Source organism: Felis catus, chromosome E3 (genome assembly GCF_018350175.1).
Source record: "Felis catus isolate Fca126 chromosome E3, F.catus_Fca126_mat1.0, whole genome shotgun sequence".
Taxonomy (NCBI): domain Eukaryota; kingdom Metazoa; phylum Chordata; class Mammalia; order Carnivora; family Felidae; genus Felis; species Felis catus.
This window is the reverse complement of record NC_058383.1, coordinates 11753161-11887267: the sequence shown is the minus strand read 5'-3', so window position 1 is coordinate 11887267 and position 134107 is coordinate 11753161. Positions and strand designations below refer to the sequence as shown.

At 46.4% G+C, this 134107-nt stretch overlaps 1 long non-coding RNA gene across 1 annotated transcript; it reads right to left on the bottom strand.

Annotated features, from left to right (window-relative positions):
- Positions 1-23868: 23868 nt before the first annotated feature.
- LOC111558234 lies at positions 23869-73215 on the bottom strand. The gene is made up of 7 exons (XR_002738859.2): positions 72203-73215; positions 55986-56135; positions 41612-45606; positions 41158-41269; positions 40249-40380; positions 33310-33481; positions 23869-24840 (listed from the first exon to the last, which is right to left on the bottom strand). It is a non-coding gene; the product is annotated as an uncharacterized LOC111558234 (long non-coding RNA).
- Between the last annotated feature and the right edge of the window lie 60892 nt (positions 73216-134107).

The window sequence follows — 134107 nt, the reverse complement described above, 5'->3', positions numbered from 1 at the left end:
TTAACCTTACTTTACGGATGAGAAAGTGAGGCCTGGAGAAGATCGGTAACCTGGCCGGGATTCGGCTGCCGGGAAGCGGAAGGGCCGATTTTCAGCCCCAGGTATTCCGAAGCCAGCACCGCTGTACTCTATTCTCCCGCTCGGGGACGCAGCCGGCTGGTGTGTATTTCCTTCTTCTGCAGCTGCCTGTGTGAAGGACGAAGGATGTGCGCCCAGGGAGCTCGAATGAGGAAAAGCCCCTGAGGGGGGCAGAACGAGTAAACCAAAGACCCTCTAGCAGTGGGTGAGCAGCCAGCCCTTCTCGGAGAGAAAGGCGGTCCAAGCTCAAATCCCCGCTCCTGCTATGGCCTTGCTCTGCACCTGCTGCAGGGCCCGCGCGTCCCCCTGGCTGAGGAACAGAAAAAGCTTAGCCTGAGTTCAGTGCTCTGGGAGGGTCACGGCTCAGGCGCGGGCAGGGCTCGGAGCGAATGTGACTCCAGGCGTCTGATGCACTTGCCAGGCCAAGCTTCACGAAGTCAAGAGCCCAGGAGCGGGCACCAGAATCCCTGCGTTTCTGTGCCCTGCTCGGCAGCGTGCGCACGAACAAGTCCATTGCTTTCTCTGAGCCACGTTTTCCTGTCCCTGAAACCGTGACGTGGGGGCCGCTTCATCTCTGAAGTCTCTCCTCGGTCAGGCTCTGTGGGCATCAGCGGAAAGGGGGAGGGTCAATGGCGCTGAGACCGAGATCAATCTCCCACTCACTCATCCAGCAAAACGCCTCGAATGCGCATCACGTACCAGGCGTGGAATTCAACAACACGCGAGATGGACCGCCTTCTTTGTCCTCGTGAAGCTTCAGACCTGGTGATTTGTGAGAGGCCAGAGTCATCCATTCACTTGCCCAGTCGTTCGTTCAGTCATTCATTCCTTCCGACAAGGACCTACCGTGGTTCACGTGCCAAGGCGGGTACCGGGGTTTCAAGGATGAGACGGCGCCCTGGAGGCACCGAAGCGTCGACAGGAAAGTAAGCCATTGTCAACAGACGCGCCTCCATTTTGAGGTTGGAACCAAGGCCATGCTGACTCTGAATCTATCCCCTGGCTGTGCCTGAAAACCAAATGCGGGGCGTCTGTGTGGCTCAGTTAAGCATCTGGCTGTTGATTTCAGCTCAGCTTACGACCTCATGGTTTGTGAGTTCGAGCCCCGCGTCAGATTCCGTGGTGACAGTGTGGAGCCTGCTTGGGATTCTCTGTCTCCCTCTCTCTCTGCCCCTCTCTGCTCATGGTCTCCCTCTCTCTCTCTCTCTCTCAAAAATAAAAATTAAAAAAAGGAAGAAAATCAAACGTGTTATTTCACTTAACCTTATACTCTCTAGGCCCAACCACGTTGTAGCAAATGGCAGGATCTCATCCTTTTTATGAGTGAGTAATATTCCATTCCACATCTCCTTTATCCATTCATCCATTGGTGGACACTTGGGTTGCTTCCACAATCTTGGCTGCTATAAATAATGCTGCAGTAAACATAGGGGATGCATGTATCTTTTCAAATTAGGGTTTTCATTTCCTTTGGGTAAATACCCACTAGTGGCATTATCGGATCGTCTGGTAATTCTATTTTTAATTTTTTTGAGGAACCTCCGCACTGGTTTGCACCGTGGCTGCACCAGTTTGCATTTCTACCGGCAGTGGAATTTAAGAAATAAAACAGATGAACAAACAAGGGGAAAAAAAGAGACAAAGAAAAAAACTCTTAAATACAGAGAACGAGTGGGGGTGGGGTGGGGAGGGACGGGTGAAACAGATAAAGGGGTTGAAGAACGCACTTACCGCGATGAGCACCGAGTGACGTCTAGAATCGTTGAATCTTTATATTGTACACCTGAAACTAATATAACACTCCAAAAATTACACCTACACTTAAAAACTCAAATGCAGGGCGCCTGCGTGGCTCAGTTGGTGAAGAGTCCGACTTTGGCTCAGCTCACGATCTCACGGTCTGTGAGTTCGAGCCCCACATTGGGTGTTGCTGTCAGCGGGGAGCCCGCTTCAGATCCTCTGTCTCCCTCTCTCTCTCTGTCTCCCTCTCTCTCTGCCCCTCCCCTGCTCTCTCTCAAATATCAACAACGTTAAAAATTAAAAAAAAAAAAATCAAACGCAGTAAGTAAAAACTAATAAACGGTTAAGCATCATGGGCGGAGAGGTAGGAATAGTAATGAGACTATTTACACCAGAGCTATGCGAGAGAGAGATTTAGAACCATCATGTCATTTCTTTCCATTTGTAAATGAGGGGATACAGGCTCTGAGAAGCGATATATTCTGCTCAAGGACGCAGCTTACGTGGAGGTCCTGGGTCTCACGGAGAAGTCGGCTGGCTCTTTAAGCCATGGTTCCACGGAGCGCTAAAATCTCATCCATACGGTTGCTGGAAAAATACAAAGCGTGCTGTGCTCCTACCTTTAAATACAAGCCCACTGCTTTCAGACCCAATTAGGAGCAGGTAATTACCTGTGGGAAGTGGGGAGTTGGGCGGTCTGCCGGATCGACCGGAGAGTACGTGAGCTAGTCTTTTCTAGTTACCAATAAAATGCTACAACAAAATCGTTATTTGGCAACGTGTTTATTTAATATTTCATCCCACAGGCCCGGGATGGAAGATAACCATGGTCACCCCTTTACGACAGCATTTTGGATGGGCGTCTCTGGCTTTGCTGTCTGTGTTCGGCAGACATACGCCCTGCCGGAGGATGACCTAATTTTTCCAGAATTCCATAAATAGGATGGTGTAATCTCGTAGTCCTCAACCTCTCCCCACCTTCGCCCGCAGAGCCTCTGGGCCCTCCCCCTCGAGTCTCAGCCTTGATGGGCCCCCGAGAGGATCCTGAGCGAGGTAGGCAGAATATCCACTGCCTGAGCCCTGCGGCTGGAGGAGGGGGTCCGCCGAGGCCGGGTGCCTGGGGCCCTACGGGAAGTGCCTGGTATGTCGTTCTCGCTGGATCTCACCAGACCAGGCAGGCACCTTAGCTTCTGGCTCAACTTCCCCGCCCGGCCCTACAGGTGCCTGCCAGGAAACGCATGCTCAGCCTGCATGAGGTTGGCTCTGCGAGGGTCATTATACACCGTCCGTCCTCTTCCCCCGGGGGCTGGATCCTGCTCCCAGCCCACCGGTGACAATCATGATCCTGCCACCTTCTGATTCTGAGTATCGTCTGTCTCCTGGTCACGGCCGCTTCCCTCCACTGCACCTGCTGACCACGCGAGGGCCAAGCAATAAAGGGTTCACTCAGTCCTGCCTTCCTTCGGCTACACCAACCTGAGTCCCCAGGGCCCCACCAACGTTCCTGTAGGAGCCAGCGGGTCCCCGACGCCTCCCTACCGTGGCTTGGCCCGAATAGTGTGGCTGCCTGCTTAAAGGACATTTGAAAGTCACTGAGTAAGCAAAAAAAAAAAAAAAAAAATGCTGCATGGTCCTTTCTTCCCGGGAGGGGGAGGTCCTTCAACCTTGGCGACTTCCCCCCACTTGACTCGTTCCTTGAAACAGACACATAATTGCAGCATCCAGGAGACATCGACAGTGGTAACTGGCTCCACGATACCCCCTAATTACCGTCCTTTGCCCTGCCCCCTTTTTGTTCCTCAGCCCCCTGTGGTGTTTCCCACCCTATTCTGCACTCAAATACTTGTCTGCGTGTCTACTTTTGGGGGAACCCGGCAGAAGACGCTGGAGCGAGGAGACTCTGATTGCTCAGACCCCCGCGGGGTAAATGGAGATGCCTCGAGTGGTGGCTGCTTTTAGGTGTCAGCTTGACTGGATCACAGGGTAGCAAGACATTTGGCCAAACATCGTTTTTGGGGGTGTCTCTGAGCGTTTCTAGATGAAATTAGCCCTCCAGTCGGTAGACTCGGAGAAGCCGTTGGCCGTCCCCGGGGTCGATGGGCATCATCCTGTCCTTTGGGAGCCTGGATACGATGAAGAGGTGGAGAAGGGAGGCATTTGGCCCTTCCTGCCTGGCTGTTGAGCTGGGCATCGAATTCTCCGCCTTTAGCTTTCCTTGATCCTAGATGTGCTGACCCAGACCGGAATCTTCATGATCTGCGTCCTCGGTTCTCGGACCTTTCGACTCGGACCGAACCACACCACTGGCTGTCCTTGGGTATCACCCTGTGGATGGCAGATCTTGGGATGTCTCAGTTTCCATAATTGCGTGAGCCAATTCGTTTTTGTTTTTTTTTTAAGTTTTTTTTGTTTTTTTTGTTTTTTTTTTTTTTTTTTTAGAGATACAGATAGAGCGTGAGCGGGGAAGGAGCAGAGATAAAAGGAGAGAGAGAATCCTAAGGAGGCTCGGCACGGTCTGGTGCGGGGCCTGACGCGGGGTTCGAACTCACAAACCGCGAGATCGTGACCTGAGCTGAAACCAAGAGGCGGACGCTTAACCACCTGAGCCACCCAGGCGCCCCTGAGCCACTTCTTACAATAATTCTCTTTAAAATTGTTTTAATGTTTTCTTATTTTATTTTTGAGAGACAGAGAGAGAGAGAGATTGAGAGCACGAGCTGGGGAGAGGCAGAGAGAGAGAGAGAGGGAGACCCAGAATCCGAAGCAGGCTCCAGGCTCCGAGCTGTCGGCACAGAGCCCGACGCGGGGCTCGAGCCCACGAACCGTGAGATCACGACCTGAGCCGAAGTCGGACGCTCCACTGACGGAGCCACCCAGGCGGCCCAATAATTCTCTTTACTTAGATGGATGATACAGATACAGATACAGACGTGGATCCTGTTGGTTCTGTCTCTCTAGAGAACCCTGACGAATACGCCTTACGTGCTTGGGGCCTTCAAGTGCCATGTGGCCATCCTGTCATCCAAGCATCCGAGACCATCCTCAGGGACTATAAGACAGGAATTCTCCCCGTGGTGGTAGATAAAGCAGTAGGAAAATGGTGGGCCTTGTCGCCTGGCTCCGTGCTCACATCACGCTGGGCCCGCGGGAATTCTCAAGCCAAGAATGTTTGCAAAGCTGCTTGTGTTCAGCCCTGAACGTCGCTACAGAGGCGGGGAGGAGAAAATGGGGAAACATAAAGTTCTGCACAACAGGAAATCACGTTAGAAAGCTGTGAAAATCATGTATCCTTTTGAGGCGTAATGGTTTTAATTTTCTCGGGCTCTGATCTCCCTGGCAACAATTTAGAAGTGCATAAGCAATTCATGAATCAAAGTTGGGCACGTCTGCATGTTTAATTATGTGTCATCAGATGGAAACCTTCCTTTTGATCTTAGCATTTAAAGGGATTTACGCTTTAACAATTACATTTTTTTTTCCTCCTCCCGAAGTCAATGTGGGTTATTGAATAGTATCAGCGTGGTTGGGGGGTGGGGGGGGGGAGGATGCTGAGAAAGTCGAGGGAGATCTCTGTTCTGTCTGGGATGGGGAGCCGTGCTGCCCCCATGCTCCTGATCTTGAGAAAGAAGTGAGTGGGGCGGGGGGAGGGAGGACGCCCCACTCTACTGCAAGGGTACCAATCAACGTCACTCATTCCAGAAGAGGCTGGGCCAGTAAAGACCAGAGCTTGGGTCTAAGACAGATTGGGGGTCTCCTTGCCCCATTTGAAAATGATCCCTGGTCAGCCTCCCGATCTCGCCAGTAACAGATTGATTCTAGACTGATTCTGCCTTAGTAGATTTCAGTGGTTGCCTTATTCGTGGTTGCCTTCTGGATATCCAAAATCAACAACAGAGATCAGAAACATAACGGAAGACTATCCTTGGAGCGCCTGGGTGGCTCAGTCGGTTGAGCATCCACCTTCGGCTCAGGTCATGATCTCACGGTTCGTGGGTTCGAGCCCCGCCTCGGGCTCTGTGCTGATAGTGCAGAGTCTCCTTGGGATTCTGTCTTCCTCTCTCTCTGTCCCTCCCCACTTGCCCTCTCCGTCTCTCAAAATAAACAAACTTTTAAGAAAAGAGGAAGAAGAAGAAGACTATCCTCAATAGAGTTTGGATGGCTTTCCTTTCTTTTTCTAAACCTTCCCTTCCTTCACCTTCACCCCTGCCTTCCCCCCACTACCCCTGGAATATATTTCCGTGATTCTTCTGAGATGTCCATTGGGGCACAGGTGCAAGACTTTTCAGGAACCCTTAAGGTCTAGAGGTGGACATTCCTAACCCTTTCAGTTTGGCTCACAAGTAGCACACCACTGACACCAAGGTCATTATCCTCTCCGTCCCCTCCTCGGAGGAAGTTATCTGGACTCCTTATTCAGCTATATATTCCCTCAGACAGTCATCCGTACATATAACACTACTTACTAAGTCAGTCTGCCAGCGCCACACATCTGTGAGGCCAGACTGTTTCTTCTGGACTCCGCCATGTGCAAATCACTCTCCCTTCCTGTGCCTCAGTTTCCTCATCTGTAACATGGGAGTGATACGCCTTTGCTGGGTTGAAATGAAAACGTGTGATAATTTAAAATGTTTGGCTGAGTTCCTGGAGCTAATAAACCGCCCCCAAACTTAGTGACTTTGAAACAGTGTTCGCTAACGTTTTCCGTAAAGGGGCAGGCGGTAAATATTTCAAGCGCTATCGTACCGACCTAGGTCTGCTGCCACCATGTGAAAATAGCTATGGACGATACATAGGCACCTGCGGGAGGGGTGTTCCAGTACAACTGTATTTGCAAAAACAGGAGGCAGGCCACGTTTGGCTGGTGGGCCACAGTTGGCCCACCCCCCGGCTTAAAACAACCACCAGTGATCTGCTTCACGGTTCTGTGGGTTGACAACTTGAATGAGGAGCTGTTGAGTCGTTGCCCTGGCCTTGGCTAGGCTTCCTCGTGTATCCGCAGACGGCTGCCATGGCCGGCTGGGGCTGGCCGGTCCAGAACGGCCTCAGCTGTGTTATGTGGTCTCTCGCCCTCCAGCAGGCTGGCCAGCGGAGACTCGGCCGAGCTCCAAGGGACTCAGCAGATCCGTGCAAGGCCTCTTGAGGCCCACCGTTTTTGCAAACAACCTCTACAATGAGCCCATCGTACGTGCCCCATCAGTGTTCCCTATTAGCATGGGCTTCTTCTGTATCGTGTTCAGGGGCAGAAATGGGAGAGACTATAAAGCTGTGAATGTCCAGCTTTGAGACGCTCCCGGTCCAAAATGTGAAATGACGTTTGTTCGCAAATAGCCGTAACAACGCATACAAATAAGAAAACACTCTCCAGCCTGGGTTTCAGAGCTCAAAAGACAGAAACAACGAAGATGCAGGGGATAAAAAAGTTCTGGCAAGTTTACGTGCCCCTTAGGGACCGTATCTCAGAGCTCTTTGTGACAAAACAGTCTTATGGAGTATTCTAGGCCCTAGACACCTGAATTGAGAGTAATCTAGCCTTCTACCTCATGATGGAAGGTTTCCCATCAGGTGGCCTTTCCCGGTCACCCTCCTGATCTCCAGCAGGGGGAGAGAGCCCCAGCATTACTTAACCCATTGAGTGCTTTTTGTCCACCACGCTAGCAGAAGGAATGCAAGGGAAGATACAAGAAATAGAAGAGATCTACTGAAACTGGGGATAGCATTTCAGAGAGAGAGAGAGAGAGTGAGAGAAGTTGATGCAGAGGCCCTGAGATGGGAGCATGCCCAGTAGGTCTTAGGAAGAGTTAAGAGGTTGGTGTGGCCGATCAGAGTAAGAAAGTCAGAGAGTGCTGAGAGATGAGGTTGAATGAGGTCAGAGGGTAGCAGTAGCCAGATCATTCTATAAGGGCATAGACTATGGGAAGACAAGAATCAAAGCAGGGAGGTCAGTTAAGAGAGGTGCTGGGATACTAAATATGTTTTGCACATAAAGCAGGCAGGGTTTTCTAATATATTAGTCATACAGAGCAAGAGAGAGGAACCAAAGATAATCCTGAGGTTGTTGACCTGGACCACATAGGGCTGGAGGGCCATTGCCTGAGATGGGGTAGACGGAGGCAGGGGTTCAGTCTGGGAACAAAAATCAAAACCTGATTTTTGGCACGAGACCCCTATTCATGTACATGGTAATATGGAGTGAGCACATGGAGTTTAAGGGAGGGGTTGGGTTGAAGCCATGAGTTTAGAATCCACCAATGCATATATGGCATTTAAAGGCTTAGGATATAATATAGCACATATATTAAGGAATGAGGGTAGAGGACAAGGGAGGAGAGGACTGAGCCCCAGGCCCTGCAATGTTCTAAAGTCAGGAAAACAAGAAGAATCTAGCAAAAGTGGCTAAGGAACAAGCAGCCTCTGAGATAGGATGGCAGGAGAATAATCGAGAGAGGGAGAGAGAGAGAGAGAGGGAGAGAAAACTGTGTCCTGAAATCCAAGAGCTGGGAGTCAGAACACATTAGATTTACCCCCTTGACTTACCCCCTTTCTCTTGATGAGCCTCGGTTTTGGAGTGTGGATGTGTGGGTGTGTGCTAAGGAGAAAGAGTATGGTTTAGGTCCGTCTATAAGATCTGTTTCAACTTGGGTGATCTGTGACATGGTCCGTCTGCCTGTTTCATTTCTATATACTTCTTTTTTTTTTAATTTTTTTAATGTTTATTTATTTTTGAGAGAGAGGAAGAGACAGAGAGTGAGCAGGGGAGGGGCAGAGAGATAGGGAGACACAGAACCCCAAGCAGGCTCCAGGCTCTGAGCCATCATCACAGAGCCCAATGCAGGGCTCAAAATCACGAACCGTGAGATCATGACCTGAGCCAAAGTCAGACGCCCAACTGACTGAGCCACCCAGGCGCCCCTCTACATACTTCTTTACAGAATATCTCAGCATCTGGGAGCAGAAGGCTGGCTGACACTGTCTCTCCCATCTCCCTCACTTGAGCATTCAGCCATCACTGAATTTATGTGGGGCCCTGACAGCTCTCTCTCTACACTATTAGCAGACTCTGCAGCATTGAAGAGACCAAAACTCTAACATATCATCCGTGACTAACCTCCTGTCTTTATTCTCCATGCAAAAAGCATCTGGTGAGAAAGACTCATTCTATGGAGTTAACAGGTTTCTTAATCATATGAACTTGAATTGATTCATCCGGCTATTTATTCGTTTATTTATCCCATCCGTCCACACATTCATCCGTCCGTCACTCCATTGTTCCATCCATCCCTTTCTCATCCATTGATCCATCCATCAATCCATCCGTCCATCCATCCTTCCTTCTATCTATTTATCCATCCATCTGTCCATCCATCATCAAATGAGATTAATAGAGCACTTTCTCAAAGCCATGCCAAGTCTTGTGGAAGCATAAATGAAAAGTACATGTTCTCTGAAGGGTCTACATTTCATTTATTGTTCACTTTATTTATGTTGGTAATAATATTATAATATATAATATAATATAATATAACGTAATATAATACAATATCTAATACTTACAAAGTGCTTTCTATATGACGGGTGCTGTTCTAAGTGTTCTATATATATGAACTCCCTAAACAACCCTAAAAGGCAGGTGTTATTATTATTGTCATTTCATATGAGAAAACCGTACTTAGAATCTGCCCCCAATTCAACTCTTGTTTCAATATTATGACAACAGCCCCAGTTTGGGTTCCAGCCATGGATCCTTGAAACGAATATGTTTAAGACAAAAAAAAATTTTTTTTCAGTAAACACATTTCTTCCAGAAAGCATTGTAGAGAGGAAAGAGAATTGGTCTAAAACTCAAGAATCCGGGTTCTGTGGTTAGCCGCGTGACTTCGGACGAACTCTTTCCCTTCTCTGGTACTTTCCGCCTCTCGAAGGGATCGTATCTCAGTACAAGGGGGTGGAAAAGCAGTGTTGGCAGTGACTGGATTTAGCAGAATTTGATGAATACGGTCACGGAAGTTGTACTCTGCACAACTCTTGGGGCCACCGTGTCTATAGGCTACATGTAATGGGGCCACCTGATGTTGTTGAACATGATGGTGGGTCTCTCAGGTGCCTTCTGCTTTTGTAATTCGGTGATAGTCTTCCTTCATTTAGAAATGAAACACTATTCTTCGTGCTGCAAAGGGGATCGTTTTTCTCCCCCAGTATTTTCTAGCCCGGTGACTTCGGGGTACAATCTAATTTCACTCAGAACTCTCCATGCAGAAAACAATCTTCTCCAAATTCCTTCAGCACCCTCTACTTCCCTTCAGAATTTCCCCGGAGAGATCTCTGTGTTGTGGAGGGGTTTGTGCATACTGAAACAGGCAGGCCGATTTGAAATTGTGTCTTCACAGTTGAATACTTTCAACCCAAGGCGGAAGTCCGTCAGTCGTGGGATAGGAGAGGACTCCATCCTGGAGGCATGGGATCAGCCTTCAACAAGAGCAGAGCGGCCGATCCCAATATGCCACAAGTTCCAAGGACCCAGAAAGGGGTAGGGACACGGCTACCACCTCCCTTGGTTCCTCTCCTGAACCCACTGACTGATGTCTAATTTTTTTTTTTCATTGAGACTCCGCTTTTGAAGACTCCTGCTTCTCCTTCTACATACAGATGTGCCATTCAGACTGAGTTTCCAGAAGCATTTATTGAGAAATGTAGGTCTCTAATGGCGTTGATAAATACTAAGGATCTGAGAGTGGGTACAAATGTCTACTTTAAGAAAGTTTATGTCTTCTACCGCACACGTCTCATGTGCTCGTGGTAGAAAATTTAGAAAATAAAATTTTAACATGGTGTTTTTTGTTTTCCTTTGGATTTCCCATTTCTCTCTTAACTTTAAACTGTATACACTTCTGAGTTTTACTTTATTTGAATCTACTTGCCAGAATGGTGCCGCGCATAAATTTTACGACTATTTTAATTTTTTACAGCCTCTGGTTTATGTTGTAAACAATTTGTTGCATGCGATCACAGCCTCTTCGTAAACATAATTTTTAATTAAAAGTTTTGCTGAGATAATCATAGATCCGCATACAGTTGTACGAAAAAATACGCAGTCCTCAACCCCGTTTCCCCCAGTGGTAGGAGCTGGCAAAACCATAGTACAATGTTAGCGCCGGGTTGTTGACATTGACATAACCCACTGATCTTATTCAGACTTCTCCAGTTGTATTTATGGCTCATTTCTTTTGTGTGCGTGTGCCCCCGGGTGCTCAGCGCTCAGTCTTACACGATTTTGTCAGATGTGTAGATCCCTGTATCCATCACGATCGGGTCTGAATATTTCCATCCCCACAAGGGTCCCCTGTGCTGTTCTGTGGGAACCACATCAACCCCCTCCTTCTTCCACCCTGTCCTTGACTCCTGCCATCCCCGGCTTTGTTCCCCATTTCTCTATTTCGTCATTCGAATGGAATCACACAGTACGTGACATTTTGACATTGACTTTCACGCTGCATAATTCCTGGAGATTCATGTACATTTTGGGATGCGCCAATAATTTGTTCCTATGGAAAACAGTGTGGGGTTTCCCCAGGAAATTAAAAACAGCACTAGCCTATGAGCCACCAATGTTACTGCCGGATATCTGTTGAAAGGAAATGAAAAATCAGTATATTGAAGAAATATCTACATTCCTATGTTCACAGAAGCATTATTCACAACAACCAACGTATGGAAACAACCTAAGTGTCTATCAACGGCTGAATGGATGATGTTCCATATATATATGTATGTGTGAGTGTGTGTGTGTGTGTGTGTGTGTTTATAATATATATAATTGAACAATATTCAACAGATACATTATTCAGCCATGAGCAGGAAGGCAATCCTGCCATTTGAAACAACATGGAAGGAACTTGGTGGCATTATTCGAAGTTAAATAAGCTAGACAAAGAAAGATGAATACTGCGTGATCTCACTTGTACGTGAGATCTTAAAAAAAAAATTCAAACTCATGGAAACATAGGATAGAAGAGTAATTGCTAGGGGCTGGATGGTGGGTGGGGTGGATGGTAGAAACAGGAAGAAGGTGGAAGGAGGTACTAACTTTCAGCTATAACGAAGGGGGGAGAATGGTTCTTTTTGTTGCTAGGCTGGGTCCCACGGTATGTATATGCTACACTTTGTTTCATCTTGCCCCTGTTGAAAAACAGCTGAGCTGTTTCCCATTTGGGGCTATTCCTAATAAACCTGCTGCACACAGGATTTTTTTGTGGAACTAAGTTTTCATTTCTCTGCAATAAATGCCCAAGAACGCCATCGTGGGATCATGCAATATTTGTGCATTTAACTCAGTAAGAAAACACAAGGTTGTTTTCTCATTTTTTTAATGTTTATTTATTTTTGAGAAAGAGACAGACAGAGAGAGAGAGAGAGAGAGCTCGTAGGGGAGGGGCAGAGAGAGAGGGAGACACAGAATCCGAAGCAGGCTCCGGGCTCCGAGCCGTCAGCACAGAGCCCGACGCGAAGCTCGAACTCACGAATCTGAGCCGAAGACAGACGCTGAACCGACTGAGCCCCCCAGGCGCCCCTCAAAATTGTTTTCTAGAGTGGCTTTACCATTTTACATTCTCACCAACAATGAGTGGGTGACCCACTTTCTCCACACCCTTACCAGCATTCCGTATTGTCACTCTTCTGGTCATTCTGATAGATGCGTAGTGACCTCTCGTTGAGGTTTCATTTGGCGGAGCTCTTGAGTCACAAGTTCAATTTCTTTAATGCTCGTAAAGCTGGGGAGATGGTCTACTTCAGAGGTTTCCCTGGCCTAGTACTTGTGGCGGAACACCTCCCTTCTCAGGGGGGTCCGAGAGTGCTTCCCCAGACCAGAGGCGGTTGTGGTAGAATCCCTTCAATGGTGTCATGTCTTCTCAGGGTCTCTGGGTGGTGACACAGAATCTCAGGTCTATGGGACAAAGAGCCTTGGGGTGGGGGGGGAGGTTGTGTGTTGTAGCAGGTTTCTCTTGCCAGGTCCATGTCTCTGCCTCAACATCTCTCAGTGAGGGAGGGGAGTCTCTGACCCAACAGTAGGGGAAGGTGCTTCCCTTGGCCACTTACTCATCCTACTGAAGTTATGCCACTCTCCCCCCACCATTTGACCCAGGGGAAGATGATGCTGGGTTGAGGACAGGGCAATACTGGTCTGGGTTACCTTCTGTTGGGCGAGGGCGGACATCACTCTGCTACTGTGTTTTTCCTCCAATGCCAGGGTCCCAAACCATTATGTCTTCTTCCTCTTACCAACTTTCAGAGTTGTGGTTAGTTGACTCTTGTATTATTTGCAGAATGTATCATTGTGTTTGGCGGGGAATCACAGGGAGCTACGAGGATGTTATTTGTCTAGACTGGAAAGCCTTGACATGTTGACCGCTCCGTCATATTTCATTGAATTTCCTACCATCTCATTGTGTGACTTTGGGATAGTATCGTCGCCCAAGTGTGGCAGTAACAGGGAAATGGTTCCTCCCAATATGTTGCCGTTAAAAAATTGCTCTCTGAGCCAAAGCATAAGAGACTGTTAAAAACTGAGAACAAACTGAGGGTTGATGGGGGGTGGGAGGGAGGGGAGGGTGGGTGATGGGTATTGAGGAGGGCACCTTTTGGGATGAGCACTGGGTGTTGTATGGAAACCAATTTGACAATAAATTTCATCTATTGAAAAAAAAATTGCTCTCTGCCTAAAAGTTGTTTCCGTTTGGATTCTAAGTCATAGGGCATGACCCGAAACGAATATGACACTGTACGTTAACCAACTGGAATTAAAATTAAAAAAAGAAAAAACTTAAAACAAACCAAAACGAAAAAGCAAACACATAAATAAACACATAACATATATAACCTAGAACGGAAATGGCGTTTCAGAGACAATGAACATTCTAAAGTTTCCCTAGTTTGGCCGTGTTCTGATCATCTACAGCTGTGTCACCAACCAGCCTAGACTTTGTGGCCTAAAGCAACGGCAATCGCATATTGGAATCTGTCGCACAACTGGATTTAGTTGGGTGGCTCTCTCTCGAGGCTCCTCCTGTGGCTGCAGTCAGACCATGAGTGGGCTGGGCTCATGTTGAAGCTTCCCCATTCACAGGCCAGGTGATGGATGCCAGTTGTGAGCTGGGACCTCGGCCATGCTATTGGCTGGAACACCTACGCAAGGTTTCTCTACGTGGCCTGGGATCCAGCATGGTAGCTGGATTCCAAGAGTGAGTGTCCCAAGAGAGCGTCTGGGCCGTTGTGCTGTGTTACCTTTCATGACCCAGCCCTGGATGGCACAGACCATCCCTTCTGCCATATTCTGCTGTGAAAAGTGGCTCACCAAGCCCAGCTCATATACAAGAGGAAGGCCATCAAACTTGAGGGTAGAGTGTCAACAGATTTGAAATCAGGTTTTAAAGCCGCCACATAGAGCAGGGAAGAGAGGAAGGAGGGGTTGACCGGGTAGGAGGGGCATATACCAGATACGGGTATTATAAGTTATCACGAGTGGGGGGTTGGGCACCTCGGTGGCTCAGTCGGTTAAGCCTCCAACTCTTGATTTCAGCTCAGGTCATGATGTCGCAGCTCGTGAATTTGAGCCCCGCATCAGGCTCTGCCCTGAATCCCTCCGCTGCTTGGGATTCTCTCTCTCTCCCTCTCTCTCTCTTTCCCCCTTTCCTGCTCTTTCTCTCTCTCTCTCAAAATAAATAAATAACTTTAAAAAAAATCTTGGGGCGCCTGGGTGGCGCAATCGGTTAAGCGTCCGACGTCAGCCAGGTCACGATCTCGCGGTCCGTGAGTTCGAGCCCCGCGTCAGGCTCTGGGCTGATGGCTCGGAGCCTGGAGCCTGCTTCCGGTTCTGTGTCTCCCTCTCTCTCTGCCCCTCCCCCGTTCATGCTCTGTCTCTCTCTGTCCCAAAAATAAATAAACTTTGAAAAAAAAAATTTTTTTTTAAATCTTTACAAAACAAGTTATCACTGGCTAATTCTGTCTGCAAGAGAAGAAAAGGTAAGAGAAACCCCGTGAGTTACAGGAGAGAGTTCGGCAGGTGGGCTATGGGAGTAACTCTCTGCCATCCGTAGAATGACACCCAGGAAACACCAGATCTCTCGACATGAAAAAGTGGCTTCTTTCAAACCAATGGGGATGAAATTCCGCATTTCTTATCAAATAGGAAGACTAAATTTCTGGAGGAATTCTCGGCAACAAGGAGACAAAATACGGCCGTGGTATGTTTTTGCACACACCGACGCTTTGAGAAGCTCTGTTCCGTGAAAGAACCTTATTATATTTCTTACAGAAATCAATGATAGGGGATTGAATGTAACACCATGAGCAGAACATTTCCAGGGGTGTTTGGTATTATGAGAGGATAATAGGGACATTATGAGATTCTGCCCAAGGTGGCCTAAATGTTCATTTAGAATATTTCATCCACGCGACGACTCAGGAAGCAGGAGGGAGGCATAAGCTTGTGCTAAGAGTTTTTCTCGTATATAAAAGCTGCATGTCGTATGGCCCAATTATACGATTAATGTAGTTTCTTGATTGATGGTTTATATTTTATTTCTTTGTTGATTTATGTATTTATTGTGCTAGTTAAGTTTTTCGTTTTATCGTTTTAGTTCAGTCTTTCAGCTTTTTAGGGCAATTTAGGGTAATCAGACATCCCCCAATCATGTTCAGGCCAAAAAAAAAAAAAGAGAGAGAGAGAGACATCATAACAAAGAATAACATTTTCTAAGTGTTTTTAAAAACTACAGACTAGTGGGGCGCCTGGGTGGTTCAGTCGGTTGACCGTCCAACTTCCGCTCAGGTCATGATCTCACGGTTCGTGGGTTCGAGCCCCGCGTCGGGCTCTGTGCTGACAGCTCAGAGCCCAGAGCCTGCTTCGGATTCTGTGTCTCCCTCTCTCTCTGACCCTCTCTTGCTTGTGCTCTCTCTCTGTCTCAAAGGTAAATAAACATTAAAAAAAAATTTTAAAAACTACAGTCTAGAGTCATATCTTAACTCTCATTCAGGGCACCTGGGTAGCTCAGTCAGTTAAATGTCTGACCCCTGATTTTGGCTCAGGTCATGATCTCACGGTCATGAGATTGAGCCCAGAGTCGGGCTCCACGCTGAGTGTGGAACCTGGCTGGGATGCTCTCTCTCTCTCTCTTTCTCTCGCTCTCGCTTTCGCTCTCGCTCTCTGCCCCTGACCCTCTCTCTCTCTCTCTCTCTCTCTCTCTCAAAATAAAGAAATATTAAGCAAATAAATAAATAAACTATCATTCCACTTAAAATTTCCTCCTTTCCCCAGATCAGCACTGACAGAGGGACAGTAGATGGTCACCTCTTTCCCTCTTGTTCAAAATCCACCACTTTCTGGCTGTGCTTTGGGTCCCTCCAGGGTTGCAGAGGATTAAGGGGGAAAGACAAGGGGCAGGGACCTTCTTACTTGAAGGGTACCTTTGCCATTGTGATTGGGCCTCCGGGGTGTGGCAGTTCTCTTTTTCACGGGAGGCCCTTGAGAGTTCTTTGGAGACCTTCCCCGTCACCAGGAATAGCTCGTGTCTGTGTGTCCCTTAATGGCGATGCCTCTTCCCCCTGGCTACTCAACAGCTCCTTCATCCACTCTGTTGGGGTCCTTGTCCTTACTGTCCCCTTAGCAATTCTAACACAGAGACCTCCCCAGGCTCCACCCTGCCTGCTCTGGTCACAGACCATTCCGGTCCAGTCCTGTCTTTGCCTTGGGGGAGACGGTGTGAGTTCAAACCCATCCCACAGCCCCTCAGGCCCAAGTGGGTCAAGCTTCTGGTTCCCCGTGTCCCCAACTCCAACCCCCCCTTTCCTGACCTGAGGCCCCCATGGGAGGGGAATCGGGACATACCAATGCCTTTGTCCAAATAAATTGTTCACGTCGTCCTGAATCGATTCCTACAGAAGCAGCCTGTGTGGTGGGACCATCGCTGGCTGAATCTCTTAGCACGTCCTGCACTGGTCTGGGACCTTAATTAAGGAAGCTCATGTACTTGGCATCTTTCATGCTGTTCTCTGCCTTTGTAGCCTCTGCCAAAGAGTCTGGGCAACACGGTCACATCTATTTAAACACAATTTTTCTTTGACACTTCATTTCACTGGAGAGAGTGACTAGGAAGCAGAAAAAAGAGAATCCTGATAGAAAGGGACTTGGCCAGCTCCTCAGATGAAGGGCTGTTGAGGAAGCCTGACTCTTTGTTTCTAGCCTTGAACAAACCACTGCATGATAATCTTCTGATCTTTCGTTACAAATTATATTTATTTTATTATTAATAGAGCTAAACTTATTTTCAAATGTGATTACCCATTCTTATTTCCTTATACATTGCCCATTCATGACCCAAGCCCATTTTCTTGTTGGTTAATGAGTGCTCTTTGTATCTTGAGGACCTTAACCAACATTTTATTAGAGCCATGTGATTTATTTTCATTGTTTTAAAATTGAATTTTATTTCATGCGTACTGGGAAGCCATTGAAGGATTTTTATGGACAGGAGGGATGTGATCTTATTTTGATTTAAAAGATTTTTAAATGTCAACTTTCTTGAGGTATAATTTACATACAGTTAAATACACTTACTTTAAATATACAGTTTGATGAGTTTTGACAAACATATACATCTATGTAAACACCACCATAATAAAAATTTATAGGGGCACCTGGGTGGTGCAGTCGGTTAAGCGTCCGACTTCAGCCAGGTCACGATCTCGCGGTCCGTGGGTTCGAGCCCCGCGTCAGGCTCTGGGCTGATGGCTCAGAGCCTGGAGCCTGTTTCCGATTCTGTGTCTCCCTCTCTCTCTGCCCCTCCCCCGTTCATGCTCTGTCTCTCTCTGTCCCAAAAATAAATAAACGTTGAAAAAAAAAATTTTTTTAAAAAATTTATAACGTTCCTATTGCCCCAGAACGTTCCCTCATGTTCCTTGAGGGTCAACGTTCCCATCCCCACCCCGATCCCAGCCCTAGGTGAGAGTTTCTGGAGACCTTTCACCCTGACTCCCCTAATATGATCATCTTATATAATCAATTCCACTACAACAAGGCTGTGGGAAAATTCAATTAAAGTAATGAAACTAACTAAATGCGATCTTGAGCTGGATCCTGGAACAGAAAAAGGACATTAGTGAGAAATTTGGTGAAATCTGAGAAGCGTTTAATTTGGTTTGGTTAATAATTTCACATGAGGGGTGCCTGGTGTCTCTGTCGGTTAAGCGTCCGACTCTTGATTTCAGCTCAGGTCATGCTATCATGGTCATGGGATCGAGCCCTGCACCGGGCTCTGTGTTGACAGTCCCTGCTTGGCACTCTCTCTCCCTCTCTCACTGCCCCTCCCTTGCTCTCTCTCTTTCTCTCTCAAAAGTATATAAATAAACTTAAAAAATAATAAATTAATGTGATAACCACAAACATCTAAGGACAGGGAACACTCTTTGTTGGACATATCTGCCTCCTGGGGTCCAGTACGTTAGGTGACCAGCACGGATAGATTTTGGCGGCTCTCATTTGTAGTTGGGACCGGGGTAAGGCTCCACCCACATGCCTGTTGATTCTTAGTGCCGTCCCTTAGATTACAAATGGAAACACACTGTTTTACAAAGGTGCTTTAGGACTCTGCCTCCTGCTACATGGATCCTGGCTGGGAAAGGACTTGGCATTGATTGTCCAAGGGGGATAGCTGGAGCTTCAGAAAACCCCTGGAAGCTCTGCACTGGATATTATTCTTTATTTAATGCCGTAAGGAGTTCTTTTAGACCACAGTCTGGACGCTCGAGGTCCGACCCTCTGGTTGGCAACCAGCAAAGAGGCATTTAATCAAGTTGCAAAGAAAGTCAGAGCGTCAGCTGGCATCTGGCAGAGGTGTGGCGCCCTGGCCAGCCAGGCTCCCCTCTGGACGACCCTGCCCGACACCTTTCTCGCGGTGCAGGCAGGAGACCGAGAGCGGAACAGCGGTGGCCAGGAGAAGCACCGGGGTGAACAGAGCTTTGTGCCTTCCTGACATCTTTCCTGCAGACGCCATTTCCCATGCAGTGATGGATCCTAGATTGTTTTTCCCCTCTCTCTGCCAGAGCCAGCCACCTAGTTTAGACATTTCTATTAGATTAGGAGCCAGGAAATGAGAAAAACCCTGGCTCCAAGGGAGTTGTTCTCAGGTCACAGGCCTGCCTGGTAGAAATGCAGAGAAATACACAAGAACGCTTTGTTGGGGTGAATAATCACCTTTGTGATTTCTCTGGTCTCCCTGCCCCTTCTTGCTCCCTGCCCCCCCCCCCACCATCCTCCTACCCACACCTCTCTTGCCAAGCCGGGTCTGCAGAGTCTTGGAACCCTGCAACTTTAGAAGCATCCTTCAGGATCACCAAAGCACGCAATCTTAAAATCACGGAATGTTCAATGCTCGGTGTCGTAGAAGCAACGTGTACTTCTGAATTGGCAGGAAGGGAGGGGAGAGTCCCGGTTTGCTGCCCATTAGCTGTGGGACTGCAGGAAAATCGCCTAGAACTAGCATCTGGAAGCCCTGATGTCCTTATCCATAAAATAAGGACAATGGCCACAATGGTCAAAGTGGGCAATTCGCATACCGCGCCTACCAACAGTGCGCGTAATAGGAATTCGGCAAACCCAGCTCCCTTTAGATTTCCAGCACCTTGAAATCCTAGAATGGGAACAATTAAAATAGCCACTTTTTAATTCAATTGCTTATACCGTTTATGAATTTCCTCTAAACAATCTGTACATTGTCTGGGTGCCTGGGTTTTTTGTTTCGCTTTGTTTGGTGTTTTGCTTTTGTTTTTTTGTTTGTTTTTTGTTTTTGTTTCTGTTTTTGTTTTCTTTGAGAGAGAGACAGAGCACGAGCTGGGTAGGGGAAGAGAGAGAGGGAGAGAGAGAATCCGAAGCAGGCTCCACGCTATCAGTGCAGAGCCCGACGCAGGGCTCGATCCCACGACGGTGAGATCATGATCCGAGCCGAAATCAAGAGTTGGACGCTCAACCAACTGAGCCACCCGGGTGCCCCCGTGTTCATTTTAAAAAACATCATTCAAAACTGAAGTCGTCTGACCAGGGCAAAGCGGAGATGGTCTGTACACTATGGAGACATCAGAGTGATAGCCCTGTGAGCCCCTCCAAACCCCTGAATCTAGGAGGAGGCCCAAATTTGCTATTTGTGCAACCGTATTTGGGGCTTAAGTGGAGACGTTTACATTTATTCCTGCTTCACTCCACCTCACTGGATGCGGCCAGTGATTTGAGCCCCAATCACGCCCCTCGTTCCCCCCCCGGTCCCCACCCAGGGTGGAGGAAAGGCTCTCGATGAATCACATTCCAGGGCATTGACTGGCCCCATTTGCGGGTGATCCGTACAAACTTGTTCACGTGGCTATGACTTTCTCTCCGGCATTCTCCTCTACCAACTTCCTTCTATCTCTGCTCTGCAAATCTTAATCCTAGGAAGAAAGCCCTACCTCTGTTCTTCCACCCAAGCGAGTCTAGTTGAGAACAAGCCCAGGTGGTCCCACATGCCCTGCTGTTCTAGGCGGAAGTCAGGTAGGGAAGGCCCTAGCAAATCTCGTGACCATGTCCTGTGACTGATTCTCCACGGAGACCGACTAGTGTAAGGGACCGGGCTCTACTTTGAAGACATTTTCGCCTAGCAACTTAGGATAAATGCTTTCTCATGTGATCCAGGAGAACTTACCAGAGCTCTGTAGGCGGGGTCCAGGGTCCAAGCCCAGCTAATACTGATCACTTTCCTTTGCTCTGCGCTGGAGAGGACGTCTCCTTCTGGAACTCATCATCCTGAGTGACTAGGGTCAGCCCCGTCAAAATCTCCTGATATGTCGAGTCAAGGATGATGGTCGAAGCTTCTACTGAAGATCGTACAAGATGGAGTAACCTTAGGTCCTGTAGAAGGTGGCTGAAGACTGACTCTTTACTCCTTGCGATCATGGGAATTTAGTTCCCATGGGACGCTCACGATTTGGTAGAAATCTCCTCAGTACCCCCACTACTCTCTAAATTTGACTGTAACTAGAAAAAAGGGTTTGCATGCATTCCTATAATTAAGAGTGTCGGGCAGTGCCTGAGTTCCAAGCAGTAAGTTCACATTCAAACCACTCTCTGCTGTGTGGGAGGTGACTTTACTGCACCTAATAGATACACAATAAATATTTGCTTAATTAATAAACTCCATAGTGTGGCTTATGGCTCTGAAGGCGCAGTGGGTCATTTAAATATAACTGGCCAGTCTTGTCAGGAGACCTGAAAGACACACGAAGTCAGGCTGAGATCCAAGAAAAATGGTGTTTCGCTCCATTTGCTCACCATTTATGTACATTAACCCTCTCCTGCCAGACAATATGGAAGATGCGGGGGAAGTGTCCTCTGGGGGCGCCTGGGCGGCTCGGTGTTGAGCATCCGACTCTTGATTTCGGTTCAGGTCGCCATCCCAGCGCCCTCCACACGGAGCGTGAAGCCTGCTTGGGAGTCTCTCTTTTCTCTCTCCCTCTGCCCCTCTCTCCCGCTCATGCTCTCCCTCCTCTAAAACAAACTTTTAAAACGCTGAAAGAAGAAATGTCCCTTGACCTCACGGATCCTAAATTCTCAAACAAGGCGAAGGGATGTGCACGGAGACACTGATTTTTCCCTCATGACTGAGTTACAAAGAGCAATGTAGCCAGTGCCGTGAGAGTGGGGAGTAGAGAAAAAACTGGTACACAGACAGGGCACCAACTGACGCTGGGTGAGGTCGTCTTATCATTCGGGTTGCGGAGGTCGATAGCCACCCAGTGTCGAAATGAACGTAACCGGGCGCACTCATCCGGCTACCACGCGATCCCTGTCCTCAACTACCGGGGTGCGCAATGGCTAAAACCACGAAGTGCTCTGACCCCCAGCCCCCGTTCCCCAAAGGCGTGAGCAGTTCAAGAGCGGACGGCTGCGGTCAGAAACCCGAACTTCATCTCTACTGGTCATCAGCGGACCCTGAACGCGGGGGTGCGGCGGGGGAATAAGGGGATGTCACCAGCAAAGTCCCTGCCCCCAGAGACCACGGAGTCGGGTCCCAGAGACTGATGTGGAATTAAATGTGCCACTCTCAGAGGAACAAAACCCCAAATGATAACATAATCGCGCTTTTGTTTTGCCCCCCTGCGTTGTACCTTTGCTTGTACGAAAAGTCTGTGTTGAGAACTATTTATCACCTCCCCTATAGATTATTCTCACTCTTTGTTTTTCTTTTTCTTTTTTATTTAAAAAAAATTTTAATGTTTATTTATTTTTGAGAGAGAGGGAGAGAGAGAGGCAGAGTGTGAGTGGGGGACGGGCAGAGACAGAGGGAGACACAGAATCCGAGGCAGGCTCCAGGCTCCGAACTGTCGGCACAGAGCCCGACGCAGGGCTCGAACCCACGAACTGTGAGATCGTGACCTGAGCCGAAGTCGGACGCTTAACCCACTGAGCCACCAGGTGCCCCATTCACTCTTTTTTTCTTTCTTTTTCTTAAACTTCCGTTTTGAGTGCCCATAACAGCACTGCATCCTTGGAACTCAAGGAGGAAAGTCCCTCAACCAGAACAAGGAAGGGTCACAATTTGTCTAAACCAGGCACGGTGGGTGATAACAGAAACAAACAACAACACGAATCCATTCTGCCCGTCTACTTCTGCAGCTGGGGCCGCCCCCAAGGCCAGCTTGGGAATGTGTTTTCCAGCTCTGTTTGCTGTGGTGCCCACATGTGACTATGCTCCTGCCAGTTCATATAACTCAGGCTTGGGTTCCATATGCCACTTGCTGAAGAAGGAATCTCAGGACCAGAGCTTCCGGGCTTTCCACCTTCCCCCTGGCAGGACGGGTGATGCGCGGAAAGATTTTGGAAGCCATCGGCCTGGATTCCTGAGTCAGTGCGTGGAACAAAGCCGCCTGGCATCCTGAAACGCTTAACGGGGAGCTTGTGCTTGCGAAAGAAGAAAATGTTTATATTTGTTGAGTTGGGGGAACTATGGGACTTTTTATGTCACTTTATTTTGGAGTCCTTTTCAGCACCGGCCAGCTAGGATCTATGGGATTTCCTTTCTCTGTGCTAGATTTTAATCTGATTCAGGAGGGGGGAAGAAGAGTAGAAAAGAAATTGCCGGAGAAAATTCAGTTTTGGTTTTGACACTTTCTTTCTCCGTCAGATCCCTGTGTGTGGTCCCGATGCCTGGAACAGCAGCAGCCATCTTGTGGCCATGAGGAAAAGCCAAGAGAATCCGGAGGTGTCGGCCCAGCACCCTGACACCACTGAGCCAATGAACCAGCCCTGGAAGCACCTGTCTTTTGCATGTAGATAAAAAACACGCGTGGCCCCTTTTAGTATTCATACCTACCGAGGTTAGAGGGGATGGAATTGGATGTTATCGGAAAAATCTCAGCTCGCTCAGTTCCTTGCTTTTTTAGACTGGATTCATTCAGTCATTGTTGCCGGAAACGACTGGAAATACCACATTTCCACGAGAGTGGAGGTATATGAGGAAATATAGTTGGGTATGAGACTGTCCTGAAGTGTCTACGGGGCACATGGCCGATCACAACTGGAATGTGTCTATTCCGCATTACGTGTGCGATTGCATAGCTCACGTACAAAGATGTCAGAGCTCCCACGTCAGTGGCTGTTCGTGAATAGTTCAGATGCCTCCAGCCCGTTTGGGATGGTCTCTCCCTCTCTCTCTGCCCCTCCTCTGCTCATGCACACCCTCTCTCTCTCTCTCTCAAAATAAATAAACTTTAGAAAAAAAAGAGCACTGAGAAGTTTAAAGAGGAGTCTTGTAGACATTGTAGGGCCCGTTTAATGTCATCTCTTTAAATACCCTAAAGATACATAAAGGGAATTTAACATCAAAAAACCCTTCAGGCAAGACAGCGACTAATAGATTTCCTATTACTTTGCGTCCCTAAGACATCTTATTTCCGGAAAACAAAACAAAAAAAAGGATATCTTGGATTCATTATGTTGCCTTCAGTGTGCCATTGACTCACCACAGTTGGAAAGTGTTCACGTTTCCCCTACTGTTTTTTAATATGACAGTCCTTTGACTTACGGCAGTGCAGAAAAGGGACTTAAAATTTGTCCTCTCCAGTGGAAAATGCCTGTCCATGAATCAAGTGCATTCTTGCCACCTGAAAACCATTTCAGGCACAGCAAAGGGTTCTCCAGTGAACAACTTCTGTCGCAGGTATAATCCACCCTGGCGGGAAAAGGCCAGAGTAACCCTTTGGAAGACGTGGCTGCTGACTTGGGAAATGTTGCGGTTCCTCGGGGTCAGGCGGGGAGAGGCGTCTGGGTCAGGCTGAGTGCTCCTGCTGGCTGGAAGAGGTCAAAAATTTCCGGCTGGGATGTCCTGGTGTGCTGAAGAGCAGGTCAGCGGGACAGAGCGGACGGGAGCGCAGTGGGATCCAAGAAGGCACCAGAAGCCAGAAGACAGGACAATGTCAACAGGGAAAGGGCCACGGACTGCTGGGGCTGGGTCCTGGCCCCAAAGCTCAGCCAAGAGGCCAACTCCTTGAGGCAAGGTTTTCCGGGGCGCCCCACGGGGGTGCAGTCAGAGGGTGACGCCCAGCACGGGATCAGAGAGATGGGGAGACAGGTTGGAGGCAGGAGATGAGCAGACAGCTCAACGGGTAGAGCAGGGATGGGAGAATTTCATTATAAAACCCAAGGCCGAGAGTATCTGGCCAGGCGGGAATGGGTGGGCACCGAGACCCCAGTTAGAGGCGGGGCCAGAACCCACAGGTGCAGCTTCCGGAGGCCCGAATCCAAGTGTGAACATGGCCGCCGGAGGGATCTGGAGTGCAAGGTCCAGTAGACAGAATGGGTCACAGAAAGACAGCTCAGCCCGGGAAGGATTCCTTGGCCAGTGGCGGCCTTGCCACGCCACTCTTTAGCCCACAAAATACTGCTTTCTACCAGCTTACCTTTTTCTTATTTTCCCTCAATCTTCTCAACTGGTGGGATAGCCTCTCTACCTTGAAAAAAAAGACCCCGAAAGTTAGAGACTTGGAACAATTAAGCTTCGGTGCCTCGGGTGAGGAGGTTACTTTGCGGGCTTCTGACACATTCCTGTGGCTGTGATTTATGGAAAGGCCCGTAGCATGGGACGGTCCGCACTGGCCTCACTCACAGGCCGGAAGGTAGGGTTGGCTGTCGGCTGGGCGTTTTGAACCCCCCAGGGAGACCCGCGCCCATGTGGGTCCTCCGAATGGATGCCAAGTCGGGATGTGACATCTAAGAGGTTTATCGGGGAAACTTCGGTGAGGGGAAAATGAGAAGGGAGGCAGAGAAACCCCAGGAGCCATCAGATCATGATGCGGTCAATGCCCAGGGGAGACAACAGAGAAAGGGGAGGTAGGGCAAGACCGGACTTAGAGCAAGGGTCTGGGGAAGCTTCCATGAAGCTGATGGGAAGCCCTGTCAGAGGACCCGGCCCAGGACCCTGCTACCTGGGAGCAGCTGAGGAAGCATGACCTCTGTGCTACCCATGGCGGTATGCTCTAGAACATGGTGGGTGGGGCCACCGGTCACTTGGCACCCTGTGGGCCAAATGCAACTTCCCATGGCCATCCGTGGTTGGCAGAATAATGGCCCCCTGAAGACATCCCTGCCTCATCCCCAGAACCTGTGAACATGTGACCTTCCATGGCAGAAAGGATCTTGCAGGTGGGGTTGAGAGATAGGGAGATTATCCTGGATTATCCAGGTGGACCCAAAGTGATCATAAGGGTCCTTCTAAAGGGGCAAACTGGAAGGTCAGGGTCAGAAAAGAACATACACATGATGCTAGAAGCATAGGGTGGGGTGCAGTGGGGCCCTGAGCCAAGGAATGAGGCAGCCTCTGAAATCTGGAAAAAGCAAAGACAGTGTTCTTTCCTAGAGCTTCCAGAAGGAATGCCGGTCTGTCAACACCTTGACTTTAAACTAAGGAGACTAGGGGGCGCCTGGGTGGCTCAGTCGGTTAAGCATCTGGTTCTTGATTTCGGCTCAGGTCGTGATCTTGCGGTTCGTGGGTTCGAGCCCCGAGTCGGGTTCTGTGCTGACAGCTCATAGCCCAGGGCCCGCTTTGGATTCTGTGTCTCCCTGTCTGTCTGCCCCTCCCCCACCTGCTCACTCGCCCTCTCTCTCTCTCTGTCTCTCAAAAATGAATAAACATTAAAAAATATTAAACTAAGGAGACTGATTTGGGGAATCTGGGCTCCCATAACTGTACATTAATAAATCTGTGTGGTTTTAAGACACACAGTTGGTGGTTATTTGTTACAGCATCCATGGGATGCTCGTACGTGGCCATGAGCTTCCTTCCCAGAAGCCTCGACTGGCTTCCTACCTGGGGGTCTCCTACCTAGCGTCCCAAGAGGCAAAGGTTCAAGCCCTCTGCAACCTGAGGCTTGGGGACTGTCACCAAATCACTTCTGCCGTGTTTTACGAGCCGATGCTAGTCCCCAGGCCCACCCGTATTCAAGGAGGAACTGTCTCCCCCCCCCGGGTGGAAGGGCCAACAGCTCACGTTGAGAAGGGGCAGGCTCTGCGGTCCCCAAGCAATCCACGACAGGTGGCTTCGGGCAGGCAATGGAGCAGGTGTCACCCACCAGGGCTCAGGAAGATAAAATTCCAGCCTAAAGGTTTGCAGTAATGATGGTCAGGCCTGGCTGTGTGACAGAATCGTCTGGGACACCGGCCAGGGTTCTACGAGAAAACAGAAACCACGGCTCCACGGCTACAACGAAATGAGGGGCGTAACCACGGCGAGGGAGGCAGGATCCACAGGTGATTAGATAAACTGCTTCAGGAGATTTGCCAGCAGGGGGGCAGCCACCAATGACCTTGGGGGCTGGGAACCCCGCCGTAGGTGGCTCTTAGGGAGACACCAGAGACCCTCAGGCAAAACCCTGGCAGAACAGGAGGCCTCCTGGCAAGGAATCTAGGAACGGGTCCAAGGATCGCTTAAAGGGCGGCTGTGATGCGGGATGCCGATGAACAATATCATTCTGGGGAGTTTTACGGAAAGCGCCCGGGCCCCGCCCGGGCCAACTCAGCCAGCACTTCTGGGGATGGAACCTCAGCCCCAGGACTGTTTAAGTGACTCCTGGAGACCTCCACGTGCAAGGTTGAGAACCACAGCTTAATACCTCCTGACGCTCCCCTGCCGGTGCACGTGACACCTGCTACTTGTCCATTTCCCCTACCGAGAAATCTGTCAGAGAGGAAGTGACTTTCCCGAGGTCGCGTGGAAGGCCTGGCTTTTGCTCCCTTAAAACAAATGGACTCAGGGGCGCCTGGGTGGCTCGGTCGGCGAAGCGCCCGGTTCTTGATTTTGGCTCCAGTCGTGACCTCGCGGTTCGGGAGTTCGAGCCCCGCGTCAGGCTCTGCGCCATCAGCCTGGGATTCTCTCTCTCCCTCTCTCTCTCTGTCTCTCCCCTGCTCATGCTCGCCCTCTCAAAATACATAAATGGACTTTTAAAAAAGGAAAAATGAATAAAACACACGGGCACGGCTGCATGCCTGTGATGGCCCCCCAGCCTCCCGGCCATTGCTGAAGAGGTGTCTTGGATCCCGAGTATCGGCCCCACCTTGGACTCCACATCGTGACTCACGTCTGATGCCTCTGCTCCTGGCCTCACACTGCATCTCCCAGCGATGACAGGCTAAGACCAGGACCCCTGCTCTTGCTGACTGACCCTCCCCCACGGGCCACCTTTGCTTCTAGGTTCTCAAGAAATGAACGAGCAAGCATTGCAGCGAGATTCACTGCAATCCTTCTGGGACCACCTGCCCGGGGGCCTCTCTGATTGTGTCTCTGCTTCAGTCTTCGCCTCGCCCCCTGTACATGTGACCCTATGCTCATCGAATTAGCCAGAGTGACTCCTGGACCTCTCTGTTCAAAATCCCTCAATGGCCCCTCACTTTAACAGCAGAAGCAAATTTATCCAGGAGTCCCGTAAGACCCTACAGAATGTGCTGGACTCTGGTCCCCATAACTTCTCTGCCTCATCTCTTCATCCCTCCCCATGCTTCCTCCAGCTGCACTGCCTTCTTTGCTGTTCCTCACCGTGCCAGACATGCTCCTACCACAGGGCCTTTGCACTGGCCATTCCCTCTGCCTCTGACTTCCTGCTTTTAAGTCTTCGCTCGAATTTCATGCCCTCATAAGGGCCATCCTGATTTCAAATTGTGATTCCCTCCCCCCCAGAAATCCCTTACCTCTACTCCCCTGTTTATTGTTTATTGGCTGTTAAAATGTAAGCTTTACAAGGTAGGGGCTCTTACTGAGTGTTGTTCATGGACGTGTCCCAAGAGCCTGGACCAGTGCCCCCACACCACAGACATAAAATGCATATCGGTCGGAATGCCATAACCCAGGGTGACTGACCCCTTGGAGTCTACCCTGAACTTGCTTATTGAAGCAATCACCCAGCGGGAGTTACATCTGACCGGTGGTAATTAGAAGAGTATGACCCTGACTCCTAGACCTTTCCTTTCCGTGTGGTCTCTGAGAAGACATTACCGCGAGGCAGGGGAAGCGATGGGCCGCCCAGCCACCGGCAGTATGCAGAAAGATGTCCAAGAGGGCAGGCAATCGGCCTGAGGTAGTTCTGGCTGGTAGTTCCCTCAGCTTTGGGGGCCAAGGCAGGACTACCTCCTCTGGTGAGGCCCTGGACTCATAAACGAAGCAAGACCATTGCTTCCGAGGGGCCAAAGTCTTCCTTAAGAGATAGAGTATACGTCCAATGGGTCTCAACAACGACAAGAACAAGCCAGAAGGTTCTGCCCTCATTTTCATGCATCAAGAGTCTGTGATGAGCCTCCAGTTTCTCCCTAACCTCTGCCGAGCTCAGTTTGACTCCTTTAGCTTTCCAGAAAGAACAAAAAAAAAAAAAAAACATGCATGGTCCCCAGCCAACCTTTCCAGTTGACCTGCCAAGATAAAGGCCCTTGGTTCCCCCAGAATTTCAATCTTCTCCCACAGCGGTGCTCTGTCCCCCTGGCCGGGACACCTGCTCTAGAGACCCATGGAGAACCCCTTCTCCCTCTTCTCTCCCTTGCTAAGGTGAGTACGCATGACTACCCCCTGCCGCTGTCAGCAATGTCTATGCTCCATTTCCCTTGTCACCAATCCAAACCTGCTTGTCTGCCCCTTTGCTCCCCAGGACCCTGGGGAGACGGGAGGACATAAATGACCCAAACCCCAAGGTTTTTGCCTCTGTCTCAGACAAGAAGTTGGTTCCTTTCGGGGTGCCTGGCAGACTCAGTCAGAAGAACATGTGACTCTTGATCTCGGGGTTGTGCGTTCCAGCCCGACATGGGGTGTAGAGATTACTTACATAAATAAAAAACTTCAATAATAAAAAAGAATGTGGTTCCTTTTAACCTACGTCCATCCCTTGTCTGTTTTCTTCACCGAAAAGTCCCCCTTTAGTTGGTCTTTCCCCTGGGAACCCACTGCTCTATGAGGACATCTGGAGCCTTCCCCAGGCCAACTTTGGCCTGTGAAGAATGTCCCCAGTGTCTCCTGTGTGCACATATTGCAGAGGCTCTCTGGGGGGTGACGTTGGGTGCAACTTGGTCTCATTCGTCATCGAACACTGGGCTGGCAGCGGTGGCCGCCTCGATGGTCTCAACACCAATAGGCACCATGGTCCGTGTGGGCCCAAGATGGCGGAGGGGGGTGCTGTCCCACAGGACTGCCTGCCGTCAGGTACTGGGGAAATGAGGCAGATACACGAGGCCATCTCTAGGTCCTTCCAACCTTGCCTCACACGTTGCCGAACGGTCCCATCACATTTCTGCTTCCGTCTTCCTTACATTTGGGAAGCTTGAAGAGGAAGCAGGTGGCTAGCCTCCGAGAGTGGGTTCACAGAAGAGGCAGTGGCAGAGCGACCTGCCTAAGGCACCCAGCCGGGCCGGGGTCTCAGCACAAAATCCCTCCCTGGGCTGGGGAAAGGAAAGAGCTCACGAAGGGCATGGAGCTCATGTCTCCCCGGAGCGAGAGGTTCCAGAATTTCTACACAGGAAGGGCATCCGGCCTGAATATGCATGAGGTGGTCGAAGCCGAGTTTCCAGAGCTCTACCCACACGCCCGAGACCACGCGAGAGGCCCGTTTCAGAGACCAGAGGATGGGGCTTCCCCCGGCGAGGACGGCTGTTTGCTGCCCTTTCTGTGCAGTGTCTCATACGCTTCCTATCAATACCAAGTCGTCCTTGGACCTCAGGTCCAACATCAAGCGAGCCATCTTACTTCCCTGGGCCTGAGGCCACTTCTCCGCTCCCTTAGCCGTGCGTCCTGACATCCTGAAATCAGGCCTTGCCCGATTCCCCCTACTCTGACAGATTCTGTGTCCCTGGCCAAGTTCCGCACGGAAGAGGTTTCGGATGGGTACCCGGTTTCCTGCCTCGACCTCACCAATCCCTGCGGTCTTGGAACCTGTCTCCGTCCCTCCATCCATCCTTGAAGCATTCAACGAACACCTACAGTGTGCTAGGAATCGGGAACCCAGGTGGGACCTCCCACCCGACGTCTGTGACGACATCCTCTCTACGAGCGCTTCCCCGATGGCACGTTGCAAATGTCAACCCCCTCTCCCCCAGCCCCACACTCCCTGACCCGTTCCCCGCCGTATCCCTCTCCATGGCAACCATCCCTGTGGCACATTCTACGGCTCCGACTTGCTACTTGCTGTTCTGCTGGAACGTCAGTCCCACGAGAGTGGGGTTCCGGGTGTTTCATTTGGTGCCGTGCCCCCGCCGGGCTGGCCGAGGAGGCGCTCAGAGAACCGTTATGGACTAAAGCATGAAAGAAAGTCCACAGTCTGTTATGCACGCCCCCCCCCCCCCCGGGCACTCTGTGTCTATTTTGTTCCACTTTTTTCTCCGCCCCGTCGTGGTCCTTCGTGAGAGGCAGTGCGGTCCTCTAATGTGCGTGAGGTCACTTTGCTCTCGAGCGACGGCCCAGATGTGAGCCCAGGCCCGCCTCCTCCTGATTTGCTGTAGTCCTGGGGACCACGTGGGGCCTCGTCATGAAGACAGAGAGGGAAGAGGAGAGGGCGACAGGCAGGAAGACACGGGAGCACCCACACGGATTCTGGCGTCTCCGGGTAGAACGTTCTGAGTTCTAGGACTAGAAAAGCATCGTGGCTGTTTGTGTCGTTTGATTTGTCCAGCCGACCCGACCGACATTTTAGCACAGCCCTCCTGTGATGTGGCCGCATCACGGGGCCACGAGGGGAATCTTCGAGGATTGGAGTGATTCCCCCCTGGGGGCCACACGTCACCAGCATCCCCATGTGGGGGCTTCTCGGAGCTGTCAATAGCCAAGAGATGAGTAAGACACAGCGATTGCTAGTCCGCCCGAGGGCAGGAGGAGAAAGCTACCCAGCAGATCGGCCCCCCTGAAGATCCTTCTTACAAGGAAATGCGTGATTTATGAGTCATTTAGGACACAGCACGGACGCCCCGTGTGTTCCCCTCCAGGGAAGCGGCTGTGGTCGGAAGCCGAGACGCGGGGCCTCGAATGGCCCTTCTTGTTTCTAAAAGAGGGACGGAAAGCCAATCTTAGGGTGAAAGAGGGCCTGGAAAACGCAGGAAGTGCAGTGTAACCCTCCTGTCGCAGAAGTCGATGCCTCCAATTTGATGTTTGAGAGCCACCCCGACACATAAACCTTAGGACCACGCGCAAGGAGTGTGGCGTTAAAAGTGAAGCCTCAGCAAGTGAAGGACTTTTTGAGTCCACGGACCAGAGACATCACGTCAACCGCTCCTGCGGACCCACTGTGCGCCGCTTTGGAATGCAACTCATCTCGGGATGACAGAGCTCCCTCCTCCCCCCGGAGAGGCTCAGCGAGACCGTCCCTTGTGGGACCGCACGGAGGATGGCCTGTTTATAGTCCTTCTGCGCGTCTGTTAACCTGCCATGCGGCCTGAGGGACATCCCTCACCCTTATTCTCTTGGGTTTCCCCTCTGTACAGTTACAGGGCCCGGCAAGTTAAATTCTCAGGACCGTTCAGCGGAAACATTCTTTATGCGCATGACACTGCAGCTAAAATAGTACAGTTTTGGGGCGCCTGGGTGGCTCAGTCGGTTAAGCGTCCGACTTCGGCTCAGGTCGTGATCTCGCGGTCCGTGAGTTCGAGCCCCGCGTCGGGCTCTGTGCTGACAGCTCAGAGCCTGGAGCCTGTTTCAGATTCTGTGTCTCCCTCTCTCTCTGCCCCTCCCCTGTTCATGCTCTGTCTCTCTCTGTCTCAAAAATAAATAAACGTTAAAAAAAATTTAAATAAAATAGTACAGTTTTGAACTTTGCAGTAATCCTGAGTGGGAGTCGTCTACCTTACCCAAGAGGTGAGCTTGGCTGATTTTTCGATACGTCCGAGGCGGACGGATATCGTGCATGCGGGGACGGAGGCAAAGCCACTTGCTGAATTTCCATGCTTGTGCCTAGGACCTCTCTAGGTCTCGGGGCCGGTAAGGCTTGGTCTTTTGCAGGAGAGAAAGCAACTCTGTGGGAGCATGGGGACCGGCACAAATACTTAGGACACCGCTAAGGACCAGCGTTCTGTTTCTGGGGGTGCAGATGTGGCAAAAGCCAAGGTCCAAGTTCTGAGGTATCAGAAGCGAACCGCATCTGGGACCGAGGGGGCGCGTTGGGCGGGTTGGCAGGTTGAGCTGCACAGGGAGCCCCACGGTCATTTGTTTTTCCGTGTCCTTCCTCAGAACAAGAAACTCGGCTGCGGGAGCCGTGCTGCTGGTGTGCCTATTACCAGGGAGCTAATTGAGTTTGGCGGCCTTGAAGATCCATCAGGGGAGGTAATGTGATGATGTAATGCTGTGTTCCTGTCCCCTGGATTCCCTTCCTGCCATTACCGAGGCCTTATTTATGAGACCGGAAACAAACAAACAAAACAAAACAGGAAACAGGATGGCCTTTGGATGTGGCTTGGACGAGGCTGGAGCAGAGCACGGCTTAGCTGCCCTTGGACTTCTCGTGCGTTCGAGATACGGGGGTTCAAGTCAAGCCCCAGTAGGCGGGTGGCCATACGCCCCCACCCTCAGATGCCACTCACCCCAGAAGACGGAGGCTCCAGCTTTGCTACGCTGCTTTTTTTTATAAATTTTTAACGTCTTGTATTTATTTTTGAGAGACAGAGAGACAGAGCACGAGCAGGGGAGGGGCAGAGGGAGAGGGAGACACGGAATCCGTAGCAGGCTCCAGGCTCCGAGCTGTCAGCGCAGAGCCAGACCTGGGGCTTGAACCCACAACCCGTGAGATCAGGACCTGAGCTGAAGTCGGGCGCTCGACCGACGGGGCCACCCAGGCTGCTTTAACAACGGCATCCGGGCCAGGTGGCCTTCAGATGCCCAGGCATCCGCTGCAGGTAGCAGAGAAGGGCTCAAGGACTAGGAAGAAACTCCCGGAAGAGTTCCAATATGGGAAACGTCGGTCACTTACTGCCGTATAATCCAGGCCGGCCTGACAGCCCACGTGTCCCCTCCAGCCATTCTCCTATGTTGCCAAGGGACTCGAGATTGAGATCAAACTCCGGCCCTTCGGAGCTGTGCAGCGTTTTGAAAGTCACTCGACTGCTGTGCAGTTCGGTTCCTCATACCCTCCTAAGGGCTACCTGAAGACACAGGAGAAAACGTGATAAGCACCTGCTAGATACAGGGGCTCCGAGAAGCTACGACTGTTATTTCAGTCTGCTGGTGTCAGAAACCCTTCTTCTTTTTTTTAAGTTTATTTATTTATTGTTGCGGGGGGGGAGGGGCAGAGAGAGGGAGAGAGGGAGAATCCCAGGCAGGCTCCATGCTGTCAGCACAGAGCCTGACGCGGGGCTCGAACTCACGGACCTTGAGATCATGACCCGAGCCGAAGTCGGACGCTTAACTGGCTGAGCCACCCGGGCGCCCCCATCCGAAACCCTTCTGATGAAATGGACAATGAAGTATAAACGTTTGTTACGAATTTTATCCTTCGCTCTCCAGATGCAGAGACCAGAGCCTCCGTGCTCGTCCCTTGGGACATCTCTTATCTTCCTGTTTTGCCCCTTAACGCCTGCACCCTAATCACCCTCTTTTTGCGTGGCCCCTCCTCTAGCGGGACACTCGGTGCGACTGCTTTTTTGCGTCGCAGCTCCTGGAGGTCCTCGTACATGTAAACCAGCCCGGAGATGCTCAGAAGTGTTTCCTGAGCGAATAAGTGATGGTGGTATCCCTAGCCTCACGCGCACACACACACACACACACACACACAGACTATGGGATTATTGCAATACTTTTCCAAACCCGCTGCACAGCAATATTGTCTGCACTGTCTGAATCCCTCCTCGACAAAACGGGGGAGGAAAACTCATTGAATTGGACGGTGAGAGCTGAGCATCAACACGTGGAAGATGAAAGTCCTGTCTGTGGAGAGCCGGGAAAGAAGGGGAGCTCGCCTCCGCGGCTAATGGAAGAGAAATTTCTGCGAAAGGAAAAAATATAAAAGGCAGCGTGGAACAAAAGGAAGATGAATCGCTTCCACCCTGAAAGGAACACGGTGAAACAATGGTGCTAAATGAGATACAATTCCTGACAAAGATCTTCTCTGTTCTCCCAGGGCTTTTCTTGTGCTGCGTGCACCAGGAGTTATGTTTTATCTTCCCCCCAAAAAAGAGTCAGTGTACTTTATTTTAAGCGTGCTACCTCTCTCTGCCTCGCCTCCCCGCTTGCTGAGATTTAAGTCCCCTATTGTCGAGCTCTATCTCTGATCAGCCGCAAAGATCTGAAAAGATCTGAGTTTGCAGGAATAAAAAAAAAAAAAAAAAGCCTTCGGGTTTGACAGTGATAGATCCTGCCTGTCCCCTCGGGATGACATTCCCCACACTCTGAAGACCACAGATACTCCTGATAACAAGCCATAAGCTTCTGGCTGCCTGATGCCTTTGTGCGGAGGTCAGGCACCTGCAGGGGGGCGGGAAGGAATTGCCCGGCAAGCTGGAGCTACTTTTAGGGAGCACCGCGGGGCGCAGCGCCCTATCAGATGCAACAAGTTTGAGGTGAAGGGAATCTGGACATACGGTCCTTGGACTCAGGGATGCCGTAAGGGAGAACAGGGTCCGAAAGGCAAAAACGGTCCTTTACACTCGAACCTCCATCCCTGCTCAGCTACCTTCAAGAAGTGCGGCGTTGCCTCCCTAAACCTCGGTTTCCCCGTCTCTAAAATGGGATGGCGGGTGGGGCGCCCGGGTGGCTCAGTCAGTTAAGCCTCCGACTCGGGCTCAGGTCATGATCTCAGGGTTCGTGGGTTGGAGCCCCGTGTCCGGCTCAGCGCTGACGGGGGGGAGCCCGCGTGGGATTCTCTCTCTCGATCTCCCTCTCGGCCCCTCCCCAACTTGTGGCTTCTCTTTCTCCCAACTAAAAAATAAATGAATAATTAAATAAACAAACGCCTTCCAGACGGGTAGGCGAGTGTCCCTTGCAAAAAAAACCCTCTTTGTTGGGAGTGAGGTCACGCATGTGGGGGCCCTCAGGTGCCACCCCGCACGCGTCGCTGTCGCGAAGGTCTGGAAAAGCACCACGTGTGGTGATGATTTTCACAGACTGCGAGATTTGTTTTTTACGCCCTTAGCGTTACTTGGCACACTTCGTGATTAATGCCTTTTGATCTTTAATGAATGAACAATTAGAACACAATTAGGCAAAGGGAATTCCATTACTCTTCTGATTAAAAACCCGGTACCCAAAGGATGAAGTCCAAACTTCGCAGTGGCTCCCTGTTTGGCCCCGGGGCAAGCTCTGAGGAACCCCCACCCCCCCCCAAGCCCCCACCCAGGTTACGCATGCCTGCTGCTCCCCGCACCTGAACTTGCTTTGCATCTGTAAGGCTCGATGGTGTGGGTGGGTTGGAGGCCCCCCGTTCACTCTCCGCGGCCAAGTCAAGTGCTCCGTCCCCAGCGAAGGCTTCCCTGAGCCGCCCCAAAGGACTGAGCTTCTGCCTCCTCTGGGCTCATGGCGTGTTTCACAGCTGTGGTTCTCAAAGTGTGTTCCCTGGACCGGCAGCATTTGCATCGGCAGGGACCTTGCTAGAGACGCAAATTCTTAGGCTACTGAATCTGAAACTCTTGGAGGGGGGGGAGCCCAGCTTCCTGTGTTTGAATGAACCTTCCCGGAGCTTCTGACGCAAGCTCAAATCGAAGAGCTGTCGCTCTGAGCAAACCCGACTGTAACACGTCTCAGACTGTTACTGGGTTACGGTCACTTGCCTAAACCGTCCTCCAAGAGTTAGCACTTAGCCAAACTTTTTTTTTTTTTTCCTGTGTCTTAATTTCCCTCATCTGTAAAAGGATTCTTTGCAAGAAGGCTTAAAAATTAGAAATAACGAATGTCCGGGGCGCCTGGGTGGCTCCGTCGGTTGAGCGTCCGACTTCAGCTCGGGTCATGATCTCGCGGTTCGTGGGCTCGAGCCCCGCGTCGGGCTCTGTGCTGACAGCTCGGAGCCCGGAGCCTGCTTTGGATTCTGTGTGTGTCTCTCTCTCTGCCCCTCCCCTGCTCACGATCTCTCTCTCTCTCTCTCAAAAATAAATAAACATTAAAAAAAAATTAAAAAACAAACAAAAAAGGAATAACGAATGTCCGCTGTGACATACAGTCTACATAACACGACTCTCCTCCTGACCCCTCCACCCCCAACTCCCAAATGTTTGTTTGTGATGGCCTAGCATGTGGGTCGTTATTGAAAATGCCCCCCTGCCTTGCGAACCATGAACATTTTTGCAATAAATGAGTGAGTGGGGCACATTCGAAATGGAGTCAAGGGACCAGGCCGACTGACACAGGGCTGTGTTGGCAAAGCCAGAAGATGATGAGGTAGGGAGGGGGCTAATCCTAGAAGGGTTTGAAAGTTTTGCTGGAAGGACTCGACTCCACAGCCCGTAGGGAATCGTGAGTCCCTAGAAAACCAGACGTGTGTCTCATTACCTGAACACATTTACTGAGCACGCGGACTGATCCAGACATCAAACAAAGCTAAATTCAGAGAGCATGCGTGCATCTAAGGACATCGGCGTTGGGGAGGGGACAGGAGTTGGCCGTGTACGTAAAGCAGAGATGACATGGGACAGGAGTGATGAGTGCCACGTGGGAGAAGCAGGCATCCAGGCCAAAGGAGTGCAAAGAGATTACAACTTTTCACTGGGGAAAACAAGAGTATCTCGGGGAGCCCAGTGTCATAGCCGGATATGAGCGGACAGTCAGTGTAGGGACGGCCGACGTGGAATTAGGGAGGCAGAGAGAGACTGGCTGGGTCAGTGTGGTCACTCATTTTTGCCTCCCCCACAATGCTGAGCGGAATGCGTCTCACGGCTGGCGTTTAACGAACATAATCTGTTGTGTGATTACTGGACATCCTTAAGCAGGGGAATGACCGGGGAAACCACAGATATTTAATATGCAAATTTCTCACCAACCCAAAATACTACTCAGTCTACAGGGAGTGCTATAGGTTGGCCCACCAAGTGGCCAAAGAAAGAATGGTCGGCGTGTGGGGTGTGAGTAGTTTATCGTGGCCAGAGAGTCCGTAAAGGAGCCATAAAGTAGGAGAATCCAGCCCATGCGTGAGTTTACACCACGTCAAGGATTTCATCCGAGAAGCATCCTAGAAGGGAGCCTTGGGAGAGTGTTACACCAGGGGCGTGTGATCAGACCTGCATTTTAGGAACACCACACGCCTGGCTTGTAAAGAGGGGGATCCGTAGTGTGGGGTCCCCTTCCTCTTTGTTCCCATAGTAACTACATATCACTCCTTCTGTCACCACAAGCTTCTCGGGGGGTGGGGAGGTTGTGATGATTGGCAGATTGCCCCTTGAAGTCACGGAGTCGATCTCACTCATTCGTAGGTCCAAGCGGTGGCCAACTAGAAAGCACTCGTTATGACATTAGTTACCATAACCTCCCCTCTTGTAGGGAGGAGAAAGAAAGACACAATTTCTGTGATTCAGGCAAGAATTAACAACGGCCTGAGCGAGGATGGCATTTGGAAAGGATGGGTCATGGGCGACATGTCAAATTCACCAAAGTGGTGACCTATATATAAAGGGCTCTGTGACAGACGAAGGGTGAAGGGGAGGAAGGGATCGGGATTTGGGATGACTTAGGCAAAGCAGCTAGTGACAGGTGGCCCTTTGGAAACAGAGGAGAATTTTTGAGAAGCACAGCCCCAGTCCTGCTTTCGACGTGTTGTGCTGAATAAACCAATGGGATTTTGAAGTCAAGATGTCTAAAAATGGGTTGGACTTGGAAGGCTCAGCTAAGTTATCTACTGAGTCCCAAATCCACAGTGACATATGGAGACGAGGAAAGACATGAAATCACCCACATTGTGTCTAACATTAGGCATCATCTACCTTCCTGATTTGTGACATCTGGATGATTAGCGAGTGGTATCACAACGGTGTTCTAATTTTCATTTATTTGATTGCTGGTGAGTTTGAGCAATCATTCATATGCTCGATGCTCACCAGGACTTCCTCCTCTGTGAATTGTCTTGGGATACCTGTGGCCCAGTTTTCTCTTGGTTTTCCTTATCTTTGTGTGTCGGTATGATGGATCTCTTTGTATATTCCAGAAATTATTCCCTTGGCTCTTTTAGGCTTTGGAAGTATCTTCCCCCAGTCTTAAAGGGGAAGAGATACATTAACCGGGCCCCAGAAATACCGTGGAAGAAGCATAGTTTCAAAGTAAGATGATGAGTTGGATACTGGACAGGGGGAGTGAGGAGGGAAGGATTTGGATGGGCTGACCTGGAGGGGGAGACGTGCCCCTAGGCACCCCCAAGAGGGCACATTCTCAGGGGTGTGGTGGTGGGTGGGGTGAGGGGCACGTGGGAGCAGGAGGTGAATAAGGAAACGAGTAAGATATTTGTGGTAACAAAAAGCTAGGAGTGGGGGAGGGGGTTGATCATTCCAGATCCCACAGGGGAGCAAATGTCGCCTGTCCAAGGACTTGGCCTTCATCCAGCGGTGGCTGACATCAGGGACAGATGCCTTCATTTATTTCTCTAATTTTTTTTAATGTTTCTATTTATTTTTGAGACAGAGACAGAGCATGAGCAGGGGAGGGGCAGAGGGAGAGGGAGACACAGAATCCGAAGCAGGCTCCAGGCTCTGACCGGTCAGCACAAAGCCTGACGCGGGGCTCGAATTCACGAACGTTGAGATCGTGACCTGAGCCAAGGTCGGACGCTTAGCCGACTGGGCCACCCAGGCGCCCCAAGCCTCCAACTCTTGATTTCGGCTTAGGTTGTGATCTCACAGTTCATGGGATCAAGCCCCATGTCAGGCCCTGTGCTGATAGTGCGGAGCTTGCTTGGGATTCCCTCTCTGTCTCCGTCTCCCTCTCCCTCTCCCTCTCCCTCTCTCTGCCCTCCCCCCTGCTTGTTCAACACTCTCTCTCTCTCAAAATAAATAAGTAAGCATTAAAAAAATGGTGAAGACGGTACATTTATTTTATGTTTTTCACCAAAATTTGCCAAAAAAAAAAAAAAAAAGCAAACTGGGGTCTGAGGAGGTTAAATAACTCAACGTGACATCATCAATCAGCAGATAGGTTCAGATCAGCATCTATGTCCCCTGAGGGCCGGCCCAGCGTTCTTCCCACGATGTAGGCTATGCAATTTATACGTGAGAACTTTCCACCTCTTTTGCCTGGGGCAGTGTAAATTTGGAGGAATCGAGAGCTGGCTTTGAGATAACAAATACTCACGTCGATTCCAAACATTTCTGTTTTTAATCCTTCCTGCACAGCACTGACGTTTCTACTCAATCGTGAAAACACATCTCGAGGATTTGCTGGATTATTTGTGCAAGGCAGCCGGGTGTGTTTCCACTTATCAGTAAGCAAACAGGTACAGGAATGGAAAGGTGCAAGGAGGGAGAGGAGGCCCCCGGGCCTGGCCTCCATCCACGTCTGCGATTTCGAATGACAAACCAATGACACGTGGGAATTAAGTAGCTGGGGGAGCTCTGCGCTCCCTCCATCAGAGCAGAAGATACGAATGCGACAGACCCACCAGCACAAAGTACGCTCAGCGAGTACATCGGGCCCACGCGGGAGACCTCCAGACTGGAAAACTCCAAGTTGCTGCTACCCAGGAGGCAAGAGCTCCGAAGAGGCTGCTTCCCAGCTGTTCCGTCTGCTACCCTTAGCCGAGTCGGCAAGTCCTGAGCATCCTTGGAGAAACAGGTCTCTCATTTGGTGCCTTTGAAAGGTTTTATCATTTCAATTAGCTTTCTCCCGGGATCAGATAAGAAAACCTTCACTGAGGACATCCCACCGACAGAGAGAGAGAAGACCTTAGAAGACTCATTGCGTCAGGGCTATCGTGACAGAAATCCTGTAAACTGGGGGAGCTTACGCAACAGACGGATGCTTCTCGCAGTTCTGGAGGCTGGAAGTCCAAGATCAAGGGGCTGGCAGGTTTGGTTTCCCCCGAGGCCCCTGGCTTGCGGGTGGCCAGTCTCCTCCCTGAATCTTCACATGGCTTTTCCTTTGTGCACACACAGGGAGAAAGCACACTGGCTTCCAGTCCCCTTCTTATAAGGAAAGGAAAGCAGTCCTGTTGGATTAGGGCTCCCCCCCCCATGACCTCATTGAACCCTAATTACCTCCTTAAAGGCCCCTTTCCAGCTACTGTCACACTGGGGGCTAGAGGTCCAACATCTAAATCTTGTGGGAACAGAATTCCGTCCACAACACTCACTTTGGGGCCCTTCTTCCCTACCGTTCTCTGTATATGCCTCACAGGCATGTACGAGGCAGCTATATTGCCCTGAACCAATTAGACCACATCACAGGGTTCATGTCTTCCGATCACGGGGCCTAGGGGTGCGGAACGTCAGATCTACGTCAGATCTACGTCAAACAGCAGGTGCCGGACAGCCATAAGCCCAGCCGAATTTGCAGTAGCCTGAACCCCAAGAGAGGAGGGTCGTCCAGAGCCGCCGCTGGAGATGCTGGGCCACGAACGAGCCCGTCAATTCAGAGCACTTATCTACAGCGCTCACCTCCAGGGAAAAGTACGCAGAGGGCTCTTTTGGCCTCTTTGGTGACCCGTAGGCCTCGATGTTCCAATGATGAGAGGATACATCATCATTGTAGTACGTATACATACTACATACAATATAGGCATCAAGGTCAACAGTGTATAGAGACGGCTCCCAAATGTTTGAAAGGACAGAAAAGATTGTAGTCAGGGAGACCGAGGGCAGGACATTCAAAACCTTTACCGTCCCAGATGAATCAAGCCATCTGATGTCTTTCTCACCTCCCCTCCTCTGCCAGCTTTGGGACTGATTGACTGGCGTCGCGGGAGATTGATGGTGGCCCTGAACGGTTGGTAGAGAACGTTGATCAGGGTACACACACAGTGCTTCTTCCTAAGGGCCGTGGAGGAACTTTGGTTACCTGTCGGCCAGCCTCTCCCCTTGCACACACACATCGACACGCACACAGATGCACACGCGCACCCAAGTGCACGCACTTCCTCCCCTAGGCGCGCTATAACCTGAGGCGGTAGGACCATCGACCAGAACGGATCCCCCATGACCGCCCCCACCCCCCCCCCGCCGCCTTGTCCTTGAAAGTGCTTTGGGACTGTTATTCGGAATCATGGCTGAAACGAAACCTCAAGACTTTTGTCTGAAACTTTGGAGTTTGGGGCTTTAATGGGCTCCACGTATCTGCACGGTAACTCGCTGCCCCGTTCAACCAATAGTTACCAAATGCTGGCACTGGGGACGCAGAGATAAATAAGGCAGAGTCCTCGCTCCTGGCTCGTGGTCAAGTGCAGGATACAGTCGCGCAAACGCACAACAGGAAATGCCGAGAGACCCGGATGTTGAGGGCAAGGAGGGGATGAGCTGGGTCTTGGGCGAGGAACAGGATTTTTTCAGGGGGAGGGGGGAGGCCATTAAGACAAAGAGCAGAATGTACGCAAAGGCACCGAGCGTGGGGAAGGTGGGGAGCGTGTGAGGGCTGGGTGCCTGCGTCTGCAGAGGGGAGTCAGGGAGCAGAGCTGGAGGGTGGAGGGAGGGTCCAGATCACAAGACCCTGCCGGTGGCCCTGCTGTGGCATCCAGGTCCTGACTCACAGGCAGTGGGAAGGCAGGGGAAGTCATCCAGCAGAGAATAATCCATGGTGGGGGGGGGGGGCGGGGGAGGGTCGATCTTGATCTAGAGCTAGATTTTAAACATTACCTCTGCTTCCATTAAGAGGAATGGAAAACACTCGGGGGTGATTGCAAGAGCCCAGCCGGATCAGGATGAGGGTCTGGACAGAGACAATACCAGAGAGAAAGAGAAAACCAGCATGATTCTAGAGACTTCACAGGCAGACACTATAGGACGTGGGGACTGAGTAGGGAAGCTGGGATGGTAAAAGGGGCTTGACTCTGCAGTAGGACCCACGGACACGGGCAGGAGGGCGTGGGAGATGCCCGGCGACACATCCAGCCGATGTGGACTTATACAAAATGTCAGTTTCACATGGTTCGACCTAATCATAAAAAAGCAAGGCCATTCCAACATATGCCCTTCTGGAAAAGGCAAAGCTATGGAAGCGATAAAAAGATCAGTGGTGCCCAGGGGTCAGGGAGGAGTTAGGGGTGAACTGTCAGAGCAGAGAGGATTTTTAGAGCAGTGAAACTACTCCATGGGTCTCTCTGATGATGGATACATGACATTACCCATTTGTCCAAACCCATACAACGCATAACCCCGAGTGAACCCTCCAGCCAGCTATGGACTTGGGGTGATAATGATGTGTCAATGTAGGTTCATCAATTAAGACAAATGTACCAACTCTAGTGTGGGGGGCGGGGGGGGGTGGCGGATGTCAGTGGGGCAGGGAGCTGTCCAGGCGTGTGCACAGAGCATACATGGGAAATCTCCGTCCCTTCGGCCCAATCTTGCTGTGAACTGAAAACTGCTATGAAAAAATATATATTAATTAAAAAAAAAAAAAAGAAGTAAGACCGAGACTCGAGTCCAACTCGGCGAAATCCGAGTGTCTTCCTTCCCGCAATGTTGCTCAAGACTGAACATCTTCCAAAGCACTTCCAACATCGGGAAACCAGTCTGCTAGCTCTCTTTCAATAGTCACTTGAGACGTTAGCCCTCAACAGGTGTATCTTGGAAAGAACAAAACAGTGAGGGGAGGGAAGCCTCGCTGAGAGAAAGAAAACAAAAAGGATCAGAAGCCAGTCTCAGTTGACAAACTCCGCAACGACGCAAACGTACCGGGCGCAGAATCACCGGATCTTCCTCGTGCCTCCCTCCGCCCATCCCCCCGTTGGTTCCCCGGTATGGTTTCCTCCCCAGCCTCGGCTTCAACCTGACCTTGCCTTTTCTAGACTCGCTCGTGCTTCGTGAGCTCATCACGCCCTGACCCATCACCACACACACAGAATTCAGGGGGTCAACTCTACCGAAGACACAACCAAGCCACTTACAGATACGATGGGGGGGGGTGAACGGTACCCACAGCGACCAAAAGACAGAAGCCTGAAATAGGGACGGGAAGGAGAAAGCAATGAACCAGGGGCAGAGCCCTGATCCTTTATTCTTTACCCTTTTGCTTCCTTGAAATAATCCCCACAGACACCCTCAGTTTCTGCCTACACTTGACTTTGTTCGGTCTTCCACCTGTGCTGTGATTCTGTTTCCAAAGCTTCTATCCCCAGCGACACCTGGACAGGCACGACGACACTTTTACAGGGACGCCACCTGGGGCAGGGGTGGGGGAGGATTCTCCCCTGCTGATCTGCAGACTGGCTTCCCGTCCCTCCATTTCCGCCCCCCTGAGCCAACAGACCACTCCCAACACGGCTGGCTGCGTCCCCAGCCCGAGCAGTCCCCTCCGTGATGCGGGAGGCACAAGGGGCTACGTGGAGTCTGTGTCTCCTCTTTCCCTCGGGGACGGGAAAGGAGCCCAGCCACGGCCGGAGCAGGAGTCACTGGGCAGGCCGACAGGCTCACGGCCACCAGCTCCAGCCCTAGGGTCTGCCAATGAGCAGGAAGCAAAAGGGAGGGAGTCCACAGATGGCCAAGTCTCTTGACCCCCACTTGGGGGGGAGGAGCGCTCAGGCTCGGCCCAGACTTGAACCTGAGCCACGGCGGCCATCCGGTCTGCCCTGGAGGCATTGGGTGCGTGCTGTGGGGCCTCGTGCCGGTCAGAACGCGTACACAGGTGTGATGGTGCGGCTAGACCTTGCCCTTGAGTGAAGGATGTAATGACTCAGGTCAATAAATTTAAAAACAGCAGTAGTTTTGGAAGCTGTGTCGTTCTTACTGACTAGAACACAGTTTGGGGGCATTGTTTGCCAGTTTTGTCCTCACAGCCCAGAACGGGAGGAGAAAAAAGGAGAAGAAAGTCAGGCCAAGGACCAGCGCAGGTGTTGAAGGGACCCTGGGTCCCAGTCCGACACCTGAATGTGTCAACGGCTCCGTGGGACCCGTGCCAGCCCGCTCCGTCTCTCGGTTTCTTCCTCTGATAATTCCTGCCCTTTCCATCTCCGGAGGGTGCGAGAAAGACCCAGGGCCAGCATGGACGTGGAAACGTTTCAAAAAGGCGAGGTCCTACCCAAGGGCGTGGCGTTCAGCTCCCCCAACGACCTCACCCCGCGCAGGGGCCTTGGAGGGCTGAACGACGAGGTAAGGGGCGCAGAAAGCCCTTGCAAATTCGAAACCGCGAACTAGATGGAGAATTATAGAAGCGAGGCCTGATTATCTGTGGGGTTCCGATAACAACACCATTTTGCCACCTGCTGCCCGGACATTTCTGTCACCGCATGACTTTGCGAGGACGTGAACTTGGCATGCTGGGGTTTGCCCGGCTGTAAAATGAGATACCTCCGGGAATGGCAAACACCACCGGCTCGCGTGGGTCCACAGGGATGTTTAGCTTGGAGATGAGATGTTCAGGGGCAGGGTCACGGGCTTCAGGGAGGATGTGAAGAGAGTTGGCTCGGAGGATGGATGCCGGTCTGGGGCAGGTCTTAAAGGACGTAGATTGGGCTGAGGGCGACACTTGCCAACACCCAGGGACCTCCGGAAACGCCTCTGCCTTTGACTACGTCGCCACCTTCGACCTCTGCCCGCCAGCCTGCGAGATCAGTTTTCCTATTACGCCCATTTCACAGACGAGGAAACCGAGTCTTAGGGGCTTACGTCCAAGGTCACACAGCTTTGAACGCGAAGCAAGCAGGATTTATTGGCACATCAATCTGCCACCACCACAAAGCCCATGCTTTTATGGGGATGTCCAGATCGGCGATCTACGTAACACCAGAGCCGAGGTTGTTGAAGACGTTCCCCTCCGGGGTCACAAACTGGACCTGCAAGCCTGAGCCAGAGCAGCCCTGTGAGGGGGACACTGCAGAAGTGTGCAGGGGGATGCCACGTTAAGACCACTGGCGGAGAGCGCAGATCAGATCCCAGGCCCTGTTCTGGAGCTGAGGCTCAGCAGATCCAGGGACGGGCTGTGGACCAGCATTTCTGGAACCTGTCCCCAGGAACTGGCCGGCACCTCGCTGAGAACCACGAGCCCCAAGGCCACGCCCAGAGCCCGCCCGACGCAGAATGCGCAATCTCGCTCGTCGTCTCCGCCTGGTGGGACAGGTTGGCCGTGGTTCAGTTCAGAGGGACCCCTGCTCTTTAAAGATGTGGCCAGTCTCGTATCTTCCTCGTCTCCGTCAGATCGGCCTTGGAGTCTTGTCCTGAGGAAAGCGGGAGAATGTCAGGCAGTGAGAGGAGGAGGCACCGAGGTGTGGTTTCGAGAAGGCTAAGGACAGATAGAGAGAGAGAGAGAGAGGGAGCGCATGCTGGAACATGGGGTCTTTCCAGCGCTTTGACCTCTTGGAAGAGAAATGAGTTTCTTCGAAATGATTCTTGATGGTGGGAGCCGTGTGGGTCCGAATGATGCGCACAATGGCTTTAGCCTCCTACGCAGCTTTATAAACCTCCGGTCCCAGGCGCTCAGGCCTTAAGCGACACCTGGACAGGCACTGACGGCTGCTTACTTAGCACGACCAGAGACAAAACACCTAAAATTGGGGCGCCCGGGTGGCTCCGTCGGTTAAGCGTCCGACTCTTGATTTCGGCTCCGGTCGTGATCTCACGGTCCGTGGCATCGAGCCCCGCGTCAGTCTCAGCGCCGACAGTCCGGAGCTTGCTTGGGATTCTGTCTCTTTCAATCTCTCTCCCTCTCTCTGCCCCTCCCCCACTCGAGCTGTCTGCCCCTGTCTCAAAATAAAGACACATGAAAGAGAAACCTAAAATAACTCCAGAAGGCACAAAGGTCATCTTCAACCGGCCTTCAGACCAGCCAGGGTCCAGCTCGAAGCCACCTGGCCCCACCCCAGAGGCTAACGCCCGAACCCCACCCCCTGCCCATGGCAGCAGGCTTCATCTTCAGATATGTCCCTGCCTTCTCCTGTCCTTACTACAATTTTTTTTTAATGTTTATTTATTTTTGAGAGACAGAGAGAGACAGAGCACAAGCAGGGGAGGGGCAGAGAGAGAGGGAGACACAGAATCCAAAGCAGGCTCCGGGCTCCGAGCTGTCAGCACAGAGCCCGACAGGGGGCTCGAACTCACAAACCGAGAGATCATGACCGGAGACAAAGTTGGACACTCAACCGACTGGGCCACCCAGGCACCCCTCCCGTCATTACTATTCAGAGCCAGGCATGGCTTGTGGCCCGCCCCCGCAAAGACGTCCCCCATCTGTCTCGCTGCGGGAAATTTCTCCACGGGGCTCCCCGTCTGCCCCACTGGTCATCGTGGGCTGCGAGAACACAAGCCAGGACTGTGTCTGGAAGCCTCGCCTTGTCTTCCCGATTATGTTTTAAGACCCTTAAAGCCCAAGACGAAGGAGCAACTTTTGCTGCCGCCATACCTCCCAGACCTAGGGGGATCACAGGAATTACCTGGGACTTTGGAAACAGATGCGCGGTCCCCAGCCCAGACCTGCTGTGTCAGAATCCCAGGGGTAGAAGCCAGGAGTCTATTTTTAAAAAAGTTCCCTGGGTGATTCTGCTGAATAGTCATCACAGGGAACCACTACGGCCCTCCAGCATCTCTTTAGCACAATGTGGGACACCTGGACTGTTCTTAGACTCTTTGTTGTCTAACGATTGATGGATCAATCCAAGCAGCAACTCGCATTTCCCCGGGCCGGTCACACCTGCCTTGGATTTGGAAACGCAGTGCTGTCTGGCAAGGCTCTGGAAACCCAGGAGAGCTGGCCCATGCTGTGAACGTCCCCCCCAGGCCCCCCGTCCAAACCCTGAGCAGCGTGCTTAGTGCACATGGGCTGTCCCACATGAGCTTCTGCTCGCCCGTTCTCTTGGTGGCCTTGGCTGGGGGGGAGTGGGGGGGGCGGTCTTCCCCAGATTATTCCCATCAATGGCTGGGCGACAGCCTGCTCACCGTGGGGCTCCCACTGCCACTCCAGGACCAGCAGCATGACTCAGCACCCGGGGTTGCTGTTGGACGGGCCTGCCACTCGCTCTCAGCAGCCATCCCGGCAAAGTCAGCTCCGGCTTTCTCTGCCTTGCATGCTAAGTCAAGGGTATCTGCTCCATATGGCAATGCATAATTTACAACACAATTTACTTCCTGCTTATATAGCCTATTCTGTACAAAGCTTCCATTTGCATATTTATTAATTTACAAAATTAATGCCATTTTCTTAGTCCCTTACAGGATGTGTGGCTGGTCCCTGTCTTTGAATTAATTTTAATCTAAGGTGGAAACATTTGTTAAGGGAGTTGGCTCAGGCCAAAGTAATCAAATGCACGGTAATCAAATGTTGGTAAGACGAAAAGAGAGGGCAAACATTTACCGAGAGCCTACCTCTTGCTCGGCTCCAAGAAACTAATGGCGCAGAATGTAAGTCTCCAGAAACATTCCTGTAATGACGTATTGTTGCTGTTTCATAAACAAGGAAACAGAGAGAGAGTAAGTTGCTGGCCCGCCTAAGTGGCGGAGGCTTAGACACCCACGAAAGTCGAGAAGCAGGGTTTCCATCTGAGAAGGGCCCTCCCTCTGAAAAATTATCCCCCCCCACCGAGGGTCCTCGACACTGCGAATATGTCAACACTCACAGGTATTCCTGCCACATAACCTGACCTTTGAGATGAACAGGGGTGGAAGGTACCCATTAAGAATCTTACCCTACCATTGTTGCCAGCCTTGGAGCAGATCAAGTCAAGAAAACAAATGCTTTGGTCAACGTTCTCACTTGGTGGCACTGGAAGGCTTCAACAGGAAGCCAAGCTACTACGCACGAACCAAAAAAATCCCTACCCTAACCCTTCCCGTCACCCAAGTCACCAACGCAGACCTTCGCCTCTCCATCACCTGTCTGAAGATACGGTTCTCCGATGTTCCTGTCCTCCTCTCTTCCTCCTTGCTCCCTCGGGCTGTGCCAATATGGTCTTCGCCCCCCTCCTTCGCCACAACAATGGCGGGCTCTATCTCACCTACCTTGGTGTATTGTGCCATATACCTATTCCTCACAGCTCGGGAATTGTGTCTCCTATTCCTTCAACCCTCAGCATCAACGCTCAACGGGTTATAAAATAGTATCAGGTCCTTCCAAATACGCTTCTGAAATCTACCTCCGAAAAAACTTCCAAAATTTCCCCTGGTTTTATCCCTCCCCATCTGCCCCAAGTAAGTCCTCTGCAGTCTCTTAGGGAAGGGAAACTCTTTTGTCTCCAGTCCTTCATTTACTCTCCACGCCAACATCAGTAATGTTTCTGAGACACAGCTCTGATCCCATGGACCATTTTGCTTACCATTTTCTCTGACGGCTCCCCAGTACACTTGGATGGATGCCATCACCTCTGGATTGCGGAGTGGAATTCACACTCCCTGAAGGCAAGGAGTGAGTCTGCTGTTCACAGGTCTATAGCCACCCCCAGAGCAGTGGCTGGTGCTCCAAAAATTTTTGGAGCTGATGCTCCAAAAATACGTGTTGAGAAAATGAATAGGAGCCCCGCCATTTTGTGAAAGCCATCTAATTCTTGCTTTGTCTTCCAAAGCTCCTGCCTTAGACCTCGAGATTCAACCATCTCTAACACCAACACATCATGGCTTGGTCCTTGTCACAACTCCCAACTTTTGTACATGCTGTTCCCACGTGGTGGGATGTATTTCCCCTACAATCCACTTGGCACACTCCTCCTTCACACTCAAAACTCGATTCTGACTTTACCACCTGCGAGAAAGTTTCCTTCGTGCCCTCATGACAATGAGCGAATCTTTCCTCCATGGAACCATCCTCCTGTTCGCTTCCAGGATAAAGAGAGAAAGAAAATCATAATAGCAAACTAAGAATCAGTATCGAAAACACGCAACCGTGAAGCATGGCGTTAAGTCTTAGGCATCAGCAAAGCCACGAGGTAAACTACGTCCGTGTCTCTGTCACTGGATGTTTCTGCCCCAAAACAAAGACCCAAGGCTCAATGACCACTTTGGTCTCCTGCCTCTAGAATTCCAATTCTGGCTCTCAAAACATGCTGAGCTTCCTCGACTAACTCTATGGCAATACTTTTTTGCCTTTGACCCAAGCCAAGGATGATGAGGTCTTGAGCTCCCCCTAGAGGCCAGTAGTGGTAGCGAGGAAGGGAAAGCAGCGAGACTCTGCAGGCCAATATAAAGGACAGTTATGACATCATTCCTTGGCAGGAGGAAAGCTGAGATGCCTGAGGACACCTGAGAAGTGAAGGAAGTGCTCCCAGGAGCACCAGCCCAACAGGCCTGTTCACAGCTCATTCTGTAGGCACAAGGCTGTCAGAGAGAGATCTAGCAAAGCAAGCCTCTAGAGCTGGGAACTGTGGATTTCATCCTCAGGAGACACTGGAGGAACAGAGCAAGGAAACTGCCCTCCTCCTGCCATCACGTGCAGCACATTTTTAACCCATAAATCTTAATTTAAACTCTTGCTGCTTTTAACCCCCACAATAAACCTGAAGGCCAGGCGTTCCTCTTCTCATGTGGCAGGGACGAAAGTCAAAGCCCCCAGTTCATGTTAAAAATAAGGGTGATCTTGGGGCGCCTGGGTGGCTCAGTTGGTTAAGCGTCCGGCTTCGGCTCAGGTCATGATCTCACGGTTCGTGGGTTCGAGCCCCGGGTCGGGCTCTGTGCTGACGGCTCGGAGCCTGGAGCCTGCTTCGGATTCGGTGTCCCCCCCACCTCCTTTCTGCCCCTCCCCTGCTCACATGCTGTTTCTCTCTCTAAGATAAATAAACATTTTTAAAAATTAAAAAAGAAAATAAGGGTGATCTTGAAATTGTTTAACCCCAAAAGCCTACACTGTTTGAATTTGCCACGCTGCCTTCGAGGGAAGAGAAGTCTGGGGGGCAGTTTCCGCTGAGCGTGGTCTGGTGTCCGTTTGATGACCCGACATGAACGCTCTCATTGTCTTCCCTGCCAAGTTGGCATCTATGTGCCAAGGGCTTCGTATGTATTCCCTCAGCCTTCACAATAAAGCTGTGATGGGGCTATTACTTGTTATCCCCTTTCAGGGATGTTGAATTACCCAAGGTCATAGCTGGGAAATGGCAGAGACAGATTTCAACACAAGCGCTTACCTAGAGCAGGGCTCGGCAAAGACTTTCTTTGAAGAGCTTTGAGTTACCCTGGGAAAGCAGCCGTGGACTGTCCATAAACAACAGGCATGCTCGCATTCCAATAAACCTTTATTTATAAAAACAGAGGGAGGGCAGAATTCGGCCGACTGACTGTAGTGTGCCAACCTCTGTCCTAGACTCTTTGTTTGGCTAAGAGATGGCGTATGGGAGAGGGTCTCACAAGGGGTGGGCTCAGGCATTCCAGGCACAGTCACCGGTTGTGCCAGAACATGACGTGTTTGGAAATGACAAATGTCAGGTACAGGTAGGCTTGCCTGGGACAAGTGGACCGCGTGGCTGGAGAAGGGACAGAAACTCAAGGCCACGGAAGCAGATTTTAAAGAGGGGAGTGACGCCGGCCATCTTGGAAAGAGCCTTCTACTGGCAGAGGTGAGTCTAAGGCATCTTGAATTGAGATCATCACGCCCGTGCAGAGAAAAGTTAACAGTTCTGTCAAACGTCCATCAAAGGATGAATGGGTAAAGAAAAGGTGACATATACATTCAATGGAATATGCTTCAGTCTCAAAGGGAAGGAAATCCTGTCACCTGCCCCAACATGGCCGAACCTCGAGGACATTATGTTCAGTGAAATAAGCCGGCCACCAAAGGGCAAATACTGTGTGATTCCACTCGTGTGAGGTCCCTAAGAGAGGCGAACCCAGAGACCCAGAAAGTAGAATTAACGGTTGCCAGGGGCCGGGGGAGGGGGAATGGGGAGTTGTTTAATTGGTATAGCGTTCCAGGTTTGCAAGGTGAAGGTTCTGGACACTGGCTACACGACAATGGGGACATACTTAACACCGCTGAACTGGGAATCTAAAAATGGTGAAGTTAGTATGGAAACCAATTTGACAATAAACTTCATATATGGAAAGAAAAAAGAAAAAATTAAAAAAGAAAAATGGTGAAGATAGTACTATTGTGTGTGTGTTTCTATTATGTGTGTGTGTGTGTGTTGTGGGTTTTTGTTTTTGTTTTTTTTTTTTGCCACAGTTAAACATAAAATAGAAGAGCTGACGAGGTTGCTTTTCAACCAAGGCTGCACCAGAGGGGAAGGTGAAGAAGGGCAGGAGAGGAAGACGGTCTGGCGGCCATGACAGGCCCACGCCGTCCTGCAGACACAGCACTCGGCCACCTGCCCGGTCTTTCAGCCTCATTATTCCTGCCTGGTGGCGTCATTAGGCTGCCATAACCGTGAACGGGGTCCTGGCGCTCTGGCCTGGGCCGTCAGCCGCGAGGCTGGGCTGCTCCGGACGAGTCCACTCGCTGTGTCGTCTCCCACCGTATGTTGGGCCACCCTGTTCATTCATCATGCCTCCTGAAAAGTCTCTTAATTACATTATGTTCACAATCCATAAAACATAATTAAAATATGTAAATCCATTATATTCTTTAATGAGCACATTGAGACCTCAAATTTTTAAATTAGATATAAAATTGATGTGGACCTACTACTATGGATTACATGTGGTAATAAATCAGCTTCAATGTGGATTGAGAGGACTTCCCTCCTCCCCTCGGCTTGTGCGTGCGCGCGCGTGTGTGTGTGTGTGTGTGTGTGTGTGTGTGTTGTTTCTTGGACTTTGGTTTGTTTTTTGTTTTGTTTAGCATTTCCTGTGACTGTTTAAAGTTACCTGCTATCGGGGCGCCTGGGTGGCTCAGTGGGTTGAGCGGGGCCGACTCTCGATTTCGGCTCAGGTCACGATCTCATAGTTCGTGAGTTCAGGCCCCGTGTCGGGCTCCGGACTGAGCACAGTGCCTGCTTGGCATTCTCTCTCTCTCTTTCTCAGAATAAATACGTGAACATTAAAATAAATAAGATTACCCTCTATCTTTGAAGGACAGCCATGCCTGGCTTGCTCTTCCCTGACCATGCCAGTAGCAAAAGCATCACCCGACGTTTGAGTCGGTGCTCCGGAGCTTACGGAGGGCTCGTGCAAAACATCTCGTTTCTCTTGTCGCGATATTTTCGTTTGCGTTTCAGTATGGATACGCCAAGTTTTCATTATTGTGGAAGGTATCGGAGGTATCGCCAGGCTTTGTCCCTCCCTGTCCCCACCTGCTACCCACCCCTTAGCCACATCTCCTACTCACACTCAGAGAAGTCAGTTACGATTTTCCAGACACACCGTGTGGCTGTCTGTCTCCCCAGCTCTGTGCAGGCTGGTCTGTCTCTGCAGTGAATGTCCTTCTGTAATCTGTCCGTAGGGGATGTGCACACATTTTCAAGCAGTGAGTAGAGGAGAGCAGAGAGAGAGAGAGATAGAGGGAGAGGGAGAGGGAGACAGAATCCCAAGCAGGCTCCGCACTGTGAGCGCAAAGCCCGGAATGGGGCTCGAACTCATGAATCCACGAAGTCATGACCTGAGCCAAAACCAAGAGTCAGATGCTTGACCAACTGAGCCACCCGGGTGCCACCCACACCCCCCTGGAGTTGTTGAGTCTGTAGATCTGGGGTGGGACCCGGAAGTCTGCATTCCTTACATGTTCCGGGGCGATGTTGCTGTCGAGCCAGGGACCTCACACCAACGTCCTGCTTCTGTCAACGGTGGCAGAGAGCCAGACGGAAGGACCGTGGATCCCCAAGTCGCTGCATGGAAGACGCCCACCAAGCGCCCACCCTGGACCATGAGTGTTAAACCTCTGAGAGTCACGGCTTATCTGTCACAGAAGCCACACTTACCTAACAGACTAAAAGGTACTTGTTTCCGTGAAGAAGAGGAAGGGACAGTGAGTTCAGGCCCCCGAGTTTTACTCCTCGCCTCAAAATACAAGAGTTGCGTTCCCTAACCTTCTTCCTCCAAGTCTCCCCTGGCCCCCCCGCTGCCATCCTCTCTCAATTCTAGGTCCACCGTGTTGTCAGAGGCATATGAAGGAAAGAGGCTAAGAGTGAGGTCAACTCAACGGGCCGAAGGATAGCGTTGGGAAAGTTCGTGTATAAAATCAGAACCTAGGGGCGCCCGGGTGGCTCAGGCAGTTAAGTTTCAGACTCGGTTTCGGCTCAGGTCACGGCATGACCTCACAGTTCGCGAGTTCTAGCCCTGCATTGAGCTCTGTGCTGGCAGCATGGAGCCTGCTTAGGATTCTCTCTCTCTCTCTCTCTCTCTCTGTCCTTACCCCACTCACACTGTCTCTGTCTCTCTCAAAATAACGAAATCAAATTAAATTTTTTTAAATTATAACATGTTTAAAAAAATAAAAAAATCAGTATACAGTGAACTCTGTAACTCATTCATATTTTGAAAGATCTTTGCTGCGTGCCCATTGTAGGCAGGTACCGTTCTAAGAAATGTAGAGCCGGTGATGAACAAGACAGCTGAAGTTTCAGAGGAAACACACAAAAGGTCGTCTTCAGGGTCCTTACCGGCTGGCTTCCCCGGTGGAAGCAAGATATAACCATAATCTAAAGGAATGGGTTAAAAACCTCGAAAAACTAGGATTCTGTTTCAACTAGAAGGGGCCGTTGTGTGTTAGTATGGCAAAGAGTCAGGGAGGCATCCTTTGGCCTTGGTGACATCCCTGTCCAGGAAAGAGCCGGCACTAGGACCCTTTGCCTCGTCCTGCTAGGGAGGAGTGTTCCTCAAGCTGTCTCAGCTGAGAATCCATGGTCTGTGAACCTACGTACAGAGGCACAAAGTGCTGATATGTTCTCCTGACTGTTAATTAGGTTTGTCAATGGCAAGTGACACAGGTTTTCTGGTTAGATATCAGTCTACCAAGAGTTGAGCTAACGTGAGTCTCTCTAAAGACTGAATCCCCTCACGGTTCACCGATAAAAATCGAGTTTCTTGGCTTGCTTGCCTGGAGCCTGCTTTGGAGTCTGTGTCTCCCTCTCTCTCTCTGCGCCTTCCCCGCTCATGCTCTGTCTTTCTCTCTCTCTCAAAAATAAACGTTAAAAAATACTAAAAAATTTGCAAAGATCCAAAATGAAACGATTTAGCGCAAACACTTTATGCCCCTGACTCCAGCTTTCTCCCTGCCTTAACTGGTATCATCTGCTCTCCCTGTCTGTTCCGCAGAGCAGATTTCCGCTGAGTTATTCCGGAAAAGACGCTCCTTCTGATCCCTTCTGGGGACTTGTCCGACCACACAATATTAATTCCATGCAACTTAAATGCCCCAGCCATTTAGCTTATCTCTCTCATTTATGCTACAGTAAGATTCCAAGATGTGCTTGCTTAAGAGGCAGAGGGAGGCAGCCTCTAATTCATACATGATTTCTTCTCAAATGCGCGCTCTCTCTCTTACGGCAAATGGTTCACAAGGCTCATCCTGTGAATGTTATGATACTTAGAGCATAAGACGACTCTAGTGGGGGAGGAAGGAAAAATGAAGATGAGATCAAAGACAATTACCATTTGTTTATGCTTCAAATCCTACTTAAAGAGTCGTGGCTCAAGACGGGAGGGTGGGAACCAGGTGCGGAGGAAGCCGGTTCCATACGAGATAAAACCCAGAGGCGGAGCAGACGTAATAACCTGACCACAGAGATATGACTTTCATCAAGGTCCAAAATTGGTTTCTTCTAATCTGCTTATTCAAGTATTTGGGCTTTTCTAGGGAGATCTCCGTTTCTTGCGTGAAAATTGCAGGTAACTAAAATTACTATCAAAATTTTTACAACAGGGGCTCCTGGGTGGCTTAGTCGGTTGGGCGTCCGACTTCAGCTCAGGTCATGAACTCACGGTTTGTGAGTTCGAGCCCCGCATCAGGCTCTGTGCTGACGGCTCAGAGCCTGGAGCCTGTTTCGGATTCTGTGTCTCCCTCTCTTTCTCTGCCCCTCCCCTGCTCGTGCTCTGTGTCTCTCTGTCTCTCGAAAATAAATACAAATGTTAAAAAAATTTTTTTTGTTAGGGGGTGCCTGGGTGGCTCAGTCGGTTGAACATCTGACTTTGGCTCAGGTCATGATCTTATGGTTCGTGGGTTCTCTCCCCACGTAGGGCTCTGTGCCATTTGTGCTTTGTCTCTCTCTCTCTCTCTCTCTCTCTCTCTCTCTCTCTCTCTCTCTCAAAAATAAATAAGCATTACAAAATTAAACAAAAATAATTCAATGTGGGAGAGGGAGAGAAAGTTTTTACAAAAAGGTGTTTATCACATCATTAATAGGGTAAAATCAGGAGCAAATTAAATACTTCTTAAGTCTGGAAGTGTCGTTTCGTCCCAGTAAAATTTTATATCAAAATATCCTGTGTCTTTCACCCATGACCTTTGTTTACATCCACAGGGAGAATAAGTAGCCATGTAAATTTTCTTCTAGTTTTTTTGTGTTCCCATTTCTTCCATTGAACCCTTTATTCTCTGTGGGATGTATTTCAACATGAGATGTGAGGAGACAGAGGATATGGTCCCATCTGTATGTAATACCAGATGGGAGACTTTGGGCAAATAGCTTCATCTCTCTGGGTCTTAGTTAACTGGTCCACCGAAAGTGAAAAAAAAAAAAATCACACTTACCTTACAGTTGGGTTGAGAATCTGAAGTGAGTTTGCACACATGGAATCAGGAGCGTGGCTTCAACCGGCAACAGGCTTGGAGGTGAGGGTCTGATGGTCCATCTGTCAGGAGTCAGAGAGATCAGTAACCGGAACAGCCGGAGAAGCGTGTCTAGGAAAAACAGGCAACTCTGAATCAAGCATTACAAGTAAGGAGAGGAGCGCCTGGGTGGCTCAGTTGGTTAAGCGTCCGGCTCTTGGTTTTGACTCAGGTCATGATCTCACAGTTCCATAAGTTCAAGCCCTGCATCGGGGTCTGTACTGAATAGATGTGTCTGTCCAGCAGTCGTAAGTTGAAAAGACTAAGAGATGCGGACCAAAGTATCCTAGACTAAAGCTCGTTCTAGACTTGCCTCAGAAGGTGTAAAACTCAAAAGTTACAAATAACCCCAGGTAACGTAATTTTGCCCCAGACCAAAGCACAAAATATTTAAAGAGATCGCCTGGGAATACAAAGACTTGTTCCACATTCAAATGCCCGTAAATGTCGCCTGACACAGCAACAGAAAAACATTAAAAGAAAACACTACATACTCAGATCAATTATAAAAATCATTTGATCATTCAGCATTCATTAATGTTAATAAAAACGTTCAGCAAAGTAGACTTAGAAGGGAACTTTCTCAACCTGATCAAGAGCTTCTGGAAAAACAATATGCTTTTACCCCGAGGCTGGGAGCAAGGCAAGGCAAGAGTCAGTCTCACCAGCCATGCAACACAGAATTACAAGTCCTAACCCAGCGAGGGAAGACAGTGAAATAAAGGCAGATAGATTGCAATGGAAGCAATAAAACTGTCTCTATTCACAAATCGCACGATTATCTATGTACAAAATCCCAAGAAATATGGAAAAAAAAAAGTTCTAGGACTGAGTGTAGCAAATTTGTAGGAAATGAGTACGATGCTTAAAAATCAATTATACTTCCGTAACTAGCAATGAACAATTGGAAACACCATTTTAAAGGAGTGCAATTTACAATAGCAGCAAGAAAAGAGACACGTTCAGGTCGACATCTAACCGAACGTAGATGGTTTCTGAAAACTATGAAACACTAATGAAATAATCAAAGAAAGCCTAAATAAATGTAGAGATATAGCTTTTTCGTGGACTGGATGGCCCAGTATTGTTAAGATGTCAGTGCTCCTCACACCGATCTATGGATTTAATGCCAGTCAAATTCTCAGCAGGATGTTAGACGCAGGTTCAAAAATGTATGTGTAAAGGCAAAGAACCTAAGCATGGCCCACAAAACTTTGTGGGGTGACTGGGTGGCTCAGTCAGCTGTTAAGCGTCTGACTTCAGCTCAGGTCATGATCTCACAGTTCGTGGGTTCCAGCCCCACAACGGGCTCTGTGTGGACAGCTCAGAGCCTAGAGCCTGCTTTGGCTTCTATGTCTCCCTCTCTCTCTGCCCCTCCCCTTCTCGTGTTCTCTCTCTCTCTCTCTCTCTCTCTCAAAAATAAATAAACATTGAAAAAACACTTTGCAATAGAAGAGAAACACTGAAGAATCTCATACCTGATTTTGACACTTGTTGTAAAGCTAGAGTAATTAAGACAGATATCAGCATACAGAGAGACACATAGATTAATGGGTCAGAATACGCTGTCCACGTACCTGACCAATTTACTTTCAACAAAGGTGACAAGACAACTTAACACGTTTCCCAAACCGTTACATAGACAGGTGCACACACGCACAAGTTGAATCTCAACCATTACCTCCCACCACATAGAGAAATGAACTCAAAATCAATTATAGACCTATGGAAGAGAAAACATGTAGATCTTAATAACCTTGAATTGGTAGATGTCTTGAAAAAAATTTTTTTTAATTTTTTAGAGAGAAGGAGTGTGCACAAGCAGGGAAGAGGGGCAGAGGGACAGAGAAAGAGAGTCCCAAGCGGGCTCCATGCTGAAGCCTGCTACAGGGCTCTATCCTGTGACCTCAGATAAAATCAAAGGTTGGCCTCTCAATGAAATGAGCCACCCGGGCACCCTGGTCAAAGATTTCCTTCTAGGAGACAAAATGCATGCATTAAATGCATTCAAATGCATTAATACATAAACTCCAAACAACAACAACATAAACTGCATTAAAGAGAAAACACGAAAAGTTGGGATTTCATCAAGCTTAAGCTCTGGGTCTTTGAAAGATACTCTTCTATGGGTATATAAGAGTTTGGCCTTAGAGGAAGTGTGGAGAAAGCTGTACAAAACTCTCAGTACCCTTTTTGTAATTCTTGTATAAGTTGAACTGTTTTAAAATAGAAAGTTAGGATAAACATCCTGTTAGCAAAAATTAAAGGTGAGCCACCAGGTAGAACAAATATTTTAAAAATAGGTATCTTACAAAGGACTTGTATCCAGACTCTATAAATATATTTATATATATAAATATATATAAATTATATGTTTTTCACCCCTACATACTATCTAAGAGAAATGAAAACATACGTTCCCATAAAGCCCAGTGCAGAGAAGAGTTATTTATGACAGCAAAAAACTGGAACCAACCCAAATAATGCCCATGACCCGGTAAACAGTTGCACAAGTCGTGGTCTATCCGAGACACGTGACGAACGGAAACAGACTCACTGAAACACACAGTCGCACGGATAGATTTCCAAAGCTTTATGCTAAATTGAAGAATCTGGACACGGAAGGCTAGGTGCTTTAGTGGGATGTTTTCAGCCTGCGTCCAGCCCCATTTCTCCTGGTTCTCAGCATTAGTAGTTAGATACGTGGAAACAAAAAGAAACTCTACTCTTTCCATGCACGACACCAGGCTTTGCTGTAGGAAGCTCCCCTCTTGAGTCTGGATTTATATCAGTCTTCATTTATAATGCTCTACGTCTCCGGGGAGCATAACTGTGCTTCTAGATTACAGTATGGTCTGGCTGCAAAACCACATTCCAGACTGCATACAGCACAGCCAAATATGGAAAGACTCCTTAAAGAGCAAGGCTGTTGGGCTGGATTTGCTAACTCACTCGTTGAGAGACTCTAAGGAAGATAGTAAGTATCTTGAAAGCCTTGATAAACTCATCTATAAAAGGGGACCAGTAGGGTCGCGTTGAGGATTAAATGAGGTATTTTAATGGACCTCCGTGGCTGTGAGGCGGTTCGATACCTTTGGGCTCCAATATGTTACCAACAACCTTGCTATGACTTGTGGGGCTTCTGAGCTATCATTTCTCAGATGACAGGAGCCACTTACGTGACTCAGTTGAGATGGGCGAATTAGTTCAAACGTTCCTAACCAAGAATAGTTAGAAAGCTCAACACATGTGAATTCAGGCAAGGAAAAGTTGCTGTGTCTTCTCCCCACAGGGAATTCAGAAGGGTTCCATAGGGACAATTCTAAAGGAAATTCTAAATTCTTCCCATGCCCTCCTCTGTAACTGCCTGTTCCTTCTCTATTTTTCCACATAGATATTCCTCCCCTAGTGAATCTTCTCATAAATAAATAAATAAATAAATAAGCCAACCAACCAACCAACTTGCCTACTTACCTACCGACCTTTTGGTTCTCTTAATCACCAAAAGTCAAGGAACGTTAACTGTGCCCAAAAGCTCAATATGGCAGTGAAAGTCATTATCCTTGGTGACCGAGACCCTACCTTCTCTGGATACCTCCCCAGGTGAACTGAAACTAGCAACCAAAGATAGAGAAAAACCAAGTATAGCGACCAAGTGTATTTCCTGCCGGAAGTATGTGATACTTTTTACGATAAGAAAACCGTAATACTCAACAGCCTGTGCGAAGAATCTCATCTCAGCCATAGCTAAATCCAGGGCTAGTTTAACCCTCATGGAGGCACCTTCTGTTCTGAAACTTGAACCGCTGAAACACACATCACATTTTCCGTCTCTTTCCTCCTTCTATTTGAGTCCAGTCCAATGATGTCTGCAATCCGATGTGGCTATCAAACTCGGAGGCCCTCTCAGAAGAACATTCAGTCAAACCTAAGCTCTTTTCATTATCTCGGCCACTTTTCCACTTGACGTTTTCTCTGAACGTCCCTCCACTGCAGTGTGGAGCTAACTCTGAAGACTCAAAGGGGCTCCCTCCCCTCCGTTACTGCCGCTGCTGCTCAGAGGCTGGTGTGCGGGGATGACAAGGGAAGAGAGACACATGTAGCTCCTAGGCTGGCAGAACCCTCTCCTCTGAACTCAGCTGTCATCTCTCATGGTTCCCAGAGAGGCAGACGGCCAGATAATTCTGCTCCCGACACAGCGGCAGACTGGCCTCCCACGCAAAGAACCAGGCCCCTTTTGACTTGTCATGTGGGTTAGTATAGCAACACATTCTCAAAATCCGGCTGTTCCAGCTGTAATTCCTTCAATATCCCATGATTGAGGGGGACGGGAAAGAATCTTCTATCCTCAGGAGATGCATATTTTTGTATTTTAATGACCTTCAACCTGTTAGTTTCAGGGTAACTTCTTGTTCTAAAAACTCCGCAGGCCAAACTTCCAAGTGTCATTGCCTGTCTGTCTTCTATTTCTTGCCTATTTTTACCGAAGACATCTCAAGGTCTCCAAAGGTGAAGGAGACACTTTTCAAGGGATTTTTCATTGAGCGAATTCATTAGGGGACTACAGAGACATATGCCCAGGTTCAAAGAATTCTTTGGCCATCCATACTCTCTGGTAACTTCTACAATCACATCCCATTTAGAGGAGCCCTCTCTTTCATCGATATAGTAACATGAAATCACTTGTGAAATCACCTTGACACTTACCCATGCAATTAAAATTGATCTAAACCTCACTAACATCATTGTTATCAATTTCAATTAATTTCATAGTAAGCTGTAATACACATCAAGACACGACTGTAGACCTGATGCCTTTAAATACACTGGAAATGGAACAGAAGACACCAGAATAGGAGTCCTCCATCTCAAATTCAGTTTAAATCTTGTATGTCGAGGGCACACAGAAGAGGCAAGCAGATACTTTGTCTACAAACTCACCGGATAGGCAGATTAAGGCACACATGAAGGACATCAGCAGAGGAATATCAGACCCCAAGAACAGTCCACCCTTGAAGAATCTCATTCAAAGCACTTATTCAAAATATTTAGAATGAAAAATCAGACAATGTCAAGTGCATCTGTGGCTGTAGAACAAGACAAACTGCTAATGGCGATGTAGGTTGGTGCAACCATTTTGGAGGCCGGTTTGGTCCTCCAAATTGTGGGGAGGCACACACCCTACAATCCAGTGGTTTCTCTTTAGGGATTTGCCCTCCTGAGTCTCTTGCACAGGTGCACACGTGCACAAGGAATGCTCAGAGCAGCACTGGTCGTAATAGCAAATCTTGGGAAACAAACTCCACCCATCAATAACGGACGGGATGAATCGGTCGCGGTATATTCACATAAGCCTAGGGAAGTGGTCAAGCGGCATCTTTGGGGGATGGGGCCTGGTGTTTCCACTGCTATATGAAATAGCATTCGGTGTCAGTGAGCTAGGGTGTTCACAGATTATTGACACCGTGGTCTGGAGGGGTAGGTTGACTTGTCGATGGTAAACCAGTTGGTAAAATGGGCCAGAACCAGGTTCTCTTGCCCCCTGGTCCAGAGCTTTCTCTAGTAGATCACGTCACCTTCCTACAGGTCAAAAGAAGATAATGTACTTAAACGAACCCAGTACTCCAGCAAGAGTGTTAAACTACCTGTGTTGACTTTGACTTAAGGAGAGCACATCATCCTTCTTGTCTATCCCTTGGGATCTGCTGCCCCTGCTGACTAGTCTGAGCTTGTGGTCTGTCCATCCCAACTAGAGAGCCTGAATTTGAAGGAACCTGGAGACAGAGATGATGGAGATAGACACACGGGATACACACGGGAGTCAGAACTCTTGTGTTAAACCCAACATTTCCTTGGAATGCCAATGCCTCGTTAAGCCCCTTCTGCTTGGCTGTCACATGGGTAACACCAACTTCCCCAACATACCTCCTTTCCCAGGGCTTAATTTTAGACCTGGCCTTGGCCTCTCGCAGGATTATGGGCTGGTTGCCTGGGGCTCCTGCTCACTCACTAGAATGTTGACCCGCTTCTCGTACCTCAGGGGGTGCCATGGGCTGTAGGAAGTGCCGGGTGAAATCAGAATTGCCGTGAAAGGACAGGAAGGACAGACAGAAATGTGGAAGTCCCAGTCATCAGTGGAGAAGAGAGATTGCCTGGCGTGAGGGGCAGGCGTGGAGCTCTTCATGTGCATTTATCCATTCTTTGGTCGCTTCAATGACTGTTCATTCATCCCGTAAACACTTATTGTGTCCCTCCTTGCTATGCCGGGGATACAGCCGCGGATAAATGAGACAGGACCTTCCCGAATGCATGGCGTCAACGGGAGAATAGACAACTATGTAAACGGTTACAATCAAGTGAGATGGAAAGAAGAAGGAGCTGTGGGTAAAGAAGGGGGTCTGTACCAGCTTCAGTAGGGAGGGAGAGCTTCCTAGGGGAACTGGCATTTAAGCTGACACCTGCCAGTGGCACCTGGGTGGCTCAGTCGGTTGAGCTTCGGACTTCAGCTCAGGTCATGATTTCGGTCTGTGAGTTCAGGTGAGCTGGAGCCCCGCCTCAGGTGAGCCCACCTCCTCTCTCTCTCTCTCTCTCTCTCTCTCTCTCTCTCGTTCTCTCTCTCTCTCTGCCCATCGTGGGATTCTCTCTCTCTCTCTCTCTCTCTCTCTCTCTCTCAAAAAAAATTAAAAAAAAAAATAAACTGACACCTGTCAAACGAGATCTGGATCAGGTAAGGGCACAGAGCACATCCAAAGCCTCAGAAGCTTTGGAGGAATCATGGCACCAACCAATAGCTGAAATCAACTATAGCTGAGCCTGGACCACGAGGGGGCAGGTGGCAGGAAGTGAGACCAGAAAGGTGGCAAGAGTCAGATGAAGTGAGTTATATGGTTATGGATCCTATACAGGAAATTGGCTGCCACGTGGAAGACAGCAGAGGCTCTGTCCCTCGTCTTTCCGATCATGACCTTTTTCCGCTATTAGACTTAATGACATCCTGGACGGGATGTTTCTCATGCCTGTGCATTTCTTTATGCTGTGCGTGTGTTTATTTATTTCTACATATATAATTTAGTATCATTTATATATAATTATATAGGGGAATTATATACAATATAATATAATATAAAAATAAAATATAATAACATAATATAGTTATTAATCATACAAGTATTAATGTTATTATATGCTATAATTAGTATATAACAACACAATAATGTTAAAAACAGAGCGTATATAATAATTATGGATGACTTATATCGCTGTCTCACATTTTCCCCCTTCGTGTAAATGGTGGTACCCTGTAATAATTCTTCTGCAACTTACTTTTTCACTCGTTATGGTTTGGGGTTCCATCCTGTGAATACACACCTGATTCTTTTTTTTTTAATTTTCTGCATTTTTTTTCAGGCTTTATGACCTTCCCTCATGAGGAAAAGCGGTATTCGACTGTGAACAAAAGTCATCAGAAATGTTTAGTTTGCAGGGGCTTAGATTATGACTATACCTACTGGCTTTTCTTTATGATGACATTTATGAACTTTTATCTATCACTTCTCACTTAATGAGTCACCAACTGAGGAGAAAAAGCTGAGAACTTGGACTACATGGGGCTTCTTAGACTTCTTTCTCATTTCCAACGCTTTTCATTTTGTTAAATCTTTGCTATGCTTTACCGTGAATACTCCGTTTCAATCTGACGGAACATATGAAACATAATATCCGATTTGGTTTTAATATTGCTGACCCTGAACTTCCCATTTCCATTCATGTAATTGACCCCACGCTGCAATTCCGGTGGCCTCGTCCCATTGTGTTTTAGTATTTCTCTTAAAAGTAACCAATACGTGAAGGAAAAAAATTAAATCTGAGACTTATCACCCTTTTTAAAAATGAGAATGTATGTTGCTTATATTTTTTTTAATTTCTGGGATTTTTTTTATTGAAGAACAGTTTACGCACGATGTTATGTTAGTGTCAGGTGTATCCCTAGTGATTCAGCAATTACGTCCGTTATTTAGTGGCCACGATGATAAGTGGGCTCACCCATCCTCTGTCACCATACAGCGCTACTACAATATTATTGACTAAATGCCTGGGGCTGTACTCTTCACTTCTGGATTATAATTTTTGTTCTTGCTATGAAATCTTCACTCCTATTTTAAATTATCTATTTTATGCTCCTTTATTATGCCTCTGTTGTCTTCCAGCGAATGAACCACCTCATTCATTCACTCAAGAGACATTTACTGAGCACTTACTACATACACAACTATTTGCCTTAAAATGCTACTAAGATGGGAACAGTAGAACAATAAACTATTTACCCTTCTGCCAACATCATCTCCTCACATGTCATGTTCTCACATTTCATAGGTACCTAATCAATATCATGTCATACCAATATAAACCAATTTTTTTATCATGGTAAAAACCAGAAAATTTTCTCCTAAGCATTTTTACCTGTATCATACAGTCGTGTTAACTATGTGCACGTTGTTGTGTAACAGATTGCTGGGATGTTTTCCTCTTGCAAAACTGAAATTCTACGTCATGCGAACAACTCCTCCCTTCCTCCCCCAGCCCCTGACAACGACTCTCTTACCGTCTAAGAATTTGACTACTCTACATATTTTATTAGGCAGAATATGTAGTATCTGTCCGTTTGTGACCGTCTTATTTCACCTAGCATATTGTCCTCAAAGTTAGTCCATGTTGTCACATATTGTGGAATTTAGTTCCTTTATCGACAGTTTATTCTGCCGCACAAAAGTTCTAAAATTTGACAGAGCTCCACAGGTTCTGTTTTTGCTTTTGTTGCATGGGACTTCGGCGTCGCGTACAAGAAATCATCGTCAAATCTCACGGCCTGAAGCTTTTTCCCTATGTTTTCTTCTCAGTAGTTTCAAGTTTTATGTGTAGCCTTTGATTTGTTTTGCGTTGACTTTTGTGTACGGTGTAAGGGAAGGGTTCAAATTCATTCTCTCGCATGTGGCTATCCAGTTTTCCCGACATCATTTGTTGAACAGACTATTCTTTTCCCTTGTCACCCTTGTGGAAGATCATTTGACGACACGCACAACAGTTTATCTCTGTTCTGTCCCATTGGTTCATATGTCCATCATTAGGCCAGTACCATACTGTTTTGTTCACTGTTGTTTTGTAATGTGTTTTGAAATCAGGAAGCATGAGTCCTCTAGCTTTGTTTTTCTTAAAATGTTTATTCTTGAGAGAGAGGGAGAGAAACAAAGCATGAGTGGGGGAGAGGCAGAGAGAGAGGGAGACACAGAAACCGAAGCAGCTCCAGGCGCTGAGCTGTCAGCACAAGAGCTGGATGTGGGGCTCAAACTCACAGACTGTGAGATCATGACCTGAGCTGCAGTCGGATGCCCAACCGACTGAGCCACCCAGGTGCCCCTAGCTTTGTTTTTCTTTATCAAGTTTATTTTGGTCATTCAAGATCCTTTGAGATTTCATATGCATTTTAGCATATTTTTTTTCTATTTCTAAAAAAAAAAAAAAGTCATCAGATTTTGATAGGGATTACAAGTACAGATATTTTAAGAATATTAAGTTTTCCAATCCAAGAATCCAGGACCACTTTCCATTTATTTGTGTCTTCTTTAATTTCTTTCAGCAATGTTTTGCAGTTTTCATTGTAAAAGTCTTTCACCTCCTTTGTTAAGTGTATTCCTAAGGATTTTTTTTTTTTGACGTTACTGTCAATGGGGTTATTTTCTTAATTCTCCGTTCCACATAATAACTGTAACGGTCAATCATCAGTGGTTCTTTAAAAAGTGCCATCTCTGCATTGTTCAAAATATTTTCCAGTTTTATGTAGTTATTTATTTATTTCCCCCAAAGGCCTTTGGGGCAACATGCATCTGAGACTCTGCAGACCTGAGAATACCTTTCTGGGCCTGAGATGTGACATATGCTAACCAACTAGGTGTTGAGGTATCGATAAGGACAGAAAGAAAACCCGAAAGTAACTTGGTTTTAACTCCTCTGAAAGTAAATTGTTCCCCTTCCTGAAGGTCACGGGATTATCTTTTTATCCTTCAAATTTAAAATCTTCCTAAGGGATTTGTCTTGTTTATTTGAATTTATTTTGCCCTCTTGATTTCCAATCTTTGGATTTTTCCATACTAGTTTTGAAGGTAACATTTTGAATTGGTTGCCTTATTTTTAGAGGGGTGGTGATTACTTTCCGTGGGAGGGACTCTTTTTATTGACAGATTCCATCTTTCTATTCTGACCGCCATGTTGATCAGCTTTCTTGTTAAAGTAAAAACCAATAGTAACCAAAGTACTGAATTCTTGTAATATTTTAATATCTCGTTCTGTACATTCTTTTCCATTCTTTTTTATTTTTTTTTTTAACGTTTATTTATTTTTGAGACAGAGAGAGGCAGAGCATGAACGGGGGAGGGTCAGAGAGAGAGGGAGACACAGAATCGGAAGCAGGCTCCAGGCTCTGGGCCATCATCAGCCCAGAGCCCGCCGCGGGGCTCGAACTCACGGACCGTGAGATCGTGACCTGAGCTGAAGTCGGACGCTTAACCGACTGAGCCACCCAGGTGCCCCTCTTTTCCATTATTTTTAAACTTCTCTGCTATATTGTGGCGATAACTCTCAAATAGAAATCTGAGAATCTGCCTGACGGCTGATTCTGCAAACTGTTTGCTTTGTTTCTATCTGCTCTCTTTCTTTATATTTGAGTGCCTGGGCTCTGTTTCAGGGATAGTGTGCATCCTTCTTTTATTCTCTAATGGAATAGAAAAGCCCTAATTTCAAGGTTTGCTCTCTTCCATGAATTAAGCTCTAATCTGGGGAAGAAGATGGGATATCTATGGTAATCTCTGTGTGCGCGTGTGCGGACTTTCATAATAATCTCAGCGTGTACCTCATCCGCCATCTTCCATTGTTGACCCAAAGGACCCAAGTGAAAAACATTATGAATATTCAACTTTGTTTGGTCTGTGTTTCCCTAGTACAATAAAGCAGGTGGCAGTCATATACCATGAACAGATCTTGCAAGCCGTACTGGCATAGAGCTCTATTGTTTCATTAGCGAAACACAAAACATTATTTCCGTGGCTGTACAGGGAGCTGGAAGAACTCAGTCTACTCTCCATGCCGCTAGGTCCTTGGCCTTACTCGTTGAGGCCACACTGGACATAGTTTACTGTGGTGGAAGGTCCTTGTGTTTTGGCTTGGAAGCTGTTATGCCAGACTTTCTCATGGAGGGATTTACTCCATGTCTATACCTATATCATGGTAATTTCAGTAACATGTCAGTATACTCTGAAAGCCCCTCCGATTCCTGTTAATTTCATAAGGGGGGGTGAAGCATTCATTTTACAAGGGAGGGAGCGTTGTTATGATCCCTCCACTGCCACCATATTTTCCTACGTTCTTGTCATCAACTTTCCCTTTTCCCGCTGTGCTAATTTCCTGTGGTTACCATGACGAATTAAAAACTTGGTGACTTGAAACAATGCAAATGGATTCTCTCGCAGTTCTGGAGGCGAAACATCCAAAAGTAGTGTCTGAGCCAAAATCGTGGTGTTGGGCAGACCACTCTCCTTGTGGAGGCTCAGGAAGGGGGTGGGATCTGTTCCTTGCCTCTTTCAGTTTCCGTTGGCTGCTGGCCTTCTTTGGCCTGTGGTCACGGCCCTCCAGCCTTCAAGGCCAGCACGTTCAAATCTCTCCGCTCTGTCTGCACATGGCCTGCTCCCCTGTTTGTGTTTATCCCCCTCTGCCTTTTCCTTATAAGGATGCTCATGTTGGCATTTAGAGCCCATTGGGTAATCCAGGATAGTTTCTTCATCTCACAATTTTTAATTTGATTACACAGGCAACCCCCTCCCCCTACACACACACACACACACACACACACACACACACACACACAAAAGACCTTTCCCCAAATCAGGTCACATTTGCAGGTTCTTTCTAATGCAAATCGCCAACTGGTTTCAGAAAAGATGTGGGTCCAGGAAAACGACTCCTCCCAAGAACGAAAGCACAGGATCTAATGAATGGATAAGCCACGATTCCATCTTCATGAGAATTATTTGATCAGTATTTCTTATGTGCATTGAGCTGGTGAATGTGAATGCTTATTTTTTCTCGTTTAATTTTCCCAGTGAGCTTATGAGGTTGGCACTGTTCTTGTGCCACTGTTACAAACCCCGAGACACAGCTTAATCAGCCTTCCTAAAATGATAGAGTCAGAACTTGAATCTAGATTTAAGACGTGTTTTAAGAAGTCACAAAAACTGTCAGGTTTCAACATCTCCTTCCAGTAAGGAGTCGGGGTGGGGCGTCAGTGTGTTTCTAAAGACCAGTGGCAGGAGACCGATCCGGAAGGAAGAGGAAGGCTGGAGAGCGGAGCATGAAAAGGAAGACACAATTGGCCAAACCAAAGCAGGAGAAACTTCTCCAAGATCGGGAGGAGAACTGCTACCGTCCCACCTGGTAACTTGGAGGACTTGAGAGATGAATGAGATAGAGTCACGGGTAGGTCATGGGGCCCAGGCATTGGGACTCCCAGACTCATCAAGGAGCCTGTTGGAGGTATAACACATGCCGGTGGACACGCCCTCATGCAGGGGACTCTCTGTGCTTAGAAAATGTCCATGTCGGGGCGCCTGGGTGGCTCAATCGGTTAAGCATCCAGCTCTTGACTTCAGCTCAGGTCATGATCTCACAGTTCAATGAGATCAAGCCGCGTGTCGGGCTCTGTGCTCAAATATAAAGAATAAATAAATAAATAAAACTTAGAGTTCTGGTGATGACGGAGATCTAATGTCTCAACCTCGTGCCTGCCAAAGAGCTCAGGGTAAGACGGATTCGGGGAGAGTAAAGGCACCTCTCCGCTTCTCACATTCAAATGGGACAGTGAGAAAATTGCAGTCCCCTCAGCCTGAAGCTCGGCTCTTCACAGTCGGCCACAGGGCTGGATGTCAAGATGGGGACATTTGAGACAGGCCAGAGCCTGTGTTATTACGGCCATTGTCAGTGAGGGCGGACTTAGGCTTGGATTCACCTAGAAGAATGGAACTTAGTGGAGACAATCTGTGCCGTTGACTCTCATGCCACCATCATTTCTGAAATCCACTCGTCATACTTTGTAATTAGTTTATTAATGGCAATTAATAATGCCAATTATGGCAATAATATAATATATTATGTTATATATTATATTATATATTATATTATAATATTATAATAATATAATTAATTATTGGCATAATTAATATGCCAATAATGGCAATTATTATATTAATATATTATATTATATTATATTATATTATATTATATTATATTATATTGTAATAACATAATATAATAATATAATTAATTATTGGCATAATTAATATGCCAATAATGGCAATTAATGTATTATTTATTCCCGGCAAGGAAATGTGCACCAGGTTATTTTCTGCATCTCTGAAAACAATAACGTTTGCACTTAAAAAATTTCAAACAATTATCACTTGTTTGCTGGCTTTTTTTTTTTTTATTCGTGTGGTCCTGTGATCCTCATGGCCGTTGTGAGTGACACATTTTCCGGAAACTCGAGGCTGTCGTGGGGGATAAATTCTCTGATCTGTACAGAACTTCAACTGCTCCTCATGTGTCTAGTAATTCCAGGACTTACTCTATTTTTGGTCTTTAGACCCCAGTAGCCACTTAAGTTCTAGAGCAACAAGAGATAAAACCTTTTTTTACCAATAAAATACTTTACAATGAACCCACGGTCACTACCGTCATATTCACTGCTGCTCTGCCCTTTCTGCCTACTCCTGAGAGTCGTCCTATAAAAATCCCGGGTCTGAAAGAAACATCTAGAAAACTCGATTATGCCCAAACAAAAGAAGCCATCATTTTTAAGGCCGCTAAAGTGTATTTGGCATTTCCAAATGAACCTCCTTTATCTCAATAAGCAACAATTACTCCAAGTTCTTATTTGAATTCCGCAGCTACTTTAGAGGCAGCCGAAAGACTGCCTCTAAAGCTGGAAGTAAGTTTCCCATGTTGAGGTCTCTATGAAATATTTCCTCCTTAGCTTCAATAGCCTATTTTCTGAGACGGAGATTGAGTGACAGCTTAAAAGAGTGCGGATTATAAACCCATTTAAGAGTGTTGCATTTTTTAAATTTGTCACAAATGGAAGGAAAAACCAGGGCGACACAGGCAAGGCTCAAGTGCCAACATGTGTCTTTCTGTGTATTCATTATTCAAGGGTCAGACCCTCAACCAGGGCCAGAGAGAAATGACAAAAATAAATACATATCTGTGCAACAATCTGCAATTTAAAATAATGGAAAGCAAGATTCCTATTCATTTTTATGGCACAAACCTGACATCACTTCACTCCAATTTTCTATAATGGAACCAGCTGGGCTCTGGGAGGGAACTAGTAATAGGTTTTAATGGATAAAATCTGCCATTGAAACTGGCCATTTTCTAGAACGATCTCAGTGTTTGGCACCCGGCCCATCATACAGCATCATGCCTTCTGCAGTACCGGGCCAGCTCACGGAACCGGAGGGGTGTGCGTGCAGGGCTGCTGAACTTGGAGAAGCCTCTCGTCTCTCCATTAAGGGAGCGTTCCAAGCCCCAGCTCGGGGTCCACTGACCCAGCTGGACCGACCACTGGGGAAGAATCGGGGAAATGTCATTGTCTTCGATCAAGGCTTGCGAAAGCCATAGCAACAAGGTTAGGGGAAGAGGCAGAGGGGCCCAGACCGGGTGAAGGCAGTACATTCCCCATTTCAAGGCCAAGCCCTTGAACGGACGGCCGGTTCCGTTTGGTTCCAGTAGGCACAACTGGGTTTTACTGGCTCTGGGTTAATAACAAGTGTTTTTCCCTCTCGCCTCCCCTCTCATTCCGTGAAACCATTCCTTCTCTCCTCCTATCCAGCTCTCAAGCTGCTGTTAACATATGAAAATAGCATGCAAAGAATGGAATGGGCCGCCTGCCACAGAGATAAAAATGGGATGTTCATTCTAATTTATTTCATGGCATCACGCCTCTTCGCTGCCTCTGTTTTCTTTGCTAGGCAGCTTGATTGCCTCTTTGAGAGTATGACTGGCCTGGCCCTCAGCCTTGTATTTGAGCCATGGTGGAGGTTAAACAGGTAACCAGCCTTTGGAGGTCTGACACAAATCTGAATAGCCACCTGGCCAGGTTTCTATGGGCACAGGAGAATTAGGCGCTCTCTCTCTCTCTCTCTCTCTCTCTCTCTCTTTTAACTAGTAGCAGATTTTCGGCTATATGATCTCTAATGTTCATTTTGGTGAAATGCTGCCGGCTCTAAAAATAAATGATGTTTTCAAATAATGTCTACTCACTTTGCCTAAAGCATGTTCCACAACTTCTGTTCTGACTGCCTCGTGGCAATGGTCCCGAAGCACGGGTACACGATTTACAAGCAAATTTGCAATGCCTGTCAGAGTACCAGGCGTGACCCGATCAGAAAATGGAGATGCGCTCAGTATGCTTGCTTCCTCAGCACTCACGTGTCTTTGTTGACATTCCCTGACTTTGTGACCACATGCCTTTTTCACGCACTGCCTCCCTGAGATGGCTGTGCTCTCGCCACCAAGGTGTGTGACCATACAGAACAACAGCAGAGAGGAAACTCGGTTGAGTAGACATTATCTTGACTGGGGGGCGCCTGGGTGGCTCAGTCAGTTAAGTGTCCAACGTCCACTCAGGTTATCATCTCAAGGTCTGTGGGTTCGAGTCCCGCGTTGGGCTCTGTGCTGACAGCTCAGAGCCTGGAGCCTGCTTCCAGTTCTCCCTCCCTCTCTGCCCCTCCCCCACTTTCTCTCTCTCTCTCTCTCTCTCTCTCTCTCTCTCTCTCTTTCTCTTTCAAAAATAAGTGAACGTTTAAAAAAAAATGTTTTTAATCATTATCTTGACCACTAAATAGGAAGGTCTAAATTCCGATCCAGGGTCAACGGCCTCTGATTTGCAGTTGGCCCAGAACACGACTGCCATTTTTTTTCCTTCCGCAGCTTTCTTGTCCAACTCAAAGTGCAGCGTGTCTCCAGCCTCCCCAGAACCTCCCTTCCCATCACTGCCCATCACGCACACTGCATCCCAACCCCGTCCGACTACTGACCTTGTCTGTTCTTCCAGGTCGTCTTCCAGTTACCAACTCCTAGCGAATTTCTGCTCTTTCTTCAAGGTGTTGTTCACCTGCTCCCAGCAGGGCTGCTTTCTCGGTTCTACTACGTGCTTATACTTCCAACCATCAACTGTCCACACTCCCACCTCGTGAGCACCTCAAAGGCCAATCTCCAACGCGGAGAATAGAGTCGGACGTGTCGAAGGTGTTTCGAAGGCGTTTGTTATATGACTTGGGAGGAAACTCATGGAAAGTAAAAGATCCCTAAAACCCCAAAAGGAAGGGCATTTGCTTTTTCCTCCAGATGTTCCAGAAACACAGGCACCGCGGCTTCCTTTCCAACTCTGCACTGATTGTTGTTCTCTGACTTTAGATCTTTCTAGCACAGTCAGCTCTGCTGAACATAATGAAGGGGGATAACGATGACATGAATAATGATAAAAAAGATTGCTTCAAAGATAATTTATCTCTGATATTCCGAACAACGTATTTTAAAGCCGTGTTCCTTTCCAACATCACGTAGGGGAGAGATGTTGCAGAAAGCACTCTGAACTTTAATAGAAGAGATAAAATGGCTCCTTCTTGCTTTGTTAACCATTTGGTTTATGACTGTGGCCAAGTCCTTCTCTTTCAGCCTTAGTTTCTTACCCTCAAGGTGGGTTCCTTTCCATGTGCAACTAGCGTTGTTCCCAGTAAGAGTGTGAACATGTCCCCCCTTTGAATCGGGAGTGCAAGAACTCCAGGACCTCTGGAAGATTTAAGGTAGTGATTGCTGGTGGATCTTCTCAGCCAGACAAAGGGTCTCCGAGAATCTTGCTGTCCCATAACAACCCGAGAAGCCCAAAGTAGGGAGAAGCTTGTGTCAAAGAGAATCATGGATGGGGCTTCGGCGACCAAAGCAGGATTCATAGAAAACACACAAGGTTTAGGGGCGCGTGGGTGGCTCTGTCAGTTAAGAGTCCGACTCTTGATCTCGGCTCAGGTCACGAGCTCACAGTTTCGTGAGTTCGAGCCCCATGTCAGGCTCTGCGCTGACAGCATGGAGCCCGCCTGGGCTTCTCTCTCGCCTCTGTCTCTGCCCCTCCCCGACTTGCGCCGTATGTCTCTCTGAAAATAAATACATAAAAATTAAAAAATTTGGAAAAAAAGAAAAGAAAAGAAAACCCACAAAGTTTAATAATGATTGTACTAGCAAAAGACTCCTGAACTGGACTCAAATAAAAAGTGCAGAGTAGGGGCACCTGGGTGGCTCAGTCGGTTGAGCATCTGACTTCGGCTCAGGTCATGATCTCACAGCTCATGGGTTCGTGCCCCGCGTCGGGTTCTGTGCTGCCAGCTCAGAGCCTGGAACCTGCTTCGGCTTCTGTGTCTCCCTCTCTCTCGGCCCCTTCCCCACTCATGCTCTGTCTCTCTCTCTCTCCTTCAAAAATAAATTAAAAAACTGTAAAAAAAAAATTGTTTTTAAGTGCAAAGTAGCAAGAGTCCTCTGGGTGCCCAACCCTACATATTGGCCTAAAATAGGATGAGAAAGCTACTTAGCTGTAAGCGTGAGCCCTTTATTTATGCGAAAGACAGAATGACCCTGAGCACAGAGCCCAGAGCGGAGGAAAGTTGTAGAGTAGGGAACCACTCTCAGACGCAGAACTGGACCCTAACCAAGGGACATTTCCCATCCCCAGGGCTGGGGAGCTCACTATATGTGCCTGACTTCATGAACAGGTGTGTCTGTTATGGTTATTCTGTTCTTGTCTCGCTGTTTACGTTGGGCGTATTTGTGTGAGGCGAGGCACTTGGCTGGGCTTGTTTTTGGTGGTGGTGTTAGTGTTTTGGTTTCCAAAGTCGCCAGAGCAAGAGGAAACTTACCTGAGTAGTTTCATCCACATCTAGCCACAGCCAGACCCGGCTTTAAATCCTGGCTTTGGGTCTCAGCCTGAGGCACTGTTGGAATGACACTGAAGATCTTTGGGTTGGGCAGATAATATTTGCACACGGGAGGCACATAGATCGCTGTGGCTACAGGGCAGGCTGGGAGGTTGTCTCCAAATATGGTCACAAATGACTCCTCTTATGTTCCACTTTTGTATGCACATGGAACTCTTCCCGTTGACAGGTGGATTCTGCCTCTTGAAGCTTGGCTAGGCTTTGATTTGTTTTAATCAGCAGAAGGCAGCGGAAGTAACGCTCTGGCAATTCTGACTCGAACTCTTAAGAGTTTTGGTAGCTTCATCTTTCGCTTTTTTGAACCACCACGTAAGGTCCCAGCCACCCTGATGGAGAGAGAGGGCCCGCTGACCTCCAGACATTGCAGTCTTCCTACGTGACCTACCTACATGAGCTCTGAGACCCCCATCAACTCCTACGTGAGCATGTGAATGAGGTTACTATGGACATTCTAGCCCCAGTCAATCTCTTAAATTAATGCAAATGAATATGTGACTTCAGCCAGCAGTGCATGGGGCAGGTAAAATGTCCAGCTGAGCCACTAAATTGTGGGAAATAATAAAGCATTGTTGGTTCAGGCCATTGACCGCGGGGGCCCTTTGTTCCACAGCAACGCACACACTCTTAACAACTGGTCATCCATAATTAAAAATATATCGTCTGCTCAGATTCACCACAACTGGTGTAGGTGAGCAGTCCAGAAGTAGAAAGGGTGCAGGGTTCCTGCTCGGTACTAAACACAAGTTGTAGATATTTTCCCATGAATAAGAGTTAACTGTAGTTTATTTTTGACCCTTACTTATCTCTGTCCTATTCTGTATTTATGTTCAGCCAGGACATCTAACTGGAAGTGGGAACACCGAGCCCGTTACCTGCTACTCAACCTGTGTGGAGCAAAATACTAATCCGAGGAGTCTTAGAGCCCAGGAACAATCAAAAGAGGGCTCCTCAAGAGGAGTAGAAGGTCCAGAGAGAAGCAGAGAGAAGTCCGTGTTTGCCGAGCAAGCTAGTGGCATTTGAGACGGACTGAATGAACGACCAGATGTTTTCATCCCAGCAACTTGGCGGAAAAGAGAGAGTACCTTAGTTCTCGTGCCTATGGAAGGCACCTGGAAAAAACAAAACAAAACAAAACAACACATTACTTCTTTCACATTTGGTGGACCCCTTACTCTGTTCATGTGAAATACCAGGAAACCTCATAATGAACTAGATTTGAAACAGTGCCGTATTTATCACGAAGTAGACCCCATCTGAACATGAATTCCACGCAAGAAGGTTTGGTTATGAAATTTTTCTGAGATTTTTGTTATAACACGCTCTCACCTGGGTAGTACTACCAAAATTCCTGAATTCAGGAGACGGTAAACAGGTAAAGAGGAAGCATTATTGCATCAAATGAGATTCAAAAGACATATCGTATACAATATACAATATGGCGTATCTCAATGACCAAAAGTAAATTTACGTATATCTATAATATATAAATATATATTTATAAAATATATAAATATAAATATATAAATATAAATATAAATATATAAATATAAAATATAAAAATATAAATATATTTATTCTATGTTTATGTATGTTTATATAGGTAAGACGATTTTATATATATAACATACAACATATATTATATATTATATATGTATACATATATATATATGTATATATGGAGCCCTTTCTCCCCTCTCCTGAGGTGTAACTCTAGCCTTTTGACAAAGTTTATAACCGAGCTCTTGCTGTTGAGACGCATTTGAGAAATCGCTCCACTTCTGGGTTTCCGTGGAGACCACTTCCCAACTTGTGACTGAAGGTAACCCCTGTCGACCGTGGTTGGGGGTAGTTATCAAGCTGTCGCTGGCAATTTTCCCCCTCATTTACTAGAAGCAACATTCCAGAGAGGAAACAGCGGGATGACATGGTGAGAACACGGTCTCACGTGGAGGCCACCATCGGGGGAAGACTTCTACCACAGGCTGCAAGCTCCTGGTCCCAGCGGAGTTTGGCTGGGGGTACAGAGAGTGGGGAAAATAGGTCTGGACTTGCGGGCAGACTAAGATTTCGGCCCCTTTCCTGCCGGCTGGAAGAACTTGGGTAAGAGGCGCGTCTGTTCCCTTCTTCCTTTCTTATGAATACAGAATAACTGATTTTGCCCTGCCTACTTTGAAAGATTCTTACAACAATCAAATGAGATAATAGAGACAAATGTGCCTTGTAAACTGGGAAGGGCTATATGGATACGAGGCTTAAGAGAGCTAGGGGATGAAAAAAAAAATGACAGGGTGATTCATGGTGTTTTCCAGGTCAAAATTCAGGGATGCCCACACGGAGTCTAGTACTGACGTGAGTGAACTTGCTAGAAGTTGCTTCCGTCCACAGAGAGAAATTGCTGTAATAGTTTAAACTGTGCAAAGGACAGATCTAACTTATATATATTTTATGAAAACACGGCACTGCCTGTATTTTATTTTATTTTTTTATGAATGTAATGTGTTGTCACATGGGCTTCTATACCACACCCAGTGCTCATCCCAACAAGTGTCTTCCTCAATGCCCATCACCCATTTACAGCTAAAATTTGGCAAGTGATCTAGGAGACACAATCTTCCAACTGAATAAGGTCTTGTTTTGAAAACAGAGGCTTTGTACTTTTAATGGCTTTCCATTCTCACACTCTGTGGGCCGGAAGAACTGGATATCGGACTTACAGACAGCTTTTTTCTTGTTTTCTTTTTTTGTAAATTCAGCAAGCTCACTCCATCCCCAAGCCCTTTTCTATTGCCAAGAAAATGAGATGTGTCAGTGTTTCACTTAAAACCGATTCCAAAGGATAACCCCCGAATCGGGAAAAATAAAAGTCGAACAGCGAACGGTTTTGTTTACATAAGGTCAATTAAATAATTCAATGACATCTAATTAAACAGACACCCATGAGGTGACCATTCTAGCCCAGATAATGTGAGAGGTGCTGGAGAAACCAACCAACCACCCGACAAATTAAGTCATGAATTGGTTTCCAAGAAACCCGACAGTTCGGTAAGTAATTACAATTTAGTGTTATTAGCGCAGTAACATAACCACCACATACAGGAGGTAAAAATAACTAAAGAACTCGTTGGTTTTCTGGCTTGGGCAAGAAAGAGTCCTTGGTGGAATACATTTCAGGTTTGTATTAAAGGATCGTAAAGAATATGGCAATTGTGCAAGGTCAGGAAAGATAGACACATAGAATAAGGCCAAGGGAATAGCTTGTTCACAGTCATAGCCTCATTGTCTCTCAAAGCACAGTTGGAGAGCTACAGGGTGTCTGATCTTGCTAGTGAACAGGAAAGGCATGGAACACTGGTGGCTGGGACTGGAGAAGTAGTGAGGAACCGAATGATGGAGGCCCTTGTATGCCATGCTAAGCCACTTGGACTTCATCTCCTAGATCTGTAGCATCCAGTATGGACAACCCAAGCCATATATGGCTATCTCAAATTCAATTTAACTTAGTTAAAATGTTTACAAATTAATTCAGTTTCCCATTCTTACCAGCCACTCTTGATGGGCTCAATAGCTCCACATGGCTAGTGGCCGCCATATTGAAAAGCTCATTTACAGAACACTTTCATCATCGTTGTTTATGGCACGGTGCTGTCATAGATGGTTGGGGGCCTTTGAAGTGATTTAAATGGGAGCGTGCTATGTTAATATTTGCATTTTAGAGAAACAGCTTTGACAGGAAGATAACTTGGGGAGGAAGAAGAAAAAATAATATGCTGGGACACGTGGGTGGCTCAGTCAGTTAAGTCTCCGATTCTTAATTTCCACTCAGGTCATGATCTCACCGTCCTTGAGTTTGAGCCCTGCGTTGGGCTCTGTGCTGACAGTGCAGAGCCTCCCTGGGATTCTCTCTCTCCCTCTCTCTCTCTGCCCCTCCCCACTTGAGCTCTCTATCAAAATAAATAAATAAACTTACAAAAAGAAAAGAAAAGGGAAAAGTGGCATGCCAGTCTACACAAGATTCCACAAAACTACAGAGGCAGTGAGCATGGGAACTGTAGAGTTGGAGCCGACAAAGCTTTATCATTGTGTTGATTGTTGTATGACTAAACCGATCAGGGATGTCAATCAGGATGGTTACTGAATAGGGGTGCCTGGGTGGCTCAGTCCGTTAAGCATCCAACTCTTGATTTCCAATCAGGTCCTGATTTCGCGGTTCGTGAGCTCGAGTCCCACCTCAGGCTCTGTGCTAACAGCGTGGAGCCTGCTTGGGATTCTCTCTCTCCCTCTCTGTCTCTGTCCCTCCCCTGCTTGCACTCTCTCTCTCCCGCTTTCAAAATAAAGAAAGAAATTTTAAAGCCATTCAGATGGCTGCTGAATAAATAAATATGTGTGTGTGATGAAGGGCTCAGCTAACTTTGTTTATATACGGAAAGTGGATTGGGTTTGCTGAAAATAATAGGATAAGAACCAACCAAACTGGTTCCATGGCCCCACGTAGACCATGAAGTTGACAGCCTGAAATTTTCACTTTCAAGCAATATCTTTGACATTTCCGAAACCACAGGTATATTTATCTTCACATCAAAGCACTAAATCATCTTTATAAATCTTTAAGAGGCTGAGAGGCAAGTTTAGAAAATGAAGGTCTCGTGAAAATCTTACGAGGAAGCGTGGCTCGACATTTCCAGGGTTCTGATCTTTCAGCAATGTCTGCCAGTGTTATGGAAATAAGTCCAAGTCTAACATTTTCCCACTGTGCCTTCTGATTGAACAGACCAGCTACAGCCCATTTGATGAGCCGTCCAGTTAGTCAAAGGGAGAGTTGCGGTTTCTGTCAATTGAACCACAGATGGAGGTTAGGTCCCTCTGTTGAAAACCAGGGTCAGAAGGGGGACGTGGTGAAGAAGCTAAATGAGTAAAATTGGAGAGAGAGTAGCTTTAGTAATTTTCTTCCTGACAAACTCGTAAAGTTGGGATATGAAGTCTCCTAACGAACCCCCCCGGCCCCCTCCTCTCAACATTTTTCTTCTTTTATTTTTTTCCAAACATCCCCACTATTAACTACATACACAACTACTAAGAATGATCATGGCTATCGTCTGTTGACACATATGACGTGCCATCTGTGTGTTACATTCTTCTGAGCATTATTTCTCTCTGTCACTTCGGCTAGGAGTGACGGATTCAGGTCTCAGACCAAGCTCTGACCCCAAAACTGTGGATCTAACTGTTCCATGTTTCCCCTTCTCTGGAGAATGATGTGGGACCCATTGGGTCCTCCATTAAGGAAATACTGGCAGAGCTTGGCACTCAGCTGTCATTTCCATAGTCATAGAAATGGCTGTCTCCCCCCCTCATTGAGTCCTACAAGAAACAGAAAAACTGGCCTGCAGTGGTGAAGAGAAGAGATGCTAATTTGGCTCTTGCAACTCTGAGAGAGCTTTTCCTGTCCTTCCACCAGGAGTAAGTGGATTCAGTAGGACAAGACCAATCCAGGAAAGTGGTTATAATATAATATAATTATATTATATAATATATAATATTATAATAATATAATATAATGATATATAATATATACTATTATATATAATGTATATATATTATATATAATATAATTATAATATAATATATAATATAATATAATATAATATGTATAATATATTATATATAATTTAATAATATAATTATATATATCATTATATATCTTATATATTATATATTATTATATATAATATATAATAATATATATTATATAATATATAATATATATTATATTTTATATAATAATATATATTATAATATAATTAATTATTATATATATTAATTATAATTAATTAATTAATTATTATATATTATATAATATATATTATTATATATTATATATTATATATTATTATACATAATATATAATATTATATATTATATATTATTATATAATATATAATATAATATTATATTATATATAATATATTATTATATATAATATATAATATATTATTATATATTATACACAATATATTATTATATATTATATATAATATATTATTATATATTATATATTATATATTATTATATATAATATAATATATAATATATATTATATATTATATATTATATATAATATTAATTATTATATATAATAATTAATTAATTAATTAATTAAAATATGTCAATCCAGAATGAGGCACGGAGTTCAGTCCAAGGCTTTGGAGGTCAAGAAGGAAGCTGGAAACCCACAAATTCAACAGTACCAAGATAGGGAGTTTCAACTACCTCAGTCTTCAGGACATTAATGGTCATTCAAGACAATGGTCTCACTCCACCCCACCCCCAAAAATCTACGAGCAATAGATCGTAAACATCTACTAAACGTGAAACACATGCAAACCCACAAGATATTAACAACATACTATGTTATGCCGTCCAAAGTAGCTAGAATGATTTTGGAAAAACAAAAGTTTAATGGGGGTATGCCGACATGGGCAATTGCATACATTACTGATGGGGGGTAACTATGAATCATCTGCTAAGAAAGCACTTTGGCAATGTTTGAAAAGGTTAATGTGATTTTTTTCACCCATAATGCTTTCTCAAGAAATATATTCTAAAGGATACATTCAAATACAAATAGACAGAAAGCGAAATGAACATCAGGAGAGAGATGGAGAAGGAAATTCTAGAGTGTTCATAACATTGAAATTTTTTGCAGTCAGTAAAAACAGAGTCCACCAATATAAAAGTGTGCATTAATAAAGACTGCACGGTAAAAACAAGAGGAGGAAGGAACTGGCTGGTTCAGTCTTCGTCTCAGGGTTGTGAGTTCAAGCCCCATGTTGGGCATAAAATTACTTAAAAAATTAAATAAGGTTAAAAATGTTTTTAAAATATAGAGACTGCAGGAGAATATAATAAAATGCCATTTGTGGATGGCTCTAGGTGGTGAGACTGCAAATGCTTTATTCCTCTTGTATTTTCTCTAATTCCTCAGTTTTTGGCAAAAGACTATACTTAAACTGGCATAGACTAAAGCACTAGTTTGATATGGTGGAAAGATCGCTGGGCTTTGGAGTCAGACTTCTAAGTTCAGATACTAGCTCCATACTCATTAACTATGTGACTTTGAACCATTTGCTTAACCTTTCTGTGTATAAGCTCTCTCATCTATAAAATAGGATGCCCATACATACCTCACGGCAGTTGAGTTAATACCTATAAAATGCATCTTGAACAATGCCTGGCATGTGGGAGAATTACATAGCACTAGTAATTATTGTTGTCCACATTAATATTGTGGTGAAGGAAGAATGTCAGTCACACTACATATATACATTAGTTGTATGACGTTCATTTCAGCCAGCTATCAATCCTGAAAAACTCAAGTTTTTCATTTGTAGAATGAGTATAATAATGCCAATATTGTACTTTTATGAAGATTAATGATTGTGTATAATATCCCTATATAATATACATAGTATTATATATTACTATTATAATATATATTATATATAATACTATAATATATAATATGTTACTATATATTATATATAACATAAATAATACATTATAGTATTATACTATATATATTATATATACTATACAATCTATATTATGTTATACATAGTATACTATATATAGTATATTATAGTATACTATGTATATATATTATATATATATAGTATAGCATATAGTATAATGTATACTATATATAGTATATATAGTATACTATGTGTATATACTATATATATATAGTATAGTATACTACATATACTATATATACTATATATACTATACTATACTATATATACTATACTATATATACTATACTATATATACTATACTATATATAATATATATACTATATATAGTATACTATAGTATATATACTACATATACTAATATACTATATACTAATATACTATATACTAATATATATAGTATAATATATAATCTATAGTATACTAATATATACTTATATACTATACTATATATACTATATATGCTATATATAGTATACATAGTATATATACTATATATACTAATATACTATATACTAATATACTATATACTAATATATATAGTATAATATATAATATATAGTATACTAATATATACTTATATACTATACTATATATACTATATATGTTATATATAGTATACATAGTATATATACTATATATACTAATATACTATATACTAATATACTATATACTAATATATATAGTATAATATATAATATATAGTATACTAATATATACTTATATACTATACTATATATACTATACTATATATACTATATATAGTATACTATAATATAATATAGTACAATATATATATATTGTATATATATAGTATACTATAGTACACTATATATAGTATATATTATACTATATAATATACTATATATAGTGTATATTATACTATATACTATATTATATATAGTATACTATATATATACTATATTGTATACTATATATTGTATATTGTATATATTGTATATTGTAATATATAGTAATTATAAATATAATTGTAATATAGATTGCATATATATATATACACATACTATTATACTATAGTATATACTATATATAGTATACTAGTATACTATAGTATATACTATATATATAGTATACTAGTATACTATATATATAGTGTGTGTGTATATATATATATATATACATAGTATATATAAATAATACTATACTATATATATAGTATATATATGCTATATATATATACATATATACTATACATAAGATAATACTATATTATATTAATACTATAATATATATAAATGGTTGTTTGCAAAGATGAATCATTATATATAGCCATATATAATGTGCATAAACTTAGTGAATATATATATATATTTTAAATACATATTATATGTACTTAGTAGAAGCAAAATATAGAGCTATTTATGTATATAATATAAGCTAAATAAATAATATCTGCTATTAAGTTGAAAAGCAGAAGAGCATGTTGTACACCTGAAAAGCATGCGTGTAGGGAATGTTCGAGGGTCATCATTCGGTTGTAATATCTCATTTGTGTTCTGTAGTGTTTTCTAATGAACAGACTTCTTTATGTAATTCTGTGCTAAGAGTGCACAGGACATTGTGTGAGGAGAGGCAACTCTACCTGTTTCAATATCACACTAAATATTCCCAAATGTTCAATATATAAGTTCCATGGAGTAATGACAAAAGTCCCAGTGTCTCCCTCTGAGGCAGAATCAGCTCAGAGGTGAGTCCTTTGAAGGTGCAGTCTGATGATAAACAGGTAAGGGATCAATGATGTCAGGATATCTGTGGTTTAAGGAGGGCTGTTTCAGAGCTGCCGAGAAAGGTGCTGAGCAAGGTAGGTCCCTGGGGAGTGGAAGATAGGGGTGTGTGTGTGTGTGTGTGTGTGTGTGTGTGTGTGTTGGGGGAGCCTTCCCTAACACCATCTCCTTCCAAATCTCGTGGTCTGTGCTCTGGTCTTCTGGATCTTTACCTGACTTCTCACAGTGGAGGCCCCTTGGAATCACATCTCACAGAGAAGATCCGAGAAGCGCTTATGGCTGTCTCCAAGGGGCCTCAGCTCAACCATGACTTCCCAGGTAGACTGTCCGGGGCTGTCCAGGGCAGGGCGCTCACCCTTGTCTGTTCTGACCTGAATGGCAGTGACTGCATTAGCATCAGGTCTCTATGCCCTGGGTGTTCGGGTCTAAGCCACTGGTGCAGAGTAGATACAAATTGTCCTCCTGAATGAAAGAGTTTCATACTCAGATGGAAGCTGTTGATTTCCGATCTACTCTCCAAATGACCCTATCATTAGGGCACATTAAGTAATTTCCTTCAATTTTGACTTTTGGATTTGGGCCTGAGTTTCATAGAAACTCAGGCCATACCATTAAGAGTTGTTTAATTAGTTGAAAGAAAGAAAGAAAGAAAGAAAGAAAGAAAGAAAGAAAGAAAGAAAGAAAAGAAAGAAAGAAAGAAAGAAAGAAAGAAAGAAAGAAAAAAAGAGTTGCTATAAACTAGGGCATTTATTCAGGATTCTAAGATCACCTTGCTTCTCCTGTCCCCTACAAGCTCTTATCAAGAATGTGTTAAGGAATTTAACATCTGATTCTTACTGGTGAGTCAGGAAAATCATTAACAGTCAACTGTAACCACCGCCTCCAGTCTGGAAATACCACCGAGGCTCCTCTTGAGAATTTATTATACTCTGAAAAGATGTCCTGTATCAGCCTCTGCCTTAAAAATACCATTTCTCCCCCAAATGTGTAGCACATCATAGACAAGGGATGTTTCCTAAATACACAGTGAGCCTTTATGAATCAACATAAACAGGGGCACCTGGGTGGATCCATCAGTTAAGACTCTGACTTCGGCTCAGGTCATGATGTCACTGTTCCTGGGTTCAAGCCCCACATCAGGCTCTGTGCCAACAGCTCAGAGCCTGGAGCCTGCTTCTGATTCTGTGTGTGTGTGTGTGTGTGTGTGTGTGTGTGTGTGTGTGTGTGTGTGTCTCTGCCCCTCTCCTGCTCATTCTCTCGCTCTTCCTCGCTTGCTCTCTCAAAAATAAACAAAACATTAAATTTTTTTTTAAATAAATAAATTGTGCTCCTGGGTGGCTCAGTCAGTTGAGCATACAACTTCAGCCCTAGTCATGATCTCACGGTTTGTAAGTTCAAGCCCTGCATCGGGCTCTGTGCTGATAGCTCAGAGCCTGGAGCCTGCTTCCGATTTTGTGTCTCCTTCTCTCTCTGCCCCTCCCCCGCTCTCTCTCTCTCTCTCTTTCAAAAATAAATATTAAAAATTTTTAAAATAAAGAAAGAAATCAACACCAGCAAAAATCAGTCAACAGTTTCAGTTGGCAAGGGCAAAAATCTTGTTCATTTTGGTAACCAGCGCCCTCCTGCTTCCCAGAGAACATGCCTGGCATGGTGCTCGAAGACATCTAAAGGAAAAAATGGGTAAACAACATGAATAAGACAAAAGACATACAAATGTGCTTAATCTCACTAATAAATAAAGACACACAAATTGGAATACAATACAACTTTGACCTTGACACAAAAATGAAAAAGGCTAATAACACCCTGTGCTGGTGGAGGGGCGCAGATAACAGACACTTTCAAACGTTGTCGGCCGGGGGTTTAAAATGATGAAATTCTTAGGGGGAAATCTGCGTAAAATTTCTACTGAATACTGAAGCGTCCTACCTTTGACCCAGCAATGCCACTTCTCTGATTTCAGTCCACAGACAAACCATTCTCACACGACGATGTGTGCGTAAGGACGGTCATTTCGGGAATATTGGTGAGAGTGGAATATGGGAGAACACACTGGCAAGCATTTTTATAGCCACAGACAATAGCGGCTGAGCGCTTCCTTCGTGTTCATCTCCTTAGTATGGGTTTCAAAGGTAGTATCTCATTTAATCTGCTCAATACATTTAGGAAACTGATTCTACTAATATTCTTTAGGCTCAGATCAAAACAGACTCAAAGGCAGATGTTGAACCAGGAAAAGCGTAGGGATCTATTTTTCTTCCTCTTCTCTCTTTTAATACCTAGTGCAACATGATGTTCTAGAGGCTCTACTCCTTTGACAAATTTTTTTTTAACTTTTATTTATTTTTGACGGGGGGGCACAGGCAGAGTACGAATGGGGGAGGAGCAAAGAGAGAGGGAGACACAGAATCCGAAGCAGGTTCCAGGCTCCAAGTTGTCAGCACAGAGCCTGATTCAGGGCTCGAACCCACAAAGTGTGAGATCATGACCTGAGCCGAAGTCGGACGCTTAACCGACTGAGCCACCCAGACGCCTCTCGATGCTTTACTCCTTTAAATGCATTTAACATAATTTAGGGTAGACCTCTTACCTTCATCTTCATTTTACAGTTGAGGCCCCTGACAGTTAATAGAGGCTAAGTAACTTGCCCAAGATCCCACACATAGCAAGTGGCAAATCAGGTACTATTAACCACTGTGCTCCGTGCCTTCCTTAGTAAGGACGGAATACTTAGCTTCGTATCCTTTTTCTGACCCAATTAAATGTTCTAAGCCTCCACTTTACGTATGAGATGGGAATAACAACATTATCTTACAAAATTTTGTGAGTTCACCTATCTACATCAAATTGTACCAGGCTTGATGTAAAACTACAGTTAAAATAGCATTCCATTAAGAAAAGAAAAGCCAACTATATTTTGTCTGTAACAAATGCACTTAAAATGCAAAGCCTCAAGTAGGTTCAAAGTTAAGTGGAGTTAAGTTAAGTAATCAAAAGAAAGCTGGAGTCACTATATTCAGACAAAGCAGACATCAGAACAAGAGAAATTATCAGGGATAATGTAATGCATTACATAATAATAAATCACTCAATTCTCCAAAAGATGCAATTCTAAATGTATATGCACCTAACAACAGGGCATCAAAATAGGTAAGGCAAAAATTGACAGAATTATGAGAAGAAAAAGAAAAATCCAATAGTATAGTTGAAAACTTCAACACACCCCTTCAGTAATTGATAGATCAGATAGGCAGAAAAGACAAAAGGATTTAGTTGCCCCGAACTATCAATCAACTCATCTAGCTGACATTTAGAGAACCCTCCACCCAAAAAGAGCAAAATGCACACATCTTTGTAGCTAATATGAAACATTCCCCAAGACTGACCATATTCTAGGCCATAAAACACACCAACAAACTTTTAAAAATTTAACTCCTATAAAGTATATTCTCATACCACAATGAAATTAAACTAGAATTCAACGAGAGAGGGTGGGAAAATCTCCAAATATTCAAAACTTCATAATGCACTTGTAAATAGCACATGGGTCATAAAAGAAGTCTCAAGACAAATCTAAAAATGTTTTAAGATAAATGAAAATAAAAATAAAAGTAAGTAAAAGTTGTGGGTTGGAGCAAAAGCAGTGCTTTAAAGGGAAATTTATGGCATTGTATGTATGCATCAGAAAATAAGAAAGCTCTAAAATTAATAACCTAAGTCTTCCACCTTAGTAAACTAGAGAAAGAAGGGCAATGTAAGCCTAAAGCAAGCAGAAGAAAAGAAATTTAAAAATTAGAGCAGAAATCGAAGAAATTGATGGGGCACCTGGGTAGCTCAGTTGGTTAAACATCCAACTTCAGCTCAGGTCATGATCTCACCATTCATGGGTTCAAGCCCTGCATCAGGCTCTGCGCTGACAGCTCAGAGCCTGGAGCCTGCTTCAGATTCTGTGTCTCCCTCTCTCTCTCTACCCCTTCCCTGCTCATGCTCTGTCTCTCTCAAAAATAAATCAACATTAAAAAAAAAAAGAAATCAAAGAAAGTGAAAACAGGAAAGCAATAGAGAAAATCAATAAAATCAAAAACTTTCAAATAATTTGAAAAAGTCAATAAGATTTGAAAAGTCAGGCTGATCAAGAAGAAAAGAGAGCAGACACAAATTAGCAGCATGAGAAATGAAGAAGGGTCATCATTGCTGGTCCTCCAGATGCTAAAAGGGCAATAAAAGAATACTATGAACAATAATACGCCCACAGATTGATAACATAGATAAACTAACGCCTTGAAAGATGCCAGCTACCAAAACTCATATAAGAAGAAGTAAATAGTCTCAGTAGGATAATATCTGTTAAATAAATTGAGTCAATATTAAAGGCCTTCCAAAAAAAAGAAATCACCGGGTCCAGATGGTTTCACCAATAAATTCTCACAAACATTTAAAGAAGGAATGAAACCAATATTACAATCTCTTGCAGATTTAGGAGAGGAAGTATTTATTAATTCATTCTGTGAGACCTGCATTCCCCTAATCATCATACAAGATAATAACATTACCAGAAAGGTAAACCTCAGACCTGCATCTCGATTGAGCGTAGATGTAAAAATATCCCACAAAATATTAGCAAATCTAATAATGTATAAAAGGAATTATACCCATGACCAAGTGGGTTTTATCCCGGGTACACAAGGCTGGTTGAATATTTGAAAATCAATGTAACAGGGGTGCCTGGGTGGCGCAGTCGGCTAAGCGTCCGACTTCAGCCAGGTCACGATCTCACGGTCCATGAGTTCAAGCCCCGCGTCAGGCTCTGGGCTGATGGCTCGGGGCCTGGAGCCTGTTTCCGATTCTGTGTCCTCCCTCTCTCTCTGCCCCTCCCCCGTTCATGCTCTGTCTCTCTCTGTCCCAAAAATTAAAAAAAAAAAAAAAAAACGTTGAAAATCAATGTAACAGACCACATCCATAGGTTAGAGAAGAAAAATCATGATCATATCGATGGACTCAGAAAAGCTTTGAGATATTTTTGACAAAATATAACACACATTTATGATTGAAAACTCTTACCATACTAGAGGTACAGAGGGAATTTCAATTTGATAAAGAACGTCTACAAAGAACCTCTGGTTGACATCGTAGTTAATCGTGACAACTGGATGCTTTCTCCCTACGATTTGGAACAAGACAAGATTGTCCTTTCTCACCACTCCTGGTTAACGTTGTACTGGAAGTTCTAGCCAATGCAATAAAGCAAGAACAGGAATATATATAATACTTGTATATGTATTGTATATTTTTATATTACTGCATAGGTTAAAACATATATAATAACATAATATATATAAATTATAGATCCCGAAAGAGATAGATTAGGAAGAAATAAAAACTGCCTTTATTCACAGATGATATGATTGTTTATGTAGAAAATACAAAAGAATCCACAAAAACCTCCTGAGACTCGTAAGTGAGTGTTGCAAGGTTTCAGGGTACATACACAAAAGTCAATTGCGTTTCTATTTTCCAGCGGGAACAGTAGGAATTTACAATAAAATGACTATTTACAGTAGCTCCCCCAGAAGTGAAAGATTCAGGCACAGTACCAGGCATAAATCTAACAAAATATGCACAAATTATGTGTGCATGTCCTTGAATAGGTGAATGGATAAGTAAACTGTTATAGCCATACCACGCAATATTTTTCAGTGATAAAAAGAAATCATCTATCAAAACCCAAAGGGACATGGATGGATATTAACTGCATATTGCTAAGTGAAAGAAGCGAGTCCGTTAAAATTACATAATGTGGGGGGCGCCTGGGCGCGCAGTCGGTTAAGCGTCCGACTTCAGCCAGGTCACGATCTCGCGGTCCGTGAGTTTGAGCCCCGCGTCAGGCTCTGGGCTGATGGCTCGGAGCCTGGAGCCTGTTTCCGATTCTGTGTCTCCCTCTCTCTCTGCCCCTCCCCCGTTCATGCTCTGTCTCTCTGTGTCCCAAAAATAAATAAAAAAACGTTGAAAAAAAAATTAAAAAAAAATAAAAAATAAAAAAATAAAATTACATAATGTGGGATTCCAAATGCATGACATTCTGAAAAAGGCAAAACTACAAAGATTAGAAACAGAACAGTGGTCACAGGGACAGGGCTTCCAGGGGAGAGAGAGGAGGGTTGACTCAGCATAGGGAATTCAAACATGGGGGATTTTTTTTTAGGGTTATCAAAACATTCAGTATGACACTGTAATGGCGGAGGTGGACACTAGGTGTTTTTCAAACCCCGTAGAACTTTACAGCACAAAATATGAACCTTGAAGTACGTGCATTAAAAAGTAGTTTAGGAGGACAGAGGATCCCAGATAGAATGCACAGTGTATGTATTATAAATGTATAAAACAACCTAGCTGAAGTGGGGGGAGAGAAAATATGCCAATCCAAATAACCTTGGAAATGAGTGAAGTCTGTAAAATTAAAGGCGAAAAAAACTGCAGAAGCCCTATATTCTAGATGATAACTGTATATCCACATATGTGTACTATAGAGAGATGAGTTAACAGTTCTGACCCTGGTATCCATTGATATTTGAGATGAACAATGAAGCAAATGGATGGAGGACGGTGTGAGTCAGGTTTTCACTGTTGGAGTAGAAATTTACAGATTGTCAAAGGGAGGAGGCTAGAATAATCAATGCGGTAATGAATTAGAGTTGGAGATATCGGTAAGAACAGTTTACCTTAATATAGAGATGGTTACATGTAGAACTGTGTCATAATATGTATATATGCATCAGTTACTATACACACATGTATCTCCTTGCTCTGTCAGCACAAAGGTCAGGAAGAAGGTCAAGAAGCAAGCACACCCCAGTAGCAATGAGCACACCTATGATCCAAATCTTGGGGTTTTTTTATTTTTTTATTTTTTTTTCAACGTTTATTTATTTTTGGGACAGAGAGAGACAAAGCATGAACGGGGAAGGGGCAGAGAGAGAGGGAGACACAGAATCGGAAACAGGCTCCAGGCTCTGAGCCATCAGCCCAGAGCCCGACGCGGGGCTCGAACTCACGGACCGCGAGATCGTGACCTGGCTGAAGTCGGACGCTCAACCGACTGCGCCACCCAGGCGCCCCGAAATCTTGGTTTTTAATACCATTCTCCAATAAAAAGAACGAGGGTGTTTGGAAAAGGGACTGATTCTAGGACGGGGCAGGAAATATGGAAGATGAGCCTGGAGCATCTTGTAATGACATATAGGAAGGAAATACCACCTCCCTAAAACAAGCAAACAAACAAACAAGCAAAAGCAACCAAAAATATTCAATGGTGAGGGTATTTCAGAAACACACAGGATCAACTAAACTCCCAAAAGCTCACGGACAATCTGAGCAGCAAAATCAATAAAATAGTATTCTCAGATACTGTTCCCAGTAGAATAACCCAAAGTATAAAATCAATATCCACGAGCCCAAGCTAATGCAAATAACTGAATAAACAAATAAATGGGGGCGAACAGATAAATTTTCCATGCAGAAAAATTCCAAATAATTTAGGTAACTACCCCACCTTCAAGGAGGTGGGGCATAACCCCCCCCAACCACCACCCCACTCCATAAGCATGGGCTGTACATAGTAACCTCTTCCCAAAGAGAACAGCATGGAAAGGGAGAAAAAAAGAAAAGTAACTTTATAGTAGAGAAACCTGACAAACGGCACCTTGGCCAGGCGATCGTGGCCATCATGAACAGCCATAAATCATGTGGACAGCACGTCCCCTTGATATCATGTGAAGAAAATGACACTCCACCTCTGTGATTTTCCTCCCCAAAACTCATAACCCCAGTGTACTCATCAGAAGACCATCAGACAGATTGCAATAAAGGGCCATCCTGCACTATATTTTATAGGACGTTTCAAAGCATCAAGGTCATCAAAGACAAGCAAAGTCTGAGAAAGTGCCATAGCCATCAGGAGACTAAGGAGACATGACAATTAAACGTGATTTGGCACCTTGGATGGTATCCTGGAACGGAGGAAGGACATTAGGACATAGTTCCATAAACTGGAAATTTGAACAAAGCATGGACTTTAGTTAGTAATGTATCGATATTGGTTCACTAATCATATCAAAGGTATCACACTAATGTCATGTTAATAGTAGGGGAAAATGAGGAAGAGGTCATGAGAACTCTACTATCTTAACGCTTCTGTAAATACAAAACCCTTTTAGGTAAAACTTTAAAAAAAACCCAATATTCGCATAAAAATATCATTCTGGCTCAACTCCCACCTTTTCTGGGAGAAATCCAGCCCTGTCCAGCTGCCCACAGAATGTCTGGGAATTCTCCAGAAAGTGTCTTCGTTGACTATTAGGACGTTTCTCACGGTGGCCCATGACAAGGTCCCAAACAGGACCATTTGCAAACTTCACCTTGAAGCTCTCGCATGTTCCAAAAGAGAAGGGCACTATTATCACAATTAATGGCCACCGCCAGTGGTCACCACTATTTTATGTGTGGTTTGGGGGTGGGCTTCTTAGAACTCTGAAGGGAGCAGAACGGGCTACTTTGTGGAGGAACCCGCCCTTCCTTCCCCAGCAACCAAAGTGTCTGTGACAGGGGCACAGGAACCTCTGACATGAGCTTCTGTCTTGACTAAAGGTCCAGTAAACTTGTTCCTTGTGCCTTTTTTTTTTTTAATTTTTTTTTTTCAACGTTTATTTATTTTTGGGACAGAAAGAGACAGAGCACGAACGGGGGAGGGGCAGAGAGAGAGGGAGACACAGAATCGGAAACAGTCTCCAGGCTCCGAGCCATCAGCCCAGAGCCCGACGCGGGGCTCAAACTCACGGACCGCGAGATCGTGACCTGGCTGAAGTCGGACGCTTAACCGACTGCGCCACCCAGGCCCCCCCCCCTTGTGCCCTTTTAATGAATAATTTCTGACTATCAGGTACCAGGTGTTCCTTTTAGGATATCAAGAAATAAGAAGTGACACTGAGTGCTTCTAGGAAGCCACCAGACCAAGCAAGTGTCTTTAGTCGGTGTCTTAATGTCACTCCATTTCCTGCTTCCACAACCTTGCCTGGGTTTCTTTGTCCCGGACCTGTGGTTCATGCTCAGGATTATCTCTTTGAAAATCTGCCCCTGCCTGAACATCATCTTGTTTTCCATATTCCTGGCTGTGTTTTCCAAATCTTGGTCCTTAGAATTTGGCTGCCTGGCCTGACCATGGCCCTGGGATCATTGGCTGAACTCCCCACCCTCCTACTTACCGGTTGGGGAGACTAATTTCTTAATTTCTGGACTCTCTCTGATTTCCAGCCCCATATCACACCAGTACCCAGACAACTATAATAATAACATCAGGCATTTGTTGGCCATGCACTATATATCATCAAAAGCACAGAGTTCAACTGCCTGAACTCTCCCAAGGTAGGGACCTTGGGTAAGTGTGATTATTATAAAAAGCTGTGGGCTGGAGTTAGGAAGTTGCTCCCAGAAAATTAATGACAGTGAGGATGCACTTGATTCCACAGAAGTAGAAGGAAGAGGAGAGGGTGACTCTGATCCAATTTCTCATCTAGCTATTTAAGTAAAACCAGGGATGTAAAACTCTACCAGAAAACCCAAGCATCAGGAGTGGTGATAGGAACACATTAGAGTCAGGGTAAGAGGATCTGTTAGGAACAAACCCGTGGAAACTTAGCTCACATTTTTAGTAACTGGCTGGTAAAATATCTTTGGTCCCTAGGATGGGGATGGCTGGAACTCATCCTTTTCTCCCAATGGATACTATCTAGCTACTTGGCAAGATGTTTTCCCAATGGGCTGCCTACGCCGACACGGACGCTGAGTTTGCATGGTGACTCGAGTCTGTGAAATGGCTTTGCACCCGTGGAAGGAAACAGTCCCATAAATTCCTCACGTCTCTTGTTCAGAATGCAGACCATCTTTCCAGGGATGTGTAGTATGGAATGGCCTCTCCTTCCACTTCTGCTCCCAGACCATTTCACTCGGAGCCCTTCTTCCACATCTGCTTCTCACTTCTTCTAATTGTTGCTCTGCTGGAAGTAAAACGTGACCTTCTTCCCCAGAACTTGGCCATCCCTTGGCCTGTGATGGTTAATTTTATGCGTTAACTGGCTATGATACCCCATTATTTGGTCAGAACCGAGTTTATATATATAGATGTGGATATAGAGAGAATCCGTGGGGGTGCCTGGGTGGCTCAGTCGGCTGAGCATCTGACTCTTGATTTCGGCTCAAGTCGTGATCTCATGGTCACGAGATCAAGCCCTGCTTTGAGCTTTTTGCTGGGTATGGAGCCTGCTTGGGATTCTCTCCCTCTCCTTCTGCCCCACCCTGCTCATGCATGTAGGCAGGTGCACACTCTCTCTATCCCTCAAAAAAAGGAATAGAATAGAATATGTGGATATATAGGGTATATATGGATATGGATATGGATATGGATATATCCATACATATATGTGTGTGTGTATATATATATATATATATATATATATATATATATATATATATCTGCAGTTGACCCTTGAACAACACGGGGTTGAACTGTGGGGGTCCACTTACATGTATACATACATAAATAAATGTATACATAAATAAGTACAGTGTTTTACATGTATTTTCTTTTCCTTATAATTGTCTTAATAACATTTTCTTTTCTCTAGCCTACTTTGTTGTAAGAATATGGTATGTAATACATATACGAAATACGTGCTCATTGTCTGTTTATGGTATCAGTAACGCTTCTGGTAAACAGTAAGCTATGAGTGGTTAAGTTGGGGGGATCAAAAGTTATACGCAGATTTTCAACTGTGCAGGGGGAGTCAGTGCCCTTGTGTTGTTCAAGGGTCAATTGTGTGTATTCTGTTCCTTTGGAGAAGTCTGACTGATGACGGATACATCAGTGAGCAAACCCGACACAGTGAACAAAATAATGGTAACAAATGAGCAAAGGTGTTTTGTTGCCTTAGGTTTCACTTTAATGGAAAAATAATAGTAATAGTAGAAAGAAGTAGAAGAATTAGAATGAGAAGGATAAGGAGAAGGGGAAGGGGAAAGGGAAGGGGTAGAAAAGGAAGGAGGAGAAGGAGAAGGAGAAGAGGGGGAAGGAGGAAGGAGGAATCAGGAAGGAGGAAGGAGGAAGGACTGTCCTCATAGCAACAATCATCTCTATAGCTCACTGTTAAAAATAAGAAAAGCTCCCCCATTGCCTTTCCAGGATTGATCATGGAGTGACCTGAAAATGAAATTCTTTCACCTACTTTGACTAGTGTCCAACATCTGGAGAAAGAACTTAATGTTTCTGGAAATCACGCTATGGAGGCATGATTGACTCAACCCCAGGGCTACACTTGTTCAGCTGTCACAGGAGAGCCTTTATGGTGGCAACGAAGGCCACTTGTGGGTCCATGGTGACATCAGACCCAGAGTGCCCTAGAGGGGTTTTAGATAGTTGAAGGATTGCCATGCAGAGGAAAGCAACACTCTTTTTGTTTGTTTGTTTCTAAAGGCAAAATCAATGGGTGAAAGTGACGGGAAAACTTCGAAAAATTTCACCCCGCCGGGGGAAGAGTCTGGCTGCCTTCTGAGGGTGACCACTGTCATCCATGGATGAGTGGAGTATCTGGGAAGATAATGTGGTTGGTTCTCTAGTGTGGTACACACACACACACACACACACACACACACACACACACATACACACAAACACACAATGTGGGCTTTAAAGAAAGTTTCACGTTCACTGTCTTCGCTCCATCATTCAGCCACTGAGTAGCTATAGGCACGTCCCATAATCTCCAATCCTTAGGGTTTTCTTATCTGGGAAAGTCCAATGACAGTACTTACGTCGCAAACATGAACGTGAGAGAAAACAAAAGGAAAGGGGTCGATACTTTGTTCAGTAAAGGTGATCGTGATCCTTCGCTGGATGAAGTGAACTCCAAATTACCTCATGGATGCAGCGAGGTATAAATCTCTGAATCTGAGCTGTGGCGGGAGAAGGTATTGGTGTATCAGTGAGGACAAAGATCTCCTAACCACGAATGGGTTTGACTTGTGGTACTGGTGGCAAATGGGTGGTTTTCTTTGAGATCCTCCTTAGGTTCAGTTCACCACTAGAGAAATTTCTGCTTTACCATAGACATGGTAAAAGGTGGTTGGCTATTTTTCCCTGGGGGTTGGGACAGGTCTCCTGGATTTGAGGGAGAAGTAGAGTAGACTTTTCCAAGATTTCTGAGACTCCTTTCCAGTGGCTCAGCACCCAACAGAGAATCTATCTATCTATCTGTCTATCTATCTATCACTGATGTATGAATCTATCATTGATCTATTGACTGATGTGTCCATCCATCTATTGATATAACTATCTATCTTATGTTGAATTAAAATGAAAGTAAGTTATGAGACTTCTCACACTAACTGGCCCTCTGTAATGGAAAACAGTCAACTCTTTTAGAAATGATTAATTAAATCTTAAAGAATGAACATTTTGGTTTCTAGGCATGTTAGAGAATACCTTTTGGTTACAGGGCAATCGTTTCAGAAAATGTACTTTTTAATTCAGATTTCAATTGATCCCATTATTTCATTTGCTTTGCTTTCCACTTATTTTAGAATTCCCAGATTTTGTTTTGTGTCGTTTTCTTGTTTACATAATGCACTTTTTGCTAAATTTGCTGGTAGGTGAATCAACATATTTAAATGTAGATTTCTCTATTTAATGATGAGTTCAAACTTGTGCTTTAAAAAAGTTGAAATTTTGCAATTAAGTAGTGACATAATTGTTTGTTTGCATGTTTTTTTTAATTCATATTTTGCCAGGCCCTTTGATATATAATTTCCTTTAAATAAATGTTAACAAATATGCCCTCATTTAAAGAACATTTATTTTATTTTATTTTATTTATTTATTTATTTATTTATTTTATTTTTGAGAGAGAGAGAGAGAGAGAGAGAGAGAGAGAGAGAGACCAAGCGGAATGGGGGAGGGGCAGAGAGAGAGGGAGACACAGAATCTGAAGCAGGTTCCAGGCTCCGAGCTGTCAGCACAGAGCCTGATGCGGGGCTCGAACCCACAAACTGTGAGATCATGACCTGAGCCAAAGTCAGACGCTCAACCTACTGAGCCACCCAGGCGCCCCTGATTTAAAGAACATTTAAATAGTATTCAGTGTTTTATCCTTTTATTATTGGGGAAGTATCTACTATTAAAAAGTGGCTCAGTTGGTTAAGCGTCCAACTTTGGCTCAGGTCACGATCTCACAGTTTGTGAGTTCGAGCCCCGCATCGGGCTCTGTGCTGACAGCTGGGAGCCTGGAGCTGGCTTCGGATTCTGTGTCTCCCTCTCTCTCTGCCCCTCCCACTCATGCTCTGTCCCTCCGTCTTAAAAATAAATGAAACATTAAAAAAAATTTTTTAAGTAAATGTTTCTTGTAAAGTTTCATTTCCTCCATCAATCCAACACAGATTTCCTAAGGCTTAAATTAACCCGTGCCGCACGGATCATGTAGACATGCCCCAAGCTGGTATAGCCAAGGGGATGCTTTAAAGGTGACTAGCAGAAATGTGAGGGCATTTATATTTTTGCCCAGGACGGGTCTATTTAGAGTTTGGACTACCAGAAGGATACTATTCTTCTGCCAAAAGGGGATTAAGATGTCTATTCCTTATTTGCACACAAGGAGGAAAATGGCAGACTCCGCCCAACGTACAGATCTTGTGATGAGGTTAGTGACACCCTGGAAAAACCACATGGCTGTATTTGCTAGAATTCTGCCAGCGTTTTGCAGAGCCTATTGAAGGCCAGGAAGCCTCCACGGGATCTAAGAGCGATGGGTGCATGGACGCTGATTGCATTATTAAGACGCACTAATTGACAAATAAATAATTAAACAAGAGGCCTGGGCAATGACGGAGGGTGAGTGTGCCATGTGAATCCGGGATTATGATTCATCCATTCTTTGCAGCTGAGCTCCCTTCAACCCGAAACAAAGCAGAAACCTGGGTGGTTACAGACAGCAAGCTCTGTATAAGCCATCGCTAGAACCTTCTGAGATGCAAAGGACAGGGTCTGGAGCTGATGTGCAGTGTGGATGAGTATACGACTGCTGGACCTGTGAACCCGTGAGCTCTGAACAAAAATCAGAGCTTCAGCCGTGCTGGTTGGGTCTTATGGGAAGTGAACTGGAGCTCCATGGTCCTTCCTTTGCGATTCATTCTCTGTGGTTCATTATACGAACCACAGAGAAAAATATATGAGGTTCACCCTACCAAGTACATGTTTAGTAATTCTCAAAACACTGTTTTGACGTCGATTTCTTATGGACCTGAATTAGGATCTTCTTTGCGGTCTGTTCTCAGTTTCAAAATGCATGGGGCAAACCCCAGCTGACGATTATTGCCTTGATCTTCAGACCACAGAGGTGGCAAATCCTGGTCACTTTTATTACAAGGAAAGAGAGCCAGAATTTTTATAAAATACACAACATGTAAATCAGAATTCCCTTGAGAAAAGACGAGGCACTGTAGGCATGCCAAGGAGAAAAGGCTCTAACAGAGGGCACTAAAAGCCTACATAATCATTGGAAGTCGTGCAAAAACGATTGATGGCGAAGTTTTGAGAAGGAGGTAATTAACAAGAGCTCCCCAGGAACCCACCACAAATCTCAGGAAACTCAAAGGGTTAGCTGCCTACAATATCGAGACAGGTAAGCTTTAGGACCTCGCCTAGAAGGCACTAGGAACTTTATACTGGACATCTGCTCATGTGACTACGGGCAACTGCCATCAATAATAATAATAATAATAATAATAATAATAAATAATGGCTTCTCTTTTCTGCCTTCCAAATTTCACTTGTTTGCACTGCCTTTGGGAGTCTCTTACCTGAAACCACATAAAGATAGACATTCTGAGAAATGTTATCTCCGTGTTTTTCCCTCGTGATGCAAAAAAAAAAAAAAAGACTAGAAGAGGTCGGCGAGGTGACACCGAGTTAAAAACAGATAATCCAGCATAACGAGGAAACCCAGGGAAACTCGGGAGAAGGCAAGAATCATTACAAAACTCTGCTTTGTAACATGGTGGTCGGACTGAATTACTGCTCAGCAAATATTCATTCTCCCTTTCCCTCCAGCCCTGTGGGAGAAATTAATTTTCCCTCCCCGCCCATGTGGACTTGGGCATACGGTCTTGCTTTGGCCAAAGGAATATAGGCAGAAGCGACCGCGTGGAGGTTCCAAGGAGGGGTTTCAAGAGGCATTGCACATTTCTCCCAGGATTCTTGAGATTCGGCACTCGAGAATCACTGCCCCTTCAGCCCTGGAGATGTCAGATTAAAACAACAACAAAACAACACGGTGCCCGGCCAACAGAGCCACAGACAACCTCCAGACCCCTGACACACACTCACCCTTATAAGCCGTGAGATGTGGGGGGTTGCTTGGAACCTCAACAAAACATCCGGTCTCTGAACCTGTCCTTTATTTATCGCCTCTTTCCTATGGGGATAGTTGTATTATACAGAGGAATTAGCCCAGATTTTGGAGTTCTGGCTCTATCCGATCCTAATCGCTCTGCCTGCTGGTACATTTGTTCTTTCTGAGGCTCCATTTCCTCACATACAAGAGGATGAAATAATAGAAGCTCTCCACACTCACAATGTACTTTGCCCTCAGCGTATTGAGCCCTTATGTTGATTGCCTTTCATAGTTTCAATAGAGCGATGGCCTAGGAATTTATTAGTCACACATTATTAGGAGACCGAGGCCTCTATAAATAGATTTTTTTTTTTTATCCATAACCACACAAGGTTAAGAATAACCCAGGCCAAAATCTATCCTCTAGAGCCCAAGCTCTTACTGTAGGGAGGAACTAGAATGATGACGGGGTACGGTAAGCCCGGTGCCCACTGCTACCTTCCCTTCCTTCCCCCAAACTCTCCTATTCAGGCTTTGTAGAACCTATCATTCCATGTTCCCCTTGCACTTCCCATCACTTTGCTGGATCTCCTAAACCGGTGTATCCAACGAGGTTAGGGCGCTGAAAGGTATTTGTAAGATAAAGAGACTTCACCCAGGAGAGCAGGGTTGACGAAACTCTAGGAAGACAAGAGTCAGGGAAAAGTCAGGGAAGTCCACGACCAGATCTCAAGGTTACCACTAGCTTTGCGGGAAGCTGACCGCCCACGTCAGGAGAACACAGGCCCCCAAACTGACGTCCACGCTTGTCTGTGCCACAGGGGCAGGTGAGTCATAAGAGCCTGTCCAGACGTTGGCGTAAAGCTTCGTGCCATGTGTACCAAAGCCCAAACGTCGGCTCGCTACTGTCCAAGGAACAGGAGTGGCCTTCTGCTTCACTTCTGTCTTTAAAGCTGCCTTTAGTGGAGTGTAAACCAGGTTCTGACCAGGGATCCTGGGAGGTGCCCTTCCTGGTTTCCTCACCTGTTCTATAGGGAGAGCACAGGAGGGAGTCAGAACGGTGCAGAATTCCGGTGCGGCAACATCTGGCACGGTCTTGTCCCTTTGACGCCTTACCTGTACGTACATTTCCAATATTTAACTTCCAGGCACGAGGAAGGCAAGAATCTAACACGAGAGAGCTCCGCGCGGTGCAACCAAAGACCTACTCCCTCTCTGCTCCAATGGGAAGGCTCTGGTCCCACCGGACGCTGTATCTACCCTCTGGCTGATGTTGGTTCTCCTTCTACTCATTCTTCAGCAACTTGTACCCTAGAGAGTATCTATTTCACATAATTACCACCAGTGTGCCTTACATAAGGTGGTAAGATAAGAGGATGAGTTACAAGGCAATTATAAGCAAATATTTAACCAGAAAAACCTGGAGGAACTTGCGCGTGTGCTTTACGTGTGTTGGTTTGCTTGTTGACAAACAGCCTCGGATGTGACACTTGGTGTCCAGAACTTCCGTCTTCACCCGCGTGCTCTCTGATCCCTTCGTAGCCATGGTTCTCTCTCTGATGGGGTGACAGACTTGCCCTCCCACAAGGTGGTCCCGCCTCTATTTACCCTTGTCACCCACTCGCATAGAGCATTTAGAAGGGAATTGCCAGGAGTCTCCTCCCCAAAGAAAAATGCTCCCAGGTTTCCGATAGATACTTTCCAGATCTACGCTTCTCAGGCTCCCACCCCCACTCCTATTCCTTGGGCTTCTACCAATGCTAACAAAATATCATTGTTAGTTTTGGTGTGTAAACTGGCTCCGCCCAGGTGAGAACCTGTAGAGATCTCTCTGGGCGATGCTGGGATCTCACCCAGTTATGGGTCTGGAGGCGATGAGGGGGTAGCCAGGGTGGTTCTTGAGAATGGCTCTCGTCAAGGTAAAGTCATTGCAAGGTCTTTAAACGGGGCAGGGGGGGGGCAGCATGGGGTTACTTCTGCCTTCAGTGGAATTAGGTGGGCAACGGGGGGGGCCAAGGGAGTTGTGTTTATCAGAATCTCCAAAACTCAATGTGCCCCAAGCAACACTATCACGCACTAAAGGAGAAAAGGCACAATAGACCGTTTCCACCTGTAAGGTCCACCATCCCCTTCCGAAGAGAAAGCGTAGTACCAACTATCTCTTAGGTCAGGACCCACAGCTGCTGCCAAGCTCTTGGAGGGACCACCAACAGGTGTTACCGTGAGAGATTGCTTGTCACCTAAACCCGCGGTCGTACCCACTGCTGTGAAAATGGCTTCCACTTCTCTTCCTTCCTCCAAATCTTGCAGGAAAGCTCTGGGAACACAATGTAAGCCAGAATCCTGCTGGCAAGGAACTGGAGGAAACAGGTGCCCAGCTCTCGGCACCTGCCCTACCCAGGAGAGCATGGAAGGCGTTGACAGACAGACACTGCCGACAGACAAGTGTCCGGCCCATCGGGGTTACACGTTCTCCTCCACAGTTCTCCTCTCAGCACTTTCCACGTGGTGCTGGAATGTTCTCTAAGCTTTTCTATCATTGCTTTAACCTCTCTACCTGGCCTAACATAGCCGTGGCTTAGTGATCCTTGAACGTGTGAGGATTATCACCCGGGTCCATGACTATGAAGGTCAAGCTCTCCCATTGCACTCCAGTCTTTATTAGAAAAAAAAGGAACCCATCCAATCAGGAAAGACAGAAACTGCTTTTAATAATACTCCTTTGTTACTTGGAAAATCAACCCCATCATGTGGCCCGGTCAACTCCCATGAAATCCAGCCCCACCGTTTCTCAACTGCCGTTTACCTCACTTCAGGAAGGAGAACCCTTTACAAAGTATGTATGCAGGAAAGCCAACTTTAGCTGTCGATATAACTTCTCCGGGTTTCTTTTTTTTTTTTTTTAATTTTTTTTATGTGTATTTATTTTTGACAGAGAGAGAGAGAGAGAGAGACAGAGCATGAGCGGGGGAGGGGCAGAGAAAGAGGGAGACACAGAATCCAAAACAGGCTTCAGGCTCTGAGCTGTCAGCACAGAGCCCGACGCGGGGCTCGAACTCACAGACTGTGAGATTGTGACCTGAACCGAAGTGGGACGCCCAACAGAATGAGCCACCCAGGTGCCCCCACTTCCCCGGGTTTCTTAAAGCCTCATTAAAGAGATGGGAGCCATGATGCCACAGGGATCCCTATACTCATCAGCGAAATGCCAGGGAAGGAGATAACAGAGGCCGAGGACTATTAGCCGAGTTATCACGGAACCCACACTGTATTTAGCTGTAAGCACTGTACCTCGTGGCTTAATTAGGAACCCTGGTTAACCCAGAGTCAGACTGACAGTTTCTCGTTCGGTCACACTTCTGAATTATTCCTTATGTGGAATATGTGGTGGTTTCCCAGAAAGTCAACCCTGATATTTCATGCGTGGACCCCAAAGAAGGCAGGAAATACTTGGAAATAGGCGTGAGAGACAGATGGGAGCAACCATAGGCACTTGCTTATTTATTTAACAAGGGTGTTCGTTCATTTAACAAGCAGGCATTGGGGGTGCCTGGGGGCTCCGTCAGTTGAGCGTCCAACTTCGGCTCAGGTCTAGATCTCATGGTTCATGATTTCGAGCCCCGCATCGGGCTCTGTGCTGACAGCTCGGAGCCTGGAGCCTGCTTCGGATTCTGTGTCTCCCTCTCTCTCTGCCCCTCCCCTGCTCATTCTCTCTCTCTCTCTCTCTCTCTCTCTCTCTCTCTCTCTCTCTCTCTCCTTCTCTCTCAAAAATAAATGAACACTAAAAAAAAATTAATAAGCAGGTATTGTGCTAAGCACTCCGGAGAAGATAGTTACAAGAGATGTGGTCCTAGGGTTCTGGTAGGTTAGACTCTAAGGAGGAAAATGGAGCGAGCTATGTAGGTTCTCTGGATCTCAAAGTCTCTTCTGGAAGGTGTTGGGAGTGATGTTGGGAGCAGTAAGGAAAAAAAGTCACAGAGGCTAGCTGTAAAGAATAAGTTAGACAGACAGATATGTGATACCTACATATACGTGTATACATGTGTTCATATACACGTACGTACGTGCATACACTTGTGTGTGTATAAGCTCTCCATGCCATCCTGGGGGACTGAGACTCAGTGAGCCTGGCAGAAAGCACAAACCAAGGAAGATACGAAAATTGCTTGATTTTTTTAAAAATGTTTTACTTATTTATTTTGAGAGAGAGAGAGAGAGAAAGAGAGCCGGAGCAGGGGAGTGGCAGAGAGAGAGGGAGAGGGAGAGAGAATCCCAAGCAGGCTCCATGCTGCCAGCATAGAGCCCAACCCGGGGCTTGATCCCACGAACTGTGAGATCATGACCCGCGCCGAAGTCAAGAGCAGGACACTTCACCGACTGAGCCCCCCAAGCGACCTGAAAACTGCCTTTATTTTTAACAAACTTCTCCACCCGCCCAGATCCACAGCCCATCCTGAGTCATTTGTCACTTTGGAAGTATGTTGAAGCATGTGTGGCATATGGGGGGGGGGGGGGCATAGATCTGTGTGGGAAACCTTGAGACCTTAGTATTGATCATACATTTTCATAGAAGTGATTTTCCTGCTTATCACGGCCAACAGGTTATGCCTTAAATGCTCCTGTTACTGTCCCTCCCACCGGCAGTCACCTTCCCTGTTTCCATTAAGATTACTGTTCTCGACTTTGTTTTTTAGACTCGGGAAGTCATTTCTCTTGAGGTATATGTTTCAAGCACAGCAATCCTTTAAACAAATATATTCCCCTAGTCTGAGACTCTTGTCTGTTTGGCGGTGGAATTTACACTGTTAGTTTTGTGTTTGCCGTAACGGCTTCACTTTACCCAACCTCTGTCCCGCTTTTTAACGTGTTCTCTTTATGCTCTCTTGGTGAGCCCTTTCTAATGTTGCCCTCTGATGTGTGGGGAATGCTGGGTTTTGTCTCTGTCAGTGATTTGGAAGAAAAAAATGCAGCGTTTAAATTCTACTGGGAATTTCTTTAACTACTCTCTTTTATTTTTCCTTTTTATTCAAGTATTTGGAAGCCACCTAGGTAGGTAGGTAGATAGATAGATAGATAGATGATCGAGAAGATGTGGTATATATACATATATACACTTCAACTATTTTTTTTATTTAGAGGGAGGGAGAGCGTGAGAGGGGGGAGAGTGGCAGAGGGAGAGAGACAGAATCTTAAGCAGACCGCATACTCAGCACGGAGCCCGACACGGCGTTCAATCCCACGATCGCGACCGCAGCTGAAATCGAGAGTCGGCTGCTCAACTGACTGAGCCACCCAGGTGACCCAACACTTCAGCTGTTCTTTTTTTTAAATTTTTTTTTTCAACGTTTATTTATTTTTGGGACAGAGAGAGACAGAGCATGAACGGGGGAGGGGCAGAGAGAGAGGGAGACACAGAATCGGAACCAGGCTCCAGGCTCCGAGCCATCAGCCCAGAGCCCGACGCGGGGCTCGAACTCACGGACCGCGAGATCGTGACCTGGCTGGAGTCGGACGCTTAACCGACTGCGCCACCCAGGCGCCCCAACAGCTGTTCTTAATGCCAAAAGGACAGACTGCTGTCCTCAACCCTTTTCATTTCATTTCCAACCGCCCCCCCCCACCAAAAAGTCTTTTTTGATCTCTTGCAAAGGGCTCTATTTTCAGTACAGCTCAGATGTTGGCAGACGTCATCAACAATCGAATTATAAATGAGGTCCCACGGACATCCGCGTTATCGAGAAATTGCCCTTCGTTCCCCAACCTGCACCTAAAAGATTACATCTCCCTTTTCTGCTGTTATTCTATCTTACGTGGAAAAAGGGGTTTTGCTGATGTGCTTCTGGTTAAGGACCTTAAGATGGGGAGGGTATTCTGGATTTCTCCAGATGACTCAGCCTAACCACCTTTAAAGAAATGTTCCCAGCTCGAGTCAGAGTCAGAAACGGAGGTGTGGCTACGAGAGAATGTTCAGCGGGGGTACAACATTGCTGGCTCTGAGGACGGAGGACGAGGGCCATGAGCCGGGACACACGGTGGCTTCCAGAAGCTGGAAAAGGCGAGGAAACAGAGTCTCTCCTGAAGCCCTCACAAAGGAACATGGCCCAGTTGACACCCTGTTTTTTTAAATTTTATTTATTTTGAGAGAGACAGACACAGCGTGAGTCGGGGAGGGATGGGGGGGCGCGTGGAGAAAGAGAGAGAATCCCAAGCAGGCTCTGCGCTGTCAGCACAGAGCCCGATGAGGGACTCGAACCCATGAACCATGAGATCATGACCTGAGCCGACACTGAGACACTTAACCAACTGAGCCACCCAGGCTCTCCGACACCTTGATGCCGACACTGAGACACTTAACCAACTGAGCCACCCAGGCTCTCCGACACCTTGATGTTAGCCTGTGTCAGACTTCCGACTCTCACCGAATGACAAAATTATACATTCGAATGACCTTAAGCCCCGAAATCTGTGGTATTTGTTACGCAGCAATAGGAACCTACTGCAGTCTTTGCTCACGGGGAGGGAGGGGTGTCCTGGCACACCTTACCGGCCACCTCCGAGCCACGGGCGGGATAGTTTGCTCTGGCTTTCCCAGTCTAGTCAGCCTTGGCTTCTCGGAAAGCCACTGGGACGACTCCGACATTGCTGGGATATAGCGAAGAGACACAAGCACCCAGGGACTGGATCCCCAGGGAAGTAGGGCCCCAGACTTGGCGTTATTGTCCAGATCAAATGCGTTCATACAGTCAACGTGCTTTCAACAGTTGCCTGGTGAAGAAGGCTGGGTTTCAGCAAATATATATATATATATATATATATATATATATATATATATATATATATACATTTTTGGTACTACAGATAAAGACAGTTGAGTTGATCAAACTCCATATATCCTCACCATTGACCTGTCCATCTCTTGTATTCATTCATTCATTCATTCACTCATTCATTCATTCCCTTTAAGAGCCACAACCCACTCCCATTCTTCCTCCTTACATATCATTGTCGTAGTATACGTTCATCTTTCTTTTGTTTCGTATTTTATTTTATTTTATTTTATTTTATTTTATTTTATTTTATTTTATTTTATTTTAGAGAGAGAGAGAGCACGAGTGGAGGAGAGGGGCAGAAGGAGAGAGAGAGAGAGAGAGATCATCTTAAGCAGGCTCCACACTCTGGTGGAGCCCGACATGGGGCTTGGTCCCACGATCCTGATATCATGACCTGAGCCAAAGTCGAGTCGGACCCTCAGCTGACTGGAGCCACCCGGGTGCCCCTCATCTTGCTTTTGAATGTGTCCTTACAAGGTATGGATTTCAGTCTTGCATACGTGTCATTTTTAATTTACATAAATGCAATTGACATAGAACAGTTCATTTTGCACGAGAGCTAGTTTTTTATTCGTTTGGGGGGTTTTGTTTTGTTTTCATTTTTTTTAAAATAATTTATAGTCAAGTTAGTTAACATACAGCGTATACAGTATAGTCTTGGCTGCGGGAATAGATTCCCACGATTCATCACTTCCATACAATACCCAGTGCTCATCCCAACAAGTGCCCTCCTCAATGCCCATCACCCATCTTCCCCTCACCCCCAACTCCCCCATCAACCCTCAGTTTGTTCTCTGTATTTAAGAGTCTTTTATGGTTTGCCTTCCTTGTTTTCACTTTTAACTTTTTTTAAGACACAAGCTTCTCTCCACATCCATTGCTTCCAACTGCTAACATTCCATGGGGTCAACCCACCTCACCTGATCCGTCCAAAAGGTTAACGTCCAAAATATTTAACCTTTGTACAACACAAAGCCCGATCAGGAAGCTGCCTCAGTGCTTGAACTGGGTCCTACAAGTCCCCGAAGTGCAGGACTTTAATCTTTCGTTGCTGCATAGACGAGGACTGTGTAGGTCTCAAAAGGAGATACAGAGGCTCTGAGTGGGTTAGGGGACGCAGCCAGTTATCGACCCGCACTGTTTCCCTATTTCAACAACCAGCATGGCTGTACTATGTCGCTCAGCCTGTATCACCTCTCCCTGTCCCCTCTTCAAGTGATGAATGCCCAGCTTGCCCCCAACTTCCTCAACATAAACTATGACGCACCAGACTTTCTTGCTCATGTCCCGTGATGGACCCCGAGAATTTTTCCCTGGTTTGGACACCAGGCAAAGAACTGCTGGGTCAGCATCATGCACATGCGTGATTTGCACGGAGGGTGCCATGTGGTTCTGCCACAACGTCAACACCAGTCCACCCTCCCCGACAGCAGAGCGCCTGCACCCCTCCCCCCGAGGCTCCACATCCCGCCAATGCCGGTGCCACCTCACTCTGATTTTCACCCATTTGTAGGCATGAAGGAGTAGCCCCTGTCGTGTGAAACGGCGTTTGACGGATTCCTAATTTGCCCATGGGCTTGGGCTCTCGTCTTACGCTTGAAACTTTGGTGCCTTCCCTTTCTCCGAACGTCCTTCTCGCGGCTCCTCTCACTGTCCCGTTGGGCCTTCTGTCTTTTTATCACCCATATGCAGGAGTTGCCTGTGTGAGAGTGTCAGTGTGTGTATCAGCAGTGCTAACTCCTCACGCTTCCCAGGACCACACATCCTCCGAGTGCCGGCCGCGTGCTGCATCCTGAGTCAAGGCAGGGAGGCTGATTCTCCTCGTGGTCTGCCACCTGCACCCTAGAGTTAGCAGTGCCTGTGCCCCGAGTCTGAAATCTCTTCACGAAACACCTGTTAGGGCCGCTGTCCTCACACCCTGGCTGAACAGTAGGGTTGCAAGCCAATCTTGCTGAGTGGCGGAACGGGAGGGGGAGAGATTTTTGTCGTCTAAAGCAAACCATAGCTCAGCCAACCAAAGTGTCCTTAAATGGTATCAGTCACTTAGATTTACCAGCTGAAACGATTCCTCACTGGTAGTTGTAGGGGTTGGTTGGGTGCCCCCATCAAGGCCGGTGATTTTCACCGATTTTTCTTTCTTGGGCCACAAATGTCCCACCCGTGGCAAGATTCTTGGACTCTGCATTCTCAGATTTCATAATAGGCATCTGGTAAAGAAAGAGCTGAATGCTTGGGACGCCTGGGTGGCTCAGTCGGTGAAGCATCTGACTTTTGATTTCGGCTTGGGTCGTGATCTCGCGGGTCGTGAGTCTGAGCCCCACATCGGGCTCTGTGCTGACACCGTGGAGCCTCCTTGGAATATTCTGTCTCTCCCACTCTCCTCTCTCTCTCAAAACAAATAAATAAACTTAAAAAAAGAAAGAGCGAGCTCAATGCTCGGATACGATAGAGAGATCTAGGTTAAGTAACCACCTATTTTTTTTTTTAATGAAGAGTTTCTCATTACGTGCATCGTGGATTTCAAAAAGGTATACATAACATCAAGCAGGAGCAGAACCGGAGCAAGCATTGCTGTGGCAAAATGAGACTATTCTAGAAGGCGAGTCCTCTCATCTCCACTGCATATAACGTTGCAGCTTGATGTGACAGCTCATCGAAGCCTCAGTTTCTGAATCTGTACTATGAGGACAAGAATACAGTTCCTGCATAAAGACAGGAAGCTTGATGCCAGGAGTTTGACTGGGTTTCTGCTTCCGCCTAGAACTTAGTCATGTCCAAACCCCTCACGCCTTGACCCACAAACCTCTGCCCACCCAGCCCTTGTGGGAAATACCCCCACGGGACAGCCAAGATACCTCGGCAGCCATGGGTAGTGATGCTTGAAGCAAAACCTTTTGTTGATTTCGTTGGGCTTCTGTAAACCTGGAGTGGAGGGCTGTTGGAAGCCCAGTAGTAATTATGCATCTGGGCGTCCCATCTCCTGCTCCAACAGGCTGTCCCTGGCAGAGACACATGCTCCACTGGCACAGACCATGTTTCCAATCACAGCTTATCTGAGCAGTGTTCAAAGTCCAAAGCTATTATTTACGGCTCCGTTGAGGAGACAACAGAGAATCAGGAACTGTGAATGAGACCCAGCTGCAAAAACCACTGTCACAGGGAGTGACAGGGTTTGAGACGCATAAGGAGAGGGGAGAAGGGGTTTTAGGATCTCTTAAAGCCTCAGAAATCTGCTTCCTCCCCTTCCCCAGAAGCCTACATTGGTCACCTCCTTCCCTAAACCATTGCATTAGTCGGGGTCACTGGAGAACCTCCAGAAAAACAGAACCAGGAGATCTATGAATTCTGACACTCTCTCTCTCTCTCTCTCTCTCTCTCTATCCATCCATCCGTTGTCTATTAGAACCCTGACCCAAGCATTGATTGATTGATTGATTGATTGATTGTGAGGAATTTGCTCACATGATTATAGTGGCTGTGAAGTCCCACCATCTGCCATCTGCAAGATAGACACCCAGGGAAACCCATGGTGTAGTGCAACCCAAGTCCAAAAGCCTGAGAACCAGGGGAGCCAATGGTACAAATCCCAGTCCAAGGGCAAAGGATGGCATGGAATGTTCCAGATCAACAGTGAGGCAGAATAAAAGGTGGTTGAATTCCTCCCTTCCTCTGCCTTTTGTTCTATTCAGGCCCTCAGCGGGGTGGATGAGGGCCACTCACTGGGGATGGCCATCTGCTTTGCTGAGGTCACCGATTCTCATGCTAATGGTCCCCGGAAACACCCTCACAGACACCGCCCCCCTTCATAATGGTTAATAACCTTGGCACCCCTTGGCCAGCCAAGCTGATACAAGGAAGGAACCATCACACTAACCCTATTCCACACTAGAGTGACCAACTCCTCCCCCTTTTCCTGGGGCTTATCCCAGTTTTCTAACTGAAAGTCCAGTGTCCTCGGAAACCACTCCAATATCTGGCAAAGCAAGACAGTTGTCACTCTCCCTGTACTATCTAATTAAGCATCTGTCACTTGATTATGTTTGGTTTAAGAATTTGGTCACATTAGCAACACTTATCAGGTGTCTATTGAGTGCACTGTGCTAATCTTTGAGGTCAGACTGTTCTAATCTGGTTCGTGTGTGTGTGTGTGTGTGTGTGTGTGTTTTGCCTCTTTATTTTTCCACAACACTTTACAAAGTGCTCATTCCATACCCGGTACTCAGATCTGTTATCCATATAGCGTTGTCCAAGATAAAGAACCAGAGATCTTTGAAGAAATGGTTCATTTCAGGACTGGGGGAGGGAAAATAAGATGAGCCCAAAATAATTTGTGATTCCAGGAGGTACGAAAGCGGACATATTACAGGAACATCTCAGAGGAGAACAGGACATAGCCTGAAGAAGCCCTTAATGACCAAATCTAGGAAAATTTAAGCAACAAGATAATTAATAATAATCGATTCTAACCATCGGAATAATGCTTTGTCTTGACAAAGTCTTGGCAAACCCAAAGGGGAGCCCCAGAGCAAGCTTTGTCCGTAGAGGGGGCACCCCATCTCCTAACACACCTGCCATGAGCCCAGAAGAGCTTAGCTCTACTTCAGTTATTTATTGATTAGAATTTTGCTATAAGAATGTATCTCCATTATTCTGTTTATTTGATTGGATTCATTCATTCATTCATCCATGTGGATTCATGGACATTTACTTGATTCCAAAGGATTGTCTGCCCACAGACAATCTCAGCTGCAACTAGCCCTTTGCTTTCTGGGAGGTTTCTCAAATTTTATTCTTATTTTTTATTTTCTTTTATTTTTTAGACAGAATGCGAGTGGGGGAGGGGCAGAGAGAGAGAGAGAGGGAGATACAGAATCCAAAGCAGGCTCCAGGCTCTGAGCTGTCAGCACAGAGCCTGATGCGGGCTCAAACCCTCGAATCGTGAGATCACGACCTGAGCCAAAGTCGAATGCTTAACTGGCTGAGCCACCCAGGCGCCCCCGGGAGGTTTCTAATAGATGGTTTTCTCCCATCTTAATAGTTTCCTCTCGTGGAGCCACTAAGTCATTTTGGGCAGAGGGAACCAGGCTGATTTGGCCAGGAGACCACTTTCCAACTCTGATGTAAATAATTGAGGATTTTGGAAAGGATAAATCATGAGCAATGAGGAGGAAGTGAATGTGTTTGAGCAGGGGAGAGCCACGATTCACACACGTTATACCATCCATTGGTCCGAATTCTTGGGTGGTTCAAAACAAGACACCACACTCGACATCCTAATGTAAATCCTGGTTCCACTTCTTAGTAACTTGAGATTCAGGGCAAATTACTTGATCACTCTAATTCTTGATGTTCACTAACTATACCCCACCGACAGGTCTAAATAGGACAAAGCCATCAGAATAGCACCCACCTCATGGTAAGTGCTCCAAGACTTGAGTTCTTATCAGAGCCCAACTGGGGTTTTCTTTAAAAATAACCTTAAGAAAGCGGTCGTAATCAGAGAGAAGTGTTATCTAGAAGCTGGAAGACCATTCCAAAGGTACCGGAAGCCAAGAACCTGTCACTGACCGTAGTTCTATTTTTCCCTCTTTTCTTTTCTCTCTCATTTCCCCATAAGGTTGCCGGAGTTCGATAGTGGCTTAGTGCACATTCTTGATTTGTTGATGCCGAAAATGTACAATGGCAATATTTTTTAGTTTCAGAGAGAAACATTTCTTTGCTCCTTTCTGGGAACAACTGCAAAATAATATTCTAGAAGTAGACTAAAAGGCAACATTACCATGTATGTTATGTGTGTGTGTATATATATATATATATATATATATATATATATATATATACATACAGTGTTTATATATATTTATATATATACACACATAACATCTATATAAACATATAAACACTGTATATATATATACACACACACATAACATACATATATATATAGTGTTTAATGTTTATTTATATACACACACACACAACATACATATATATATATAGTGTTTAATGTTTATTTATTTTTGAGAGAGACAGAAAGAATGCGAGCAGGGGAGGGGAGGGGCAGAGAGAGAGAAAGAGACACAGAATCCGAAGCAGGGTCCAGGCTCCCAGCTGTCAGCACAGAGCCCGACACGGGGCTCGAACCCAGGAACTGTGAGATCATGACCTGAGCCGAGGTCGGACGCTTAACCCACTGAGCCACCCAGGCGCCCCCCAGAAAACCATATTTTATCTTCTTCTCTGTCAGTGGTCATTTTCAGGGGTCAATTTCTCTCCAAACTTACTCTTTATCATTTTGTTTGCTTTGCCATCAAACCCATCGTTTCCCACGACCTTCCAGAGGTACCGTTTCTGCCCGGTCAGCAACCACAGGGGCCGTGGCCAGCGTCTACGTCATGACGAGGCAAATGCAGACTGCTCGGCACAGGGTCTGGGGTGAGGGACTGAAAGGAGAAATCAATGCACTAACAGAATCCTTCCAAACGCGCGGGTCACTTCCCCACCTCGCGGTTGGATGCGTGCCATTCTGTGCCAAGGGCAGGCGGTATCGGCTGACATTCAAGGACCACTCGCCCCCCCACCCCGCCCCGACCGTGTACCAAACACTGTCCTAAGGAATAAATCAGCTCATTTTATACTCCTAGATGACGAGAGACTCTTAGAACAACCAGTTCACTGAAGGGAGAAGGAGAAGGAAGCAGATACAAAGTTCCTTGCCTGGTCCCATAAGCCGGTGGCAGGGACACTACTGAACATTATCACATTGGCGCTGTGAGCCCGAGCCGAGCGAGTACCGCCTGGGCAACACGGGGAATTAAGTGGCAGGTGGTTACTTTCAGCCTCGCTCTTTTATTCCGTGCAATGCCCTCTTTAATTAAACCCATGGTAGGTCTCCTTCTTTCAAGGGAGAAGAAATCATCCGCCTCCACCCTGCAGAGGGAAAAGGGTAATGCTCTGTGTCCAATTTTCTTTTCATTGCTATTTTTATTATGGAAACACAAATGTTCAGTGATTCCAAAATGAAAACAGGGAAAGTTAATTTTGTCATCCTTACCTAATAAAATTCTTAATGGCTTTCTCACCCATTATCATAAATACTTTTATTGTTTCTAATGTTTTTTTGCCCACCGCACAGTAGTATATCTTGCTTTCAAAAAAAAAAAAAAAACAAAAAATAAGAAATTTAAGAAGAGACGGGTTCCTTCGGTGTTTTGAAGAAGAGACACGTTCCTTTGGTGTTTAGATCTCTTAAGTACCATTTGCGACTTGGGATTTAGCTCTATTTCCGCAATTTGGATCAGATAATAAGCGTCCTAAGGTAGACTGCGCATGTTTGGGGCCAATTTTATGTAGTGAAGGGAGGGGACGCGAGAACTCTTTAAAAAGAAAGGGATTCTTGAAGTTATTGTGAAAATCGTTGCGTGAACTCTGTTCAATACCTAAATCATCTTCTGATAGGCAACATTATCACGCATTCATCGTACGTTAAATTCCGCATCCAATGTTCAATAGATGAGAGACAAACAAACTGGACACACCCATCCCCACTGTCCACAAACATTTGTCAAGCACTTGGTAGGTGCAGGGCATTGCGCTAAGATGGGCAAAGATCATATATGTATTTCTTCTGGAGCTTCAAATAATTGTTTGGGGGAATATGAAAATAAGTAAAGAACCAAGGTGGGCTCTATGATCTCTAGACACCTTACGGCTCCTGGCCTTCATCACGTGTCCTGAGGTTAAATATTCAAGTCTTTCACCAGTCCATAATATTCTCGTCTATTACCTCTCTGGACACTGAAACTCACCAACTCATTCTGTTCCCTTTTCCCGTAACACCAGCTACACAGACGGGTCATTTTCTTCTCTTCTTTCTTTCCTCCTTCTCATAGTTTCCTCCTCTTTTCTCTGTGCTGATTTCATGGTAGCATTTCAGATCTACCTTCAAGATAATTCTGTCATTAGCTGCATCAAGCTGCTCTCCAACTTGCCCACGTTTTTTCAATGTTAATGTCCTCAAATTTTTTGGTTTTTTGAGATCTTTAGGAAATCTTCCTGAATATTCGTACATACTCCCTTGTTCCTTCATCATTTTTGATCCATTTTATCCATTTAAATGTATGAAACACGGGCGCCTGGGTGGCTCAGTCGGTTGAGCGTCCGACTTCGGCTCAGGTCATGATCTCCCGGTTCTCGGGTTCGAGCCCCGCGTCGGGCTCTGTGCTGACCGCTCGGAGCCTGGACCCTGCTTCGGATTCTGTGTCTCCCTCTCTCTCCGCCCCTCTGCCACTCGTGCTCTGTCTTTCTCAGAAACTAAATAAACATAAAAAAATAAGAAATGTATGAAACATACTCTGTTTCCATAGGGTTGTCAGTGACTCTGCTCTGTGTAGCTTTTGAGGGTCTGATCCTACAGTTTGTTGTTTCTGTCAGCTCCTATGCTAAGAATGATGCTAGCAATTTTGTCAAGATCTTTCTTCTCCAGAAGAGGAATCTTATTGACTGTATCTCCTGAGGGCATCATGTATCTAGGGCCCTGACTCCCCCACAGGGTTTGCGACCCATCCATACACCACGGGGACTCTCGATTTTGATGTCTCGCTAGAACCCTTCACAGACGAATATTTGCCCTCAGGCAAAAAGCCAGCTTCAAAAATGAATTACCTTTCTTAAATCGTGCTTCATTTCTGTTTCTCACCTCCAACTTGCTTTTGAGCTCTGCAGACTTGAAATATTTAAAATATGTTCTTCAGCATGTTTAGGTTGCTTGATTGTATATATATATACACCATATATATATACTATATATATATACACTATATATATACACTATATATATATACTATATATATATACATATATACACTACATATATACACTATGTATATACATATATATACACTATATATATACAATATAAATATATACATATATATGTATATATATGTATATATATATATATATATATATATATATATATATATATATATATTCTCCTGAGTGGCTTTATGTTAAAGTCATCTCATGAATCTTAATTTTCCTCAAAATCACTAAAATGATCCTAATACACACACCAAATATTAGTAACAATTTGATTTTTTTGGTGCTTTCTGGTGTTATTATTATTTTTCCTTAATGCTCACTTCTATTTTAAGAATGTGAAACGAGGGGCATTTCTTATTTTTGTGATTAGGACAAAAAAGGTTATGAAATAAATATTGTAGTGAATAATGACATTATGGAATGGCACTGAAATGTGAAATCCCACCAACTTAGCTGTGGGTTTTCTATTTTTTTTTCCCCTCCTCGTCTTCTCGCCTGGACCCAAAGGTAGTTCTAAATTCAGGACTGCACTCAAGATACAGAGAGGAAAAGTTTCAAGACAGTGGCCTTTATTTCTGATAAATTTATTTATGTATTGAATCATTTATACTAGAATGGACTTGTGGATATTTATTTTATCATTTGGATTATAATCCAATACATGTCATTTATTACTATAGTTCTCAAATGGCCCCATATTTCAGTCATCTCTGTACCCTTTTGACATATGCACCCCTCCTTTGTTTTTTCAGACCTTCCTTAATTTCGGGTACCACACGGTGCTCTAGACTTATCTGGTATATTCCCTGGCTCCCAGACCGGAGCCAACCATTTCTCCGAGAAGCCCCGATCCCTTTTGTTTTGTTTGTTTTTGCGCTTTCTTTTTTTTAATTTTTTTTTCAACGTTTTTTATTTATTTTTGGGACAGAGAGAGACAGAGCATGAACGGGGGAGGGGCAGAGAGAGAGGGAGACACAGAATCGGAAACAGGCTCCAGGCTCCGAGCCATCAGCCCAGAGCCCGACGCGGGGCTCGAACTCACGGACCGTGAGATCGTGACCTGGCTGAAGTCGGACGCTTAACCGACTGCGCCACCCAGGCGCCCCTCTTTTCTTTTTTTTTAAACGTTTATTTATTTTTGAGACAGAGAGAGACAGAGCATGAATGGGGGAGGGTCAGAAAGAGAGGGAGACACAGAATCGGAAACAGGCTCCAGGCTCCGAGCCATCAGCCCAGAGCCCGACGCGGGGTTCGAACTCATGGACCGCGAGATCCTGACCTGGCTGAAGTCGGACGCTTCACCGACTGCGCCACCCAGGCGCCCCTGTTTTTGCGCTTTTTGACGACTGTCCCCAGGCAGTCCTACAATGTCACTGGCAGCATTGCGATAACTGCTACTTGGCAACGAGAAAGAGTGAAATCTGGCCATTTGCAGCAAGGTGGATGGAACTGGAAGGTGTTCTGCTAAGTGAAATAAGTCAGGCAGAGAAAGACCGATACCACCTGTTTCGACCCATCGGTGGGTCTTGAGAAACTTAACAGAAGACCAGGGGCGAGGGGAAGGGTGGAAAAAAAAAAGTTACAGAGAGGGAAGGAGGCGAACCATAAGAGACTCGTGGACGCTGAGAACAAACTGAGGGTGGATGGAGGGTGGGGGAGAGGGAAAGGTGGGTGATGGGCACGGAGGAGGGCACCTGTTGGCATGAGCACTGGGTGTTGTACGGAAACCAATCTGACAATAAATTATATTGAAAAGAAAAGAAATAAATGCATGGGAAGACTGAAACTCTGAAAGAGGGCTACCTTGCCCTCTGACCAGAACTTCTGTGCCAAAAGTGAGGTGGGAGAATGGGGTCTCCATGGTTCTTTCTCTCTGAATATGCTCTTACAGCTTAGATCCAGAAGCAGACCCAAGTGTGTGGTGCAGTGGGGAAAATCAAGTTCCAGAGTTCTAGCCAGAGAGTCAGAGAGGGAGCCGCTGGGGGGGCCAGAACGGAGATCATAGAGAGGAGGGAGTCCAAGGAAACAAGACAGTTAGAAGACACCAACAATGAAGTTACGTGGATGTTGAGATTATCGGACAAAGACCCTGCCTCAGGCTCTGTGCCTGACGGCACGGAGCCTGGAGCCTGCTTCAGATTCTGTGTCTCCCTCTCTCTCTGCCCCTCTTCCCCCTCTCAAAAATAAACATTAACAAAATTTGTTTAACTTATTCAAAAAGAACCGTATGGAAATTGTATATAATAACCACAATTTAAAAAAATCATTGGATAAACTCAGAAGCATAATGGAGCAAACAGAGAAGAAAAAAAAAACAATGAACGTGGAGAAAGACCATGAGATTATCCGATCTCAACAACGGAGAAAATAAAGGTAATTGGGGGAAAAAAAGTAACAGAGCCTCAAGAACCCATGGAACAATACCAAAAGATCTAACGTTTGTGTCCACAGAGTCCCAGAGGAAGACAAAGCGTCATAGAAAATTTTTTGAAAAAAATAACGGATGATGTAAGTAAAAAGAGCAAATACCTGGAACGAAGTCTTGGAAAATCTTTCGCAACAAGAAATATAAAACCAAAGCGATCCTGTAACAATTCAAATAAACCGAAATTACAGTTTAAAGTCTTTCACAAAGGTAGCACCAGACTCAGAAAGTTGTATTCATGAGCTTTACAAAATATTCAGGGAAGAAAGAATTCTCATCTTATGCAAATTAGCTTGGAGAATAAGAAAAAAATAAGCATGCTACAATTCATTTGTGAAGCTAACATAGCCTTAACAATGCAATAATTAAATAAGAAAAGAATTTATTAACATAAATGCAAAAATTTCAATCAGAATGTTAGGAAAGCGATACCAACGACGCCTTTAAGAGACTGTACGTCATGATCAAGTCAGGTTTATTTCATAAACCCAGTTAATAATAAAAATCTTATTAGCGAAATTTATAATAATCATAATAACAGATAGAAGGAGAAAAAGAGAAGCAAAAAGTGCATTAAAATTAAAATTATTAAAATGTAACTGAATCTTTTAGCAGATTAGGAAGAAGAGAGCACCTCTTTAACTGGAAAGTGCACACATACATACACAGCAAAACGGATCCCATGCGAAGTATTCTCTTTAAAATCAGGAACAGGGGCGCCTGGGTGGCGCAGTCGGTTAAGCGTCCGACTTCAGCCAGGTCACGATCTCGCGGTCCGTGAGTTCGAGCCCCGCGTCAGGCTCTGGGCTGATGGCTCAGAGCCTGGAGCCTGTTTCCGATTCTGTGTCTCCCTCTCTCTCTGCCCCTCCCCCGTTCATGCTCTGTCTCTCTCTGTCCCAAAAATAAATAAACGTTGAAAAAAAAAATTTAAAATCAGGAACAAAACAAGGATGCCTGCTAGCACTAATTTAGTCAACTTCAAATTAAGCATCCAAGGCAATGCATTTAGATGCAAGAAAAATACATAAACATTCAAAAAGATACACAATACTCAGTGGTCACAATGTATAAAATTATCCACATGGAAAACGCTAAAGAATTCACAAACAAATTATTAGTTTCAAGTAGGTAATTGAGCACTGTTTGCATATGTAAACATTACAGAGGTCCCCTGAATTCCTAAATACTAGCGAGAAACAATTAGAGAATGAAGTTGAACAGAAGATACCATTTACAATAGTGACACAGATTATGCACTAAGAATAAAACTAACTAGCAAGACTTAAAAGCTTTGAAGGAGGCACAAGTAGGGCTGCTGGGTGGCTCAGTCAGTTAAGCATTCGACTTCAGCTCAGGTCAGAGTCTCACTGTTCCCGGGTTTGAGCCCTGCCTCCCGCTCTGTGCTGACAGCTCAGATCCTGGAGCCCGGAGCCTGGAGCCTGCTTTGGATTCTGTGCCTCCCTCTCTCTCTCTCTCTCTCAAAAATAAAGATAAAAAAAATTAAAGAGACACAAGTAAATGGAGGCATTCACCGTGTCAGGGAGGGGAGGACTGGATATTGCAAAGATTTTAATTCTCCCCCAAACGGATCCATATGTTTAATGCAACACCAATATTTGTGACTTGATAAGCAGTTCCAAAAATGTAAGTAGAAGAGGAAAGGATATGGACTCAAAAAGGTAATGGAAAGCCCAGGAAAGGATCCGGACGTGTACGGAAAAACTTACATATCAGGGCTAGAATTACAGCTTTCTGAAGAACAGTAGACTGTTCGTTCATTAAGTGAAGCAGAGACAATTGGACTAAAAATTGAATTTGATCGCTAGCACATACCATGTAAAAATATAGAAAGATAGATGATAGACAAATAGGTAGCTAGATCAATAGATAGATAATGCATCAAAAACTTGTACACAAAAAGGAAAGCCCTTAAAACTTTTAGGAGAAAATATATAGGAGACTGTGTGGATGATCTCAGAATGGGGAATCATTTTTCAAGACACAACTGCACAAATGATAAAGTAAAAAAGTCGCCAAACTGGGCAGTCTTACATTTGAGTTCTTCACCCCAACACAAGAGAAATAGAACGTAAAGCAAAAACACAAACTAGGAGATGTTATCTGCTACTCACATAACCAGAAAAAAAAAAAAATTAGTATTCAGTGTGAATGCAGAACTCTGAAAAATCGAAAGAGGGGAAAAAAACCTACTCAATGGAAAAACCGGCAACAAATAGAAACAGACATTTCGCAGGAAAAGAAGCATGAAGAGCCTGTGATGTCATGAAATGATTCTAAATAATAACCAGAGAGATGTCATATGGTCAAGACGTTTGAAGTTGAGCGATATCGACCATTGGCAAGGATGCACTGTGTCAAGCATTTCCAAGGGCTACTTGTGAGCATTTAAATGGTCACAGTTGCTTTGGAAAACACTTGGCTTGACCTTATTTGGCAGACCCCCCCCTCAGATGTCCTCCAAAATTCATTCGCCCTCGCGTAAGTATTGGATTGCCCCTGAGCCGTGCCGGATGAACCTGGTGGCGTGTTTCTTTGCCCCTTTGCAGGTCGGTGCTGCCGGGAAGTTAACCGTGGAGTATGGACAGAAGCTGTCGGGTCATTTGCAGGCATTTAAAAAGTGGCTGAGTCTCTTTCACGTTTCCTGCCTCTCCCCACTGCTCAAGGTCGATGAGAGGGACAGCAGCCCTAAAATGGGAGAGGTCCGAGTCCCGGAATTACCTTCTGGGGGTGACCTTCCACTAATCCGGAATGCATTTGGGCCACGACGGAATACGAGTGTAGAGTAATCTGGGTTTAAGCACAGACGGACTTTTGTTTCTAGTTGTTACTCTAGCCTAGACTAACGTAACTAATGAATCCAGAAGAGAAGAAGCGTGGGCACATCCTAAGACCCGCTGTGTCCACTTGTAACCATTTGCCCCAGAGAAAATCCTGCCCGGTTTTCCCAGAAGTCCCGTACAGTAATAATCGTAACAGCAAAACATAAACTTCACACAACAGAAATATGCATTAACAGTGGAGCAGGCCCATAAATCGCAGGCTGACAAAACAAACGAAAACTTTCGAGCAGGAATAATGGATCACCCAGAGCTGCACACAGTCAACATGTCTGAATATCAGAAACATAACCAGGAACAAGAAAGAGTAAATCACGGTAGTACATGCTATATGACGCCATTTGTAAAAAGTTCAAAACCAGATGAAAGAAGAAAGAAAGAAAGAAAGAAAGAAAGAAAGAAAGAAAGAAAAGAAAGGAAGGAGGGAGGGAAGGAAGAATGGAGGAAAGAAAGAAAGAAAGAAGAAAGAAAAGAAGGAAGGAAGAAAAGAGGAAGGAAGGAAGGAAGGAAAAAGGAAGAAAGAAAGAAAGAAAGAAAGAAAGAAAGGAGGGAAGGAAGGAGGGAGGGAAGGAAGAACGGAGGAAAGAAAGAAAGAAAGAAAGAAAGAAAGAAAGAAAGAAAGAAAGAAAGAAAAGAAAGAAGAAAGAAAAGAAGGAAAGAAGGAAGAAAGGAAGGAGGAAGGAAGGAAGGAAGGAAGGAAGGAAGGAAGGAAGGAAGGAAGGAAGGAAAAAAGAAAGAAAGAAAGAAAAGAAAGAAAGGAGGGAGGGAGGGAAGGAAGGAGGGAGGAAAGGAAGAATGGAGGAAAGAAAGAAAGAAAGAAAGAAAGAAAGAAAGAAAGAAAGAAAGAAAGAAAGAAGAAAGAAAAGAAGGAAAGAAGGAAGAAAGGAAGGAGGAAGGAAGGAAGGAAGGAAGGAAGGAAGGAAGGAAGGAAGGAAAGAAGAAAGGAAAAAGGAAGAAAGAAAGAAAGAAAGAAAGAAAGAAAGAAAGAAAGAAAGAAAGAAAAGAAAAGAAAAGAAAGGAGGGAGGGAAGGAAGGAGGGAGGGAAGGAAGAATGGAGGAAAGAAATAAAAGAAAGAAAGAAGAAAGAAAAGAAGGAAAGAAAAGGAAGGAAGAAGAAAGAAAGAAAGAAAGAAAGAAAGAGGGAAGGAGGGAAGGAAAGAAAGGAAGAAAGAAAGAAAAGAAAAGAAAGGAGGGAGGGAGGGAAGGAAGGAGGGAGGGAAGGAAGAATGGAGGAAAGAAATAAAAGAAAGAAACAAGAAAAAAGAAGGAAAGAAAAGGAAGGAAGAAAGGAGGAAGGAAGGAAGGAAGGAAGGAGAAAGAAAGAAAGAAAGAAAGAAAGAAAGAAAGAAAGAAAGAAAGAAAGAAAGAAAGAAAGAAAGAAAGGAGGGAAGGAAGAGGGAAGGAAAGAAAGGAAGAAAGAAAGAAACAAAGAAACAAAGAAGGAAAGAAATGCCTTGTCTCAGCCTGTGCCATAAGCTCGGTGGCTTATAAGCAAAGGAAATTTCATGCTCACACTCCTGGAGACGGGGAAGTCCAAGATCAAGGTGCCAGCACAGTTGTATTCTGGTAAAGGCTGTATTCCTGCTTCATAGCAGGAGGGCCCTAACGGGGTCCTCACATGGTAGGAGGGACAAGGGATCTCTCTGGAGCTTTCTTGGAACCGGCACTAATCCCACTCATGAGGGCCCCGCTCTTACGCTTTAAACACATCTCAAAGGCTCTACTTCCTAATACCATCATCTTTAGAAGTTAAGATTCCAGCGCAGGAATTTTGGGGGAGACATAAACATTCAGACCCTAGCAGCACGTGAAAGAACAAAGAGAAAATCAAAGATTTAAACATATACCTGAAACTGTAAAACTCCAAGAATATATAGGAGCAAAGCTTCAAGACGTTGTTCTGGGCAATTAGTTCTTGCGTACGAAATACGGACCAAAAGCACAGGCAACAAAAGCAAAAGTAGACAGATGGGATCTCACGAAACCACAAACCTTCTGCGCAGCAAAGGAAGCAATCGAAAGAGTGGAAAGGCAAGCTACAGAATGGGAAAAAATATTTGCAAAGCACATGTCTGGTAAGGGCTTACTATGCGAAACATATCAGGAGCTTTTGCAACTCAGTAGCCACGACAAAACAAAACAGAACGAGAAAACTCCCAGATATCTGAATTTAAACATGGGCCAGGTGCTTCGGTAGTTTTCCAAAGACATTCCCACGGCCGGCAGGTACATGAAAAGATACTCAGCATCACTAACCCTCTGAGGAATGCAAATCCAAACCTTGTGCGCTGGGACTGGGAGTGTAAAATGGTGTAGCTGGTCTGGAGAAAAGTATGGAAGTCCCTCGAAAAGTCCAAACAGAATGACCCTATCATCCAGTAGTCCCACTTCTGAGTAGTTATTCAAAGGAATTGAAATCGGTATCTCAAGGAGTTATTTGAACCCCCGTGTTCATTGAGCCATCATTTTCAATAGCCAAGATTGTGGAAGCGAAATTATATAGAGAGCTATATATGTTTAATGTATATAAATATATATAATTATATATGATATACGCATGATATGATATGTACATAAGTATTGATTAATGTAAACCTTTGTATTTATATTTAAAATAAATAACATGTGTAGATATTAGATACTTCTGTTGTGTTACAGCCTAAGCTGGGAGGTGCACGCACCGAACTTGGGTTTGTTTATTGGTATTGTTCACACAGTGCACATAGGGTAGCTACTCTTTCCTCTGTGATCTATTTCACGCACAACCAATTTACGATCGAAATGACATATGACACACAAAGAATTTAGCGCAGGACCGAAAATGTGTTAAGTTTCACAGTAACAGTTGAATAACCACTTGCTCATCATTTTTATTTCTTTCCATGGTATATAAATGTATATTATACATCATGTTTACATCATGTATACATGCTATGTATAAGTATACATTAGATGTGTAAATTTCAGTGTGTGTATGTAACATATTATATATCACATCGGATACATAAGGTATATGATACAAGTCATGTAATACATATAAGGTGGGTTCATCCCCGACAGAACTTTGTATCCTGCTTTTTGCACCTAACACTCAATAGTGAGTAGAAAAGAAGCCATATTAAATTCCCTTCCTAAACATGGCATTCAATGACTCCATAACGTGCACGTCTATGGATGTGCTGTAATGGACACGATCATTCCTCTGGTGATGGGTGTGCCCTTCACAGAAACCGTATACTGCACCGAAATGTTTGACTGCCCTGCGTTCCCCACTTTAGACTGTAAAGGCTTTGAGGGGACAGGCTGTAGAGGGGCCAGGACCCAAGGCCCTGCAGACACCTGGTGACGGTCTGCGGGACGTGAGCGGACCCCTCTTCCTTCTGATTCCCTGCGCCCCCTCCCCCAACACACGCCTGGGGGGTTCATTTCTTGGAAGAAGACTGATAGGGAGCCTTTCCTACAAGGGCGGCGAATTTTCCTCCTGATGGTCGGACCACAATGGAAAGAATTCTATGGTATCTGGAGACCGAAAATAGAAAAAGAACAGTAATTGCCTATCCTGGCACTTACACACGGAATCCAAGGACCCCATTGCACGGGTTCCTTGGAACAAATAACACTTGCCTTCGGTAACTGTCTGACGTTCAATACCTTTCTGCGAAGGCTGTTATTATTCCTGTGCGTTTATCTAAGACTCAGAACTCGGAGGAACCTCCTCACATCTACAAATTAACAGAGGGGTGATATCATGGGTTTTGGCTACCTTGTAAAAATAACTTGAGCTGAAAGCAAAGCTCACATTTGGGAAGAGATTCTGGTCCGCTTCCCAGAGAGTCAGGTAATAAACTCGCGCTGATGGACACGTGATTTGCCGGCTCATTGCCTTTTCTGAAATGCGTCTTCAAGGCTTTCTGTTGGAGGGACGATTTGGGCTTAATTGATTGCGTTTGATAAAGATCATAGAATTTTATAGCTGGGAAGAGCCTTTGTTTGACGCAGGGGAATAGAAGCCCAGGGTGGGCACAGGTGGGTAGATCCGGACAGAGAACTAACTCCCTGCTCAGGATGTGTACTAGGTGCCCGGACGGTGTGTGTTTGACCATCAAGAAGCCGCTGGGGTAATCCCACGCCTTAGAGGCAGGCCACTGTATTATTTGGATTCTTCTTCTTTTTTTAATGTTTATTTTTGAGAGAGCGACAGCGAGAGAGAGCGAGAGCGGTGGGGGACAGAGGATCCGAAGCGGGCTCTGCGCTAACAGGAGGCAGCCCGACATGGGGCTCGAACTCACGGACCGTGAGATCATGAGCAGAACCGAAGATGGATGCTTAACCGACTGAGCCCCCCGGGGGTCCCTCATTTGAATTCTTTAGTTGTGAGCGTCACACAATCACTAGCCACCTGAAGAGAGAAAGGGGATGATGGTTTTTTTTAATGTTTATTTATTTTTGACAGACAGAGAGACAGAGCGTGAGTGGGGGAGGGACAGAGAGAAAGAGGGAGACACAGAATCCAAAGCAGGCGTCCAGGCTCCGAGCTGTCAGCACAGAGCCCGACGCGGGGCTCGAACCCATGAACCATGGGATCATGATATGAGCCGAAGTTGGATGTTCAACCGACTGAGCCACCCAGGCACCCCGGGGATGATGTTTTGAAGGCAGAGCTGCCTCACTCTGTGGGGTCCCTCTCTCCCTGCTGTGCCCCATTGTCCCCTGTTGGCCCTGCTGAGACCTCCCCATGGCAGCCGCCGTGGTCACCAGAGTGAGATGTCACCTATAAGCCGAGGAAGGACTCAGGCCACCAGATGCCCGGAGGGAAGCCTGGGACACATCCTCCCTCGTAGCCCTCGGTGGAACCACCCCTAACGACCCCCGGACTTCAGACTTCCGGCCTCCATCCCTGTTGTCTAAGCTGCCCCGTGCGTGGTCTTTGTTGGGCGGCCGTGGGAGACACACAGGAGGCATCCCTCCGCTTCATGACCTCTCGCTGTCGAGCGTTCCCCGCCAACAACCTTTGTTCACGTCTGTTTCTCACTTCAGATGCTTTAGAGAAAGCTGTAGTTCTTTCTTCCAGAGTCCACATCTCGGGTTAGGGCCCCACGCCTGGTTGGATCGGCTCTGATGCAAACAGAGCGGGTCCCTCCAGCTGAGAGCGGGTTTCAGGCCATGCCCGTGGCTCAGGGAGAGGGCCAGGCCCGTACACAGGAGATCGACACACGTCCTTTCCATCGTAAGGAAAACCGCACGTCGTGTATAATGTACAAACCTCTGCGAAGCCCTCCTGGCAAGGACGGAGACTCTCCAAGTCAAAACGGTGGGACAGAGGCCCTGAAATTAAATAGGGCTGCTGCGCGAAGACCTTGGTAGTCTAGCCAATTGTAACTAAACATTTGAAAAAATATATATACGTCTACAAAGGGAAGATATCAAGAAAGAGTCTAGTAAGACAAAAGCAATGAGCAAAACATAACAATTCTTCCTTAGCTGCGTTTATTTATTGGTTTGTTGGTTTTTTAAGTTTGAGAGAGAGAGAGAGAGGGCATAAGTGTATGTACAGGTTGGCGGGGGCGGGGGGGGGGCAGGGGGAGAGAGAGAGAATCTTAAGCAGCCTCCACATTCAGCACAGAGCCCAACATGGGGCTCGATCCCATGACCCTGGGATCATGACCTGTGTCAAAATCAAAAGTCAGACACTTAACTGAATGAGCCACCTAGGTGTCCCCCCCCCCAAGCTGTGTTTAAAGAAGAGAGACCATGGGGCGCCTGGGTGGCGCAGTCGGTTAAGCGTCCGACTTCAGCCAGGTCACGATCTCGCGGTCCGTGAGTTCGAGCCCCGCGTCGGGCTCTGGGCTGATGGCTCGGAGCCTGGAGCCTGTTTCCGATTCTGTGTCTCCCTCTCTCTCTGCCCCTCCCCTGTTCATGCTCTGTCTCTCTCTGTCCCAAAAATAAATAAACGTTGAAAAAAAATTAAAAAAAAAATAAAGAAGAGAGACCCTGGAACATTCCCATCCCATGAGAGGAGGCCAAGAGAGTCCTCCACGAGTTGTGTATGGGGTCCTTTGAAACTACCCCCCCACCACCAGTTACTATGGTTCTGATTCTATCCTTACCGAACAGCCTTCTGCTCAGTACTCCAGGAAGACGATGCCCCGGAAGATGGACATGGAAATTCTGGTCATTCCCTTGCAAGGGATTGTCATTCAGATTTATACATCAGTCTCTTGTGAGTTTAGTCAATATGAATCCATTCCCCCCTGAGACTCACATACCCTTCTGTGACCTGAAACAATCAGGCAGCCAAACCAAAGCTCAGAACTAGATCCTGAACAGTAACCACAACAAACGCTTCTGTTGACCGGACCTTTCTGAACAATGCTGTGCCTTTCCTTTCTGTCCCCTTTTGTGCCTATTTGCCAGTAGGAATCTAAGTGACTATTAAAACCGGAGGCAGTCCCACCCACACGAAAGAGGATTGAATTTGGACTCTGGCAGATACGACGTAAGTTCTGTCTTGCCACTTTCTCTGCTCGCAGTTCTGAGCCAGTGCCTTGACCCCCGTTTTCTCAACTTGAGAATGGGAATATTAAAATCTATCTTACGGGGCGGGGAGAAAAAAGGCACCGTGCACAGAGCATAGCACAGAACGTGTACATAACAGGTGACGGCTCCTTGCCCCTGCTTGTGGATTGCTCCGGCGTCGGGTGACTTTATTAATCTTCTCAGTTATATCCTCTTACCAGTAGCTGATGGCTGTTCAGGGAACAAAAATTAATTTTTACATTAGCCCAAGCAAAACATAATTAGGAAGTCGACTCTGTTGCCGTAGCAGCCAGCACTGTAAAAAATAGGAATGCGCCTCAGAGCTAATGGCGTATTTAGCAACCGGGAGCGTCCTTGCACGCCCGTCCCTCGCACACATGGCGGAATTTATGGGGATTTCACGGCACGAAGCAAAGGGCACTGGGCATGGAATCGAGAATCCTTCATTCGAGTCCTGCTTCTGTCATCTTGGGGAAGACCTTGGGCATTTCACCTCTCTGTGCTTCCTCATCTTAATGGGACAGTGTTCCCAGCTCCCCCTCCAGACGTGCTTGTCCTTGAACTCAGGGAAGCCTGGAACAAGGGGACTGGTGAGTGGATATCCTTAGGGTCTGTTTGCATAAAGGGACAGGGGCTGTGCAGCCGTGGGGGGTAGGCCACTCAGATCTCCCTTCGAGGGAACCTGCCGTGAGGAGGACAGGCAGTGGCCAGCCCCCAGCGGTTCGACCTTCCCCGTCTTCCACGGACCCTCCATGGGTTCTCCAGGACGAATGTTCATGGGGAACGCAATTCGCAGGGAAGTCACACTTCCCTCCCTGCTGCTCCCGTCGAAGGGCTGCGCATAACAAGGGTTCTAGAGCCAGGCTATTTCTGCCCAACATGGGCTCCTCTAACAGATAATCACGGCTGGTGGGGTGTGGTAGCCAGTCTCCAAGATAGCCCCCTTGAGCCCACAAGGAACGCTGGGTATTCCCACCCTGGGCCGACCCCTCCCAACAATGGGCTGATCTTGCGACCAGTTGGAGACCACAGAACTGATAGTGTGTGGCTTCCCCAGGATGATAAAAGATGTCATAGCTTCCATCTCGTTATAGTCTCTAGGACCGTCCACTCCGGGGGAAGGAGCTCTTTGTTGATGTCCAAGTGGCAGGGAATAGTCTCCTGCTCAGCCAGCCACGCGAGCGAGCCACCTTCAGACTACATCGTCCTGCCCAAATCGGGTCTTCAAATGACCACAGCCAGCATCTTGCCTGCAACCCCCTGAGAGACTGAGCTAGGACCATCCAGCTAAGTGCCTCTAGAAATTCTAACCCACAGAAACCCTGAGATAAGGGGAGTACATCGTTTTAAGGCATTAAGTGTTGAGTTAACTGCTTCAGGCACTCCCTATGACCTGGCCAAGGTCAACCTTCTTCAACCTTCTTCCTGCCTGGTCCCCTTTCCTTCCCTCTCTCCTCACACTGGTGTCCCCTTACATATGGCGTCACTGCATAGTGACCTGAAGGCTCTCTCTACCAGCTCTGCTCCTTCTTCCCTTCACCCTTCAGAGAAATTCCCAATAGATTCTCCCAATAAATCTTGTCTGTCTCCACCTCCTCGACTTCTGCTTCTCCAGAGATTTGAACTGATACGGGGGAAACACAAAGAGAATGGAGGTGCCCGAGTCTGGTTCGAGAACGGCCATTGTGTGTGGATGGTGTCGTTCCAAGGAGAGCAAAGCGTGCGCTCCTCAGCTTGTGACTCGGTTTCTGCAACCGAGTACCAGGATGAAGAGATTGTAGAATTAAACAAGCAGTAGGGCCCTTCTCTATAATCTCTACAGGCATGGAAATGGTTGGTAGAATCACATCGGCCGCCATCTTGGCAGCCAAAACGTGTAGTGTTGGTGCCTAATGGATGGAACCAACCATGGAGGCACCACAGGGCGTGCTGTTGACGCTGGCAGTGATGCGCTGGTAACGAGTTGGGGCAACAGTATGTGCCGTTGACAGTGGCCACTGGTGACACAGCAGCCTTCATATGCCGCTGACAGGAGCGAAAATGCCTTGGCAGTGTGCAAGCTTTGGACAAGAGCAAGCAAAGAGAAAAATGCCAACCCCACAAGGTTGCTAAGAGCCTGCTTCTCGAGACACATGGGACACAGCCCTTGAGAGTCCCGGAACCAAGCCTGGGAGGGACAGGAGGAGGTAACCGTTTTCAGCTAAAAGGGTTAAGGGTTGATATACAGCCAGAGAAATTCTCATCAAGGGTAGGGGTGGTCATCACCTTGTCTCCAAATGCCAGATCAGTTGGGGAACGACACATTAAATGTAAAAATTGGGAGCCTGATTGTGTTTCCCCAGGACCTTACGTTTGACATTGGCACATCACCGCCAATGTCAACACCCCTCTGGATGCACTGCGGTGCCTCCGCTACCCCTCTCGGCTGCCAATATGGCAGCTGACATGTTTCTACCAATGATCTCCACACCTGTGGAGATTATAGAGAACTGGTTCTGTCGCTGGAGGGGGAGAACATTGAAGACGAACTTCAAAAACGAACAAAATCGAGACTGTCGCTTCTCTTTCCTTCCTCTCTCCCCTGTGCACATGGCCCAAACCAGTTCTCTCTGATGACAGGCCAGGACTTTCTCACCACTCAAGGCTTCTTTGATTTTGTCTCTCTCTTTCTTACCAACCTAGAAAGCAGGCATTGATACGACGCGCAGCCCATCAGCAGCAGACATTGCCTGGACCCCCTCCCACTGGGCTGGTTCCCTAAGTGTTGAGGCAACTCCTTCTTTTTCAGGGTCAGTTCTGCTTCCTTCTGATGCCACAGAGGGGGCTGAGCCTCCTTGGCCTGGTCCTGAATTTGAGATGATTGTCAGGTAAGCCACCTAGTCAGAGATTCTCCATCCACTTAAGGCCAAGCCGTGCCCCCTAACGGAACTCATTAGCCTTATGGGTGGATGTGCAAAGGGGTCTACTGTGGTTTGGAGCCAGCTCTCTCTCTCTCTCTCTCTTCTCTCTCTCTGATAAATGTACATTCATATGTACTTTGAAGGGACATACCATCATGTTCCAGAGGTGGTAGAAAAGCTATAAACCCTGACACCAGAGTGAGGATGACCACTGCTCTGCACCTCCACTGATATCACTCAAGGCCAAGCATCTGGCAACTCTTGTCTAGGCTGCCATATTTATTTCCTATCCCTCCATTCTTGCCCTCATCCACCACCTTCTCCTCACAACACAGAGTGAGCCTTTAAAAAGGCAGCCCCATTCTTATCTCTCCACACCTTCCAATGCTGTTGCTTGTGGGCCAAGTCCCAGTGGCCCTCTGTGACATGGCCAGTGTCCATCTTTGTTCACGTTGTACTCGTATCTCTATAAAGTCCTCATCCATGCTTTCCCCCCATGCCTGGTAAATTTGTCCTACATGAATCTCTTCTTACTCATTCCTCCTCCCCCTCCAATTCTCAGCTGAGGGTCACTGCCCTGGGAAAGTCTTCCATAACACCCTCTCTGGTCATGGACTTCACAGCATGAGTCACACATATGATTAAATAAACATGTGTGGAATTACCTGCCTCATGTGTTTCATTCCCAGAAGACAGGTATGTAATAGGCACTCAGAAACATTTTCTAGATGAATAAATGGTTCGATGGATGGATGGATGGATGGATGGATGGGTGGATGGCCATGTCAACTGTCTGGGTGGTCTCCCCTAACTTTGCTTCCTTAAGACAAGCTTTGACTCTGACATCATAAACTTGACATCTAATGAATGAGAGCTACAGAAACCATGATGCTATCTAATGAACTGCCCCAGGACCCTTCTTCATTCCGTCTTCATTCTTTTTTGGATTCCCACATTTTACCCCTTGATTCCTCATCACCAGCTTCCTCTTGTTAGCAGACAAGCTTTGCTTGCTGTCCCTATGCTGTACCTCCCTTTTATCTTCCAGTATCTGGAAGAAATGAGACCTACCCCCTCAGTCAATACTATTTGAGCTGTTGTTTCTTTGAGACCCAACTCCTATCCCTTGGCCATTTGGTCAACACTTAGTCGTGCTTTCCCAGGCATCAGTGCCTTCCTCTGAGCACACAAAGCACAGACTCACAACTGTCTTGGGTATCTGTGGGCCCAGCTTGAAGTATGTCGAGTCATAGATGGCACTTGACATTTTCACAGAGGAATCTTTGGCGGGAGCATTTTCCTGACACACGGTAGGCACCTGGTAGTTACTACTGAACACACGAATGAATGAATTCTCCGGATGAAGGTGGGTGGGGGAAAAGCAACAATTATTTTAGCTGAGGAGACAGGGGCCGGCCCAGCCTGCTGTCCCCAAGTGCTTTCGATATCTGGAGGGCTGAAGATAATTAAATGGAAACCATCCATTCAACTGCTCACCATGACAACTATCCTTGATTGATGAGCCCTGAGGAATAGCCTCGAAAGATTTCAATCTATCTGAGAGGATCACCACCAACCAGGGATTTTTCTGAGCTGATTTTTCTAAGATCTGCAGATAATGTTGTCAGTAAGTTTGACGGAATGACAATTTTCAATTCATCCCTCTAGTACCTCACGGTGTTATCTGGCAGCCAGCACGCTGCCTAAATGGTATTTTAGTGTTAATGCAACGGCGTCGCAATCCTGTGTGTCTCCTTCCTCTCATCTGGTTTAAGGACATCTCTTCAAGGGAACAAAAAATAAGAAAGCGTCAGGTCCTCCCATGATACTATTTGTGATCAAGAACTGCATAATGGCAGAGTGTTATGAAAAACCCAGTCACGCATTTGAGGAATTGTGTCTTACTACACACACTTGAATACCATCCAGGAGACCGTATTCTACTAGGTTCATTTACTGGCAGTGCTCGGTCTCAAGGTGGTAAGAGATGTCTGGACTCGTTGCTCTAATTGTGAGCACAGCTCTACCCCGGCTCTGTCCCCCCACGCCGGTGGTTTGTGGGCCACAGGTTAGGAATTATTGCTCTCGTTCATCTTTCTGAAGTTCAGGGTTCAAAACTGAGAGTGCTTCTTGGGTGCAGCCCAAGGGGTCCCGGGGTATTAAGCACCCCACCAATGAGGGCATGCATGTTCCAGATGGGGTGGAAGGATGCTTCCCTCCCAAGTGGAGAATGGGAACCTCGGGGTGAACCAGACTTTACACGCGACCTCAGGCTGTCTGTACCCACCGGTGACTCCTAACCATTTTCCCATCCCAAAGCCTCTGCCATCTCCCTGCAGCGTGATACAGCTCCCTGCCTCAACATGCCCATCCCTACCCCATCCCTAGCTCCAAGTGCATCCCCAGAGGCCCCACTGAACTAGGATGTCCCAAATTGCTCAGATCACTCTTGTAAGCGAAAGATTCCACGGCTGCCCTTGGTCCCAAGAGCAACTTCATCCCAATGCTTAACATGCCTGAAGGATGTCGACTCCAAACTCCAAACTGCCTATAGAGTTGGACCTTCCCCGGCCCATTGGTACCCGCTGCGGGACGCAAAGGCAGTGGGCAGGTAGATTCTTCTCCGCTTCCGGGTCACGTGCTGCTGTCCTCCCTCTGATTGGCGGGAAGCCTTTGGCGGCTCCTACTTGGGAGGAGTCAGACACGAAGACCGGGAAGGGGCAGGACTGGTCAGGTTGGTCTCGTCTGCCCACCGGCAGCGATTTATTGGCTCCTCTCGTGTAGGGGTCGTTTTGTGGGTCCTTTGGGGCTCCCTTAGCAGGGGGCCCTCCAGCAGGCTGTCACAGTCACACGTCCTCTGGCTTCCCACTGTTCCGGGGTAACGTGCATCTTTGCCCTGCAAATCCGAGCAGCTATTCTGGCTCCTAATGTGCTCACTGTTCTTCCCACTCAGCTGATCTGAGACGCTGCATTCCAGGAGGGCCCACAGGAGCATCCCGGGTGGCCTCGTTGAAGGCCCTTGAGACCGGGGCCAAGAGACAGCCACCAACTCGTCCTGGACTCTCCCACTTCTTCCTGTGGGTATTGAGCTAAGAGGCACAGAGCCTGCTGTCTGCCACCTTCGGGACGCTAGGGGGCGGTGATGCAGACACCTGATCACACCCAAAAGAGGGGGGAGGGTGACAGGGAAGAAGGAGACTCTGAGAGCACTGGGGGAGTCCTTTCTGTGCTCTCGCAGGAGGAGAGGGGCCGGCGTGGCACAGCTGACGAACCCCTTCCCACATTCTCTGTGCGGGACTGGGCTGCTCCCAGAGAGGGGTCCTTTCTAACAAGGTGCCCCTGGGCCCCGCCCCACCGCACCCCTCCCCGGGAGCCCCAAGCTTCCTGGAATATAATGGATCATTGTCCAATTGACCAGGGTCTTAGAGATTACACCGCTAATCCCATCAAAGACCATCTGCTTACAGTGTGCCTCCTGAGCCCAAAGAAACAGATCTTCTGCGCCCTCCACTTCAACCCCCCTGGGGTTGTTGTAGCAGGGGAAAGTTTCCGTCATCCTCCAATTCCACTCCTGGGCTATACTCCAAAGAAATGTGCACAGATTCCCCCCAAAACACACAGAACGTGCGCACCCGCACAGTTCGTGACAGTTCCACACTAGAAAACTGGTCAGGTGAACAAAAGCGGAAGGAAAGCGTGTCGGGGTTGGTTAACCCGCGGGAGTACGACGCAGCAGAGAATATGGACAGACGCCAGGCACGCGCAAGATGGATGGAGCTAACAACGTAGTGTTTAACAAAAAGGAAGGCTCAGAAGAGGACACACCGCGAGATTCCACGTCTGTAAAGCCCCAGAACAGGAAACACTAACATATTAGCAATCAGAGTAAAGGTAGTGACCGAGCAAAGATACGGCAGACCTTCTGGAGTGTGGGTAAGACTCCGTTCTGATCGGGGAGCTTGGTGCGTGTTTGCTTTGTGAGACCACCTCCCACCGCGCACGCATGAGGGGTGCGCCTCTCTCTACACACGCAAGGCTTGGGTAGACAGATTCCTTAAGGGAATGAATCAGACACAGGCAGAGCATGTGACCAGGCACTGTGGCACTCGAAAAATGAATGATCATAGCCAAGGCTGAGCAAGGGCGTGGCCGGCCAGCCGGAGCCTTTGCTGGGTGGGCTCTGTGCCCCTGCAGCCTTGAACCCCGGTTCCTGTAGAGCCCCGCTGGCTTCCGACGCTCATTTTCCCCTCTCCCGTTTCCCATCACGGTGTCGGGTCACAAGTGTCTTGTCTTCATCTGACCTTTTCAATGGCAGTCGGTTCGCTTCTTCTGTCTGGTGATAACAAGGAAAAGGCATGAGATTTTTTCCCCAAGGTTTCTGTTTTGTTTTGTTTTCCAGAGCAGTTTTAGGTTCACAGCAAAACTGAGAGGAAGATACAGAGACTTCCCATATATCCCTGGTCCTTACGCAGGTGGAGCCTTCCCCACATGGACATCCCCCACCAGAGTGATACATCGTAATCACCCCAAACCCATGGTTTACATTGCAGTTGGCTGTTGGGAGTTGTTCGTTCTGTGGATTTGGACAGATGTGTATCCACCATGATCGTATGGTACAAACTACATTCACTGCCCTAAAAATCCTCAGTGTTCTGCCTATTTATCCCTCCTGCCCTGCTAATGCCCTGCTAACCCTGACCCTAATCCTAACCACTGACCTTTTTACCCTCTCCATTGTTTTGACTTTTCCAGAATGTCACATAGTTGCAATAGACAGTATGTAGCCTTTAGAGCCTGGCTTCTTTCACTTAGTAATAAGCTTTTAAGATTCCTCTCTGTCTCTCTGTGGCTCGATCGCTCACTTGTTTTTAGGGCTGAGT